Source organism: Chamaea fasciata, unplaced genomic scaffold (assembly GCF_029207755.1).
Source record: "Chamaea fasciata isolate MVZ Bird 193981 ecotype frontalis unplaced genomic scaffold, bChaFas1.0.hap1 SCAF_3, whole genome shotgun sequence".
Lineage (NCBI taxonomy): Eukaryota > Metazoa > Chordata > Aves > Passeriformes > Sylviidae > Chamaea > Chamaea fasciata.
In genome coordinates, this window is record NW_027094088.1 from 99,654,640 (window position 1) to 99,798,818 (window position 144,179).

At 40.5% G+C, this 144,179-nt stretch overlaps 3 protein-coding genes across 5 annotated transcripts; 1 reads left to right on the plus strand and 2 right to left on the minus strand.

Annotated features, from left to right (window-relative positions):
* Positions 1-24,401: 24,401 nt before the first annotated feature.
* Positions 24,402-74,746, minus strand: NOL10 (nucleolar protein 10). Of its 2 annotated transcripts, XM_066179925.1 has the most exons (22): positions 74,653-74,736; positions 74,153-74,198; positions 73,302-73,400; positions 72,447-72,524; positions 70,598-70,635; positions 67,641-67,777; positions 66,836-66,901; positions 65,094-65,154; positions 64,498-64,583; positions 64,068-64,146; positions 62,727-62,876; positions 60,254-60,320; positions 55,529-55,581; positions 51,080-51,151; positions 39,388-39,514; positions 38,351-38,430; positions 38,055-38,153; positions 37,364-37,453; positions 35,469-35,642; positions 34,833-35,080; positions 29,535-29,637; positions 24,402-25,956 (listed from the first exon to the last, which is right to left on the minus strand). In XM_066179925.1, the coding sequence occupies exons 1-22, from the start codon at positions 74,716-74,718 to the stop codon at positions 25,837-25,839; spliced, it is 2,139 nt and encodes a 712-aa protein (XP_066036022.1). In that variant the 5' UTR covers positions 74,719-74,736; the 3' UTR covers positions 24,402-25,836. The 2 variants fall into 2 exon arrangements, with proteins under 2 accessions (XP_066036022.1, XP_066036023.1); XM_066179926.1 differs by lacking the exon at positions 51,080-51,151 and having other exon boundaries at positions 24,403-25,956; positions 74,653-74,746.
* A 4,151-nt stretch (positions 74,747-78,897) lies between these two features.
* ATP6V1C2 (ATPase H+ transporting V1 subunit C2) lies at positions 78,898-98,131 on the plus strand. Of its 2 annotated transcripts, XM_066179928.1 has the most exons (13): positions 78,898-79,011; positions 79,799-80,016; positions 81,152-81,219; positions 86,523-86,608; positions 90,733-90,827; positions 91,529-91,620; positions 93,275-93,373; positions 94,441-94,509; positions 95,428-95,520; positions 95,932-96,025; positions 96,321-96,418; positions 96,827-96,956; positions 97,737-98,131. In XM_066179928.1, exons 2-13 carry the CDS (start codon positions 79,888-79,890, stop codon positions 97,830-97,832), a joined length of 1,149 nt encoding a protein of 382 aa, XP_066036025.1. In that variant the 5' UTR covers positions 78,898-79,011; positions 79,799-79,887; the 3' UTR covers positions 97,833-98,131. The 2 variants fall into 2 exon arrangements, with proteins under 2 accessions (XP_066036025.1, XP_066036026.1); XM_066179929.1 differs by lacking the exon at positions 78,898-79,011 and having other exon boundaries at positions 79,031-80,016.
* A 495-nt stretch (positions 98,132-98,626) lies between these two features.
* PDIA6 (protein disulfide isomerase family A member 6) lies at positions 98,627-113,483 on the minus strand. The gene is made up of 13 exons (XM_066179927.1): positions 113,418-113,483; positions 110,332-110,473; positions 109,444-109,501; positions 108,687-108,813; positions 108,085-108,191; positions 106,579-106,712; positions 106,055-106,169; positions 105,033-105,173; positions 103,764-103,848; positions 103,597-103,669; positions 102,423-102,581; positions 100,387-100,483; positions 98,627-99,636 (listed from the first exon to the last, which is right to left on the minus strand). Exons 1-13 carry the CDS (start codon positions 113,449-113,451, stop codon positions 99,568-99,570), a joined length of 1,341 nt encoding a protein of 446 aa, XP_066036024.1. The 5' UTR covers positions 113,452-113,483; the 3' UTR covers positions 98,627-99,567.
* Positions 113,484-144,179: the final 30,696 nt, after the last annotated feature.

Genomic DNA, 144,179 nt, shown 5'->3' on the forward strand with positions numbered 1-144,179 from the left:
CAGAAAGCCAGTCAAAAGAACTGCAAACCGTTCCATGCCCAGCTTCAAAAATCTGATGGAAATATATCAGCCAGGTACAGGTGACTTGGAGACCACCTACCTTGTCCATCACAGTGTGTCCTGAGCTTTCTGCATGCCAGTAACATTGCACCAGCCACAGACAGAATAGGAGGAAGAACAAAGCAGGGAGCTTCCTCAAGAAATGCAGGAATGCAGCATCCATCCTGCAATCATTTCAGCCCATCAATTCATTTATCTTCCGGTAATCGATGTTTAAGAAAGACTGTTCTTGTAAAACAGCTGTGGTCCAGAGCCCTCTAAGTATTCTCTGTCTCTGGGTTCAGGGTCATGAGACAGTGCCTCACATTACACCAGGCTCACTGCCAAGGCATCAACAGGGGATGAGTTCAGTGTAATTGCAAAGCACTGGCCCAGCTCTCTGTAGATTTCTATGGCTTATGCCAGGGCTTGGACAGCAAGAATCACCCCTCCATGTGCAACATAAAATAGTGTTTTATAGAAGTGTGAGAATGTATATTAGTGCAGCCCACAGCTCAAACACACAAAAAAATTACTGGCTCTCTTTGGACTCAAATCCCAACCCAATTGAAGCTTACTCCCTCAGTAGGTGCTAATGATACACTTGGCTTTCTGGCCATGTTCTGGAATAAAAAGGAGTGTTGTTAATTACCTACAATTAATGTATTCACTACATTATGTGGGACCTGAATGATTCTGTTGTTCATTTTCAATTAAATAAAAAATGTGTTTATTGCAGAATTTAGCAAGTTAAATGGGTTTGTTATGTACATTAAATGCTCTTCCAAGATTCCTCTGTTCTAGCAATGTCCATATGGACAGTAAATATGAGGAATTGCTTACACAAGGATGTAGGTGAAAGACAGATCTTGAGCGCTGTAGCTAACAGCCTAAAATAACGCATGATCCTCATTAGACTGGACAGATTTATAGAGGTGAAGATGCCAAAGTGGCTTGTGGAGTACCTTGCCAATACCAGGCATGACACTGGAGAAACGTCTCACGTGTTGCCTGTTCCAGCAAGCAGAAACAGCAACCTGTTTTCCAGGTTGAGGAATGATGGAGATTAGACGGTGACTTGAGTTGCCAGAGTAACAATCTCAAAGGGGACAAAGAAAATAAAGTTAAATAAAGGTGGTGAAATCAATTTTTCCTCTTGTTAACTATATTATTTTAACACAAAATTGCTGAGTATGATTGCTACTAGATAAGGAACAACAGTTCTTTAGTCTGTTGGTCCAAATTCACTTCCAACACAGGCAGATGCATTGAAAACAGCACAAGTGACAACTAAGAGAAAAAAAAAGAGCCAAAATAACTGCTGTATGTGTATAACTTACATAGTAAAGAAAGGTGTTGCAGGTTTGTTTGTTACTGACATTTTTGCAACAGAATGGAACATGACATATAAAGCAACAGCTGTACTGAATGCTGGACAGTTGTAGGGAGAAATTCATATTGCCTTGACTCCTGACTGCTTTAAACAGGCACACTGACTGGGAGATGGGGACTGGGGTCTCAGAACGTTTCCTAGAAAATTTTGGTTGCTCTACCCTGGATTTTTCACCCCATTCACCAGACAGCCCAGGCTCAAACACTGAGGAAAACCACTACTATCTTTTTAACCCAGAGTTTAGAATATTCCTGGTTCAAATCTGCTGTCTCAGCACAAGACTTTAAAGTTGAGGTCTGCCATCACAACCAAAGTACCCTGGTGTGAGTAACCCTCAGTCTTTCTTGTTTACAGAAACAGGAACCAGTGCTGAAATTACTTGTTCAGGACTAGAAGACTGGATTTTGTCCTGTGCATTAATCATGATTTTATATCAGCAAAAGATCCAACATGAGGAACAGAGTGCTTGCTTGCAACATCTTTCTCTAGCTCCTTCAAGGGTACTCTACCTCACTCCTGGTGGCTGGGCAATGTCCTTGGGAAGATGTGCAGTTTCAGATTCCCTCAGGCAGAGCAGTCAAGCCCCAGGACTCCCACATCCCAGCCCCAACCATCTACGTACTCATTTCAGCCAGCATGTGCTGGGCTGTAATACCTGAGCCTAATCTTGTAAAGAACCTTTAGCTCCTCAAACAAAGCAGCTCTTTGTGGATGTCAAAGCATCAGCTCTTCCCGAAAGGTTAAACAGGGCCTTGACTCCTTCAATTACTTGGCTTGGAGACAATAAGCTTTTGCAGGCTAAGCAAAGCTCTGCATGTGAGAACAGCTGAGCTGACATGTATTTAGTATGTTGCTGGCTTCTCCTCCCAGAGGCTTTGATCAATGTTCAGAGAGCAGGTAAAATGCGCAGTCCATGCCCAGATGCCAGTGGCAGTTCCAAGAAGACACCCTGGCAAGAAAACCTCCTGATGGGATAAAAATGGGAGGTCTGTGATGCAAATAAGGAATGCCACACAAATGCTCCCATCTGCTGATCTAATGAACTCTGCTGATGGATCCTCAATGAGTTTTCCTCTTTGGTTTTACACCACGGGAGTAACATGTTTTCTCCATTTTCAGTGCCAAGACACTAAAGCTTAGAGAAACTTGGTGAAATCCACAGAGCAAATCTGCCATGCCAGAATAAAACTTCAAACTTTCAGCTCCTAGTTGTTTCCCTGTGTTTTCCTCCCTTGGTCTTATTACTTCTTGGTGTACTGAGAGCAGGGACTCATGCGAAGCTACTAGGAAATATGACTGGAGACCACATTCCTCCAGTCCCACCTGTCTAATCAAGTCCATCTCCTGTGTCCCTTGAGAGCACTGGAATGCAGTGGGTGACCTTGGGGGTGCAGAAAACCCTAAGAGATGTTTCCCTGGGTATTGAATGGTCAGTCCTATTTCAGGTCATGCCTTTGTGTTACAATGCCATCTTTAGGATTTAGAAAAACTGGGTGCAGACACTGGACACAGAGAGAGGAACAGAGGGGACAGTAAAACTAGCAAATAAACTGGGCCCAGGCCCAATCTCTGATCCTGAGGACAATGACCTGCCAGAAGAGATCCGTCCAGTTTAGCTTTTTGCAGCAGGGCGGCAACAGCCAAACCACTTAGTGAGACTGAGTCCAAGCTGATTCCCAAGCTGTGAGATGAACATTGCCTGAAAGTCCAAGCTGACTTAGGTCCAAACCTATTCAGGTCCAAACCATGCTACGCACAGCAGCAGGTCTAGAAGGCTCCACAGACACCACACAAGCTGCAGCAGCAAATCTTCATCAGTGGAGAGGGTGTCTAGTCCACCTCTGAGTGCACACACAGGATGAGAACAGGGCTGTCTCTGCCAGAGAAAGGCATTTTCATTGCCAGGGTGTTTCAGAACAGCACCCTCTTACTCGCAGCAGCCACATCTATGATCCCCCAGCAGAAGGAACCCTCTACACCAGCACGCCCCAGCCTGCTATTCCCAAAGTCACATGAATTATAACATAGCAGTGCTGGCTCTTCAAATCCTTATGGCTGAAGATGATCAGAGGTTGTTTGTATGGTCTTGTCCAGCATCATAGCTCTGGAAATGGTCAGCTGCAGAAAACCTACATTCACCTGCACCCTGAAGAGTCAGTGGCATCTTCAAATGGCATAGCTGACAGCAAAGGGAGGGTTTGTTTGTGCCCTCACTGCTGGGGCACTGATTCGTCTTTTCTGGTTAATGAAAAGCACCGAGTCAATTTTTTCTGTTAAAAAGAACTGTTGCAGCAACAACACAGGAAACAACATTACAAGGAGAAAATCCAGGCAGGACAGATGTATGCAAAGGCTCAGAGCATCTTGGTAGAGATCAGGTTGAGAACAGGTTAAAGTTGTGGTGGCAAATGGGATTAGACTGATATTAATATAAATAAATTGTATCAATGCTACTAGAAAGCTACTGAAGAGCAGCCTATTTCTATTTCATGGGGGCCTGTGAATCCAATTCATAGCCAAATTAGCAACCCAGACAGTGAACTACCCATCTAGACCAGAAGCTATCTTTAAACACACCAGGAACTCTGTCTTGCCTTCCATCTCTTGCCAGAGACCATCCCAGACCTCTGGGGGTGAGCCTGAGGAGGCAAGAACAGGAAATAAGGAAATGTACCATGAAAAATATCAAGCAGTCTAGAAGGTTTGGTCTTGTGGACTGGCAGTGGAAAAGAGATCAAAAAAGAGCATAACCAAAGTGCACTGACAAAAAGGAAACAGTTGACCTTGAAAAGATAAAAAGATTTAATGATGCTGTGAAAGTATTTGTAATTTATAACACCATTCTGCTGCTTTATAGCATATGAACCAAGGTGAATAATTCTTTTTGACTTCTTGTCTTTCTTAAAACCAATTTCCCCCAATTTTATTTGGCACATTCTTAAATAGAAAGGATTAAATCTGAGATTGTACCAAATTCCCTTTCAACGTGTCAAATAAGTATTTTACCCTCTGATATGAACCACAAACTGCTGTACAAGTAAAAATTGGTTGCACACAGTGTAAAGAAAGGCAAAACCCCCTGTCTATTCTCAAATTTCTTCACCAATGTAGTAGCATGCTTTGAAGACTGGTTTAGAAAATTACTTAAGCAAAACCATGTTCAAATTGATTTCAACAACCCAATCAATTTGACAATATCAATAAGCTTTAAACTGTGGTAGTTAAATCAGCACAAAACTGCCTGTGGAAGATGCTTCAGAGCTCCTATTAAAAACGTGCCTGGTTTATCAGCAAATTTCTGACATGCATGTAGAAGAGCCCTTGAAAACATGGGTTTAAGCAAGCCAAAGCAGAACAGTTAACTGCTAAGATAGAGCCACTCCCTAACTACTAACTGCAAAACCAATTCCCTTCAGAAAGAGGAGGAGCATTTTCAGAAGAGACAGCCTCTCCCAGGTGGCCATCTCTCTCTGAGACTGTGTTGGTTGATTTGTTCTACTTGTGCCCCTCAAAGAGCAGCAGAGGCTGCTGCAGATGGGCTGGCTAGCTGGGACATCAAACTGTCTGCTGGAGCAGCTAAGGGGAGTAACCCATAATGCTGGATGGAGCTGGTGACTGGGCAGCTAAAGCACCTGAAAAGTCTCAGTCAAGATTCAGTGAACTACACCCACTACTTCATTCAAATGGGCAGGCCAAGTCCAAATCCTCAGTTAAAATGCTTGCATTTATGGAGCCCTCTTAGCTTATTTAATCAGTTCCTAGGAAGTTTCAGAAGAAACTCAAGTTTATAAGCTGATGTCTTAGACTCTGCAGAACAGCTGTCTTGAAAAGTGCACCAACCTCTTTGACTCACTGAGAATATGGCCTTGTAGATAGATGCTCAGTGCTGGTTCCAAGGATCCTGTGATCCCTCAGCCAAAGTTGCTTATCCACCTTCCATTCTGGCTCTTTGTTCTGAGATCCAGCCATGTCTCTGCAGCAAAGTCTTTCCCCATCCCAATTTGGTCAGCACTGTTTTACTGAATAGGACAGAGGTCCCTGCTTAAAAACACCTTTCACTGATTGAAAACATGGATGAGAAAATCCCAACCAAAACCACTAACTGTGAAATTCCAGTGTCATCTGAGGCTACCAGATAACTCTCTGAGGTGTCCTCACCTTCTCTCCACATCCTCAGTGGTGGAGCGAAGACAGTGGAGACAAACCAGCCAACTGGTCTCCAGGTTGATTGCTCGACACTTGTGGACGTCTGTTCCTGAGAGCAATCTGACCCTAAATAGGTGTTTTTAAACAGATTGCCAAGTGCTGTGCCTGTCTATCGGTGATGACCATGGTGCAGGACATGGTGCAGTACTGTCTGTCATGGCAGCCTTGTGCCCACCATGACAAAGGACTTCTCCTCATGGGCAAATTTACCTACACACAGATCACTGAAAGTTATACACAGCAGGGTAAAATCTCTCCTTGTTTTTAGGCTAGATGTTTCAAAAATCACTTTTAACTACAAAAAAGCTGAATTTTGAGTGTCTGTAAGAGACACCTCAAGAAAAATAAGAACCCACATCAAACTTGGAAGACTTCTGCCACTCTGACACCTTTACCACCATCAAACAGGACCCCAACTGCCACAGCCTGTCAGCTTCTCACATTTGTTACTTGTTAAATTCTCACAAACGTTTTCTTCACAATTAAGCCACAATACAAAACTTTTTCTCTTCTGAAACAGGAATTGCTCCTGTTCCTAAAATTGAACAAAATGAAGCAGATTTTAAGTGACTTTCAAAATCACACAGGAAAGTGAAGGCAAGAAGCAGTTCAGTTCTACTAGTCCAGTGGTTTAACTGTAAGACCATCCTTCCTTCCAGACACTCTGCTTTAATGGGAAGCTGAGATAATGAAGAGGTTTCCCACGCTGCTGTGTCCCACTGTTGTCTGCTCTGCAGGGCAGGAAGCACCACTGTTATTCTGCACTGGGCAGTGCCCATGCATCCATCCCTGCAGTGAAAACACTGCACCCAGAGCCAAGGACACTGCTGATGAGATGCCACGTTGAAATGGATGCCCAGGATTTGTGATCAGCAGGGTTGTAGATCTCTGCACCTGGAATCAGTCCAATGCAGAGTTTATAGTCTTCAGCTGCCCACATCGTGGCTTACTCCCATTCCTGAATCCCAGCTGCTCTGTAGTTATGTGTGGGGCAACCTTCTTTCTTGTGTGGGGTAAAACAGGGACACAGAGAAATGTCCTTTGCAACACATCACATGAATGGGCACTCTCTGCCTCCATTCCCACCTTCCTCAATTAACTTAAATGACATACATCCTACAGCAACTAAAAATACATGACGGCCCTGTCTGCTGCCACAGCCATAGGAGGAGGAATGCTCTGGAGACTCCAGGATGAGAAGCAAAACCAAAAAAATTCTGTGCCTGGGTGCACATTCAGAGCATCTCTTTGCAGACCTTCACTGGGGTGCCAGGATTGTCCCAGGTGGGCTTGTGACCCCTGGCACATCTAAGCTTGCACAGGTAAAATTTCTGCTGCCTTCCAGTGGTGTCTGCATTTTTACAGCGTGCAGAACAAACAGATCCCCACGGGAATGAAGAGCCTTTCTGCCAAGAGGCTCAATCATAGGAGCAGTCTCATGGGCCTTGCGGGGGCCGATGCGATGAGTAAGGACTAGTCCCATGAGTAAGACCCATGGGACTGGACGCAGCTTGTCATTCGGTTTTCAAGTGTGTGCAGGCCTGCTAAAGCTGACCTATAAATTGGGAAAGAACGCAAACATTAATGGGTACACTGTCCTCTCTTCTAAGGCAAATCCTGGGATGCCTGAGGCAGTCTTCTTTCCCGTCAAATTTCCCTGGTTTCTCCAGGAAGCCTCAAACTTGGGGTTTGTGGCCCTTGACTGAAATGAGAATATAATCTGACAATTTAGAAGAGCCCCACCAATTTCCCAAACACCGCCTGCATTCCTTGCTTCCCCTGGAGTCCCTCCAATGCAGTAGTCAGCATGCTAAAGCCCTAGCACATACTTAGAAACACTCTTCTTTAAAAAATGCATGCAAAAGTGTTTACACCAGCATGGTGAGAAGGGTCAGAGCAGGGGCTGCAGGCAGGCAACACCAACGTCTTTCCTCTGTTGAGATATTCCCCTCCATTTTTTTGGAGTGAGAGCTGACCTCTTGTCAGAGTTCTTTGTATGAATCACTTTTCCTTTATAAATGTTTTTATTGATTCTACACAACTGAATAAACTAAGAGAAGGAGAGTTTGCTGGAGGCAGGTATGTAATTCACCTTCCCTGCTCTTTCAATTCCTCATTCCCACGGGTACATTTACAGTAACATATGAGCACTGTGTGTGAGTAGAAACACAACTGTAACTTCTGCAGCATCAGCAGCACCAAATGTGAACAAAAAACAAACAAAAGCATGTTGTAAATGCTGGCTGAGCAGGGAATGCCCTAAGATTGGAGCCACTGGAATTTGCCATGTATTAAACCATGGTGAATATGTGTTTGCATTCTTCCTACGTATCTTTGATTGCTATTCTTAGATTTGTTATCATCAATCAGCATATGCATGCAATATTATCATCATATTACCAGCATATTATCAGCTCCTGCTTGTACATACAATCATTTAATTTCCTGATCTCTTTGAAACACCTTTTGCTACATGGCTGACACAGAACAAAACTGAAGAGGGAAAAGATCAATGAGGACACTGACCTAGTAAAAGGTTTGCTGAAGCCAGTCTGTTTACGAGGGATTACTACAATGTGCTGATTAAAGAGATTATGATTATCTCTTTCTAAGAGATTTATCTGCTGTGATTGTGTGTACATAAATGCTTCACTGCAAGCAGCTAGAGGAAAAGCTATAGTCAGATAGTACCAGATCCACAACCAAAGTATTTGGGATAAGTAATAGAAAATCTCTTAGGAAGCAAAGTATATCTAGCCAGATGCCACTGAATCTTGGCTGGGCAACATTTCATCTGACAAAGCCAGTGCCCAATCTCCATCTGGCAAAACCTGGCAAAACTCCAGCAACTGGCTAAAGAGCTGGCCTATATTCAGCAGAAATCCCATTTTTCCCTTCTGCTTCCAAAATACACCAGGCAGAAAGTCAAGAAACCTTGCAAAGAGTCAGAAGTGAGCTAATGGCTCATGTGGGTCAAGGTGGACTTCCATAAATCAGCTTTCAGATTAGGCTTTATAAACCCAGAGGGTTTCTCAATGATGCAAGATGCCACGCACACAACATGGCTGTGGTAGTCATAGCCAATCCATAATGCTGCAGATCTGAAAAAGGGGGGAAATCCAGACCCAAACCTTTTAACAGAATTATTAGTCCATGTACTATCTAACCTTAAAAAAAAAAAAAAGTTTGCAGATTAAAGGTTAAGGACAGGTGATGTCAAACTCACATCCAAGTAAAAATCTCAAGAGAACAATTTGCTCCATGGCCGACCCTGAAGGGGCAGAAGGGCCACCCCAAGTGATGTGGATGTAGGCAGCCAGGGCAGAGATTCTGACAGTGGCTGCCTTGTTCCATGCTGCCCTGACATAGCAGCTGCAGCTCCACAACATAAATTCCTCCAGCAAAGCCTTCCCTGTGAGCAGGACGCTTTCCCAGTTGATTGGTACTCTTGGAGTCACTGGGGGATAGAACTGCTTAAATTGGGGTGTTGCAAAAACTGGGACTTCAGAGCAGACCCGTGACAGCCAGTTGTTTGTGATCATCTTTTCTGGCATTGCTACATGGAAAAGGTCTCTTTTAACTCCAGGCTCTGGCAGAACAGCTCTAACAAATTTTGCCACAGTGGTTTAAGACATCCCCTTTATCTTGCCACACATCCAGGCAGATGGAGCTCACAAGAGCACCCCAGCTACCCAGCCCATGCACAGGGGATTGGCCTGTCACACACAGGCACTGAGACCAGTTAAAGGCACCCACACAACTCTACCACCAAGTCACCTCATCCATTGCCTGACAGTCAGGGGGGATGACAATGGGAGAATGGTGTTGCAAAATGATTCAGTGCCAAAAATCACCCTGACCAAGCCAAGAACTGCAGTGCACACTGCTTGCTGATGGAGGTATGGCAACATGGTGTTTGTAGTGTCCCCAGCTCCTGGAGGGTCACACCGGGGAGTGGTTACCCACAACAGAGGTCACTGACAGCCCAAGAAGCAGCTGCCACATTCATTATGAAAGAGGAGCAGCCAGACAGCCAGAGGAAATGTCAGTGATCATCTTCAGTGCAGCATTCCAGTTCATACCTCAGGGCAGATCAAAAGATAGATCTTAGGTCCTCACAGTTTCTAGATCTTGCTCCTATGCCTGTGTCTTTTATCTTTAACGCCTCTCTATCCTGGGTAGCCCTATCCAACTGCTCCAGAGACAATCTCCTCTTAGGCTGTGATTCTTGCCGGTAAGAATGGTGCTACTCCAGCCTTGATCTGAGCACTGGGACACAAGTCAGGCAAGGTGGTTTCAGACATAATCCTCTCATCACTGATTTTCCTGTCTGCTTGCGCTAACTGGTGGCAAGTCTCAGGCTCAGATGACCTGCACCACACAGGGAATCAGTGCTCACCTTGCCCTCTTCAGACCCTTTCTTTCTACAGACCCTGCTTTGGACTTCTGGGTTCCCACAGCAGAACATCACAGTAAATCCATCTTCCACCTCCTTCCATGCTTGCCCAAATCTGTTCTCCAGAAGACTGAACCGTGGCACTTTCTTTTCCTCCTGCTTGCACTGGTATAGAATAGATCAACATCTGCTAGCAAACTTTGTGATAAAAGGAGACCCTTCCAATAAGAGTTTCTATCACTGGATGCAGAATTTTATTAAAATGAGAAAACATAAATTATTGACACTCTTCTGCTTCTCTCCATGCTTCTGCCAGAGCCATACCCAAATTACTCCCATCTGGCATGCTGCTTCAAATTTAAAAGCAGCAATAATCCATACATCCTTGCAACTGTGATTAATTCTATCTGAGAAGGAAGAAAACCTCAGAATTCAATGAAGAAGTTACCACATACAAAAGAGATGTTGCCTAATAGTGGCCTGCTTTTATTTTATTAGAACTACAACACTGAAATTAGTTACTAATGTTTTGAGGTCTTCCTTTGATCTTAATAATATGTGTGGTGAGAATTGGACAAATTGGTAATTGTCTCCAGCTGGAGACAAAGCAGTTGGAGGAAAAGCCATTTCAGGATCCTCTGTAGTTGCTTAAGTAAATCCCAGGATTAAGAACATGCAAATTTTACTGGGGGAGGGAAGAGAGAAGGGACTTGCAGTGCTGAACAGAAAAATGAACAAAAATTATTGTAGGTGGGCTAGGAACTGAAAATGTTTGATTTTAATTGATTTCAAGAAAATGGAAAATTCAGTTTTTCCCTGTTCTGGTTGCAGTGAAGGCCAAAGGCTGGTTCACAGGTGCAGCTGACAAACCTATCCAAAACTTTTGTCATAGCTAGGACAAAGAGAAAGAAGAGACATGACAGAGAATTGGTTCTGGAGGTCTCCTCTGCTGTATGTACAGGTACAAATGAGTAATGCTTCACTATGGGACATCTGAACCATAGTTTGAAGCTTGTTTCCTTCTGCAATCCAAGCTGAAATTTTGTGTAAAGGACACCTGTGTCCTGCTTCCTGAGTGAGGCGAGCCCTATCCCCAAAATATCTTGTTGCTCAGGAATGAAGACATGAAGACTTCTCTGATCAGCGTGTACAAGAGACAACAGTCTTCTGGCCTGTTGTGAGTGGTGCCTGAATCCTTCAAGAATCCTACCTAAAAAATCTGGGGAATTCAGGTCAGAGTTTAAACAAGTCAAAACTACACTTTTAAACAGAAAAAAAATCAGAAGTACTTTCAGAGCAGCAGAGATTATGTCCTGTCAAGCTCTATTTTCCAGCAGGATGACAGAAATATTACATTCAAGACTACTAAGACTGGCATTCTTCCAACAAAATTTTATTCCACAAACACATCCCTTGTGGCCTAATTTTTTGGTCTGTGCCTGCATTTCATAAAATTGTAGAATAATTTGGGTTGGAAGGAACCTCTGAATCATCTAGTTCCAAGAGACGTTCCATCAGACGAGGTTGTTTAAAGCCCCATCCATTTAATGAATGAAAAATAACAAAAATAAACAAATGAAAGAAACATACTCTCTAATCATTTCAGATGTTATCACCAACAGTTTAAAACAAGCTGGAGATATTTTCATAAGTTGCTCTGGTTTCAAAAGCATTATGGAAAGACCTTGTATTGGAAAAGGAGAGGACTTGGAGAAGCAGAAGAGCAGAAGGCATTTGACTGCAGGGAGATGTTCTCAATTTTTATTTGTAGAACATACCTTAACAGAACTACACTGAAGTGGCTTTACTTAGGGTTCACAGACTGGGTGTTACTCGTGTAGTAGACACTATGAGGCTGACTTGGGCAGGAGCCATCAAACACTTCAGAGTGCTCAGCCTCATAACATGCATGATACGGCCATAGAAAACGTCTTCAGATTTCTTCACAATACCTAGTCAGAGCCTGGAAGCAGTTTTGTTTCTGAGGAGGGATTTCCAGGCTTGGATGTTTGTGGTTAGAAGCAGCTCCAGTCTTCCAGACTTAAGGCCAATGACCACTACTGACAGTTAGGGGTTCAGCAACTTTTCTGGCAATATTACTTCTCTGCTAACAACAGAAGACCTCAGAGTAAGACCCTGGGAGAAAAAAAAATCTTATAAATAAATCTTCAGGTATTTTTAAAGAGGACATAAGGGAATATGCACTAATACACTGTTTGCTTGTACCTTTCTTTGCATGATGTGATTTGTAACTGCTAGTTCTTGCTCTGCTCTTTGAATTCCTTGTGAGCTCAATTCATCTCTATAACTGCAAGTATATAATTCTTGATTTTCTTTGTGTTTTGTTCCCAGCTCTTCTAGTCCCTTGCTGTCCATTTTCAGTGGTATTATCTACAAGGATTGGTATTGTTGGGGCAGAGAGAGCAGGAAGGAGATTCAAGTCAGTGGTAACTTCCCCAATCCATTGTCCTTGAAGAACGTGTATTCTGAAATGCATGAGCATCAGCACCTGCACCCTGCATCTCGCTACAGAGCCCTGTGGGTTGGCTTACAGTCCAAAACCACAACCTTACCAAAAGAAGAAACAAAGAGCAGGGATGAGACTGGTCCTGTAAGTCCATTCATATTGAAAGCTCATGGGCCAGTGTTGTAAAACTGCTCCTTAGATGGTTCATTCGGATCGTCACCACCTCCGCTATGTTATAGTAACCGCTCATTCCTACAGGCTCAGAGGTTGCAATTTGTTTCTCCTGGAGCTTGGAAGAACCTCATTCTGTCCCTTGCACTCTGCCTTGGGCAGGCTGCCAGTAACACACCAGACTGACACAATGTTGGCTCCAGCAGCCACAGACCCTGCTTCTAGCTCAGCCTGGCCTTGGAGCCACATCCCAGCATGCCTGCACCAGTGCACTTCAAGGATGTGACTTACTCTCCACCTCCACTGTGATTCCACTGCACATCTGCTGCTGACTCTGTCCTGTTTCAGCCTTTATTGCCCTTTAACTCCCAGGACTCCTTTCTGCCATGTCCTGATGACAACCCAGAGGTGGGAAGTGGAGAGGTAGGCACTTTGTTTCCATAGAATTGCAGGAAATGGGACAAAGTGACTTTTGGAGGATCCTGAGTATAGCACCGCTTCTGGAGAAGGATAAACTCCACCTACCCTGCATCAGCCAGGTGTTTAGCTGATCTGCTCCTAAGCTCCTGTGATGGAAATCTCACAGCCTTCAGCCCCCTCACAGACAACGATAGGCAGAGCAAAGTTCCCTGTTCCATTGCAGATATGTAAGGAAAAGCATAAGGAACAGGTCAAGAACACAACAAGCTTCTAAACAAATGCTTCCAGCTTCAGGCAATCACTGAAGGTTTCTTGAGCTGGAGATGGCATCCAGGTTCTGAGGTACAGTAAAGCTCAGCAGATATCTCACCCCTTCTAGGAACAATACCTATGTTTAGCCTTCCTAATAGCCAAAGGTAACTGGTCTCAAAATGTACATGTTTATCATACACACAACTCTACATGTTTGTCTTAAACCTGCTCCCTGATAATTTTATTTGATAGTATGTGGATCTTACATCATGAAGAATACTTAGTAGTTTTGCAACCTTTCTTTATAGACCATTCCAACTATTTCATAAGCTTCTATGATATGACTGCTCAGTTGGCTCTATTTCCAAGCTGAAGTGTTCCCCACTATTTGGCCTTTATTTGTAAGGAAGCTCTTCATTTTCTTTAAAAAAATGCTGTTTCTCTTCAGTGCATAGTTGTACTACAACCTTTCTCATAGTGAGCTGACCAGAACTCAGCCTAACAGTATAGGAGCTCTTGAGGCTTATGTATAGTGCAGATACTAATTACTTCTTTTAATATTCCTCTCCTCTCCTTTCTGATAACTCTGGACTATTTAGCTGAATGCTGAATCAATGGTTGTGGACAACTTTGTCCAAGATCTTTTCTGAATACCAGTAAAGAGCTGACAGCTCACTGTTGTGACCCTGCAGCTGACTGGATTTCCTGCCTGTCCCTATTACTTTGCAGAGCTGATGTGCCACTGCCATGTCACATCATGTCATGCTGACAGCTGTCACTTTGTTTTCTATTCAAGTTCACTCAATTGTCCTACAGCTCTGTGCAGCCTTCTATATTTTTTTACTTTCCTGATGATTTATTGTGATTATTTATCTCTCCAAATCAGTTACAAATATATATGGACGTGCACAGTGTCCCTGAAAATACCCACACTCCCCTCTTCCTGTCAGAGAAACTGCCTATTGACTGCCACCCTTTCTTTCCTGTCTATAACAATTTACAAACCCACAGAAGGACATCTCCTCTTACCCTCTGAGAACTGACAGAAACCAAGCCTATTGTCCAAGAAAAAGGCAAGATATAATATTAAGAGCTTTTCAGAAAGCCAAACACTTTGAATTGTTGGCATATTTACGGATATCCCAAACATGGGACACTTTCTGTACAAGGAGTTACTGAACAGTTCAGCACTTAGTCTGGAAAAGAGACAACTGAAAAGGGTCATGAAAGAAGACTGCAAAATCAAAAGCATTGTCACAAAGAGGATGAGAAGCAAACAGCCGCCTCACTGTTTACTCAAAGCCAACAGTCGGACTGAAGCTCAGGTGAAGCCACGGAGCCAGGCACATTATCCACAGGAAGTGTCACACTTTGCAGTGGTAGTACATGTTGTGGAAGCAAAAATCTACAGGCTTCAAGGGGAAGCTGGAAGAGTGTACAGAAACCATTTCCAGCTAAGGCTGCTCTCAAGCTAAATGGTGCTGGTAGCTTGTTGAGTAAAAGGTAGAAGGTGCTGCTGTAGGAGCACGTCCCATGTCCAAGTCAACATGGGCTACACCAAAACTATGCATTGCTCAAAGAAAAGTCACATGAAAGAAAAAACAACTCATCTGAGGTTGCAAATGCTCACAGCATTTTTGCCTCTCCCTAGGTGCTCTGTCAGTTTGCAATCCCAATGCCCTCGTCTAATCCTACAACCATGGAAGAAACCTACACAGTCACCTTCAGATGCTAAAGCTGTTCTCTGGGGGAAATTATAAAGCCATCTACATATAAAGCCCAACTAAAAATGGCATTTAAGACCTAACTTGTTCCTGACTGTGGCTCCAGTCATCTTTGTGGAGAGGATCCACAGAGTTTCAAGGGCACAAACCACACAATAGTAGACTCTGCTGGTCTTCTTTAGCTCAGAAGTAAAAGAGAAGAAAAAAACCCCAGTGTATTGTTCTGATTCTTTATAAATACTTTTTAAAAATTCTCTTTTAGTCCACACTAATTGTATCTTCCAGAGAAAAGGATGTCTTTGGTTTAAATCATTAGCAACAGCAACTGTTTTGACAAATAGAGTCTCTAATTATATCACCAATTTCAGAGCAGGGAATTCACCTTTTTTCCTACCTTCTGTTTAAGGTAGAATTTATTTGCATTTAACCACCTTCCCCATGTATGGTGTGCCACACTGTCAGGAAATCAAAGATGTAAACAGTCCTGTCCATCAGAGCAGACCAAAATTTCAGCCCCTTCCACAGCAGTTAAGACAGTGCTCTGACAGAAACACTCTGTGGATTTGAAAACTTTCACTTTCTAGAATCATTGGATCATAGAATAGTTTGGGTTGAAAGGGTCCTTTAAAGGTAACCTAGTCCAACCTCCTGCCACAAGCCCGGGACATCTTCAACTACATCAGGTTATTCAGAACTCCATCCAATCTGACCTTGAATGATTCCAGAGATGGGGCATCCACCACCTCCCTGGGCAACCTGTGCCAGTGTTTTATCACACTCATTGTAAATAACTTCTTCCTTATATTTCATCTAAATCAGCCCTCTTTCTGTTTAAAACATTTATCCCTTGTCCTATTTCAACAGGCCCTGCTAAAATGTTTGCACCCATCTTTCTGCCTCTCTCCCACCTTGTTCTTCTCAGACACTGTGCTTATTCTCACCTCTTTTGATTTTGGGACCCACCACAGCACATACATTGGGAATGTGTGTGAAGCAATGGGACAGCAGAAGTCTTACACAGGTCTTTTCCTGCATATTCATTCCACTTCAGGAAATTATCTGGCAACCAGGAAGTGGGTTTGTGAAAAGCATACAGCAGATCTGATTTCCCAAGGGGAGCACCCTGCTGGACTTTGGCCCCTGAAACAGAGCAGAAACCCTGGTCTGCTCTGCCCAGCCACCATTAGGGGCCAGGGCAGCAGCTCTGAGAGCCAAGGAATCTAACACCTACACAGTCACTTCCCCTTACCCAAGCATGACAGACTCCTTCCCCTCTACAGCCCCCAGACTGACAGGCAACCAGTGAGCCAGGCAGTACCTTGTCATTGGCACAAATATACAGCCAACATCATCTCAACACAGGTAAAGCTCCTCCAATGCCAGCGAGAGTGTGTCTTGCACCAAAGCAGCTGGGCCAACCCCATTGTTTTGGAAGCTGTGTAGATGGAAAAGACAAGATCTGCAGGTGGAGAAAAAGCCCAAAAAAATGAATTGAAAAAATTATTCGGTAACAGTTCAAAGCCTGCATATGGGATGAAAGCTGGCTTATGCTTGATAATTCCAAAAAATGATTCGGTAATAGTTCATCCTGTACAATGGGTTCTCTGTAATGAATGCAAACAGCATCCATGAGAGCCAATAAAAATTACGTACCAGTCATTCAGATTATCTCTCTCTGCCTTTGGGTAGTTATGCACCCAAGTAAGAACTTTCAATTGAGAGAAAATGATCACATGCTAGTTTAATTCACCCGAGATACATGTCTGTTGTTGAGGGATTTGGAGCATGGCACCACAGCTTGCTCACATGTTATCACTGCTTCTCCAGTTAAAACACATGAGAACCCATTGATGCACCAGAATTTCCCTCCTTCAGTGCTTGAAATCCACATGCAAAACAGTGTTCAAAGAAAACTAAATAGCTTTCAAATTTCTTGCTTTTATCTGATTTAGAAACTGACTGAAGTACCCCAGAATAGTTACTGTCCCTAGTGAATTTATGTCCTTCTGCCTTAGGGCACAATATTCCTTTCTCTGAACCCAGTGGCCAACTTTACTTTTACAGACCCTTAGTATTTATGGAAGAAAGTTAAATCTCCCATGGAAAGTTTTGATCCTATCGCTTTTCAGCTTGGTGGTGAGGAACGCTGCCTAGGATCCACTGGGAGCCTGTGGTACCTTGATGAAATACTGAAGATATTTCTAAATAAACCAGCTTTAAAATGCACTGATATACAGAAGGCTTTCAAGAGAGAGCAGAAGATTGCTCAGAGAATGCACAGTAGAGGGAAAGCTGGAGGCATGGATGCTGCCAGAGTCTTAGGACGGCCTTGTCCTGGGGATTTCTGAGCTGTGTTCAGAGATTTGAGCACACCTGAACGCTAAGCAAGCCTGCAGGCCAGTCCCAATTCTTGTCTTAGCCAAGAAGCAGAAAATTTGACCTGTGGAAGTAACACAAGCTCATAAAGTAGTTAGTTGGCTGTCCAAGTACCTTACACAATAACAGCTCCTTAAGCCAATCTAGTTCTTCTGCCTGTTTTGTATCTTGAAATTAGTTGTATAGATGCCCTAAAATGCATTACTCAGTACTCAGCTAGATGAAGTGATACATGACTTCAGAAGCCAGAAGTAGAGGTGTCCCAAATTCAGAAGTTCCAAGGCTTCCCTTTGATTAATAAATCATTTCCACTTAGCTCCAATCTGTCAGTTGTCACCAAATTCCAGCTACACTAGGGAAAAACAGCATTGATAATAATTTTCATTCCTATTATTTCTGCTTAGTGCAGAAATTATTTTGATGTTAAAACTTGCCAGCTAAAGACAGACTGAAAAAATGAAGGGGTTGTCTATCAGTGGCAGGATGACCCTGGCTGGACACCATGTGCCCTAAAGCTCCTCTATCACTGTCGTCCTCAGCTGGACAGGGAGGAGAAAATACAACAAGAGGCGTCAAAAGCATGCATACATAGGAGGAAGGGAAGATAAAAAGGGTTCAGACAGCCCAGCATTTTAGCCCTTGTGACTAGACAGTGCCCAGATATCTAACCCTCAATAATTCCAGATGTTGCAGGGGAGGGGGGGGCAGCAGAATCAGAAAAAAATGTTTGAAAGAGTTTATATTACTATTTCTACCTGACCAGCTGTACCAGCCTTGCCATGCTGGCTGGAGGAATCCAGTTTTTAAAAGACCCTAAAGGGCAAGAAACCACACCAGGTCAGGACAGGACTGCACCTTCTAGAGGAAAATGGCAATAAAATTAAACACTGAAAGTTTTCACTGAAAACCCCAAATCAGAGCAGATTAGTTATTTGACATTTACATTGATAGGCTCTCTTTTTTTTTTTTTTTTTTTTTTTTTAATTGGAAAATTTTAAGAGAAACATTTGGCCAAATCTCAAATGATTTTCCACACCTCCTCTCTCCCTTTGTTTCCAGCTGCTTTACTGACTGCCTTACTAAACATTGACTTTTTCTAAGTTATTTCTTTCTGTGAGAAATTCCTTCAGTTTCATGGGAAGTGGACTCTTCAAAGGAAAGAGATCTGATATCCCAGATATTCAGAGGCAAGGGAAAATAGTATTTTATAACTGACACTAGCGGTCAATTACTTTTCTGTGATTAAGAGGAAGCATGTAAACACCACTAGAGGCCAAGGCAGACACCCACTTTTGAGCATTACTTTCTAGAAATCATTTCAGTAAACATCATGTACACATCATTTCAGAAGGCAAAGAGAGATCCTCAGTAGGGAAGGAGCCACCTGCCTTAACGGTTTGGCCATTTCATCCTGTAGCACCCTGAGGTGCAGTGTTCTCTCTACCTGGGAGTAAATCCTCCTTGCTTTGGTCACATTACATATCCAGCATATCCTGGCAGCCCTGCCCTCACATCCATCCCAAGTATCAACACCAAAGCAAGCTTTCATTCCCACCACTCCTGGGATGACAAGCATTTCTTGAATACCTGACACAGCCTTGTGCCTCACCTCTGCTTTGGAGAAACTTCCGTTTTCTTCCAGTTTTTAACTAGAAGCTTTCATGATTTGGGAGGCAGAGTACAGGAACAAAGGATCGTCACCTTCAAATTCTCCTGAAATAACTGCCTCTAAAGTTACCAATCATTCTAATGTCCTCCCTTACTGGCTAAGTTGCAGATGAGTGACACCCGTCCCCAACCACAGGCACATGTGAGATGTTACACAATACTCCTGGTTGTGTCTGTACTTGTAAACTGAATAGCGTCAGGCCCCGTCCTAAGAACTGGAGAATGATCATCTACACTCTTCTTCTAGTGATACTTAAATTGCAGCAATGCAGTTACCATGACATGGTGTAAAAATGATTTGTTGAAACCTGTCAAAATAATCTCCAATATCTCTGATACTTATTTGCCGTGGAGATCTGTTTGAAATATTGCCTCATTTTCAGTGCAACAGTGTCTAGTCCCATTGGGCAATCTACAATTTACATCTGGGAAAGGAGGAAAGCAAAGTACCTATGATGAAACTTCCCTTTTGATTCCATTTACAAGAATATTAGCAGAATCTTTACAGACAAGATAATTACTTTTCACAACACTGTCACTTGCATAAGATTATTAAATCCTCACAGGCAGGCCTGTGGTCTTTTATGACCCATGCTGTATGCACTACACTTGTGGCAATATTATAAATATTATAAAATATTATTTTTTTAATTAAAAACCAGAAGAAAACGCATCTAAGGAAGAAATGCTGGTAAGAGGACATAATATTCATGATTGAAATCAGAAAATATATCATTTGGATGATTTTGAATGCTAAATGTTTTGTGTAATTGTACATATGCATGCATATAACTGTATATTGCAATTATACTGATGCTGCAGGTGAAATTCCTTAAAAAATATGAAATATACCAATCCCAGTCAAAACACCCAGACCTTAGTGAAAGAGAGCTAGCAGAGCAGTACAGATACACACAGAGCAGAAGCGGATTTTGGGGGGTTTAAAGCAACCCTGCATTGCCTATTGCCAGTAACATGTACAGGAGTGTGCACCAGCTCTCTGAATCCCCACTAGTGCCACAGCTCTCTCTATCTCCAGGCTCACACAAATCCTTTCTGCTCAAGATGTGCCCACATACAGCCAGTCTACTATTACCATTTTAGTGCTCATTCTCAAATCTGTGTTGTATCTGTACAATTTTGTATCAGAGATCCTGATAGTAACAGAAAAATTGGAGTGCAGAGAAAGGCACTCCAGAAGAAAGAGCCAGATGTTCAAAAGAGATAATAAATAGGAGAGAGAGAGAGGGAGAGGGAGAGGGAGAGAGAGAGAGAGAGAGAGCGAGCGCAGCTTTGGCAGAAACTGCTGTAGGGAAAGGTGGTTCCAGGAATTGGGAGTATAAATTCTGATTAGGGCTGGGCTGGTATTTCCCACTTCAACTGTCTAGTTTTCTCTTTAATGAGGAAATGGAATTTTTACTTTTACCCCACTCAATGAAGAATTAAATGGGAAAAAGGAATTGCCTTCATAGGTAAGCAGACCCAAATCTCAGGATAACCCCACTGAATGAGAGCATTCCAACTTATACCTGATCTTACTGCAAAATTATTGTCCTTCAATTATATGTAGCTGCCAAAGGAAGTTCAGTACTCAATCAGCACTTTTCAAAGAGTATGATAAAAATTACTCCTTTCTGAACATGCTCAGGGTAGATCTTTTCTTCTTGGATATACTCCATAGTCTAAAACACTAAGCAAAGAACAGAAGATAGAGATCCTGAAAAACAGTCAGCAAAGGCAGACACATTTCTGAATTCACACTAACATGGATGGTTTGGTTGTTGTGATTTTCATTCACTTGTACAAAACCCCACTTATTTTAGTTGTGCTGATACATGAGTGCAAACCAGTCTGTACCAGGGGATACTCACAAGTACTTTGTATAGAAATGCCACTTACAGGACAAGCACAAAGTAATGTGTCAGTTTATCAATACAAATTTGCAACTAGGGCCCCTGTGGATTAAGGATCAGGGTCAAATTAAAAAACAAAGAGAGCCACTAATTTGATCACAGGGCTGGAACATGTCTTAGGAAGACAGGCTGAGAACTGAGGTTGTTCAGCTTGGAGAGAGAAGGGTTGGGGTGACTTTAGAGCACCTTCCAATAGAAGGGGACCTTTGAGAGAGCCACAGAGGGACTTTGCACATGGGCATGTAGTGAACACAGAGACAGGACGAGGGAGAATGGCCTTAGGTTAGAGTTTAGGAAGAAATTTACTGTGAGGGTGGTGAGGCACTGGCACAGGTCCCCCAGAGCATATGTAGACTCCCCATCCCTGGCAGTGTTCAGGGCTAGGTTGGGTGGGCCTCTGAGCAACCTGGTCTAGTGGAAGGTTCTCTGCCCATGGCAGGGGGCTTAGAACTAGATCATCTTTAAGGTCCCTTCCACCCCAAATGAATCTATGATTCTATGACCTAGAGATTCTTTAAAATACAGGAATTTCTTTTCTTCCAGTTGGAAATACTGTAAGTGGTGCTAAATAAGATTATTTTCTCCAGGTTGTACTATAAATTGTTCGTTTTGGTGACAGGACTATTTAATATTCTACACAAAGAGTCAGTTGTTGAGTAAAATGGGCTTTGAAATACATTTTACCTCTTGATCATTATCTCTGTATTAATAGATTTATGTGCTTTCATTCAGTTTAAAATCCCCATACTTTTCAAGATCAGACAAAATATATTAGCTATGGACACATGCCAAAAGAAGTACTTAATCTTTAAGAAAGATAAAAAGATAAAACTAGTGAATGATTCAGTGGAAGGATGAGACAAAGGGGGAAAATTACTCCAGTTAATTAATGATACACATTTCCTCCTTATGCCCTACAACATTCATAGAGTAATCAGGCTGGAGAGGTCCTCTAAAGTTCATTAAACCATTCCTCTTCCTCAGGGAAGGCTCCACTACACCTGAAGGTACACAGACATCTATACCTGCAGATGTTCAATCCAACATCACAAGACTTTTCATGGACACTGTACAATGTCCCCAGGCAAGGAGCTGCACTCCTTCACTGTACTCCTGCATCTGAAATATGGTCCTTTCTTCCTGGAATTAAATTATATTTCCCATTTTCAAACCTGGAAACATAAAGACTAGAAATATAAAAGGCTGCTGCAAAACAAGATGGAGTAATCTGAAAACTACTCCATCCTCTCTCACAACTCCTCCTGAAGCTTGACATCTCAAACTTGCTTTAAGCTCTATACATAAACCCCATGAGTATAAAAATGAGCATATACATTTTACACACACTTGCTATGTATGTAGGGTAATATTTTAAAATCACATTTCTTTTTTTCAGATATTAAAAACCAGCAGTGTGGGGTACATTAAATTTTCTCACTGTTTTATTGGTAGATGCTCTTAATTTCAGACAATTATACCAGTCACAGGAACACAGAATGATTCTTGGGTTGGTAATAGAATTGTGGAAAGAATATTAGATAATTAGTTTTGGTTCAATGTTTGTTGAATGACTAATAGCCTAACTGATATAAATCATATTACCTGTGGAGTAAAAAAGTACTGAAGTACAGATGACACATCAGACCTAGGTCATTCCTTTATCTCACCAGCATTTCACTCACATTTAGCCACTATCTGTATATTTATTTAGAGTGAGTTTTTAAAAATGATTCTCACCACTAAGTTCTCACAAGTGTGAAACAATCAGGGTTTCCATGAGGCTACAGAATCTGATCACACTTACCTTAAGAGTATGAACCTTAAATGTCACCAAGGATCCCAGCAGCTTCTATAAATTGCAATTCCGGATAAATACTGATTCCTGCAGTATGGAAAATGAAGTGATTGTTAACTGAAAAACATGAATGAAACCTAGGCTGACACTTAAAAAATGCCAGCTTTGGTTGCATGATGAAGTTAATTCATTTGCAATGATGATGCATTAATACACCAGCTTCTATTGAAACGTCCAATCTTCCCCAGACAGCTGTTCAAGAACAACTTTAACCTGCTGTTAATCTGCTTAAATCAATCTCAACAACCTGAACATGCTTCATGTCAGGTCCCTGTGTGGACAGTGATGTGGACTGAGAACGGGCTGAATGGCAGATCCCAGAGGGTCATAATCAGTGGCACAGGGTCAAGTTGGAGGCTGCCACTACTGGTGTCCCTCAAGGTTCAATATTTAACTTTTTCATCAGTAACTTAGATGAAGGGACAGAAGCCTCCTCAGCAAGTTCCCTGATGACACAAAGCTGTGAGGAGCAGCCAACACCCCAGATGGTTGTGCAGCCCTTCAGAAGGACCTCAATGGGCTGGAGAGAGAGGCAGAGAGGAACAGTTTCAAATCTAATATAGGCAAATGCAGGGTCTTGCACCTGGGGAGGAACAACCCCGGGCACCGGCACAGGCTGGGGCTGGCTTGCTGGGATGCAGCTCTGTGGAGAAGGACCTGGAGGTCCTGGTGGACAACAAGCTGTCCATGAGCTGGCAGTGCCCTTGTGGCCAAGAAAGCCAGTGGTGTCCTGGGGCACTTCAGGAAGAGCATTGCCAGCAGGTTGAAGGAGGTGTTTAAAGTGTACTCCGACTTTCTTTGAGGTGAAATAAACGGCACGCTAAGGGCAGCCTGCATGTGCCTTCTATCTAACAGTACAAAGCATATTCCTTAAATCATACAGGCTTTCACCTAAATACATCATCAATACTATCACAATACTTACACTTTGAACGTAAATGTATAAAACCAAAACACTGGCTTTAAACCAGTCAGTCAAAATAATCTCAAAACACAAGAAATATACTCATTTTAAGCTGAAAGTTAACCATTTCCAACTCAAAGCATTACCACCCTGCAGATCAACCACATTTAGTTTCTTACTGCTTTTGACAGCCCACAAAATCATTGCTGATTGATGCCTTCAACCATAAATGCAGCTCTAGATCCAATATAATGGGATTTAGGCCCACCATGAGAAGGAGCAAACTCTACCATATTCCTGCTCTTACAATGCCAGTTCTGTCCACTCAGTCCCCAACTATCCCTGTATCAACCATGCTGGAAGCCAGTTCCCACTGCTAACCATTCCACATTCCCATAGCCCCATGTATGATGTAAGCACACCGGAGTTGCACACTGATAGCTTCTAAGAGATAACATAATGCCTCAGGGGGAAGGTGTTGCACAAGTACAAATTTTGCCACTGCATTTGGATTTCAAAGTCTTGAATGTCAAAAGACAAGACTCCAAAAAGAGGAACATAGCCCGAAGCAACCACAACTGCTTTCACATTTTCTCAGTGCCTAAGGAAAAGAAATAATGGTACTTTAAAGCACAAGTGAGACTGACATTGGAATAATGAATAGTTCTGTGCTAACTAAAAAGCATGAAAAGCATATAGACAATGCAGAAATTTGACAACTAGAGGTAAAAAACTAGGTATTGAGAGACTCATCCTTTAGTTGAATGGGCAGAGATGATGACTAAAACTCAAGTTTTTAAAGATAAAAATATCACCTGAAAGGGCCTTTTTAAACTAAAAGCAGCAATACAACCAAAACCAGAAGGAATTAAAGCAGGTAAAATTAAGTCAGGGAGGAAAAAAAAAAAAATCACCCATGTGGCTAATTTTTCTGTCATCTAACAACAAAACCAAAAAATATCAGGCTATGAGAAAACAAGGCTTTTACTAAAGTAATTGTAAAGATTCTGTAAATACTGTCCAAGAGACCTGACCAGATTAATACCTCTCTGGTTTATAAAGCAAAACACTTAAGAACCTATGAGTCTCTTAAAAAGATTTACAGTGACAGGGAGATTCACTGATTCTTGTCGGATCCAAAGTTCAAGGCAATTTAAAAAGGCTTTAAAAAAGCAATAAAAAGGTTCCTTTAGGATCAAAGGTAAAAATTAATTCATTCGCTAAACAGTGACCTACTTAGGTTCAAGGATTTTTTAAAATTTATTTAACTAAACTCTTTTTTTTGAAGCATAGGAAACTACTGGCATGGCCTTAAAGTGCTTGTTATATGAACATACACCACTTGATCTATGTTGAACCACAGCTGGTTTTCCAAAACAGAAACATCAGGATCAGGTTTTGTATTTACAAGAGCTAAGTTAATAGGACGACTCTTCTGAACTTCTCCTTTATACACTGGTGTGGCAAGAGAGGTTTCCTTACAGAATGACTCAGAGGAACCCAAATCAGGCATTCTCAGCTGTCCTCCTGACAACCATTTGTACCATTTGCTACTGAAGGCAACCCAAGAATATAAAGCCAAAGTCAGTTTTTGAAAAATCCAATTGTGTGTCATCCTCCAACAACCAGAAAAAATTGTTGTGCCCTTGTAAAGATAGATAAGCTTTTAGGCAAAATAACTTACCCTTGATCTTTTATCTAAGCAGTCACAAAGATTTCAGAAACTGAAACACACAGCTCGTTAAATAAAAGACAGGCAGCCTCGTTGTATACATAAATTCTTATATAGAAAACATCCAGGGTTACATCATAACCAATTGCTGGTGATTTCTGAACAAATACAGTTCACAATGGACCATATTCATAGTGTGCTTTGGTCAGTACTTTAACTTTCATAAACTTTTCAGTAACCAACACAAGGTTTAGGAAGTCCTGGTTTTGTGTTCACCAATGAATCAAAATACAAATTCACTGGTACTGTGTCCCAATTTGAAAAATCCCCTTTTTCAAATAAGAAATGAGGTAAAAAGTTTCTTAAAAAACCCCCATAAATCAATGAAATAGTCGTCCTCTTCCACGTCTGCTCTTGAGATGACTGGCAGAGCGCCGAAGAGTTTTCCTCTCTTGACGATGTTGTTTCTCAGCTTCCTGCTGTTTCCTTTGCTGCTCTGACTGGAATATTAAAACAAAAATAGACTCAGATTCCTGTAAATTTAAACATCACCTTGTCCTTGTTGTCCCACTATCAATATATCAAGTCATAATTCCATTAAGCAAATCTGGAAATGTTACCATTAGTTGCCCCATGCTATTTTGTGTCAGACTGTAATTGTTAATTCTAGATATCCTTAGGCATTATCATTCCAAGTTTTTGCAGAGCAAATGTTTAACACAAACATGTTAAAAAACAGTGAATAATGTATGTCAGATAAAAAACAATCCTTAACAATACACTCCAGAATTTATATTTAAATACCCTTAAGAAAATCAATCCCAATTTGTGGTGACCTAGTATCTACTTTGGTTAACTAGTGTTTTCAAGTTTAGTCACAGAATAGAATAAACTGAGTTGGAAGGGATCCACTGGTTACCACTGAATCCAAGCCCTGGCCAAAATCACACTGTGTGCCCAAGAGTATTGTCCAAATGCTTCTTCAAATCTGTCAGGTTTAATATTGCACAATTTAGTTTTAAAAAGACAGAACAATTAGTTAAATTTGCTGAAGCATACATGTCCCCTAAAATGTATTCTTAGGAGTTCTTGAAAGTATTTATTATGCTGTATGCAATTCTAGAAGGACTTTCTACATGAAAATAATTCTAAATCTCTGCTCCTGTGGCACATTCTCTTTTAATGTTTCTTTTAATCAAAAACATGCTGGAAGATGTTTTGATGTACCATGTGGATGAAATGGCTCTTACAGCCACAAACTACTATTTTCTTTGGAAGACTAAAGCTCTTTAAACTAAGCATAAACTGTAACTAGCAGACTTGAACTAGCCAAGCTCAGGCAACTGTTCATGTAAAAATGTACTCCAGCAATTTGAGCAATTTCAAGCAGCCCAGGATAACTGCACCGACAGTGTGACAGGAATACCACTGTGGATGCAGCTGCATTCCCACTGCATCTCATTCTATAATCAACAGCATTCATGTCAGCTTGTCTCCCCCAGTCTCCCATTCACATATCATTTAAGCTGAGCTAGAAGGTTTGCTTGCATGGACAGCATTTTGGCTGAGGTGAGATACAAAACAATTTACCAAATATAGCAATCAGGCCATGCTGGTATCAAGGCAGAAAAAGCTACTGGTCTTAAAAGAGTTTGATGAAATTAATGAATTCCCATTTTCACTGTAAGCAGAGAAACAAGAAACCCACTATACAAAAACACAGGTTGTTTCTCTCTGTCTCCAGACTTATTCTGAAAGAGCCTTGATGAATCTTAAGTTCATGTTGACAGCTACTCATAGTGTACTGAAACTGAATTACCTTGCTCTGCATTAGAAATTTTAAGGTTTGGGGTTTTTAATGGTCTTCCATAGTATAGGGGTGTGTGTGTATATATATATGTAGATGTAGATGTATATATATGTGTGTATATATATATATGTAGATGTATATATATTCATTCATTCTAGTAGTATATATATTCTAGTAGTATAAGTACTTTGGTATTTCAGAAATCCTGCTATTTTGTTAGATCTATTTGCTATGATAAAGCATATTGAAATTGAATAATTAACTGCCACACTGTAGGAATCATATTCAAATTCCCTGAAAACTAAACTGTGAAATATCAATGACAAACAGATTCAGCACTGGATCTGTCAGTGGTAGCTGGGCATCAGGACGCTACCAACATACCACACCTGCAGGAGCCAAGTTCAGCCTGAGTTCTACTGACTTGGGAGTTGAAGTGACACCAACCCTATGGAAGGACAATTCTCTCCCCTACTAAATCTTTCCACCTACTCTTAAATACACCTGCCCTTTGAGGAAAGGGCATCACAAAGCAGAAGCTGACATTTCAAGTGACACTAAAATCCCCTTTTTGGCTTGTCAACTCCAACTCTTCATCGTCTGAAAAGGAGGATGCCAAGACTGCATAGCATGACTTCCTCCTAGCTCTCCCTGCTTCATTCCTTAGGACTTCAGAAGATACGCAGAGAGTTTGTTTATTTGAGAGAAGACTTGTCTTACTTTGTTATTCTCTTGATAGGAGAAAATATCTCCACTGCAGATGCATTATTTTTCTTTAAATTAGATTTTAAAAAATCGTTTTAATGTAGATGACTATAGCGTACATATTTCAATAACGCAGTATCAATAAATAGTGAGGAAAAGAAAATCTATAAATGTTAGAAGCACCATAATTAAAGAAAACCCTCAAAGCTGTATCTTATCTGATGGAATCAAGTAAAACTGGCATTCCGAACCACTGCTGTGCCAGTCTTCCTGGATGGTCTGTCTACCTTGCTCCCAAATCTTAGTCAGCAAAAGGTGGCAGATCAGTGTGCAACATCTACCGAAAGAAACCTTGTGGCTTCGCACTTCTTAAGTTAAACCTACCGTAAAAAAGATTGTGCTTTGAAGCCCTGCAAAGCCCATTTATTAAGCTACAAGACACCAATATCAGATGTAACATACCAACATTACAGAGTTGGTAAAATCACCAGAAAGGCTACCCTACATGGCACTGCAGAGGAATTTGCAACTTATTCCACAGTCACATTTTAAATTCCAGTAATATAGGAGTAACAAACAAACGAAAAAAGACATCTGCAAACAGATAATAATCCATAAAGTAAGTAAGATACAAACAGTCAATAAAACTGTGGGGTTTTGTTCCTTCAGGCATATCCAATGCAACAATTAAATACCTAATCAGCCATTTTTCTGACAGTGTATTACCAGTGAGAACAGTATTTCACCAGTAGTATGGAGAAATGTTTTATAGCAAAGATGTTTACCTGAGGAAAACCAATTTTAACCAAAGTAAAAGTTGTCAGGTTAAGTATCAATGCATATGGGTCTTCAGCTTTTAAACTGAATCCTCTCCTCTAAAGCAATTTTCTAGTAAAAAAATCCCTAAGTGTACTGCAGCAGTAGCAGAGGCACATAGGCATTTATTTAACTGTCCCCACACTATGAAGCAATCACCTACAAAATACAACCTACAAAACTCTTTAGAAATGAAATTCAAAACCCTTTGGAAAGGTAAATAGGCAGCAGTCAACTACACACACTTCACATGGAATTTGACAACCAGGATAGGATCAGAGCTCATTCCTGTGACCTGTGTTAGATAAGGTCAATAACAAAGGTTGTTTGGAGCTCTGCTTCTATCATGCTGAGACCTCTCAACACGCTAAATCAAGAGAAAGCCTAAATTGCAACACCCTGAATTGCATTTGGACCTGCAGACTGAGATCTGATCAGTGCTGGCACTTAAGTCACAGGCAAGGCCACAAGCTTCTGGTGGTACCTCTGCAAATAAACCATTAAAAGATGCAAGCCATTATTTTCCACCGGAACATAAGGTTTTATGAGTGTTGCCTGAGTTATTCGGGATAAACACAGAGTTCTACCTGAGGCTTTCATTCTCTTGGCAAGAACCTGAAGAGTTGGCAGCTTATAAAGAAATGAAGAGGGACATTTGCTTGACGGTTTTAAGTTCCTGTTCTTTCATGCAAAAACTAAAGTTACTTGTGCATTATCTTAAAAACTATATATATATATATAGCTCACCTTCTTTAATTTGAACGTTGCCTGTTTGCTGCCTACTGTGGTATCAGACACATTGAGTGTGCCAAGTTTTTCTTCAAGCTTTAAACGATCTTCAAGAGTTTTCCTGCAGAGAAAAACTAACATTAGGCCCTATTTTTGCCATCTTTTTACTATAATGAAAGTTGATAATGCAGTCAAAAAGTATTTCAATTTCTCTGAAATGCCATAGCTAAAAAAATAAACATTCAGGAAACAAAGACAAATTCAAGTCATTCCCTCCATATACTGCTTTCAGTAAAAACACTTTTAAAATTTATGTAAAGTTCATTGTTTTTGCTGCTAAAAAAGTAACATGACTCTAGTTGAGAAAGAAACCACACCCTTCTATTGCTATAGTTTTCTATGAAATGTCTGAAAAAGTCGGTGATATTAAACTGCACAAATGTAAGGTTAGATATATTCAGTTTCCTTGAAGTCTTATAATTTCTAAATTGTAAACACTTTTAAGGGAAGGAAGTAAGCTTGAATATACCCCAAAATGCATTAATCTCCAAACAAATCACTTCACTACTTAATTCAAGCACAAATGCTTGTTTGGACACTGTGCCTGCAACAGTCTAAGTAGTTTTCTGAATAAAAGAACAATATAAACAAGAGAATGTGATAAAGACAAAACCTGGGCCCAGACAGGATCTCCAAAGAAGCATATGCCTTCAAGCACACTGCCTATCACTGAGTTTCTGTAAGCAAACTGGTGTAGAGCCTCTCCCTCAGGCATCAAACTCCAGCATTTCTGTGGAGAACAGGGTAGGTGGTGTGGTCAAAATTAACAGTTTTCAGCTCTCCTCCACTGGAAGTTAATGTCCTGCAAAAGCAAGACACATGGATGTGCCCCACTTGCTCCAGGTTGTGAGCTGGTATTTAACATCATAGCTGCTGACTGCAGTTAAGCTGGGGTGTAAACTGGAACAGGTGAGGAGTGAAAAAACACCTTGTTCCCACACAGCCTCCAGCTCAGGGGGGAGGCAGGCAGGCAGGGAGAGCACTGGCTTCAGCCAGCCTCCCTAAAGGCACCTGTGAGTCCTAACATGGAGCATCCTTCTCCTATAAAGCAAGTCCTACGAGTTAAGTAGCACCCTCTGAGAATATGACATGGCTTGTGTGATCAAACTCACTCTTTGTGTACTTAGAAAACATTCTCCTAACTGTAAACAAAATTACTTTCTGCAATTTGAGATGCTATTAGAGCTTCATTAGCTCTCTCCAAAGCGGGCCAAGAGACATTTTCTGTACAATTTTTATAGTGGAAAATAAATAATCACAAAAATAGAGATGACATATATATAATAAAATAGCAGCAAGCAAAGTCAATGGCATTTACTGTGTATGAAGAACTCATGGCTGTGGCCTATGCATGAAGTCTCTGAAGTCCCCTGAATTTTGGTTAATGAGCCATTTCATGTAACAAAGACTTTTCAGATTAACAATGAAAAATTACTGTCAATAACTACTCTAATTCTCATGACTAGGTACTTTGTATTTTTTTCTTAGTATATTTTTCATTGAGTACATGTAAAAACTTGTTCCATCTGTGCGAATCGGAAAGACAAGCTAAGCCTTAGAGCTAACTGTGGCAGAAGATCAGTCACCAACATTGTGGTGGGATTTCTACATTCAAGTGAAGTCCCATTTTTCTCCCCTTTGAAAGTGAACTGGAGAAATATGGCTACTACCCAGCAATTATTTAGCATGACTGCCTAGACACTGCTTCAGTCAGGAGAAAAATTAAAATGAGTAGATACTAGCAACATGCTGTGCGGTTGTAATCTTACTGAAAAAACAAAGGTATGGCTCTATTTATCTGAAAATGTGCAGACCTCAAGTGATAGTGAATTGTACATACTGATACACAAACAACAGCTGGGTTTTTTGGTTTTGGTTGGATTTTTTTTTTCCTCTTCCTCAACAAATCAATTCAAAGGATACATTGTGAGAAGTGCATTCCACTGCCCAAATGTAAAAACCAAACAAAAATTTCCCCTGCAATTTTTTTTTCCTTATTGTAAGAAGACAGTTTTACAGGACTTCTGCTGTAAAACAGGAATACCTCTTTAGCAATATTAAGGAATATCAACTAAGCTTTTTTTGGCTTTCTTGGCCACCTCTGAAGACACATACATTAACTGTCATACTTTTAATAAAATATGACTACTATGATTTTTGACACGTTTTAACTTCAGTAACATACTCTTTAAAGGGACATCAAGTAAATCAAGAGAACTCTCAGCACACAGATAAAAATCCTTTCCTTTTATGGCTTCCTTTCAAGTTACTAGGTAGGAAACTTATGTTGCAGGGAAAGAAAGCAAGGATTTGCAGGTTTGTTGTGCAAGCGTAAGAGTACGAAAGGGGAAAATTAAACATAGATTGACTTGAGACAAGGTGTTTTACAGAACCATGAGTAAATTTTGCAGCTTTCCTGCACAGAGAAATGTGTAGACTGTTGGTCTAGGAAGAAATTTATAGTACACACCACTGCTTTAAAAGTTGGGCTTGGAGCTGTGCTGAGTCAGGAACATGTCAAAAGAAACACCCAGTTTTATATAAGTCATTAACTGTTTCCTCAGGTAGAACATTATATGATTAGAGAAAAAAAGAACATCTAGCCATTAAATGCATAGTGAAGGTATTAAGGTACTTAATTATATTGGTCACAGACCATCATTCCGTAATTTGGATATATCAAATCAAAGACAAACATGCCAGTCTCACCAGATTGTACATGCCACTACAGTCTTTCCAATTTTCAGTATGCTACTTGAATTAATTACTTTTGTGCTGACTACTTATCACTGAGTAAGGCCAGCACAAAACGTATTTACTTTCTTCACAGAATTCTAATATGTAAAAATGCTTACTAACTAAACAAGTTAGCTCACAACACAGGCTAAATCATTATGACTACAAAATCGTCAGATATGCATTATATGAGACATATATCAGCTGTTGATTTTTAAATTTCTTCTAAGAATTTGAGGAACACCAAGGTCCATACTGAGAACAATGGTTGGATGAACACAAACGGGATCAGTGAGTATAGAGCTAATTGCTTAGACAAAGATTAAAAAAAACCCCATGTAAGTAAATTCAACGACAGCAACTCAGAAAACAAAGGAAGTGATGTTACCACATTCATTTTTTTGGTCATCCTATTCAGTCCTCAAATTCCTCTCTTTTTTTTTTACATCTATGCATCTACCAGAGACGGTAACTATTAGCAGCAAATCTTAAGACAGATTCTCCTTTCTTTACAAGCAGCCTGTTAAAAGTCTTTTGATGGTTTATGTCATCACTGATATTCCTTCATCTACAGGACAGGTCTGTGGTTTTGGCTTTTCGTGGGGTGAAGTAATTCTTTTTCTCCCTTAAACCCATATGAAAGCATCTACTTTGCCCTGTGTCACACTGCATTTTTTTTTCCTAAATGTTTCTCTTCCTAACAACTGTCTTGGCTTATTTACTTGAATTTCCACACTGTTGTTCACAGTTAAGCCTTCCATGTTTTGAACAAAATGAAATCTTTATGTTTCAAATTGAGTGTCCTTGAGAATCTGCTTTAGAGCTTAGCAACTGAATTTGTGCAAAAGAACAGTATATGACTAGGCTGCAGTCATACAGCCTTTTAATGAAGTATTTAACTTGGACTGAAAATACAGTGTCATTTGACCAGTGTTTCAGGCTCCTTCCAAGTTACAGCTAATATGACTATAAACCTAATCACAATGTAAAAAAAATATATTTTTGACCTATAATACTTTGCTGGAGTATCCAGAGTAGATTTTCTCTTGACAAAGAAGAAAAACTGATAAAGTTAATCATGAAACAAAGAAAAAAGGAAAAATAATCAGAAGAAAATTAATGGAAATACCTAAGGAAATTAAAAGTTCAGAATAAATGGGTTTATTCAACAAAAAAAAAAACGAAGAAAAATCCCTGTTTGAAATCACTGGCTGACAAAAAACAGCTAAGGAAAACATGGCAATCAGTTCTGCTGAACTGCTATAAATCCCTATTAATAAAATACCACTATTTCTATTTAAAAGAGGTCTTACAGGTACAACATGGAAATCATAGACCATCTGACTACCATAGGAACACTGTCTTGCTAATAGTTAAAAATCTATTTTAATGATCATTTTAATGATCATTCTAGTTAAAAGACTGAATTTTTATCAAGTGCTTCTTTATGTGCCTCCTGAAAATTTTCATCATAAAACAACTAGATTGTAGAGTAGTCATTAGTGACATAAAGCAACAGCTCCATTATATTATTCACTTTCTTTTCTTTGGCTGTATAACTTCATTCTAAATAAAATCAAAATGTTTATTACGAGATCCATCTAGCCCAACAACCCATTTTCAATATTATTCAAAATTCTGCTCTGCACCAGCAGTGCTGCAAGAATATTGAAGCCACTGTCTTCAAAGGTTTAATGAGTGTCTGTGCTCCAAACAATAAAATGCTATTAAATCTCATCTTCTGAAGGGCTCAACTCACCTCTGAAGAAAACTAAATCAATGAGATTTGCAGTTGTTGAGCACCTCAAATGCATGTCCTTTAATTTAATGTGCTCTTCCTTCAGTTTGACATGCTTATCCATGTACTTATTGTTTCAGATGATTATCAATTTAAGGAAATGAAAAAACCAAACCAAACCAAAAAAGCTACACTTAACAAAAACTCTCCTAGCCTGGTATTTTGTATTGCAAAAAGAAAAACAGAAACAGTAAGTCCTGACATTATAAGAACAGTGTAGATTTTGAAAATTTCTTGATGCCATAAAAACATCCAAGACAAAACAATTTTTCTTTTACCACGCTGACCCATTTTGATCCTACTCCCAAAACAGTGACTACTCACAAAGTATTCTAAACCCTTTTAGACAGTCAGATGAAAAACATCATCTGTTAACAGTCTGTTAACCTCATACTGACACTGGTGGAGAAATATACCCAGTCTCACAAGAGATCACTTTTACCCGTGAGAATAGCACTTCACCAACACTGAATAGAGGATCCCCCAACTTGACACAGTAATATCTTACTCATTTCATTTGTGTTGTGTCTCTGTCCTACTTCAAATAGTGTTTTGTTTATCTACAAAACAAAGCTTTCAACGACTATGTCACTTTACCCTTGGATCGCCAAATGTAGCTTTACTACCAAGTGCTTCCAACCAAAACATTGCGGGCCTGCACTGTAGGGAAATATCTGAGAATCATCCACTCCCACCTATTAAAATAGGAACATTAGTCTTACTTCATTAATTTTTGTTTTTTGGCAGAGTCTTTGAAGCTTCTGAATTCTTCTCCTTCTTTAATCTCAAAAAACTGAGGTTTTAGTAATGTTTGCTGATCCTCCTTGAGCCTTTCCTGCCGCTTTAGTTTTTCCTCTTGGCGTAAAAGCTTGCGCTGTTTCCTGACCTCTTCAACCCAGCCTTTTTCATCATCTGAACTCTCAGAACTTTCTGCATCACTTGCTTTTCCTTCTGGTTCTTCCTCCTCTTCCTGCAGACAAAAATAGTATAAAATAAGAAATCATCAACTAATTTTCTTTCCAAATCATTCCTTCAATTAGAGTACGTGACAGCTTTTACATAGATACAGCTGAAGAGAACTACAATTTTTGAACAAAGGCAGTAACAGCAAATGAAGCCAAAAATATATTATAAAGTTGTTACTATCTACATATTTTATGTTTTTCAAACCTGTATTTGTGCAAAAACAATATTACATCCAAAAACTAGACTGAAATTATAAATTACACTTAATTATTGTATCTGATAAGACATTCTTGCATTGCCTCCATTTTTCTGGGGTGAAAAGACTGAAAGCGTGAAACAGAGGAGAAGAAAAGCCTATGGAGTTTTCTTAATGCAAATGGAAAATATTTTACCTGTCCTTGTGCTTCCAGTTCTTCTAAGATCTTTAGCTTCCTCTTTCTTTTCTCACTTATTTTGGAAACAAGTGGGTTAAGTAGCCTAAATTCTTCACTCTGCTCATCCACCTGGAAATCTGGATTCTCAAACATGACCTTAAAACGATCATCTTTGAGAAGGCTGGGCAGATTCTGGAACAGAAGCAAAGCATGAGCAAGTTAGACAATTCTGAAACAGACATTAACAAAATAAGTAACACTTTTTCTTAATTAAACAAAATTAATAACCAGCATCTGGAATGCCAGTTTCTTTATCCTGCCAGGTCACATAAAAATCAAGATTTATACTTATTGTACTTTTACAAAGACTGTTTTAAGCTACCTGTAAGCAAGAGTTGTTCTAATGCACAGTACAGACACTTTAAATACCCAATTACTAATATTTTCAAATACATGTTTCTCATACATTCAGCCAGCTAGTCTGGAGACATGTTGATATCTACTGACTAATCAGCAGCACCTCCAAGGCAAATATACTGCCTGATGGGGATGAGTCTACAACATGTAAAACAAATTATAAGGGGTAAATGTCTGTGTTGGCTTGCAATAGTACTATTATTTTACTGTAAATACTTAAGAGGAAATGTTGTTATACATAACACTTTTTCTTCACTACTTTCACATACAGAATGAAAAAAGCAGTTTACTTCATGTCAAAGTAAAATGAACTCAGGTTAATTATGCTACTGGTGAATTCAGAACAGGTCAAGCTACTAATTCATCTTATGAGAAGACCAGTTATTGTCATTTTAAAATCATTGCATACATAGCTTTTTATTAGAAAATGCTTATCTTTTAACATAGCTCAACTTATACCAGCATATTAATCCCACCACTGCATTAGGTTTTCATTGTTACTGAAGAAAAGGAAGGTGGAACTAAGGATACAGAAAACAAGAAGAGTAAATTTCAAGCACAAAAATGATGCAAATGTGTAAATGTCAACCACAGCAAAAATTAAACCCCAAAGCCTAAAATAAATTGCTCATTATAGGACTCTAATACTGTTTCAGAAAAATAGCCTGAATGTACATTTTTATATACGCTCTGTTTAGTCCACTTAATAACACAACCTCTATGTACTCCAAGACAAATCAGTCCCCATCTACTGAACTCTCATTTTCATTGTACCATTTGCTTAAGTTTGCATTTAAGTTACACCACCACCTTTTTGGTAGTTCATCCTTCCTACTAACACACATTAACACATGAGATTTCATTATTTATCACAGGCAGCTAGTGTCTGCCTTTCATGAATGCTATATTCCTGTGAGAATGAGCACCTATGAAGCACCTACCTATAAAAAGCCTCCGCTCCCATTAGATATTAAACATCTACCCATTTCTTCAATTAAGTCTCCTCTTAGCAGAGAAATGGATTACTTTTAACATCCAGACCAACTCCTGTTGCATAAAAGCAAACCATTTTGCCTGTTCTATAAAATATATTTAACTGTATACACAAAAAAAGGCAATTGTACCTTGAATTTTATAGATAACATCTATCCTGTCATGGGCACCACCAAAAAACCAAAACCAAATGCAAACAACAGGTCTTCTTTAAGCAGCTGTGGTATTGAGGCTGCATTACCCAGCTTTTGGAGTCCTATGAAATCCATATGACCTTTCCAGTGAGTATTTAATAATTTTTAGCTTCAGGTTACTATATGGTCTTTTTTGTGCTGCAGCTACAGTCAAATACGTCTTAAAGCCACCTACCAGAAGAAGTTATTTATAAGGAACAATGGTATTTTGAATCTGTTTGGCCAAACAGCAACAAAACCAAAAAAGAATCTTGTAAGCATTGCTAGTTCTGTGCTCCCAACTAGAGAATTCACCAAATAAGAGCTCACCTTTTGTTTCCTTTTTTTACTAAACCGTTGATCTTCTCCTTCTTCTTCAATTAGTTTAAGGGCAAGTTCTTTATTAACTTTTGGGAGTTTCTAAGAAGAGGAAAGCAATTAATCAATAAATTAACCTTTTACACATGCAACTGACATGCTTTACATTCTTACAACTATTGCAGAAAAGCTCCTTGACTGGTTTCATTTATCTCTAGGTACTAGTAAAGCAACTACACTTAAGAGAAGATTTAAGAACTTGTATGTTATTTTTAACTTCTAATGCATCAGCTTTAGAGCTTTAAAAGCAACTCCTTTCTCCTTTTATGTTTAACAGATCCAATCTAGAAAGTTACTAGTTATAAACACAATACAATTTTCATGCATCTCTTTCCAGACTACCATGTTTCAATGCCTTAAGTAATTTAATGACAGACGTAGAAAATGCAAAGTTTTACCAGGGGATTATCTGCTCAAGGGCTGAATGAGATGAGAGCTGCTCTTTTAGTTTGGTATCAGCCTTTCAAAATCACATATCTGGGAATTTTATGTTTCCATTCAAGAAGTTCTATAAATTACTTTGTGTGTCCAATGATAAACAGAATCAAATCCTATGTCACTACATCTCCAAGATATACTTAGGAATATATTACTCTTTACGAAGAGTTTTCCTTAAAGTAGACTACTTGTTTCTAGAATTTACCTTCAGCTGAACTCTCTGTGCACGCGTTTCTTCTATCTTCTGCCTTATTTTCTCTCTTCTATATTCTTCATAGGCAAAGGGGTTGGCCATCATTTTTGCCTTTGAACAAGCAGGAGGAAGTAAAAATACCATTAATACAGGACACAGTTAATCATCTGGATGGAAAAAAAAACCAGCCAAACCCCCTCCCCCCCCGAAACACAAACAAACAATCCCCCACAAAAAGACAAAGAAAACCCCCAGCACATATATTTTATTGTTAAGAATAAAAATTGACAAGATTTAGCATTATTTACCTTATGATAAAGTCTAATGTCCATGAAGAAGCCATGCATATATGCTCTGAGCAATGATGATCCAATGAGATGAGCGAGGCCTAGGAAAAAAGTCCCAGAGAATTTCAAGGAGCTTTCATATATAAAGAACTTTTCTTTCAAGCCAGCCAGTTCACTTCCTTAAGACAAACAAGTACTGCCAATGCAAAACATCAATCTAACAGTCACAATTGTGACATCAAAAACATGTAAAACTGGGAATAAAAATCACTTTGGCCAGCAAAAAATTTTAAGCTTCTTCAGAGCAACCAAATGCACTTTTCTTGTCATAATACACACTACTGAGCACTTTAAAAAAATGCCTACAAGCACTATGATCTACAGAAGTTTACAAAGATATCCAGAGGATTTTTTGAAAGTCCATAGGTGTTTGATACACCCTTTTTTAGTATGAGATATCTTTTTAATTAAAGAGGTCAAACACAACACAGTCAGAGGTAAATTAAGTAAACTGGTGCAAAACGTTGTCATCAAACCATGTAACAGGCAGAAAAAGGACTAACTGTCTCAGGAGAAGGTTGCTTACCTTCTCTGCTATGTAATTTTCAGTATTCCAATTCCTTGAAACTATTAGCCCTAGAATGATTTGTATTTTCTGAAAATTACAACATTCAAATAGGGTAGCCTTTGGCTGCGAGTTCCAAATTCTATTTGAGTACCTCAAAAATATTTTGAAAACTAAACCAACTTCTCTTCTTATGCCTTCCATGCAGCATATGAAAGTACACACAACAGATTCCCAGACATATCAGCAAATATCAATCACCTTCTTGGTATAAAAATCTGAGAAACACAAGTGTCTACTGTTGAACTGGCTGGGAATCAAAGAACTTAGAGCCATCACTCTGGAATATTAATAACCAAGAAAACAAGAGGAAACTACAGTCAGTGAGTTTCTAATATCCTCATACATCACACTGAAACTGTGAAAATCAGATGCGTAAATGTTCAAAAACTGAACAAGGAAGTCAGCCAAAGAGCATATACAACTGTTTTACCTAAATTTTCAAGGTCTTTTCTGGTAACAAATTTATAATCATCATAAACGGTGCTTTCTGGATTCTCTTCCAGTTCTTCAGTCAAGTTGTCCAAGAAGGAACACCATTTTGGGGCAGGTCCTAAAACCTGTGGATATTATGGAAAGTTATAACATTACATTTTCCTACAGAAAAAGCCTACAGTTAAACTCTTGACTACTGTGCTGTTTAATGGAACAACAAATTAAACCCACAGAACACAATTAAACCTACTGCTTGCATTACCAACCAGGAGTACTACAGATTATGTAAGTGTTGTTTTAATTTAGGTCATATGAGACCAGCCAGTCTGGAGGTTTCAAGTTGAACTGTTTCAAGTGGTCCCAATCTGATTAATTTATTAAAAGCTTAGAGCCAAACATTATAGAAGAAATTACAAACTAGTGGCACTAGATAGCAACTAATTTGTAAAGTGCTGTTGGATCTTGAACTCACTAAGCTCACTATGCAATCATGTTAAATCCTACTCTGCCCTATTTATCTTAATTATAACAGCACAGATATGTTTCACGTATTTTATTCAGGGATAAACCCAGACTGTATGAACAGATAATATGAAATATTAAAAATACTTGCATATTTCCATGATAAGGCAAAGGATTTGTTTGCAGTATTAGGTAGCATTATCAATGTATTTTTCCATATAAGCTTCGTCCAATTTCCCAAGTTAAAAATCAGCTCCCGTTACTTTTCCCCCCTGCTGTTCTGATTGAAATTCCTTTCCATCTTGACTCATGCAGCCACTTTCAGCTGTTACAGCAGTCTTATTTTAGTAGGTCAGTTTGCTGCATGGAAAAATCTAACACTGCATTTCTCTCTCTAGAGTAAATCAGCTGACATTTTAGAATGCTAAGTGACCAGTTAAATTGTATAGTGAGAGTTTTAACAAGGTTTCTGATTTGTTTAGTAAAAATTCATGTTAAAAACTCTGCAGTCAACCATAGGAATGCTTGTGATACAACAACATTTTAAGATCCTATTCAATCATGGAAACAACTGGAAGTGATTTTGTTTAACATATACATAGTTTGTTTTAATGTAATTGTGTGATAACCGTATGAGATAATGCTGTTCATTTAAAAAGTGTGCTTCTTTCAATTCAAAAGTCTTATTTTGAAGACAACTACACACAAAAAACCCTGTAAAATTGTGCTCTAGACCATAACATTCTATCTAATATTTTCTTGCATGTAATACTCCAGAGAATAATACTTTATTCTAGCCCACTGTTGTCTCTGTATTAAATATGATTTATTTTCCTAAGATTTCAGGCCTAGCTGAGAACCATTACATGCCAAATGAAAAAGTGCACTTTTTCTACCATGCTGCATATTTCATTCCGATTACCAAGAGCTTTCAAGGAAATACCGAAGATGTCACTAACAAGAAACATTTTACCTACTGAATTAACCAAAATCCCCATGTCTGCTCCAGGAATACATGGCACGTATAACATTCAGACTGACTTCTCGCCAACATTCCAGAAGCTTTTCTCTTCATCTTGTCTCCATCTAGATTTTAATTTTTTATTTCCCCCAAACCCACTTATTTAAATGCCAAGCTTTTATATTAAAAAGAAAGCAGTCTACTAAATGTCTTCATGCCACCTAAGAAATCAGTTCCCTGTGCCTCATTACCAGACCATCAAAGCATGACTGGTGTGGAAAAACCTTAAGTTTACTTATAATTTTGTTTTAGATGAAGCAGTTTGTCCTGCTCATTAAAAAAAACTCCCAAGCTGCTTGCTAACTAAACAACACTTCTCCTGTAATAGAATTTAAGGACAACATTCTCTCCTCTACTCAAAACCTGATACCGAGAGTAAAACCTTTCAGGGGGCGAAATCTGTGCCATGAAACACATACAGCAAAAAAAAAGCCTGATTATTCACAATAATCCGTGGAGTGAGATGGATGATTAGGTCACAGAAAACAAAGTGGGGGAAATGAGATAATTAATGGAAAAAACCAGTGGCAGAATACCAGGAAAAAATAGGAAGTCCAACCATTATTCAAATTTCACATGTTAATTGACAGAAAGGAAAACCCTACAGAGATGTCCGTGTATGTTTTACTACCTTATTTCCCCTTCTCCAACCCCACTGAAACCACTTGCCTACCTATTCTAGGAAACCTTAGGAGCTCTGCTTCGTGCATTAAAATGAAACATTTTTTAAAGCTTAGGAAAAAAATTCAAGAATAGAAAAGGCAAACAATATCAGCCACACAACATAAAAAAGGAATGTCCTTCTTTTGCAATGGTAACCCTTCACAGAATTTAACTGCTACTGCATTTTTAACTGCAGAATTTAATACTCTACTGTCAAGCAACAGCTATCCCAGGATGATGCCAAAAGCACGCCAGAATGCCAGGGGCCATTCCTGTGCCCAGGTACAAAAGCAACAATTGACAGGGTTGGTCTGCACTGGGCCTCCAGGGACAAGGCTGGGAGAAGTGAAAATGGCCTGTCTTCCCCAGTTCGTGACCTTCTATACAGCAGCCACACTGCAACACAAGTGGGACCCCTTGGACCTGCTGTCATCCAGCACTGGCAGCACCTCAGCCTGGCTTGCAGTCCCTGTTAAAGCCACCAGAACAAAACAAAGCTGGGGAGTTTGCATAGGTCAATTAATATTTGGTCAATTAATTGCCCATTTGGAGTGGAAACGTACAAATCTACCACACCTCACAGAGAAAAATGCACTGAAATTCACAGCACGCATAGGAAAATGTTACGAGGTATTTGCATGCATCTTACGTGACAGATATAATTTTTTCCAATATTCATGATATACCAAATAGGTTTCTCTGCAAGTTTTAGAAAAGTTGCACTCAGCCAATGGGAAAATCATTATTAAATGAGTGCACATCTATGCTTGGCTTTTATCCAAATTCTTTTTAGCACAGCAAAACCAGACACAAACACCAACAGTGATCAAATCAATATATTGGGCTGTTTTCAATATTATTCTCCTTTCTGTAGGATAAGCATTCTTGAGACAATTTCTGCCAATCTCTACTGAAAGTCAGTAAGATTGCTTTGAAAATGTTTTTGCCCACCAGCAGAGGAGCCTTACCCACTAATAGGGCCCCACTGGCAGCGAGTGAGGGGGTACTCTGTGCTCTCCTCCCCTCTCAGCACCTTCCTCCTTCACCAACTGGAAACAGCCCCCATGAGGTGACCAAAGCTCAGCTGTCCCTCAATGTCCCACCACCACACTGCAAGGCAGAGTGACAGATGGGTCTCACCAGTCCCCTCCTCCCCACAGCAAATCTCACCACTATCATGGTAATGCACATGCCTCACCACCACCTTTCATCTTATTCCAAGCCATAGGAAGTAAAAATGTGAACTTGATAATTTTAAGTACTGTGCTACCTAATATCAAATTTTTCTTATGCACATTAGAGTATTTCTTGACTTTACACATAGAAAACCCAAAATATGATGAGTGGTTTAGCATGCAATGGAGCAGAGACAACAAGGCCAAGACCAAACTGTCCACGAAATAGAAGAGAAAAATGCTCACAGAAAAATGTTTTTTAAATGTTGTAAAATAACTTCAAAAATCACAGTTCGTTGTATTCTATTCTACCAGATGTTTAACTTTGTAGTCTTGTGGCACCACAAGTCTTATCTGGTACAGCAATGTTTTTATGGCCATGCCCAATTCCTGAGCACTTCTGTAGAAAATATCATCCTGTCATTGGTCTGTAATTCTCCTAAAAATGTTCCTCATCTTCACCACACAGCACTTGCACACTTTTAAACTCAACAGTTTGACAGCCAGCTCTGCAGAGCCCTTACAGCCAAAAAAACCCTGCCCTAATCCTAACTAGTATTAAACAGGTTCAACAACTTAAAAAGAAGCCCAAGATATGTAGAAGCTTCCACAATCAGATGTCAAGAAATTTAAATTAAACTACTATGAATGCACATCCAGATAAGTATTGTTAAGTATCTGTTTGAAGGTTTTTGAGACCAATTCTACAGGAGTGACTGAACAGTTGCTCTTTTCTTCTCAGAGAGTAAAAACAGGTTCCAAAATCTGTTTTTCTGGATGTTAAACAGTAAGTTCCTGGAAGATTTCAAACAAGGCAGTGATAAACTTCAGCAATAAACAAGATGTCAAAATATAGTAAGACTCAACCCTCCCAGTCTCCACTGGTTTATTTCAGCAATCAAAAATATGCAAAATGTTCACAGACAGCATTAATTGGATTTGAAAATTATTCAGTAGAATTTGAAAAGATTGTCCAAATTCCCTCTGGAAGATTAACTTAACGCATGTGGACATCATTCAACCGCACAGTTCCAGAGGCTTTGGAAAGCAGAGGCATTATTTGTTGTGGCTGCATGAAAAAGCAGGAGGCAGATTGACAAAAATTTCAATTTCACAAAAATTAACTCTGTAAGGCCGCATCATGCCACACCATAGTGATATAGTTAATAACACAAAGGCATGAAAATACATCCTACCACCATTCGTTGGTATTTCAGAAGTAAAACTTTCTGTCAAAACTCTATGTGTTGAGGTACTTTCTACACATTTTGACTAAGATCATTACTAAGTAGCAAAAATGTATTGACTAAATAAAAAATCACTGCCATATTATTTGAATAATGGTGATTACAACAAAAATAGCATATATTGAAGGTCTTCAACAGATCTCTAGCTACGGTGTATTGTGTAAAATTAATAATGAGTTGGTGGAGACATTTTGTTTAACTCAAGCATATGTGAATGTGAGCTGTGGCAAGGACTGTGAAAGGCAGCAAGGAGGATTTCTGGAACAGTAATGCATGCACAAGAATAAATACATCACAGAGACACTGTAAACTAGAGCTGAGCTCAGCATCAGAGGAGTGTGACTCTTAACACCCTTTTAAGTGGAGCTAATGGAGAACAACTAATTTTCAGAAATCTGAAATATTCAAGGAAAACACTATACAATTTGAGTGCTTGTGATAAAATGGGACTTGATTCACAATCCAAGGTGGCTCCTTAATTCCTCCATTCCTATTAAAAAACAAAACCATAAAAAAAAGAACAAACCAGCCACCAAAAAAAACCCAAACACCAACAAAAAACCAACAAACTTCAAACACTTCAACAAAGAGAGATTATTTTCTAGACTATCATTTCTTGAAACTAAATATATTTTATAAATCTGAGTCAATGACTTCACATACATATTTACCTATAGGAAACAAAAATAATTCTTTGAAGACATATAATAATAATAAAAATTTTAATTTTGTTTGTTTTTATAATGAACCAGCACAATATAAAGCATTTAAAACCTTTAAATGGATATTGCTGGAGAAAGCAAATGCACATCTATGCATATATATTCTCAGTTTCAATCACACCATTTAACAGGAGAAAGAGATTACAGAAGATGTAATGAGGGAGGTAAAAAAAAAGAAAAAAGATGATCCCCAGGGTGTGGGCAGTGATTGAAACATGCAATTGCATTTTAAACATAATTAGCTCCCTAAATGTATAGCCAAGTTTAATTAATGCAATTACATGAAATATTAATTACTATTCATTTTAAGAGTATTGTTTTCAATGTTTTGTTCTCTAATTTTAAGAATTAGACAGATCTCAATATGTAATAACTTTGAAAAGTTTCCATCTAGATGCATTAAGAAGTGAAGAGAAGAAAGAACACCTCGGTGCACCTTGTTAACATTAGATCAATTGCAATTGGTAACTCTAAAAACCCAGACAGATTATTTCTAGCTTGTAGATGTGAAAAGCTGCAGCTCTCTGGTCTTGTTACTATGCTTTTGGCCCCCAATCATAGCCAGCCCAAGAAATCAGCTCGTGTTAGGAAGGAGCCTTGGGATCACATTATCTTGTTGTCTTTCTGTCTACTACGTTTCCATATACAGTGTTTCCCGTGGCAACCAATGAGCTCTAAACAATTTGTCAATTTGAATTCTGCTATTCTTTTGTAATCTTCATTCTTCCTATGAATGTTCTACAGTCAACTCCAATTATGCCCTGTTAATCTCATAATTCTATTTAATGGACTGAATAAAATTCTTTGACTCTCTAAATTAAATTGGTTTGGGGAATAAACTCCAAACAAATCTCCCATATATTCTTCATAATTTCATGTTTTTGTTCACCCTGCATCACATGGTATAGATTTGGTGCTTTTAAAGACATCTAGTAGCTTAGTGGAGTACAGACATGACCAACAGAGACGAAATAGCACATTCGCCCTTTTTGGCATACTACTGACAACAGCACTGCTGTTGGTTTTAAGCCCACACACTCATAAATTTCACTGAACTACACAATGAATTGCCTCTTTCTCTCATCCTAACTCCAGCACATCCAGACATTTTTGGCACATTCATTAATCAGAGAGGTTGAATAGTTGGTTTTCCTACCTTTCACTATACTATGGAAGCTGCCAAAACAACTGTTTGGAGGGTTTACTCCTTAGAGAGCACTCTTTTAATGTTAAAGGAAACATCACTTTTAAGATCTTCCCAGTGTTAAACAAAAAGTGCTGCGGGAACTTGCATGCATCTTCTAGGAATGAGATACTACATCTTTCCACCATGGTAGTTATCAGATAGTAAGTACTTCTTTTTGTAATTCTAAGCAGTTCGGGTTTACAGTGGTGGTTAGGGTTTTTATTTTTTAAAATCTCATATTCTCTGGTCTGACAAGTACTACAGTCAGTTAACCAGTCACAGGTCTGCTCTCACTGTGAGTGTTCTTGGTGAAGCCACCATCTTTTGAAGAAAACAATGGTCCAGTTGCTCATAATGTTGGGAAAAAACACCCTCAAGCAAATGAAGTTACTCCTTAAAATTGTAAATAAAATTACCAGAATAGCTCTTTTCCTTACAAGACAGAACTAAAAAGGGACACTTCTCTGTAACTTACCTGCCATGGCATTAAGAATAGTCTGATGCTTCCACCAATGTTTCTATCATGTTCTGACATACATAAAAAAACCACTTCATCAGTATTGCTGTGGATCTGTCATTTATCAGACAACCTACAGGTTTTAAATATTAAGACAATGTGAAGTCAGAAAGCTACATTGAAACGTGAAGTACAAAGACAGCCTACTTTCACACAAAGTCAACTAACCAAATGAAGCTCAAAAGGTAAGAGGAGAGTGGCTTCTCAAAGCATGTGTTACAACCATGACCTGCTTCAAGCACCTTCCCAAAAATATCAGCTGGAAATAATCCAAAAGTTACCAGAAGTCTGTCCTTATGCTAACACAACAGCTTCTATAGCATACCTGCTGTAAAAAGAGAGGCAACTAGGTAAGTTGTCTTAATACTGTGCAGCAAGATCAGCTGGGAGTAACTTCATAGGTTTGATTCACTTACGGAGATGTCTTTCTTTACCCAGGAAAGACAAAAAAAGGTGCAGATCAAGTATGATCAGCTAATCTAATTCCTTGCTGACAGTAAGTCAGGAACCACATTTTACTTTGGCTGTCCACACCTTCCATTCCCTATCACATTTGGCTAAGTGCTCTTACCAATTCCTTTGCATAGGTTCTGGTACTCATTAAAACCTTCATGAAGTCAATTTACTGTTCAGTGACTCCGTGTCTCTGAACCAGCACAATCTCCCTCACAAATGACACCACCTTCACAGCTGACACAGTCTAACAAAAGACTCCACCTCATCATGATAACACTAGAAAGAATAAATTCCTCATGAGGTTAATCCCTTGCATTTACAATTGTGACTGCAGGAGAGGTGGACAAGGCAATGGTAAGTGGGGAAATTGTAACTGTCTTGGCCTTCCTTTTAAACAAGGAAAGAACTTCTACCCAGCTTCTAACTGTTCCATCATTTCCAACTGCTCCAACTGTTCACAAGTTTTTTTCTCAAAACATAATGGCACTTCTTGCACTACTAAGGGCAAAACTTCCACTAGAATAGATGAGAGTAACACGTGCACTGATTTCAGCATGTATGCAATAGCCCCTGGTAGCAATCTAAATTAACAAGTAAGAACCACCAAAAGGAAGCTAGAAATGCCAAGTCCCAGCACGTCCCCTTCTCAATGTCTCTACATGGGATAGGAAAATTCCTCAACTGTCACACTGTGTAGGATCTTGCCTCTCGTGCTTTTAAGTGGCTGGTAACAACAGTTTTTACAGTACACACCAGATGCCAAGGAATTTTACAGCATAAATATCTTTACAGTCATTAAAACATACTGGAGGATGACCTGTATTTTAGGGAAATTTGAGGAATGCTACAGATGGAAAGGTAATGGCAAATCCAGCTCTTTCTCTACCTTACACGACTGACAAACTGCCGGAAATCTAGGAACGTGTGAGTTTCTAGTAACACACTACCACTGCAGCTTAGTTGCTTTTTGCAAAACTGGGAGGAAGACTTTGTGAGTTTATGCAAGTACTGCCAGACAGCACAAAGGGAAGGAAAAGCAACTACCTGTTGGGAATATGCAGCTCCTCCAGACAGATAATGAAGATAAGCTCAGCATAAACAAACTTTGTTGCAGAACATAATGCTGAAGAAATTTTTTATAACTGAGGAAATAATTTTAAGTAGAAAGCAGCTTTCAAATAAATATTCAAAAGCTTTCACATATGTGATAGTTTTATTTACTTCTAGGGTTTTCTGTGATAGAAATCTTAGATCTTCATAACTTACTATTTCTGCATAAAATAGTCATAACTCACAACATGTTTCAATTCTGAGTGCAACACAGAAGATGACAATACGGTTACCCTGTACTCTCAAATGTAGTGAAATAAAGACTTAGTTGAAATTATTACATGGAGAAAATTCTCTCATGCTTTGATTTTTCTGATCCAAAAGCTAAAACACTCTAGTTCTTATTACATGCTGATAGACATGTAGCACAGTACGAAACTTCCTTTTATCAATTACCCATTTTCATTATCTGTGACTGCCTCTCTCTTCACTGACTGAAGCTAAGCAACTGTATCTCTAGATTTTCAGAAATCAAGGACAGATGGCCCGAATGAAAGAACAAGAGCAAGTTAAGAAACAAAAAATTTCAGACACTCAGTGTTTAAAAAAAGGGGAGCACACTCCACCCTCAAAACATGTTTCTTAAAAGAACTCAAGAACAGGAGATCCATTACCATCAATTGCTTGAGAAACGGTCACAACGCTAAAAAGCATGTGATTCTTCTATCAATGGTCAGAGCAATCACCTGCTATAATTCCATACAACTTCTGCTGTTAACATTTTTCTCCTGTGCTCTATGAAGGGTTTGATGTAAACTACAGGTATGACTCTACAGTCAGCTTGCTGCTGCCTGTTCAAAAAATACTGAAGTGCTGCCTAGTACAGTAACAGCCACAACAGCACTAAGCAGGGTTCATACACCTCCATAATCCAGACATGATGTCGAACGAGTACATCATCAGCACCAGAAAATACCTAAAACAAGTCTTACAGGAAGATCAGAAATTGTTTCCTGATTATCACACATTGGTGTTTTCCTTCTATATATATGCGGTAAGTGGTACTGTGTCTCTCAGCCAGCACATGGGAAATGGAGGATATCCTTTGTTGGGAAAAAGCCCAGCGTGTTATTTTTCAGTTTGAAAGTGTTTAGGTTACAAGTAGGAAGCTCACATTTCTGCTTGTGAAGATAAACAACTTTTTTCCTATCCTTGTAAATACTGTGAGATAGGTAATGTATCATTCACCCGACAATTTTTTGTGTAGAGGATTAGACTGTATGGATGGAAAACACAATTTTGCAAGATTGATATATCAAAACTCAGAATTAAAGGCCAAAGATGCACTCAAGTATCTTTTTATTAATGGAAACTTTGTTCTTTTGACACTTCGCAGCCCCAAAGCTCAAACGTAATACATTACTTCATAACAACTCTTCTTTCCAGTCGTTTCACAGTTTTCAAAATGAACAAACTATGACCAAGACCAAAATTTTCCATTCTACGTCACAACTACCATTTTATTTTACAATATTTTTTCCCAGACTATGAAATGTTTTTCTACATTATCTATTGTTTCAGGATAGAAAAAATCTCTTAGCACAAGCCAGTTCCATGGCTGCTTTCCACTTTACCAAAAACTTGTAAGGGAAGGGCTGTATCGAACAAAATGAACAACTATCTTCCAAAAAACACAGCCTCATCATATGATCTTCAAGACAACATTTAAGGCAGCACCTATGCAGAATGACCTAAATACTGCCAATCAGAAGAGAAGAAAACATTCTAAAAGAAATCAAAATCTTGCACTCTACTGCTAATCTGTTCTATTAGTGTCAAAGTGCCAAACACAAATATAATAAGAATTGCATCATTTGATTCATAGTTTTTACCGCACAAGCCAAAAATCCGTACAGAAGGTCTCACTCTAACAGCACCCAAAAACTATTTGAATGACAGGTGACTATACAGAACTCTGGCCCTAGAGGCATGAAGTACAAGGTGTGGAGAGGTAGGTTTGCATTCCTATCATATAAAGACTCAAAAGAGGAAAAAAAGACAATCAGCAGATCCCAAATGGATAAGAATGTAAGTCTCAGGGTGATAAAGCCATTCCGAAAAGCTGTGATCATTGAGCTAAGTGTGGAGAGTATAACACAGGAGAAACCTCCCAAACCTTTTAAAGTGGAAAATGACAGACTGTAAAGACAGGTATCTGATAGTCATAACATCCTGTATAGAACTAGTGAGAGCACCCTGTCAGAGAAAATACCTACCTATTTCAGATAAATGCTTTTGGTGTCTGTGAGTGAAGTGAACACAACTTTGGTCAACTCAGCCATTTAAAAGCAGGTCATCTGGATACCTATGATCAAAGCATGTTCATCCCTAATTTACATTCTAGCATTATTCCAAACAAATACCCAGAAATAAATAACGGGGATGAACTAAGGTATTAAAAAACTGCTTTTGTTTGTTTTTCCTTCAGTACAAGTTCCCTCTACAGACTTGTTTCACCAAATACCCAGAGCATTAAATGAAAACGTGTAACTTAATAGGATTTGTTGCCTTAATCAGTGATTATGTTATTTCAGGGTTAACCACTAAGGAAAAACTAATTTTTCTCAGGTTTTCTAAAACTATTTTAAGAGGACAAAATTCATGCTATTTCTAGCAATAAGGACAGCCACATGTCCAAAGCAGGTATTGTATTAGAAACCAAACCCCTCATACACTCCTGGAGAAACTGCATCATTGAGCAGGCAAGAAATACTTGCTCTTGAAATATTTCCAGTTTATAACTCCAACGGCCCTGAACTAGGAGAGTGCTAGGATATCAAATTATTTTCCAAAACCACCTGAAAAGAAGCCAGAGATGCTCCGGGATTTATTTTTTCTTAAAGAGCTTAATATCTTCACTACACCAAGAGTACATTGCTTCTAGCCTCAACAGGGAGTGTTCTGCCAAGACTGCAGGAAAGTAAAAAAAAAATCCAGAACACAGAACATTACACTCAATTAATTACACGCTTAATTGCTCTCTTCTTTTAACAGCCTAATGAATACAGCAAGTTTCAGTTTCAGTATGTTCGTGTAGCCCAAAGTTTCAAGTCCAATAAATGAGACAGGACTGATTTGCAACATCTGTGCTAAGATCAGACATGTTTGTGTAACCAGAAGTAAACACTCACAGTAACACCATGCCCCTTGCTCTCCACCCAGAGCACCCAGGAGCTGACATGTAAGGGGATTTTCTGTACAACCTGCAAAGAGAATGTTGTATGTCACAGAACATGACAGCCTCAATTAAACTTAAAGAGAAACTGACTCATCTTAGATCCCAGGCCAATGGACCACCATGTGTCAGTGGAACTTCTGCCTCCCTTTGCTTCTTTGGCCAGGAGACCTGGTTGCACTATTGAATCAACTTATGTTTCTGAGTCAGTAGTCTAAAAACTATCCCAAGGCACACACAACTTTCATTTCAACCTTCCCAAGGCACACATCAAAGTGATGTACCAGGAAGCCAGCTGGCAAGAAGCAGGTTCCAAATGTTTGCATAAACTGCAAGTTAGCTATTAAATCGATGGCAAACGGCCCAATTCCAGTCAGAAATTCAGAGGCACTTGCCCTCATTAAAGCCCCACAAAATAAAACAAAAACAAAGTTTCTAAGCTAAGCCACTCAAGATGTTACCTATGCAACACAAACATTTCATTTCAACCATCAGATTCAATTTACTCTTTGCTCACTCTGCACTGTGTACCTGTATGAGGTATCTGGCCATTTAAAAACAAACCTGCCTATTCTTTCTAGAAAACCAAAAAAATCACCTTGTATTTCCTCTACTTACAGCTTTGCACACAAAAGAAAAAACTGAAGTGATTTTTTACTTTTTTATAAGAAATGCAGAGTGTTCTCAGACATTCCTAGTCTCAACTGTCATACCTATCCTGATGGAACTTCTGCAGGAAAAGCTGATGCGTGCCATTTCTTTTAAAGGCAATATTATGATACTCACTGTCAAATCTTTTATAATCCTGAAGTTCACGAGACATAATTTTTTAGGGTTTGAAATGGAAATTTAGCTTTGGCATTAACAATGGAGAGAACGGGCACACGTACACAGATAATTCAGTCAGACATGAGCTCAGTCAAAGCACATTCCAAGCTGGCCGGACATGAGCCAGCTCCAGTTCACCAGTCATGAGCTGTGTTAGCACAGCACTGTGCCCACACTAATAAAACCTGCTGAGAGGCTGGGTATGCTGAGCTGGGCACAGTCCTGCACTGTCTGGCCAACTCCGATCATGGACAGCGGATGCTGGGTCTGTCTGCATCCATCTATACACATACTGCTCTGCAAGACTCCCACTGCTGTAAATTTTTTTTCTCTTTACATAGAGCACAGCACCATACATTTGGGATTTTAAGTACTCTCCTTGATCATAGCCATGGCAATTCCTTACAGCTGTTCCAATAAGCATTTAAAACAAGAGAATAACTGTTAGCACTACTGGCCAATGACAGACATAGACAATTGAATGGATTTTGTTTACATAACTGTCCTTTACAGTCAGTAGCATTTCTCCCAGGCATTTATTCTGTTATGGAATTCAACAAGACTTATAACTCAGTTCCTGTCAACATCTCAAAGACAAAGGTCACATTTTTAGTAGTATTCAAGTCCACCTTAAAGTAAACAAATGAAGAGAAAATGAAGTTACTTATTATAAAAACTGTGAATCCTAGTTCTTAGAAAAAGATAGAAAATGACACCATGAAAAGCAATCAAGTAACAGTTCTTTGAAGTTTTGCTCCAAAGACCCATGTAACTCAACTTAACTTTGCCTGTGCAAGGAAATTAGTAAATCTTCCAAGCTTGGAAAAAAACCATGTACTAATCATCTACTGACAGAGAAACCAAAGGACAGGTGTGCAACTCTGAGCTCAAATAACTAGCCTGGAAGATCAAGGAATAAAACTGTAATATGAACGTGTTAATAGCATTAAGTTTTCCTTAATAAGAAATGCCCTGGAGCAGTTGAAGGCTGACAAGTCCTCCATTTTATATTTTCTTCATTTAAAAGATAGATTAAAAAAATAAACAAAACAGCCAACAAAAACAGATTTAGTGAGCTACATACATGATTTTTAGGAAATGCAGTAAAACACCCTTCAATTATACAAGGCTGGCTGTGCCAGCCCCTTCAGTCTTGCCTGTAAAAGGCACAGGTAAAAAAGTCAGACCAGAGTGTGAGATTTCTGTCGCTACTTTAAAGTAACTTCTTCTCACTGCTATTTAACTTTTCTATTGTCTAAAGTAAATATTACATGTTTTGAAATGAACTACAGATTGTCAACTAAAAAAAGTAACAACAGTATTTAAGGTATGTTCAACAGCCTTCAAACTCAAAGCCATTGATACAAACTGGAGAAGTTTAGCTTTTGTGAAAAGCAAATTTAATCTGGGCAGTAGCCTTTGAAATAAATTCTATTTTTTTCTGTATACAACAATATTTCAGAAATAGAACTCATATTTGGATTTATGCTTTAACATTCATCATTGGCATCCATTTGTATACTCGTGTCACTGTGAATGTAAAACCCATAAAAGGGTACCATCCAAACAAGTTTAGGCAGACACTGGTAACAAAAATCAGGGGATGATGACACAGGAAGTCGGTTTAGGGCAAGATCATGTTACGCTCCATTGGAATAGCCTGCATGCTGCAAAAATACTAGATAGTATTATTCAGTATTTAAGTTTGCAATATTGTCTCCAGGTATGATCTGAGATCTAATACAGAGCACTTAAATCTCTTAACTAAAAATTACTTGTCTGACTTCAAAAACACAAATTCAGTACTCACAGAGGATTCTATGAGAGTGAGATTTTTGAGAGCAAAAAGTAACCATTTTTCATTTTGATTTACAATATGTGCAAGAATACTCAAAGTAATGCTAACTTGAAGAAGTTCTAACTAACATTCATCATTGGTGACAATCAAGACAATGAAATAACTTTTCGGCTAAGCTGGATGTGAACCTCTGATGTACTAGAGCTGTCAAGTTCATGCATCACGCACACCTGCATAAAAATAATCTCAGTGCACAATTTTCAGAGAGAAGCTGAACCTTACCTTTAGTGACAGAAGGAATGCTTTTTCCATCTGGATTATTTAAATTAACTAACTAGTCCATTCCACTTTTAAAAACTCATCAGACTTTGAAAATATGTGAGTTTGTGTTCCCTAATCCATTAATTAAAGAATACAATAGAGAAAAAAAATGCGTGGAGAGCTACTTTCTCAATCTTCCAAAGGACAAGGTAAATGGAAAGTGTTCAGCTGCTAACTACAGCTAATACTCTATCATAAATACAAAAATATTTGTTGTCACTCTTTGTTCTCTAAAGCATGGAACAGCACAGTTAACAAAATGTGAGTTGGTTAGAGCTGAATTACAGAAACAGGCAATTCACATCCGAAGAACAACCTGACATAACTCATGTATAAAATGCCGCATCTCTTTAAATGCAAAAATCTAATAATGTAAGTAAATATATCAGACTGCAGAATTGTTTAGAGGGGTATAATATTGTGTTTAAACACACAAATGCAACATGCATATATATTCTATTCCACAAAGAGAAATGTAAACTCGTAAATCTCCATCCTGAACATAATCAAGATCATACACAGTGAATATGGCAGCAGAGGATAACCAGAAATGAACTGAAAAAAAAAATTAATTTAAAATCAATTAGCTAAATGAAGACCTTTTGGCTCATTTAAAAATAGTTAAATATGTATTTCAATATTAATAAATTTTATAGTTTGTTCAAAATATGAATAAAATTAATTAGGAAGCGTATGTATTTTTAGAGTCTGGTCAGCTATTCTGCATGTAACATTTACACAGGTATCCTACTAATTATCTTCTGTCAAGGCAAGAAAACCTCTAGAGAGCACACTGTAGAAACTAAATAGTAGTTTCTGATTAGTTTCAAAACAGTAACTAAACAATAGAGTGAAGTGCAGGTGTAATTTTCTGTACCATTCCCTGACACCAGAAGGCTTGCTTCTAAGTCTCCCTAAAACCAATCTGCAGAAATAAAACATATAGTTAAACCTACAGTTAAACCTTTCAAGTGGAAAGTTTATCCTCTGAAAAGCTGCATTTGAAGAAGGGGATTGAGCAGAAGTTACAGTCAAGAGCCACACCTGAAGTCACACAATATCATTTCTATGTCAGAACACAGAAGAATATTTAGTGCTATGACTATGCCACTGTACACCACATATTAAAGACACTAAGGGAGTATTTCATAACTAAGCAAAGTTATTATCTTGAAAAACATAGTCCCTATTTAGGAATTGTTTTTCATCAGCTATCAAAAAGCGCTCCACCTGAATTTTCTGCGGCCACTAACCAGTTTTGAAACTAGCAGCAAAAGGTAAATTACAGGTTGTTTTTTAAATAATTCAATGTGTTACATTAATAAATTATGGTTAACCTAAATTTACTTTATTGTGACAACTCAGACAATGTAGATATGAATTTCAACTGAAATACCTGAATGGCACCAAACAATTGTGTCTTTAGGAGGAATATCAGCAACAACTTGTATTACTTACTGGTATATAATAGATATTCATTTTAGGGGCTTCATTGGCAGTCATTAGCATTCCTAAAAAGAGATTTCCACATTTAAAAATATTGATCAGAAGAGGATACTACTACTTTTTAAAAAAGCTCATTAAGTACATATTCTTGGCTTGCAAAGGACATTAATCAAGACGTGCAAAAAATGTTCCATCAAATATCATAGAAATAAAGGTGTGATATCAGCATAATTAACAAAGCATAGTTTTCTATGCATTCATTCCCTTTTGTCTTCTATCTAAATTGTTCAGCACCACTTTAAGCAACATTAAGCTCTGTCAAGTGCAGGCTGTCAACTTTCACAACAAATGTAAACAGTTCATCCTTTTAATACTGTTTAGAAAAAGTCCAGTTAGTATTGCAGTTAAAAACTACATGGGACATAAAAGTACATTATTAATACATTGGTATTAGTACATGTGGTTATGTTTTAAACACAGAGCTAAACAGAGCCATAAATCATAACATGGTTTACACCTTCATTCATATTTCATCTTGGGAAATAAACACCACAGCAGCTTCTCGACCCAAAATGAGATATAGGATACCATGGCTTCAAAAGGAATAATACTAGTGCTATAATCAAGCAGGGCAAATGTAGAATTTGAAGTGTCTATGAATATACCCAAGAAACACCATGAATAAGGGGTTTACATACTCTGAATATTAAAAAAATACTGTAAGAGTACTAAAATCTGTGGAAAGTCTCCTACAGCCACAAGACTTTATGTAAGTTCAAAATAAAGAATACTCTCAATTTCCTTCTACATAAAAGAGTAATAAGAACATGTAGCATATACTTTTATGTTTATCTCAATTTTGTCTTACCAATGTAGCTGATCAACAGGCAATACAAGAGATTGATTATGAAGAGCAAAATGCCATCAAATTAGATAACATTTTGATCTGAAAGAACTGCAACATATGCCACTGGGACTATGAATAATTGGGTCAATTACTACACACCCAGAGGGTAGAAATATAATTTACACCCAACTAGAGGAATGCAATTAACATGGGTGGAGTAATCCTTCCTACTTAATCCTTTTATTATAAATACACAATGCAGCTGGACTTAAAATGTCAGAAAAAAGGGAGCTTGCTTTCCCAGCAAAGCAAGATATTTGTGAAAGCTCAGCCAGCCAACAGGCTAAAAACTGTGCCTAGAAAGGCAATTTAAGGAAAAGGCAAGAATTTATAGTATATACTTGAATACACACACACAATACTCCAGTACAGTATAGAAGTTACATGCTCCCCTAACAGCACGCTCATTACTATTTCAGAAGACAAAGCATCTTTCCATTGACTGAACTGGAATCATTAGAAATAAAGACAGAAATTAATTCTGCAGGTGCTCCAAAGATGACAATAAAGTAAAATCTCCTCCTTGAGAGTCTTCCATCAATAATTAAAGGAGGACAAAAACAGACTTCAGAACAGTAGATGAGTGTATACTACAAGGGGTGAAAGAAAGTTAACAACTCTGAAAGGATAAGTCTATTCCATGCATTTTTATTGCTTCAGCTTGTCAGTTTTAATAAATTTTTATGGGAAGAGAGACCACACCCTAACAAACTACATAACAGTCTAGTTTGATTACCATAGAAGGGAAATAAAGCAGAGCCTTTTCTCAGAAGTTTTAATAAGACCCTCTTGAAAAACGGTCTGCAATACAGCATCATGAATGTAAAAGAATGAAAATGGGAGTATGAAGTGATAGTATGTGGAAGCAGCAGTTTTAGAAAACGCAGATTTTCACCTTTTAATTTTTCTTACAGTAATTGAAACAGATGAGACACAGATTTCTATACAGTGAAGATACTGTCAAGTTTCATTTATAACCTACAACTTAAATTGACTAAAGGGTATTTGGTAAGTGGTAAACCTTTCTTTCCCCTAGTCCCATTCTGCTCATATGTGATCAGAGGAAGATATTCAACCATTAAAAGATTCACTAATGTCTGTCATCATGTAGTTTGGTCAAAGATACAAAAGGGTTTGTTTCCCAAGAAAGGTACTGATACTGAAGGTACTATTACTGGTTGGTAAAATAGTTTAATTAAAAATGCCTAACCATGACAAAACTACCACCAAAAAAAATCCTGTTCACAGTATACTGATCTTGAGCTTACCATAACGGATAGAATTACAGAATCTTAGAACAGTTTGGTTTGGATGAGATTTCCATGGGATCAATTCTCAAGCTTGTCCAAGTGCTCCTGGATGGCATCACACCCTTCAGCTTGGTGTCATCTGCCAGTTTGCTGAGGGTACACTCAATCCCACTGTCTATGTCATTAATGAAGATATCAAATAAAGCTTGTCCCAATACAGAGCCCTAAAGGACACCCCTTGTCACTGATTTCCATTTGGACATTGAACCAAGTGTAATGACCATTACACCCTCTGCATGAGACTATCCAACCAGTTCCACATCCCCTGAATAGTCCATACATCAAATCCTTATCTCTCCAATAAGGCTGAAAATGGGGTTTTGCCTGTCTGAGCAGCAGTGACACAAGAAGTGTTAAAACACAAGCTAGGCAAAGATCTCCTAGGTTTCCTGGGCCAGGCATCTAGTGGGGCTTGGAGAAGGATGGGGCACCAGTAAGAGCACTGAGCCAAACCCATACTGATACTGAAATCATGCTATATTTCCAACTTTTCACAACTGCAAGCCCATCTTACTGGAAGTATTTCCTTTTTTTCAGATCTTCAGTCATGATTACTCCTTAAATTCTGAAGCATGAGGTGGTTCTAGGCATCTTAAATGCTGGTCCAACAGTACTTAGGATAAACACGTGATAACCACCTCTTGCCCTAGATCTTTCAATTTCCATTGCAACATGCTCTACTTTTTGCCCCACTGTCTCCATGTGATTATAAAATACAACCCAGTTTTCTTCCCACAACAGTTCTTACCAAAACCATCAACCTGTCCCCCTCCAGACAGTAAGAAAAAGCACTGATTTAAGCAGTGGAGATGTGGGACACAGAACCGGACTGCACAATCTAGACCACAGACACATGAAAAGCAATGTCCAATAGCAATATTAGGGAGATGTGTGCATTCAGTTCTTTGAACTACAAGATTCGTCCCGCAGTCTCATGAAAATCATTTTTGCAAAAGCACACAAAGCATGTCCACATACCACAAAGGCTATAGAGCCTCCACAGCTGAGTAATGCCCATCCTTGACATATTCAAACTTGACTTGACCTGAGCAACCTGATCAGACTTCAAAGCTGGATCTAACTGCAAGTTGGCCCTGTTATGAGTAGGAAATATACAACTCCCAGGAGTACCTTCCAACCTAAATTACACTATGATTCTACATTGACAAATAACTTTTTTCTGTTCCACTCCCCATGGTGAGCTCTTCATTGACGTTGTGTGGACATTAATTTGCTGCCGGGTTCTCTTTCAGATGAAACCAATAAGCTCACAGGTGAAACGTGGGTGAAATGCTAAAACATAATTCACTCCAACAATCTCTCTCTGTAGCCACCATGGATGAGGGTTTATCCATCTCCAGGGTGCACAGTCCACCCTGCCACCACGCAGTAATTCTCAAATACACCCACATGAACTCCTACATTCAATCAGGGCACATGGCATGCACTCTGCTCCTAAGGTCAAAAATGCCCACCATCTAATGAGGGAAGAGTATTTAACTGCTCATCTTCCAAAAAAAAAAAAAAAAAGAAAACAAAAGAAAAAAAAATCCAACACATTCTTAACTGAAGTTGGCAGAAAAGACAAAGATAAGTTTTAACTTGCTAGAAATCTCACTTATCTACAATCTTAAATTTGAGCTGCTAGTATGAATCAAAGTCCAAGTTGTTCTGTCTTTACTGCTACCTCTCTCTAAAGTTAGGATAATAGCAGTTTGCAACTCAGGCATTGTTCCAAGACTTTTTCTCTGTACCATCCTAGCAGCCCCAATTTATTTCACCTTTTTCAGTACTGCTTTCTATAAAGGAAGTAGGTGTCACACCATACTTCAGAACTAAAGCAACTCATATTAAGCAAGAAAATCAATCAAGTTCCAGTCTGAAGTAAAACCAAAGCACCTATGCACATACAACCACCATTTTGTAAAATATTTTTACTCATAAATTAAGTCCTGGAAACCTTGGTTAAAAGTGATCCTCAGTTTTGATCTCTAGACATAACATCATGAGATGCAACAAATCTGAAAACAATTACAAAAACTATGCAAATTTGTGCACTTAGGAATCTACACTTAAAGCCAAAGTATAAAACCTAAGGGATAGCACAATTTAGGTGCTGTATTTAAACCAAGGAACACTAGGAAAAAAAACCTGTAAATTTGCTGTAAAGAGATTTTTCCTACTTCTACAAAGCAAGCTCTAAGTCATCTGGGACTCAGACAAGACAATAGGCCAAAATTCCTATTCTTACGAAATGAGTCACTTCAGACATTTGAAGGAGTGAAAGAGGTCAATCACTCAATTTACAGCACAGCAGCTTCTGACTGCAAAGAGGCTCCAATGTAATACAGATGCAGAGGAACCAAGGACACTAACTGACAATATAAACTGACACTTTATTCCAAGCTCTGCCATAAGGAGCAAAGTAGACCTAAATTGTATCACCTAAACAAAGACCACACCTTGGATTAACAAGCTTTTCCTTTTGAATTTAGCAAGACATTAATATACTTCACATACCTGAATTTGGATAAAGGCAGACATCATTTATATCATGTTCTGGCTCCATTGAAGTAAATATCTTTCCCTGAAATTGTAGGAAGAAAATAAATCATAAAGAACTCCAAACAACTAAGAAACATGATGGAATAAAGATAGAACAAATTTTGCAGAACAATAAAATGGTATTAATATGTGAACGAAACAGGAAAACCCCAGTATTGTATTTTATCTCTGATTCAATCTCTTACAAGGAAGTGCAGCCTACTGGTAATTGAAGACACAGCAATGTACAGTGGCACCTCTAATTTCTCAGCTTACACTTCTGTGTTGAAAATATATGTCAGAATTACTTTATTTTACGCAAAAGTGGGGCTGAGGTCCATAAGTTCTGGCACACTGTCAGTGTAACCCTCACTTTATTCAACTCTGAACGTGGTAGTTTTAAGTAATGTTGCTTTGTTAAGTATAATTAGCTGAAAAAATGGATTAGGAGTGGAATTTGAATCTAGAGCTTGGTACTGCCACTGTACTACTGTCTACATGAAATGAAATATAGCTCAGCGCTTTATTTATGATTTATAAACTCAGTATTAAAGAGGTCTTGATATAAAATAAAAGCAGCAAGACCATGCAGTGGTATCTAGCTTAGATCAGAACTATAGTTATAAAGGTTACTTAAGAAAGAGGTAAAAGCAGGAAACAATGTTCTCTAAATAATAAGAATTGGAACATAGTCTGAAAAACCCAGACAAAATACAGGTGCTCTTATAAGCCAACACACAAAACAGCCAGTAAAGGAAGAGTATCTAACAACCGGACCACATAATCTGAAGCATGAGACTACATGCCTACACAGCTCTAAATGAGGGACAGGAACAAGGCAAATTTTGATCCTGTTCCTCTTTTTTTTTTTTTTTTTCTTTCCCTGCAGCAATCCCACCTACCTTTCTGGGCTCTTCCTTTCCCTCCCAGTTACATGCTGTTACCCCACCCACCTCTGGTCTCTCCCTGATGATTAAGAAGAGTCCTCCTCCACCCCGGCCTCAGCAGACAAAAGCCTGGTGCTCCCCACCCCAAGGCACGTCTCAGCATGGGGCTATTCTGGTATCAAAGCCATATGCTCTCCACCCGAAGTCTGCCTCTGCACTTGGTTCCTGGCCAGAGATAGTCAGGAACCAGCATCTGGGAGAAGTGGAGCCAGCTGGAACATACTCTAGGAAAGAGTCCAAAGCTATCTTTGCCTTCCAGCGGTGAGAAACCCTCCCTTTTCTCACCAGAGGCCACCTGACAAACCTCACAGTGTTTCATTCTCAAGGAGGGAAGTATACATACCTAGGAAAAATGGAGAGAGACCACTGCAGATGTTTTAAATAATAACCAATAATTTATTTGCTCTTTCAAACAATAAAAATTAACTGCAGAGGAGCTTACAAAAAACTACTTGCCATGACAGAAAAAATAAAAGAGGCTGTTGAAAGTTCATGAAGCAGCACAATAATACTGAAGTGACTGGCTGAAATAATTAGGAAAAAAGCCTCTACTACAACTCCCTTTATGTTTCACTATAAAGTTAGAAAAGCATAGATGGAGCATGTTTTTTTAGAAGGAACACAATGACTACAGACATCCCCTCAAACCAAAACAAGTTACAACAGTGTTACTATGAATCTGTAGGGTAACAAAATATGTTGCCCCACGGATTCATAGCAAGGTTCATTGACAGAAAGATAAGAAAGAGGACAGCATGATATAATGCAAAAAGTACTGTGAAAATCAGAGATTTAAATTTCACTTCGAGGTGCAAAGGGCGGGGACAAAGGCATTGCCCATTGCAACATAATCCCCCAATACACTGTAAGACACACTGCTATTTGGCTCCATGCATAGTATCTGCTTCAGTATCCAAACAGTCCTGAGAAAATAAGGAGCACCTGATTTTCAAAGGTACTTAACTAACTGATCTACCTTTGAAATTAACCCTACTTTGAGCAGGGAATTGGAATGAACATGTTTTCTCTGGTGAAAAAATCTAACTGGATGTATTCAAGAACACTGTGAGAAATATAAAAACCAAGGCAATGGCTAAGATACTACTTTTTATGTTTAAATCTTTCTCCTGAAAGAAGCCTCTTGGCCAGACATGTACAAACAGCTAAAAACCCCCTAAGACCATAGCATTATACCTGACAGGCTATTGAATAACTTCCCAGATGTTGATTTAGTCAGACAGGACAAAATGATATGTAAATTAAGAGACATTAAAATCTCAACTTCTTACACTGAACTTCAGCTTAATTAATCAAGCTGCACAAAAAAACACTCCAAAACAACAACAACCACCAAAAACAAACAAAAAACAAAAACCCCAAAAACAAACAAAAAAAATCCCCAAAAAACAAAACCCCCAAAACCCCACCAAAACCCGAAAAACTCTCAACCCAAATAAAGTAAAAATTTAAAAATCTGAATGCAGCAACATGAACCTACTTACTGTATCTTTGTTCCACATTTTTATGATTCGAGAATCCGCAGAAATAATTAAATCCAACTGATGCTGAAACTGAATTGATTTAATAGGCAGCCCATAGTGGTGATCTTTGACTATTAATGGATTACTAGACCGGAGATCATATAATAGGACCTTGAAGAATAAGAGACAAATTAAATGCATAACATTTTTAGATCACGAGGAAGTCATGCCCATCAGATCTTCACTAAACATTTAACTAAACTTGAGATTTTACTTAAATACATAGGCCGGATTTTCATAAAATAAATTATTTTAAATTCTGAAAACAACTTATTAAGTGAGCCCAGTTTATTTAAACCAGGTAATTTAACATTAGCATGTTTCTATCTAGACAAGTAACAAATTTAAGACCTAACCATCTTTCTAAAGATTTTTAAATTTCTTTTGAGAAAACGAACTTTTTTTTTGTTTCAATACTCTTAGAATTTCATAATTAGTAATATTTCATTTTCAGATTCTTGAGTTGTTGTTACATGATTTAAATTTTCAGACTACCTTCCAGATTCAGTGAAGATAACCTTCCCTCAGTGAAACATCACAGAATGTAATTTTTTATGTTACGGAAAGTAGACAATATAGGCTCTGTCTTCCAGAAACCTATACTTCATCTTCAAAATTTCCTATGGAACTTGAGAAAGTTAAATCTTTCATATGTAAAGTGTGGGAAAAATTTTTGGGAAAAATAGTATCAGCAGTTTATTTAATGAGAAACACAATCTACAATAAGATTTGTCTGACTTGTACATTAACATAGCAAATACAATTCTCACACACATATCTGTTCTTGAAGAAGCTACAGTTCTCTAAGCCCATGAAAATACTGATAAAGGCAGGAAACAACCTCCACACTTCCCTTTACAAATATGATGGTAACAATAAATGAATTGAAATTATTCTTCATTTCAAGACAAGACACTAAAAATAACAGTTGAAAGACAGTAACTTCTGGAGTTTTAGCAACCATCAAGACAAGGGAGAGCACATATCTTGCATTGAGATGGTACTCATAGTGTCAAAAAGCAGCAACTTCCCCACACACTTGACTCATGAAAACCACAAATTTGAAGTTATATGGTATGTAGGTTATGATGATTTAAAGTGGTACCTACAAAATTTTGAAGAGCACAAGCATTTGATAAAATTAAATTGCAGTTTGACTATCACTACTCAATACATGTAATTTATGGTCTAGTAAATACATGCAGTAATAGATATATACTGCACTCAATGTATGGTAGACTTGGATTGGTAATTGCAAGAGCAGGATCTCCTAAGAACTGTGGTAGATGAAGTCAAACCTACCTGTCCAGTAGATGTTCCAACAGCCATATTCAAAGCCCCATCAAATTTCAGTGCTGAAATGGATGGCAAACCTTCTATCCTGTAAAGCACAATGCTTATTGTTAGGCATTCCTTCAATAAAGCCTGCCAGTACTTTTTTTTTTAATGTTAAAAAATAGCTAATAGTAAAATAATTCACAGGCATAATTCAGAAATACTTCAAAAAGCTGCACTGTTTACATTCACAGCATGTATTTGTATACAAAAATAGCTACTACTACTTAGATCAGTGCCTAAGAGAACTCCTTCATGATTAACAAAATCCTTTATTCAGACTAGCAATGACAAGAGAACAGGCAAGTCACTTTAAAGCAAAGTGGGATTTACTTCTAAACCCAAAACTTCTGAAAAATCCAGAACAACACAATTTGAAAAGGTAGCCTTTACTCACTCTGTGTCTGCTGTCACACTGCTTAATGCACAGTCCAACAGCCCAACTCGATTTCTAGTTCTAGGATCCCAGCATTCCACTTTACCCTAAAGAGTTTAGAAAATATGGTTCAAGCTTATGCAGCTGCTGCCTGGTAGTCTGAAAACGTTTAAATAAAATGATGAATTATCTAATCTAATGAATAATTAACAAAATTTCCTAGGTTGACATGAGTTGTTCTAATAGTGACATACAGGCTGCACACATTTCATTTCTAGTTCTTTCAATGCAATCTAAATCAAAATCACTAACACTAATTTTTTAAAGATTAATAGTGTACACATGCCAGCTAATTTCTACAGATGGCTACGCTGCAAAATGAGAGAACATTATTTTCACTCCCATCTGCAAAACCTCAAGCACTCAGCAACCAAGCAACTCTGATATTTTATCTGCACTATGCTCTGAAAAGTCATCTTTAACATACTTAAATCTAATATAGCAAATTAGACCAATTTATTAATTAGGTTCATGATTTCTTCTTATCTTCCTGCAAATTAATATAAAAATGAAACAAGAACTACTGCCCTTTTCATAAAAAGAATGCAAATATTTACCTCAGCCGTCCCCATAGCAAACAAGAAGTGCACAGGATTTATGTCACAGACGTTACTTTCTCTACAACAGAAAAAACAGCAAGTTTAATGACCTCAGAACAATTTAACACATGAACAACTAATAAGATTTCTGTAATTGCGTACACTATTGCTCAGCCTGGAAAAGCAAAAGTTGGTGGAGGGACAGATGGCCACATAACAACAGTTTGCCATACTGATGGGGAGATAACTAACAATCTGGAGCCAGAGACAGTGCTGATTACTTCAAACAGATAAGGTCCCAACTGGATGTAAGGATAATATTTTAATGCTTATAAGGATAATAAAGCAATGAAATTTGGTAACCATAGAGGCTGGGAAATATCCATCTTTGGAGTTTTCAAGACCCCCCTGTGAAAATTCATCTGAACTCGTATGACTGTGCCCTGAGCAGGAGCCTGGGCTCTGAGGCTCTCTGCATTCCTCTGCCCATATCCACGACGTACCACCAAGCCCTGCCACATCACTCTGCTCCACTGAATTCTTAAACAACTCAATAGGACATGAAGAAATGACCCCAAGGCGTGCCAGGGGAGGTTCAGACTGGATACCAGGAAAAATTTCATCACTGAAGGGGTTGCCAAGCAAGGGAACAGGCTGCCAAGGGAAGTAGTTCAATCACTATCCCTGAAGATATTTAAAAGATGTGTGGATGAGGCATTTGGGGACATGGTTTAGTTGTGGACACGGTAGTGTTGGGTTAAGGGTTGGGCTTGATATCTTAGAGGTCTTTTCCAACCTAAATGAATCTCTGATTCTAATTATGTCAAAAGGTCTTTATGATTACTTATGTTCTAAAGCTTACATCTCCAACATGTTCTGACTGACCAACGGTCTCCTTTCTCTCACTGAAGTATCCTGTTTTCCAGCAGGGCACCCAAGAGCCCTGTATTTTGGCAACAATTCTTCCAAAGTACAAATACTTCTCTCTACACCACTTACCCAGCATTTTCCAGCTTCACCCAATCAAAGATCTTTACCTCTAATTCCATAACTCATCTAACTCCCTCACCTCAAAACCTTCTCACAACTTAAGTCTCATCTCTCTAATCCAGATTTTACTTTATACCCTTACCTCTCCCATTCCAGGATTCCCCTTTTTTTTTTTTTCTTGCTCAGTTTACTGTGCCTTCCCAAATACTTCTTCATCCATTAAGCTATTCTGCCCACTGAATACCAGCTGTTGCCCACCAACAAGCCACTCTATCTAGTGAAGTCTGTTCTTCTCATCTGCCTCTCCCCACATGAAAAAAGCTCAGTTCCTACTCCGGTAGGATTTTCAAAAGAATCAGACACATGCTGGAGATATAAAAATTCTCTCTGGGCTACTTCAAGAGCAGAAGGACAAAGACATGTCTGGGAAAGTACATACCCTGTGGGTAGATCTCTATATGATGGCTAAATTGAGTAATAATGGCAAAGTTTTAATGAAATGCTCTCAAGATCAAGTTATATAATACCTATTTAGTCCATATTAAGCAATTTTAAAACATCCACAAAAGAAAATTCAATTACACATAAAAACTAGAACAAAAAAATTACAGAACATAAAATGAAATGAGACTCAGACTCAGCATATGTTCATTTTCAACTCTGCAAAGCATTTGGGCAGTGTTCAGAGACAGTACTGGTGGTGAGCATGCTAGAAGTCTGCTTCCACCTGGTGGAAAGAAGACAGAGGTCATGCATTGCACAGGACTTACGAAGCTTCAGTTTGCAGGGAGTTCAGAAATCTTCCTTGTTCCAGATTCAGCCTGTACACTTCAGAACTACAAGAGAAAAACCCAAAATTACTCTTGTGTCTAAAAAATACTGAAAAACGCTGCTGTAAATTTGGAGGCATTTTAAAGATTCTTATTCACAGTCTAATTTTGACAAATATGCAATTTTCAGAATCCACAATTTACAACAAGATAAACATATACTTTGATGGTCAAAATACAGAGAAGAATGTGCAAGTTCACCATTTATTTATTATACTCAATATCCCACCAATTACTATTTTTCCAGGCAAAAGATACATTAGTTAATTTCTCAAGATCTTTTTATTTCCTGTGATTTAAGTTACATTTTGAATTTCTACTTACTTTGTTTGTAAACCCTAAGGATCTAAATTTATTTTTACTGTCTTTTCAGAAACCTGATTGTGAGATTTAACTCACACTTCACAGCAATAAAGCACCAATCAGGATAGGAAAATTCATTTCATTTTCCTTACTTATATGCTAAACACTTTTTAAAACAATACACTTACCTGCAGTTTTTAATGCAAATTTGCAAAGACATGATATACATGGTTTAAGAATCAAAGAAAAAAACAGCTTAAAATAGCATGGGAAACTGAATTAATTTTAATCTTTCCACATTTAACACTCTTCACTGCCTCCCTTATTAATTTGGAAGGAATTGCCACTTCTTCCACTTTTTAGCTTTTCTAATATTTTAATGTTCATTTTATTATTGGAAAACGCTGCTAACAAAACTGAAACAAAATATTCCACTTAATACCTTGCTCCTACAAAATACAGGTCACACGATGGGTAGTGGTAAGAGAAATCTCTACCAAATTTTGGTATTCTTGTCTTGTAGTAATGGCCATGTTGTGAATGAAACTCCACAAATCTGCCACACTGCAAGAAGACAATCTGAAAATAAAAAACAAAGCACTGAAACATACAGAAACAGAAAAGGATCTCCCCAACTTGTCTTACACCACAAACTTCAGTGATTTTATTTTTTTAAACTCATACAGGCCTATCACAACTTATTCAAACAATTTCTACTAAAATGACAGAATCAAGTAGTGCTTCATCATTCTCACTAGCCACAGCAAAGAGTTTTGTTAATATACATTACATGAATATTGACAAAAGTAAATGAGACACCCTGAAAGTTACTCTGAAGTCAGAAGCATCACAGTTACCTCATGTTCTGCTGCACCAAAATTAACATTTCTACTTTTTTCAAGACACTACAGTTGGTGATTTCTTCCAGGTATAAAGCTGTGCAGACACCAGTATGTCCACATGTACTAAGCACATGAGCTACACATCCCGATGCACAGCAGTGCTCCAATAAATGACACCAATGATCTTTCTGCATTTTTATTCTTTGCCAACTGAGTGAGAACATTGATTGTTTCTTTCTGAAACTCAGACGAACATCTCAGCCCTGGAAAAACCTACAGGGAGGCATTACTAGCTCAATCTACCTCAGTAAATATAATAGGCCAGGTCCTGCGGTTACACTCCTAATGGAAGGTTAACATGGCACATACCCACAGGAGTGATTCTTCCCACTCCACAGACAGGATCACCCACATCACCTGTTGCACTCATGCTGTGCCTCAAACCATGGACAGGCACTGTGCAATGGAGGAACAGCTGGCCTGGCCCAAACTCATGCCATGCATGACAATCACAGCCAACCTTTGCCTCTGAGTCTCATCTTTATTTAGCTTGGATCAGGAAAGTGATACTTTAGTTTAGCCTGTACATGCATCTTCTAAAAACAGCAGATAGTGAATATCTAAAATTTTCTACTGCTGATTTACACTGTAAGCAATGCAAATAAGGATGAGAAACTCAGGGAAGGTGAGGTACATAAGTTATTTTACATCTGCCATCTTTATTTATAAATCTGTATATTCTTCCCTTAAGAGATGTGGACAAAATACTGACCTGGGTTGGCACTATTTAATTTCTACAATATTGGACTTGAATATATTTGTGTTCTCATTCTTTAACAGTGGACACAGCTCACTTTAAATCATGTTAGTCTTTTCGTCATACTAAAATAATTTTGGTCACCACCAGAAAATTACAACCTGAGGGTAGGAAAAGCATTGGCACTTATGTGTGACAGAAATACTATGGACATTATACTACACTACAGGTCTCCTGGCAAAAGACTGTGGGGAAAAATGACACCACTCTCTCCCAACTCTAAGACTTTTAAGCCTAAAACTTAGAAAATCAGAGAAATGTAACTGGTCTTATGGGCACTAATGCGTATGAAAGAAAACAGGTGCTCTCACTGTGAAAATGAAAATAAGCCTCAAAGCAACCTTACAGGGATGGCAGGAACAGATCTGGAGAGACATTATTTTTCCTGGCTATGAAAGGATGCTGAGAGCACCAAGAGGGCTACCAAGACTGACAAGGGACAGAATATACACATTACAGAAAAAATCCCTCTCTGCAGTAGCAACAGTAGAAACTTAAGGTTTTCCTGGGCAGGTTTGACAGGAACGAAAAATTCTTTATGACAAAGTAGAGCAGAATTAGAACAATTTACTCAGTAAATCTGTAGAACCACCATGCCTGCAGATTTTGACAGAACAGTTCAAGCATTAAAATTGTATTTTAAGGTCCCATTCCAATAGCTACTCTATGATTCTAAACATTTCAAGTCTAATTTCTCAAATAGTGTTCCCTCCTTCTAACATGTCCACAACATTATGACAGCTACCTGAAGTTTATTTTTCTTTCTGATGATTTCTTAAGTTTTAGTAAAGTAAAATTGAAAACATAAAGATTGTATGAAGTTGAAAAAGTAGGGCTTCAGCCTGAAATACAGCACCTATTTCAGCTGAAAACACACACACACCTTTCTGTTCAGAAACATTTTGGGATCACAGCATGTTCCTCAGTCTCCCAAATGACTATTTGGTATGTACAGCCAGAAACACTTTCCACCAGACAGACAAGTGGGAAGCTACTATAAAGTATCAGCCATTACCTTCTGCTACTTGAATTCATGCACTTCCTTGGAAATCTCACAGGAAAAAAGCAAAAAAGCTACAAGGCTAGATGATCATGTCTCTGATCAAATAGCAGCATTTATTAAAACAAACCTATACCTGAAATGGTAAGGCCTTTTCACAGAAAAAAAAAAAAAAAGGCGTAAAATAAACACCTGAGTGATTTCTTCAGGTACAGCACTTCATTTAGAAATAAATAAAATTAAAAATAAGACTTTAAAAAAAAGACATTACTTCCCTCCACAATTTTTGCCTCATTCATATGCTCATAATCATCATGTCTATAACACTAACAAATCGGGTTGTTAACTTACCCATAGCTATCCCAACCCTTCAAAAACAGTTTATGTGTGCATCCCTTGTCACAAGGGATTATGACTAAATGCCAGCCCAGAAAGAATAGTTAATTCCCCTTTTCACATTATTTTGCTTGTAGGATAGATAACTATTTGAAGTTTTTCTTTCCAACAGATGAAAGACTTTAAAAGTGCTGAACCAAATTATAGTACAAAGACACAAAAAATGCCAAACAAAATTTTAAAGGTACAAAAAGTGTTTATCCTGTTTGCTGTTTGTAAAAAAAACAAAAAACACTGTTCCAAAAGCTGTGTTGATTGACTGCCTTTACTATATATGAAAATGCATTTTAATATACATACTAAACAATTTTTTTCATTTATACACTGAAAACAATTAAACATACCTTTGAGTAATCATCTGATAAAATCTCAAACGTAACCACTAGAGGAGAGAGCAAGAGAATTTTGAGTCAACTAAGCAAGCAAACTTATTCGCAAACATTGGCATAATCCTGAAAACATTTACACTCATGCTAATCTTTAGTCATGTAGGTATTCCCCACAGGTGTCAATGCATAATGCAGGCATTAATCTTTCGTAAGATCTCTAATTATGTAACTTACTTTGCAAAACTGTAAGTAGTCTTCTAAAACTTTAGAAACATATGAAGCATCCTGTAATCTTTTTATTGTTCTTGTATACTTGACATGTTCCTCAACACAACACTCAACCATGTATTTCATTGCTGTGGGAATGTCTAATCAAATGGTTTTCAGTGAGTGTGTGGTCCACCATGGAGCTTTGGTAATCCATCAAAGATTGTAAAAAATTACATGAGTTTGGACATATATGCATAATCTTGCATATGCAGTCCTTCCAAGGGGTCAGCACTTCCACAAAAGAAGTTCTAAGGCTCAAAAAAATCACAAATGTGAAAGCTACTATTCAAGCTGAACACAAACATATTGAACTTTGCCTAGTTTTAATTGAGCTGAGTTGAGAACGTTAGGGAGTAGCTGCTTCAGCTAAATTGGTTCTATTTAAATGAGACCACTCATTTAAAGTTACCTGAAGTGACTCTATGCTAGACTTCAAATGAACATACTTCTGCAGTCTCCTAAGATGCCAGTTCAAAAAATTTACTTTAAACTCTAATTAGTAGCAAGCATTTATGATTGCAATGATTTCTACTCTTTTGAAGAAGCTTTCACTCTTGCCGGATCTTCCTCTCCCCGGCCTCTCTGAAACCCTGCCTAACAGTGCTCCTTCACCCTATATGACTCCTTGCAGTCCTGAGGCAGAGAGTAGAGAAACACCCCCATGCTCTTATTACAATTTTTATTTTTCACATCAGTTTCACACACATCAAAGTTAGACCAGTTCAATTTTTCTGTAATGAATGTGCTCATCTTCTCATTGTTTTGGTCACCACTATATCCCAGCTTTCAGCCATCAGTCTTCTAATATCCCAGTCTTCAAACAAAAAACCTGAAATAACAACCTTCCCACACCATTCCCCCCCGCCCCCCCCCAAAAAAAAACAACCAAAACAAACAAATCCCCATAACTCCTCAAATTAGAGTATCCTAAAAGTTCAGAGCTGTGGCCGCTCCCGGCCTGCTCTAACTACCAGCTGATTCTCCCTTTCCCATTGTCTAGATGGCTCCGTACTTTCCTTACCACAGCTGTTCCCCCACCAAATTAGTAGCCAACAAGGTGTAATTAGGGCCTTGGCTATGCTACCATCTACCTCAAAGTACCTTGTTTCAATAAAACAAACAGAAAACCAAACCATCAAACAAGCAAGCCAACACCCCCCAGGAAATTCTCTTTACCCTGTAACTCACCTACTGAGCTTGGGCTCCAGAGAGAAAACAGAGCAACCCACAGTGCATTCTCCTACCTTACTGCTTTACAGAACAGGTAAGAAGGGAGATCTTGCCACCACCCAGACATAGTACCTTTGTCACGTTCACCAAACAGAGCACAAATTTCAGCCATATTCCCCCTCTGAGCCCCACACTTTCTGGCTCAAGGTAAATCTTACACCCTTTTCCAAGCAAGGACAGAACTTTGAAATCAGAATAAAAGGGGAAAATTCAGAGATGAAGACTAGATGATTTTACTCTAGATTCTTGTACTCCCCTGAAATACATTCTGTCCCCTCAGGACAAGGAGCAGAATTTCTGCCTGAATCCAACCTGGATTATGTAGGACAGACAACTTGTACTAACAGCCATGGCTTATACTAACCTTCGGAATCTAAGCATCTTTCAAATTTCTGGGATAACTGATAGGTATCAAAACAGCGGACCCTGGGCTTGTAAGTTCCTGAAAGAATAAATGGATGTTTAATTAAATAAAGAAGCTTAACAAAAAGATAACACAAAAGCATATATTTTTAAAAGTATAATGTCTTACATATACAGGCTTTACTGTGTTTCTACCAGAAGTCTTCTTACCTTCCCAAAGCCTCTGTGACTAGAAAACCATGCGTCTTAGTAACACAACTTCACAGCCCCATTTCTGTAAGCACCCTACTTGTATGCAGGTTCTCCTAACTACCAGATACATCATACAGAATCTAGTAACACCTTCCAGTATATCTCCAAGACCAAGGCTCATCATGTTATTAACATCTACTAAAGTATTCATGTTTGGATCCCATTTTGACAGTTACAAAATGCAGCATTATCCTCCTCCTATAAAACAATACTCAAACAATGATGTTTCAAAGTTATTTAACATACATGCAATGAAAGTAATTCAGAACTTAGTATTTAACTGCACTATAAACAGATTTGTTTTATTAGTTTTTTATTTGTATTATAAACTCTGGCAGCAGAGGGGTTGGATTAGATGATCTCCAAAAGTGCCTTCCAACCCAAACCATTCTATGATCCTAAGAATGTATTCTAAACAGAAGTGTTCCACAGCACCACTCCCAAGACAGCCTTTCTATCACACATTAAGAGTAAGTTTCCACAATGTTTAGCTCCACACTTTAAAACTAACTCTTACCAATTCTACCTGAAACACTAAGTCATTCTGTACCCAAGATTACCTAGGACTTTTGGCCTCTGTTAGAGAGACAGTTTGTTAACTCACCAACTGCCATAATATACTGTCCATCTCTTGATACCTTAATCTTTGTGCTAACCGTGGGCATTTCAAAGTCTTGAATAAGTTCAATTCTTCTACGGATATCTGTAAAGAAAAAAAAAATAGAATTAGCACAGTTCTATCAGTCCAAAAAACTGTAACAGTTTCCTAAGGAAGCATGTTGAGTTAATTGAGTTAATTGCTAAGTATAAGGCATATCCTTTAGAGATATTGTAACTAACACATTATAAGCAGATGAACAAAGTCTGCTAACCCCAAGAAGCAGACTGCCTCTGTGCAAAATAAATTAGCACTCCAAGGTAACTGTGTAACAAAGTATTACATAATGTAGTAGCAAATACCCATTGCCCATTCAGAAAAAAATTAAGACCTTGTATAAGGTATTCCACCCCCCCCCCATTACCTCCATGCATGTTTTTCTTGGTAAGTTTCTTGTGTAACACTTCCTATGATTCCAAATAGCCTTTTTTAATTCGTGTAACAAGCTTAGGTTAAAGTGATGTGGTCCTGCTCTCTCAGGTTAGCACAGGATCACAGAGAAGTTTATGGTCTGATTTTAACATAAGGGACAACAGGGAATTCATTCATCATGTTTCTGTTACAATCCACAACCGAAATATTTAACGTCTAAAACTTTAAACACCACTGGTTATACAGCGTTCATGTGAAGCAATACAAGAATTTGAAAAAACTATCTGTAGTTTAATTCCGTAGCTCTTATATTATGACGTAACGATAACTTCTGTGTATCGGTCAGTGAGGAGTCCCCTCTGGACCTGCATGTGATGTGTGGAGTCGCAGAGTACTGCTGAGCACCCAGCGAGGGGAAAACTCACCCACATCTTTCTTCTGTAAAGCTCTTTTCTTCCTGTCAGAGAGCCACTGCAAGCAAAGGTATAAATCAGTCTTGAGCTCATTATTCATACAGGAACCCATGAATCACTTAGAAGTTTATTCAACCATTTGAAATATAAGACATTTAGACCGCTAATTCTTTTTTTTTTTCTTGATTATCTTCCCATTTCCATTCCACTTAAGTTCAACCATTCCACACCAAGAAAACTTATAAAGCTGCGTTGCTTCCAGGCCCGTGGACCGACACCGCTACACTCAGAGGTTCACGCATTCAAACTACATTTCTAGTTTACGAAACACTCAGAGCTGTTTCTCGGTAAGGATCCCAACACAAGCGCACATGGACCGGGGCAGCCCAGCCAGGCCGGGCCGGGCCGGGCCGGGCCGGGGCTCGGCCCCCACGCCGGCACAGCGCGGGTCCAGCGCCCGCCGCGGGACCCGGGCCGGGCCGGGCGCGTCTCCCCGCCCCCGTCGCCCTCACCTCTGGGAGGCTCCTGCCGGCGCTCAGGCTGTAGATCTTCACCTCGTTGAGGCTGGAGACCTGCATGGCCGCAGCTGCGCCCGCCTCTTCCCGGGCAGACGGGAAGCGGATGGCGAGGCGCTTCCGCGAGTTCCGCCTCCCCCGGCGACGTGCGGGGAGGGCGGCCCGCCGCCGGGGTCTGCCCGTGCCCGTGCCCGTGCCCCTGCCCCTGCCTCACGCCGGGGAGAGCGTAGGAAGCACAGCAAAGCCGCGGGACAGCAAGGCTCGCTGGCTCCGCAGCTCACAGCAAAGCAGCTCCGCTGCTGCGCCTCCCTGGGCGCTGGTCCCCGCGGCCCGGAGCGCGGCGCTGCCGGGAGCCGGGATGTGGGGAGAGGACAGGAGCCGGGACGTGGGGAGGGAGCAGGAGCCGGGACGTGGGGAGGGGACAGGAGCTGGGACGTGGGGAGGGGGCAGGAGCCGGGACGTGGGGAGAGGGCAGGAGCCGGGCTGTGGGGAGAGGGCAGAAGCCGGGCTGTGGGGAGGGGGCAGGAGCCGGGGCGGCCGTGTGCCCTCTCCGCAGGGCCCGGCCTGTGCCCGGACACAAGGAGCCCTGTCTGCCCGTCGGGAGTGCCCGTCAGGCAGGCCGTGGTGTCATTCTCGATGGTCTTCATGTGAACTCAGAAAGGCAGGAGTTGTTCTGACAGCCTTGGTGGAGGAGGTTAATTTTCTCACCCTGTGGCAAGCCGTGTCCATTAGCCATGGAAAACAGTGAGTTCAGGATTTGCTGATCAGAACCTTGCCAGCAACTATAGAAAGACACATTCTTACTGCTTTGTAGCATTGCTGTTGAAAAAAAGAGAAAACCAACATCCAGAGTTCCAACCATTCTCGTTCCAATTTACAGGACCAAAACCAAGGAGTGAAATAATGTATATCCAGTCCATACACATGTTGAAGAAAGTGAAAATCGCAACTAAATTTTTAACAATGCATAACTCTGGCACAAGGTGCAAACTGAAGCAGTTTCAAATAAGTCTTACGTGTGGTGTTCCCTGAATGATGTATCACAATGATGATACCAATATCACAACTAAAAAGAGCCCTGTTCTAGATTGTATTAGAGGGTTTTAGAGCTGAGATTCCTGGGAGATGAGCACACCTAAATATAGGTACCTGTAGGTTTAAGCTAGGTGTTTAAGCTCCCATTTCAGAGAGCTAAGGCTCTACTTGCTTATATGTAGGTTGTCTAGTGACATTTGAGATGCCATATGGTATCCAGGGCACCCGGATGAGGCTGACACAAGACCTATAGAAAATCCAAACTCTTCTGCAGTGTAATCTGGAGGCAGGGAGGATGTGCAGGGACATCTGTGGTGGCACTAGAAGCTCAGGAAGCTGAATCTCATCCCTGGTAAATGCAGTTAATGAAGCATAAGGAGTGTGGTGCAGCAGCCACTGGGTGTCTTCTGTGGGGTGAGTTTGATCAGGTTCTACAGTCTAATTAGAGGACCATGGGCTGTTAATAGACACTTAAAGCTGAATTGCTAAATTCACTTATCCACAATTCTGGATATTGTAAGGAATCACAGACATTCATGGGGGTTGGTTGATGTGACTTGAGATGTGCAGACGACCTGTGTTATCCTAGAACAGCAGCTGGAAAACCCAACACGATATTCCAGGGCACCTCAAAAGGCATTCAGCATCATCAGATGTCTGAACCTACAAAGAATCTCTAGACATGTAGAACACTGGAGATAGCAGCTTTCCTTCTAGTGTCAATGTTATAATTGTTTGGGTAATTAATTTGGGTTATCTGTTTGGGAAAGTTGTCTTGGGAGATACTTCAAGTAGGGCATTTCAGTACTCCTAATGATTGTTCAGAGGCAGAGTTTTGCTCCCTCAGTGTGGCACCTGAAGAAATACTCACAAATACTGTCAGAGGCAAAGTCACAGAAAAGTTCATTGCTTTGGTGGATCAAAGGGAACAGAAACATCATCATGTGATGATCATGAGGGAATTGGACAGCTCTGAGATCACATGGCACCACGTGTGGCACCAGCCAAGGAAATGAGCTGGCAGAGCTGTGTTACCGCCAGACTGCAGCACAATTATTATCCCACAGCATGTGCTCCCTGCTCCTTCCCCTCCACCTTCAGTGCTGCCTCATCCTAAAAATATGTTATGGGGTAAAAAGAAAAAAGTTTGAATAGTCGCAGTAAACTGAGAAAATATAATGGAAAACATTCAACAGGACATTGCTTAGACACTAACATGTTTTCTTGATAATTTTCTTTCAAAACAATAAGTAGCATAAAGTATTTCACTTTAATAATAGTAAAAAAAGTCATATGAAGAAGAAGGAAAAAGAAAAATGGCATTCCTGCTATAAAAATGTTCAGGAATTAAGTAGTGTATATTGTAGAATCCAGAAATCCAACAACCCTACAGCTTGGATTTTACCTTATTTGTTATAACATCCGTATCTACAGAAAAACATTCCTAAGATCTAGCACCACTGCAGCAAGAAACTTTTCTCATCTGTTAGCATTAGTTTCAACTTACATGATTCTAAATTTAAGGAGATTATGAGAATGTAATATTTCTAAAATTAATCATGCAAAGCATTTCCACATCTTGAGACTGCAGCAAGGATCTGAACAGAAAACTGTTCTAGGTTTGAGATGGGAAAGACCTGCCTTATCTAGGTGATCAGGGCTACTGTACCTTTCAGAGCTGTAGATACTTAAACATCAGCTAAGTATGCTTTCATTTTTAAAATATATAGTCTAAAGAAACTAACAAAAAAGAAGGATTAGACAGTAATCACTTTTTCTGTGAATGCCGTCTCACAGATCAATATGTTCATTTTTTCCCATAGCTTCTGGAATACCCTTTGTCATGCCCTAGGGGACACTATGATTGAAAAGAGTTGGAATCATAGCAGTTATGAGGAGTGAATGTTTAATTAGCCCAGAAAGGAAAAAGAAAACACCCAAAAAAAAAAACCCAACCCAAAAAACCAAAAAACCAAACAAAAAACCCAAACAAAAACCCCAAAACAAACAAACAAAAAAGCCCCAAACACCCCCCCCCAAATGGTTATTGCAGCTACAAATCTTCTCAGTGTCTTTTTCTAGAGTGCTTTCAGTAGAGACTCTACTCCTCCACACATGTACTGCTTTTTTATATATCAATAAAAATGCTAAAAAGAAGCAAAGGAAGATGAATCCTCTGCTAACCTAAAGAACCTATACGTTTAGGGCCTAAGACCTTGACCTACACATTAGCTACCTAAAGCATGATTTACATGTCATCATTCAGGGTGCATTGCATCAGCTGCTTCTTCCTAGTGCTGAAGACACTTAAATCTTTTTTAGGGGGTCTTCATTTAAAGTTCTTGCAAGTGTCAAGAGCTCTGTTTCTATGCATGACCAGACCTGCCTGGCCCCAGCATCTCAAACCCTCTCAGTTTACGGCAGGTGATGTGAAAGCCAAGAGCATCCTTCTGTTTCATTTCTTGTGAGGGCTTCATTTAACTTTGTTACAGAGAAACATGAGTTAAAAATACACCATATTTTAAAAGAAAATAACCCCCCAGGAATAGCAGAGATTGCCTAAGTGCTGTATGACAGCACAGGAATTAGACCACTTGACTGGAAGATGATAACTGGATATAACTCTCATCGAAGGGGCTTGACTCCCTCTTGCAGAGATGCCTCTCAGAGGCCGGTACTGACTGTTTAGATACTTGTTACCTTCAGAGCAGGCCTGGATTAGAAATGCCTGGAGAACATCATTCCACACAACCTGTGAAATACTTCCAATGTCTTAACCAAGTTTAAGGCAATGTAGGACAGGCTTAAGATTTGGTAAAGAACAAAAGCCTCAGTACGGATGAAGGAAGAAGCGTTACCAGGAACATGAGCATCACTATTTTGCAGACTCCTGCACAGCGTATTTGTTAAAGAAGTGCTTAAGGAAGTCCCGGAAACAAGAGTTTCCTAGAAGTTCCTTTAATTATTCCAAAATCTTCAGGCTTGCTAAAGGTAGTCAGTGTTGAATAAAAACAAATGGCGTCTGCATTGTTTGCACCAGTTTAAAAGACAGCAAGAAGATGCATAGCTGCCCTAGTCAGAGCTATGACAGAGCTTTTAGGTCACCAGGCTCAGCAGCCCTCTGTGCTCCGGGAGGTGCCCTGGTCCCCTTACATACAGCCGTGGATGCGGCGGCCGCCCCGCGCCTCGCTCCGCTCCGCCCCGACCCTGCCCGTCCGCCGCTCCGGGCATGTCCGCGCCGGGAGCGGCGGGGCACGGGGAGTGGCGCCCGCAGGCACGGCAGGGGCAGGAGAGGCAGCGGGCAGGACAGGCAGCGGGCAGGTAAAGCAGCGGGCAGCAGAGGCAGCGGGCAGTGCCCCGCGGGGCCCCGGCAGCCCCCCACAGCCGTGCTGCAGCGCTCGGGCACGGCGCGGGTGCCGAGGGGGGGCGAGTGCCGCGCCTGCCCTGTCCCGCGCACCTGAGAGCGAGGGCGTGTGGCGGGGATGCTCCGCGGGAGCTCTCGGGAAGGAGCGAAGAAGGGTTGCGATCTGGTGCCAGCTGGTCGCTCTTCTGCCCTCTTCTCTTTGCTTCGCACCACAGTAGTTGTCCTTCTATTCTTGCCACTGTTGCATCTGTGTGGCTCTGCCAATACCGTCCCTCTACAGCGGCACTTGCCTTGCTCCAGATCCTTCCTATCGAGCCGGGGAAGAAAAAACAGAGGAGAGCAATATTTCGTCTTACCAATGGCATATTTTACAACCTCTGTGTTCAGCAGTCTTGCTTTCATTTTTCCTTCCAAATGTCCAGCAATTTGAGAGAGAATTATCTATCAAGCAGATATTTTTTATTACATTTAGGTGGTTTGGTGAAACCCCCAAGCTCCCCAATAGCACTGAACTTAAAGCACAAGGCAAATGGAACAGGCTGGGAGGGAAAAGGGGAGGAGGAAGCTTCATTTCTTCATGCAGAAACTGGATAGAACAATCCTGAGAAGGAAGGAACAGCCACACTCTTTCCGTGACATTCTGGAGAAGGTCATGTTCCATTTCAGCCTGAGACACAGAACTGACTCACTGTCCTGGTGTTTCTGAAGAAATCAGTGATCTGTTCTAACTCTTTCTATTCTTAGGGAAGAACACATTTTGTGTGGTGCCCTTTTAGCCACTTACCTGCTTTGAGTTTCTACAGTGATCAGCAGTGAAGGGAAAATATTAGATCATGTCGGAGTTCTGGCTAATTTCTGCCCCAGGAGACAAAACCAATCTGCAGGCGTGGGAGAGAATGAACACTGTGACATCTAAATCCAACCTGTCCAGCAACAGTAAATTCCATATTCCAGACTTAAAGGTAAGTGAGAAAGGGGTTTGTGTATGGGCAATACAGCAGCATTAGCCAGGGCTAAAGACTTTTGGGATTTATCATTTGGGAGAATATGCAGACAGTAGAAGGAGACTGTGGCTGGGAGATGAGTTGTGTTCAGTCAATTGAAAACTGATCAGAGAGAAATAAGTCATTATGCTTTAAGCTGAGCTTCACGTTGGAGAGGTACATGTGTAAGGGGTGAACATGAGTGAGATGTTAAATAACTAATCTATTGCATTCCATGTATAATTCCTAGTCATCAGTCATACAGCATGGTACATCATGGATTGCTAATGCAAAGGGAGTAGCTGACCATCCACAGCCATGGCAGCAAGACTACTGACAGAGAAAAGAGTGTTGGTTTTTTGTATGCACACCTGAGATTGATATGATTTTTATCATCCATGGACCTTATTTTTACCATCTGTGGACCTTACCCCACTGATGGGTGGTGAGAGTCTGCTTATCTTGAAGTAAAGCATTTGGAGTATTTGAAGATGCTCATTCGCATTCTATTTGTTCTACATAAAATTTGTCTCTTCTCCCTTAGATTGACCCTATGTAATGTTGAGCTGGCAACATTACCAGAAAAGGTTTGGCAATATGCTGCAATACCATGAATGCGGGGTTATGACTGACAGTGATTCAAAAAGCAGATGTTGGTCAGAAATGGCTTTGTGAGAGACTTGCTTTGGTAATAACAGAGAACACAGTCAGACACCCCCTTTTGAATAAGTGCCGCTTCCCTTTGTTCTCTCAGTACATCTGACTTACTTGTATGTGTGCATTGTTTGTTTGCATGTGTGCATTCCAGTCACAGTTTTGTCTGGTTAAAGACTGTTCTATGCAGCTTAGTGATAGAGGACCAAGTGAAAACAGGAAGAAAGACACTGATGTGTAATCTTGAGACTACACATACTTTTTTCCTTTATTGGAAAAGGCTTTTAATGCCCTAGTTCTTGGGTAAAGGAATTGCTACTATTTTCCACCAAGTAAATAAAGTTTTGTCAAACTGTTAAATTCACATGTACTAAGAACAAGTCAGTCTCCTTAAGGCTCTGCCAACAGCAGCCTTAGACAGAGTTGTGCATCATTCACTTAATTCTCATCTTTTGCACAGGTTGGGACACTGGATGCTCTTGTTGGTCTGTCAGATGAGTTGGGAAAACTTGATAGCGTTGCTGAAAGGTAAAATAGATCTTATTTACCACCTACAAATGAGAAACAGGCATTGTTTTTATGGGATGGTATGTCCTTGTGTTCACCTCGATCTGACTCAGTTCAACCTGGACTACAACTGGAATAAAGTGGATAGGCTTTGTTAACTCTTGTGTTGATTCTCATGGAGTTATCACAAAGAAAGGATCATTCTTTAAAATTTAGCTGAATTATATCCATGGTAGCTTTGTCAGCACAGCAATCCATTCGAGTGGCAGTGCTAAGGAAGCTGTTTTTCATAAGGAAACTGCTTTAAATGGTGGGTTGTGGGGTTATTTTGTTTTGTTTTGTGCTTTTGTTTTTGTTTTAAAGAACATCCTCCCACCTTTTTTTTATCCAGAAACTTGATGAAACAACATTTAGAGAATGTGAAGCCCTCCCTGATCTTGTTTTGACAGAATATTTCTATTGAACCTTCTATCCCTTTTCAATCAGATAGAGGACTTCTAAGGATTATATTCTTTTGAATGAAGTCCAGACCTCTCCCTCTCAGGCTTTTAAACTCCTTAAAAAACAGAATATTGACTCATACTGCATCAAACCTACTTAAGCAAAGACTTACATGATCATCTTGCTGACAATTGCCAAGCTTGCCTTTTCAGACAAACTGACTCGGGTTTACAAAAGAGTAATGTAGTACAGCAAGCCGAGAAAATGCCAGGTTTTAAGATACTTCATGGCACAAGGTAGACTTTGATGCAGTGAAGGTATAAGCTGCTGGGTTTTTCTGCTTTGTTCTATTTTTCGCTTTGGCAGCTGACCTCACATGTAGTTTTGGTCACAGAGACGTGTTAGCTCTGGGTCTTTTTGCCTTTTTTCTCCCAGTCCAGACTGATAAGCATTTTCTTGTCTAAATATGCTCAATCCTTTCATAGATCTTTATGTGGCAGTTGCAAAGATATACAGAAGCTCTGATATAAACTGCATATATGCTAGGCAGTTTAGGTAAAAGTTGGTCTGCTAGAATACATTCCTCTGTAGCATTTTTTTTCCCTGATTTTACTGGTACTACATAAGGGTCATATTAGAATGATTGCATCTGATAATTCTGGGTTGCACACAAGACTGATCTTTTAGAATCATAGAATATGATTCATATCTTGAGTTGAAATGAGCCCATCACTATCATTGAGTCCAACACCCTGCTCTTCACAGGACTACTTAAAACTAAACCATACTGCTTTTTCAGGACTTTAAGCAAGACAGAGCAACTTAATTTATCAACAAAACCATCTCTATCATGACCCTGTCAAAAATACTGCCTCATATTCTTTGTAACACATTCCAGTTTCTTCTTCAATTTCAGAGATACTTGAGGAAGTGGAAATGGGGGCAAATCTGGGGAGAGACAGTGCCAATGTCTGCTATCTGTTCTAATGGAAAGTGTTCAATGATCCTTGTGGATCTCTTGGAACTCAGCATATTTTGTGATTCGGTGTCTCTAGTCAGGGTAGCAGATAGGAAGCAACTGTGTAATCTGGGTTTGAGGGCTGCCAGAAATCATCAAAACTGATTTTTCAGAAAGGCACAACTAATTCCCAGCTTTGTGAAGAATTAGGACTTCTGAAAAGCTGACTGCAGGATCCACGTAAGATCATGGAAGGCAGTTAGAAGTGAAATGTCAGTAGGAGCTCCTTCGGCTCACTGACTCTGTCTGTTATCTTTGTCTTTACTTGCCAGCACCATACAGCTGCTTGTTCAAGCTGAACACCACTTTACTCCAGTAATTGTCTCTTTAATGCCAGTAATGACTCTTACCCTCTGATGGGCTCTAGGCACAGAGCAAAGGGGTCAGTGAGGGCCTTCCACTGTAATCTGCTGAGGCAAGGACTCTTCCTGTTTGTCTCACTTGCCTGTCAAGATAGGTAACCAGGAAGGATCAACAAGATTTAAAAATAAGAAAGATGTTTTGAAAAATAAGAAAAGTGTTTTAGAGTAGTAGCATTAGAGTAGTAACAGAGAATAACTGAATAATCAAAGGTATTAGCAGATTGAGTCCCACAAGGACACACAAAAACATTTTGCATTAAATAAATACCTCAGGTTTTATGTCTAAATTGTGATTCAGGGGTTAAAATGCCAAGCACTTGCACTTGGTTGAAGTAAATGGCATCCAGAGGGTTACAAGCCTGTTCAGATGACCTGAGCATTTATGTTCCTGGTCCTGTGAGAGAGCTGCCTGCTGAACTGTTACTAGATAAACACAGCTGCCAGTAAAGCCAGGCAGCGCAAACCTGTCAGCACTGCCTCCTGCCAGGACAGCAGAGAAGGGGCAAGAGTTTGCAGGAGCTATTGTTTCCACATACTTTTATTATTTATTTACACAGGGACAAGGAGTGTTTTTCCATGTCATCCTGTGGTAGCATGGAGCTCTCTCAAAAGCTGACAGTCTCCTGGGTCACTCTTACCCGGAGGTTCTCTCTGCTCCTTGGTCAGGGGCATGTTTGGGAGTGGCCTCGGATTGCAGGGCTTCTGCTCCCTGCAGTGTTTCAGAGGCCTGACAGGTAGCACCTTTTCTTTCGCAGTATCACTTAAAGAGTGTTAGACTTTTTTTTTTTTTTTTTTTTTGGTAAGCTAATGACATTGCAGTAGTTGCAGAACCAAAACATCAGTCTCAAAATATAATAGGAGGTTAAATGGAGTTATTCCCTTTACAGATTTTTATTACTACTTCTTGAAGCAGTTTTGCTAAAAGTCTCTCTTTTCATAATGCATCATTTGAACATGATATTTGCTCAAGATGGGATTCACCTCATCTAAAGGCAGAGATCTGATGGTTGGCTGTGAAAACTGTCCATTGTTGGATGTTAGTGTAGTCAGTGGGGCTCCTCCAGGGCTCTGATTCCTGTCATTTGCCCCAGACATCAGTGGTGTGGAGAGGATGGGTTCTGTCTTTACATGGGAAATGTATTGGGTGAGTGAATCCCACTTGCATTTCACAGGATGCAGTGCAAGGCACACAGCCTAAGGCAGGACTGGAGAACATTGCTCTGGCAGAGTGTATTACACACAATGTGGCTGTATCCTCCTGCAGGGACCACGGGATGTGTGGGTGGGAAGGGAGCCAAGCCTTGCCTGGGCAGGTAGGACTGTTAGGGTACATGAGAGCACACACCTGTGCCACCCTTTGTATCCATGGAGAGAGGCCAGAGCTGTCTCCCCCCTGGCAGGTCAGCCACCAGATGCACTCGAGTAATGAAAGCAGCTCAGGCCATTTTGGAGAAGCTCCTGGTTTATACAAGTTCCTGTGAACTGCTTTCTCTATAATGTCTTTAGCCTCCTTCTGTGCTGATTTTACCAACTGCTGTCTTGTTACAAGTTCCTTTGGACTCTCTGAGCATCATGAAGGAGACAAAAACCAGCTCTATCTACAAGCTGAAATTTGCAGAAGTGCTTGGCAAGGTGGCAGTTGTCAGGGAACCTCAACCCTCCCCCACAGCCTGAGTGTGGGCAACACGTGCAGTACTCCAGCAACTCTCAGCTGCTGCCAAGGTCCCTACAGGGCTGCAGCCAGGTATTGAAAAACGGCAGCAGCTCTGAGAAAGGGATGTGAACTGGAGCACAGTGGTACAGATTCCTCCTACAGGCACTCTGAACTGCACCTGTCCAGGATCATGAATGATTTGGGTTGGAAGGGTACTTTAAAGATCCTTTAGTTACAGTCCCCTGCCATAGGCAGGAAAGCCTTTCATTAGACGAGGTTGCTCAAAGCCCTATCCAACCTGGCCTTGAATGTGTCCAGGGGCTGGGCATCCACAACTTCCCTGGGCAACCTGTGCTAGTGTCTCATCACTCTCACAGTAAAGAATTTCTTTCTTTATGTCCTGTCTAAATCTACTCAATTTAAAACTGTTGTCTCTTGTCCTGTCACTATAGGCACTGGTAAAAAGCCTCTGTCCAACTTTCTTATAAGAGCCCTTTATATACTGAAAGGTCACAAGATGTCTTCTTTAGACTGAATTGACTCCAAACAGTACAAATTTTAAGTACTGCATTTTTGGCAGCATCAGAAATCTCAGATTCTTCCTACCTGTCATAGGACTGGAAAACTTTGTCCAAGACTCTAAGTTTCTTTGCAGTGACAGAGATAGATGCAACTGCTTTGCAGCTCATGAAGGAATAATCCTCTTCTCTGATGCTTTCCTGGTATCTATACCTGGTCCAAAGCCCCTTCCTGCTCTTGAAAACCATTGGGCTGGTCACAAGAAGACATTGCCCAATCGCAGAACACACTATCCAAACACTGTAGATGTCCTTTCTGTCTCCAGGCCATCTGCAGCTGTAGTAGTCTCCCCTCCGTAAGGAAAGAAAGAGAAATAAAGCAGAAATTAAGCCTGCTGTTACACTCCCTGTCACAATGCCAAGGATTGTGTCCACTTTGTCTCTGCCAATTTAGTGGTCAGGCAGTAACCTTCTAGCTGCTCGGTTTTTTACAAGGTGTGGTCAACCTAGGACAGTTAGGGAACTTTAGACCAAATTCTGTGAATATTGTTGAGTGCAGAGGGATACTTAAACAACCAGAAAGTCTCTCAGCCTGTATGAGACAGGTACCTTGACTACACGCAGGGGGAACTAGTGCTAGAGGGACTTGATTAATCCATTTCTTAAAATAAGCAATGAGTAAGTGGCACAGTGGAGACAATGTTCTCTGGAGGGTCTCTGTACAAATCTCTACTCTGAATTGGACAGAAGGATTTGAATCTGGTTCTCCTACACCTTAAAAGGAGTGTCCTGTCCATCATGCTAAAAGAGAAGAAAGAGTCCTGTAAAGAAAAGGAATAAGAAAGAAATTCCCCATCAAGCACAATAACAATGCTATTTTCCCCTGAGTACTTTCTGAGAACCTTTTCTCAGCGACCCCTAAGGATTTCATCAGCATCCTATGGAACAGATATTCAGTCAATGTGTGTATGTAGCCTCCTTTGCCTTCATCACCTTGAGAGTTTTAAATATGAGTTTCTTGCCTTTCTTACCTTCTCGTTTCTGCTATGTGTAAAATGAGTGTACAGAAGACTGAATCTTGATCTTCTGTAAGTCCAGAGCACAGACAAAATGACATAACCTATGTTTTTGCAGAGATCAGTGTATTTAGAGGTAAGACATTTAGTTCTGCATTGTGTCCTAGATCTTTTATTATCATTTGAATTGCAAATTAACCTGCCTTGTTTCAGAAGTGTTTTGTTTGAGCATTTCTGTGTTTATCAGATCATTGTGAAACTGTTCTGTAAAAATTTTGTTTCTTCACTAACAAAGTTTCTCTTGTTACACTTAAGCGTAATAAAGAAAATAGCCCAGTACATAGGAGAAGTTATGGAGGACTCAAAAGACAAAGTCCAGGAAAATCTTCTGGCCAATGGAGGTAGGTGCTGTGAATGTGGGGGTTTAAATCCATTGATACTGCTTTTGCTTGCTTCAGAATATGAATTTGTGGAATTGAAACTGACACACTTTAGAAAGGACAACCATCAGCAACATTTTATGAGAACGTGTCTAGCCTGCTCCCATTTTTCTCAGCAGAAGCTAACTTTGGAGTGAAGATGAAAGTAAGAGACATCCTTCATCACTCCTAGTATGACCTAGCACATTTCTGTGCTCTGCCTGGGCTTGATTTCTTAAGGGCACCTAAATCTCATTCTGTATGGCTGTGTGACAACTCCCAGTGATCTGCCAGTAATTTGCATTCCCCAGCTATTCTGGAAAAATACAACAAAATTTGATGTGGTATGCATGCTGATTACAGACTTGCAGCATGATGCTTTGGGATAAACTGAGAGTGCAGACTCCATCTCCCTTTGCCTGCAATGTTGTACTTCAGACCTGTATTAGTAAAAGATGGGGAGGAAGTTCTTTTAGAAATGTCCTTGAATGATATAAAACTGATGTTTGATGGGTGCAACTGTTCGAGAAAAATACAATAATCCCACTTACTGTGTTTCAGGGCTAAAGGATAAAATGAAATGTCTCCAAAGTATGTTGAGGACTGATGGTTGTGGTGTTGTTACATGCATGCATTTGTGTATATTAGTGCTAGACACAAGTCTTGGTCTGGTTGTAGAGATACAGTGATCAGGTTACGATGGATTTCTCAAGTAACAACCTCGTAGCTTGATCACGATATCCCTATGACTTGAGAAACAACAGGGTTTGATCATTTCCTTTGTTTCCCCTTTTTACACCATTTTTTCCCTATTGGCTCTGCATGTGTTGTATTAGAAGGATATGGAAATTACTTGCGTGTGTTACTAATTTCCTCTGTCTGGGTTTGGTCATCCAAACAAATAATATTGAATTAGGACATTAACTTTTTCAAGATTATTGACTGCATCTTAAAAAATAAGGTCAGCTTTAGTATATAAGGATTCCCCTAAAATATTCCAATGTCAGCCTTCATAAGTATCAGCAACTTTACTGTACCAATTCTTCCTCCTTCCTTTTCTGATTAGCAAAAAACTGTGAAGTTGAAGACTTCCTCGAGGTTGTGAAATCAGAAACAAAATTATAAGACACAATTTCTTGCTGCGTGGTCCTGTTTCATGCTATTTGACCATCCCAAGGTAGTTTTAAGTAACACTGACTTTAGCTCACTTGTATATAACCCCAAGAGCAGTTTAGTGGTGGCCGTGTGTCCAGAAAGATTCTTGATAGATTTGTAGGGAAAAAAAAGCAAAGTAGTAAAAAATACAGCACGTTTAGTTGCATGAACTTACACACATACGCAGACACTCAACTTTCCAGTGGGCAATGATTGAAAGCAGCCACATGCAAATTTCTCTCATATAGAGGGAAATGTGTGCTTGTGTAATATAGACTATGATCATGATATATCAATGTCATGATATATTAAACTTTTAATATAAATGACAGCATAAATAACCTCTCTTGAAATGTATGTAAAGCTTTTCTTCATAGATTCCTACCAAATTCTCGTTCATTTATAGAAATGTTAAACCTAAATGAATTTAAAATTTTGGTAAGTGGTGGAATAACTCCATTCTTTACAGTGAGCCCAAAACAAAGCAAAATGGGAAGCATAACAATTTTGAAGAATTAAGTGTTTTGGAGAGGAAGTATTTAACATTGCATTTTAGAGATGTTGTGTAAGTTTGATTATGAGACATTCAGGCTGTGGGTCCCCTGGGCAGCTGAGAGCTGGTAGGAATCATCTCTCCTGGGTGGGCAGCTGTGTGATGCCTTTTTGAAGTGATTCGACAGTTTCCATAAATGACGGACACCATCCCAGGAGCATCAGGGTGCTGGGGCTGCTTGGCATTTTCAACACAGCTCTTCTAGTGTGTTCACAGTAGTTTGTGCCATCCCCAAGATCAGGCTGCTTAACGTTAGTTAACCTGCACCAGTGCCAGCCAGAACTGGCAAGCTCACTCAGGAGTGAGCTTGAAAAACTGGGCTGAGAACTCCTGCTGGGCTCAACTGCCCAACATTTGGATGCTGCTGAGATTCAAAGAATGTGAGGATAGAAAGGGCATGTGAAGTTCTTCACGGGACTTTTATATCTCATCAGCTATAAATAGGTCAGTGTCTGTCTTTCAAGAGCCTGTGTCTCCCGAGCCTAAGCACACGAGCTTAGAAGAGAGGCAGCAGTGTGAAATCCTTGTATTTGGTACCCCGTGCTGAAAATGCTGTGTGAACTTTGTTGCTGAAGTATTTTTGATCTCTCTGCCTTCCCCACAGAGATCATGAGAAAGCACCAATGGAGAGCTGTGCACGCAGCAGCTGTGTCATGGCTCTCCCAGTCTTCTGCAGTTTTGCCCCTTTTCTACACCCTCCTCGTGCAGGAGAATTTGCTCATTCCTGATCAGATATTAGCAGGAAGGGTTGGATCTTTGCGCTATGACTTGTGCATTGGATGTGGGGTACATTGACACAGCTGTGGTTTTGAAAGAGGGGGAGAACACTGCCATGGCAAGTGCTCTTTGCCTTCCAGGCAGTTTATCTCTTACTAAGAAGTCTATTTCTTCTAACATAAGACTTTCCATGCTCTGGAAATCTAATAGGGTAAACTGACTCTGTTGTGGGGTGAGAGAAGTCCATGGAAAGGAAAGTGCTCTCCTGCCAAGGGTATTCAGTATCACATGAGACTGTGGAGTACCCTCAGCCTTGGTAGGATGGCAATCACACAGTTTTTCACATTCCTTCTCATGCATCCTGGTTCATAAGGTTTTCCCCTAAACCACAAAGTCCAGCTAATAAGAAATTGTGCTCAAACCTTGCTGTGGGACTGAATTCACTCCCTGAACAAGGCAGCAAAGAACACTGAAGGGCCCCAGCTTGCATGTCCTTTTACTTGTCACCTTGAGCTTGTTTTGCTCCCTGTCACCTCAGAGCAACTCCCCAGACATTCTCCATATTTACCCTCCTGGTCTGGAAGGAAGTCCACCTTTAGGTGACAGTGCTTCTGGCCTCTTTGTCTAGACCTTGCGACCCTGCCTGCTGCCTTCCCCTTGTCTCCCTAACTTTCTGGGGGGCAGTCCCAGCCCTTCTCGTTGTGGCAGGATGCATGACTTCACCCCATCCTATAAAGATCTGCAAGAACATCATGTAGCAGTGTGTTCAGCATCCAAAGGCCCTCAGACTCAGAAAAGAGCTGTTTGATTTCATGAGCTGCTTGAGAAGAATTCCTTATTTGGTACCATAATGTACTAAGCCTTAATGTTTTCTAGCATCAAGAACCCTTAATCTTCAAACAGTGAAACAGGAAAACCTTGTTCTAAGAGCTAGGTGTTTTATGTGCTCATTTCCCCATCATTCTGGAAAGAAGCCGTGGGTCCCTGTGATCTGAGGGTGCCTTCTTTTGGGGGTTGCATGCACAGGTTCTTGCTGTTAATTTCTGTTCTTGGATGCTGTGTTTGGATTTATCTATTATATAAATAGTCTCTAGCTTTGTGTGAAATGGGAGCCTCTGTGTGCAAAGTCAATGAGGAATTCCTCATCACACCTGCATTTGTTTGATTTCTAGTGAACATTTGACTGAATCACAGAGGAGTGACATCTGCTATGCTCTTAATACCATTGATCAAGCTCTCAGCAACCCTGAATATTACTGCTGATCCTGGGCACAAAGTATTTTACTGATAGCTGTTGCTGGGATTAAATTCAGGCATATTGCAGAAATCAAGACTGAGATTACACAAAACTGCTTTTACTCTGAAGAAGAATAGTTGTACACAGCTGTGTCCCACTGATAGAGATAATTTTACACTTTTTCTGTACTGTTAGGTGTAATGCAGAAAAGATTTTTGGTTTAACTTTTAAGTTTGGGGATGATTAGGAAGTTGATTAGACTGGGCATAGGATCTGTGCATATTTGATCTAGATCAAAGCTCTGTGAGAATTGAGAGGTGGCTTCTGGTTAACGCTCTAAAGTTAATCAAAGCTATACCTAAGGTATAGCTGGGGACTACTGCCCAAACCTTGACCTGCCATCTGGTACACTATCTGCTTTCATGCATCTCTTTGCATTTTCAGTTGACCTAATTAGCTACTTGACACGGTTTGAGTGGGACATGGCCAAATACCCCATAAAGCAGCCGCTGAAGAATATATCAGAAGCATTAGCAAAGGTAAATTGTACTCCAGATTTTTTGATGTCAGCACGGGGAAGCATGTCTTTTGGCTGGTTGTGATTCCTCCTCTCATGGCAGTCAGTGGGAGCTTTGCTGTTGGTTTGGGCAGGAACAAGCTCAGAAACACACACTTTGTACTGAAGCAGTTGCTATTATTTTAATTTCTACTGCAATAATAATGATACATATATTAAAACCTATTCAATCTGTAAGTATATGGCACTTTATCAGAGTCATTAGAGTATATTGATATGTTTTCTGCACTTTTATCCCCTTCATTGTAATTTTTCTATTTTTTCATATACTGCCATATTATTCTCCTCTTCGGAGGCGTTTTTTGTGAAATTGTTGGTCTGATATTAAATCAAATGCCTTCAGGCTGAATGAATTATTTACACTGTCAGTTCATTCAGAAAGGTATGATGTGTTGTCGTTCAATGTAGTTAACAAATAAAACCATGAACTTGCCCCTTAGGTACATCTCTAGCACACCAAGAGCAACAGCTGACTGAACCCTACTTTCTGCAGAGGACCTTGGCCCAGGGGAGCTCTGACCCTGGCTCTCTCTTGGCCACAGGCCAGTGGTTTTAGGGGAGCTGGCAGCTGTGTCTCTGTGTTAAGGTGCAATAGTAGCGGGACAGAGGTAGAGAACAAGGCCTCAAGCACTGCAGTGACTCCCTTTTTACACTTTGTTTTAGCAAGTGACTCAAATAGAAGCAGACCTGAAGACCCGATCAGCTGCGTACAACAACATTAAAGGAAATTTGCAGAGCCTGGAGAAGAAAACGATGTAAGTATTTTGCACTGGGGATGTTGTTAGGTGGCTGAGATTCGGGCAGTGTGTGCTCACACCCATTGCTCTGTGATGGACCAACGTCGTGTGTTCTGGTGGGAACAACTTTTCCAGCTTTAGGGCATGCTGAGCATTTAGAGACCCAGTGAAAACAGGTGGTAGGGTAGCTGGTGTATCTCAAAATCAGCTCAGTGACACTGAAGTTCCTATTAGGATTTTATTGACAGTGTGAGAAGGCAGTCTTGGAAACAGTCAACTGTTTTGTCCTGATGGGACTTCAGGGAGTCAGAAGTTAAATGAGCTGTGTCAACTGGTGGATTCCTTTGCCACGTGGAGCTGTGTCGTATGTTCTGAACAGCATTTGCAAAGTTCCCATAGGAAACAGCTCTGCTTGCTTGATCCTGCACCTCACCAGCATCCCACTTAGATTTTTGTTTTCTTTCCTTCTATTGGTTCAGGTAATGCAGTGTTAAGGCTTCCCAAATGTTCTCTCTCCTGTCTTCATCTGCTTATGGTCTTTGCCTATGTCTGTGCTGATACCTGGGTTTTTTTCTAGGATATCACTGGGGAGAATGGTAAAATCCAGGAAGTAGTAAATTTAAAGGAACTTAGATGATACTGTGCAAGCCCTCACCTAACATGTGCTCATATGTGCCAGTGTTCCATTCAGGACTGGGCACAGGGCACAGGTGGCTGCCTGACACTGCAGCCAGCCAGGCTGGCAGCCTGCTGGCCAGGGCTCCAGCAATGTGAGGAGGGAGAAGAATGGAGATCTTGTGGGCAGGGACAATCTTCCTGTCACTGTTCATTCCACCTTTAAATGCTGACAACTCTGGTGTCCACTAGTGCCAGATAGCTTGGGTTGAACAAACATCTAATAAGTTACCAGCCAGTTAGTTAATATTTAGACTGGCCCAGTGAACCTCAAACCAAAAACTACTAGTTTAGGTCCTTCTTCACTCCTGTTCAGTAACAAGAAGAGCAACTCCTCCTCACACCTAGTCCTTTCCAGCCATATACAGCCAGCCCTGGCTATCTACATGTCCTAGGAATTAATGTGATCAGGCGGCCTTAGTCTGTGGAGACCTCCTGCAGGTCCCACCTGTGTCAGCAAGAGCAGCATGAGACTGCTGCTCTCGCTGCCATTCAGCAGGAGGTGTCTCAGTGTGCTTGCCCACAGCAGTCCAGGAGTGCCAGGTTGCTGGGATGGCTTAGGTCTGTACTTACATAGCTCATTCTGCCTGCAGCAGGGTCACACAAGCAGCTTAACTGGCTTCCTGAGAGAGCAGGTGCTTCCCCACAAGACATTGCAATAACTGAGAGCACATGTGTACTTCTCAAGTATTTACACCCTTACTGTAAAAACAATAGCAGCAGAATGGTGTAATTTTGCATAAAGGGCATAAACTGGCCTCCTGCTAGTCACCAATATTGTGTCCTTAGTATTAGTTACTTTTTGGTTCTTTTAGTTGCAGTAAAAATAACAAAACAGCCATTTCAGAAGTGTAGCTGTGTCCTTTAGCCACCTCCTTCGGGGCCTTCTTCTACTCCAGTATATACTATTAGCATCTCCACCCACAGCACAATGCCTCCAATGTTCTGCTGCTGAGTTCCTGCTACTGTTATTTTTAGTTTGTCTTCTTCACTGTAGGGGAAATCTGCTAACCCGGACCCTGGCAGACATAGTGCACAAAGAAGACTTTGTTCTGAATTCCGAGTACCTTATCACGCTGCTCGTCGTGGTGCCAAAGTAAGACAACAGTGTGTGCACACACCCTGTGTGGCGTTGAGTCCCAGGCCTAAGCACCAGAACCAGGGGATACCGGGTCAGGTTGGGGCAGCTCATGAGTGCCCTGACTGGGACACATGTGGAGCCCTTAGCAAAGAAGAAAGAACAATTTCTGCCAAGAGTGCTGCTAGCACTAAAGAGGGAGATAAAAACTGCACCATAGCTGGAGCAGTACAATTGGCATGTAGGTTTTTCATGGTTACGAGTGGGTTCTCAGTCTCCTGATAGGAACAGTATAAGCTAAAAGAAAACCAGATTCTTACAGCAGCACAGGAAGTTTCTAAAAGGAATTAGACTTGTTCAACTCACAGTTTCTCTCTGCTGGCTGTGTCCTTATAAGTGCCCATACACAGGATGACTACTACCAATGGGGAAGTTACACCATGTTCTCCTCAGAGCCCTACACAAAATTTTTCTTCTCCATATAGCCCTGTCCCAACACACACATACAGCACCATCACCTTTCATTTATGATTCTCTGAAAACCAGGTTGCAAAAAGCTATCTGAGGTAAGTTTGTTGAGATCATTATCTGAGTTTATTCATGCTAAAAAGAGACTTCTCTCTTTGCAAACTCTTACCATCCCCCTGTTCCCTTTCTCACAGTGCTGGCATTCACCATAAGTGCAATCTAGAATCGAATCAGCTCTGGGATTGCACATTGCAGATGTAGCACACCTACCCATGGACCAGGGCAGCTTGTGCAGGGGTCCTGGAGCATGGGACACTGTGTGGCAGCCTGGAAGTATATGCCATGTTCTTCCCACCATCGTCTTCCTGATGTTGACTCTTCCTCAAGCCAAGATCCAGAGTGAAGACTAAGGGTGTAGCATTGAGGGAAGCATCTCCTCAGCTGGTGACTAGGAGAGGAAAGGATAGGAGAGGTTTAATGTATCTTAATGACATAACCCAGCACAAAGAGCTCAACCCTTCTACCCCAAGTTATTAGCTTAATTAACTACATATATCAACATTTGCTTTCCATTATACAGTGTTTATTTAGTGTGCTTTGTTTTGTATTGCTCAAAGGTCAAGTTACCTACAGTGGCAGAAGACCTATGAATCCCTCTCAGATATGGTAGTACCTCGCTCCACCAAGTAAGTGAAATTCCAGGTAAAGCTCCATGTTTGTTTCAGAGATCCCTGTCATGTTTCAGCCCCTCAAAAGGGTGGATCCTGAAGGAAATCACTAGTCTAATGCATAGGCTCCACGTTAATGTATTGGCAATCCAAACAGAAATTAGTTTGTTGATGAAAAGTACAGATGAAAGAAAAAAAGTCAGTTTTTTTTACGATTAGCTTCTTCCCTTTTCCAGCAATCTATTTCTTTTTACTTTCAACCAGGTCGTTGTTTCTTTTTGTGTAAAACAGGCAATTTATTACATTAATTGAGGTTCAGACACATGCAATCACAAAGAGCTTTATGGAAAGTACTTCATAAAAAGATGAAACACGAAATCTGCGTTTTTAATTGCTTCTTGTTGAAGCATAGAATAATGCAGCATACTGTCATTTGCAGTAGCAAAAGCCATATTAACTCATCCTTTCACTTCAGGTAAAAACATCTTTCCTAGAACTTAAATATTCCATTGCTCAGCTCATGCAGACTATGAGATCCAGTCCAGGGCACAAGAGCTGACAATCGTATTACCTGTAATGGAGAAGGTAGAAGGCACAGAGAAAGAAACAAGCTGTCTTGTCTACTGCCTGTCTCCAAAACACAAGTGCCTGTAAAGGTGGGGGAACATTACCAGGAAACACAGAAAAATCAGGCAGGCAGAATGTGTGTGTATTAGTGGGCTCAGGAACTAAATCAATTGAGTTTTACATTGAGATAGAGTAGCCAGTGCAAGTAAAGTCACTGTTCGTTTCTCTTGGAGCAGTCTTCAAAACACAGGGTGTTGTTCAGTATCATAAATGAAAATAAAAAGAATTACAAACAGGGAAGATGAGGTTGTAAAAAAGGCATGAGGGATTTGCCACGTCAAATCACAGCAGTCGATTTTCCTCCCACAGAATGATTGCTGAGGATGCAGAGGGAGGACTCTTCACTGTGACCCTGTTCAGAAAAGTGATGGATGACTTTAAGGCTAAAGCCAGGGAGAACAGGTAAGAAACCCTGACTGCTGGCCAGAGTGGGCTAGCAAGAGATGAGGATCAGGTGAGGCTTGTTGTGTAGGCAGCATGCTGAATCCATCACTGGTTTTAGGACTTGACTGCTTGGGTTGCCGTTGGTCCTAAAGCCACTGAGAAGGAAGGGTGGGAAGGAGCTGTGGTAGCAGAATCAGTGATCCTGTTGTTTAAGCTTCAAATTACCGATCCTGGAATTGCCCTTTCTGCTCTCATCCTGCTGACAGCAGGAAGCTGGCTTTCTGGGGGTGATTTCAACTCCCACCCTCCACATACTTTAACTTGTTAAATGGCTAGCAGCTTCCCTTACCTGCTTCCCCCAGAGAAAAAGAAGTGAGTGTGCATATTGCCTGGACTAAAGCTTATGAGAGCAAATGTCATTCATTGTAGGTTCATGGTTCGAGAATTTTATTATGATGAGAAGGAACTGAAATGTGAAAAGGAAGAGCTGATGAAATTAGCTTCCGACAAGAAACAACAATATGTAAGTAGCACCTTGTGAATTGGTGGCCCACATAGTGGCAGCCTTTGCTACCAGCATGCCTAAGCACCTCTCTCAGAAATGGCTTTATGGTTCCAACAGTCTCTGGTGAGCTCCATTTAGCCCATAAAACTGAGTCATGGGAACAGTAACATTATTTGCTCAAAGTCATTTGAGTTTCTGATAGACTGGGAGCCACTATCAGGCTGCCTGGGAACTATCCCAGTCTCAGTGGCAGTGCTGGCTATGGTGCTGGATCACTCAGCGAGGGGATCACAGCACTGCTCTGTTCTCACAGGGCCCCTTGCTGCGCTGGCTGAAGGTGAACTTCAGTGAAGCATTTGTGGCTTGGATTCATGTGAAAGCCTTGAGAGTTTTCGTTGAATCTGTCCTGAGGTGAGCAAACAGAGTACGGGCAGATTCCTGGGGAGGTCAAAATGTACCGCTCTCTTCCTGGTGCAGTTCCTTTGTGGGAGGAACCCTTATCCACCTTATTTTGTCTTGCTCGAGGTGTGTGCCTTACACGCTTCACTCCAGGAGCTCACAGGAGACAATACAGATGTCCACAAAAAAGGTGACATATGAATCTGATGAAAAACGTTTCTTTGGGGGCACTGACAGGGAAGGGGAAAACAGAAAGACACTGTTGACTTTTGGCTTCAAAAAGAAAATGCTTTCCAATGGGAAGGCAGCATTGTTTCTGCAAGACACCACCAGTGGGCATGCCTGGAGGCTGAGGGAGAAGGGCAGGAGCAGACAGCTGTGCCCCTTCCCAGCAGATGAGCATGTGTGTTGTGTTCCGAGGTATGGCCTACCTGTGAATTTCCAAGCAATGCTCCTGCAGCCAAATAGGAAGTCTGTGAAGCGCCTGAGAGATGTCCTGAACGTGGTCTTCAAACACCTGGATGAAGTTGCAGCAGCAAGTATAATGGATGTATGTATTTGGACTACATGTGCATGTGTTGTAGCTTCTCTCAGCTTAGCCAAATGAACACTTCCACTGTCCTGGGGTTAGAGCAGCATCTCCTCCCATCTTGTGATGATAGGAGCCCTGGATGCAGCTCTAATCCCAACTGGTTACAGACTGGGCTAGGGTAGGCTCAAATTGCAGAGAGATGGCTTACATTTTCTGTTTACAGCTGCCAGAACAAAACAGGTTGCTCAATTATGGCTGTTCCTCTAGGTAAAACACTTAAAATCTACTATAAACATTCAGATCAACACAAGCAAGAAAATTTAATTTGGAATGAAATCCTAGGACTGTGACACCTCTGTCCCCTGTAAAAGGCTGTCATTCATAAATAAGCTAAGCCTTCAACAAGCAGCAGTACTTGCTTTCTCCTTCCCCATACTTTCAATTACAATTCAAAACAATTTAGGCTAAAGCAATAAATGAGCTAGCAGGCCTTCAAAACAGCCAAAAACCAGCAAGCACTGGTCCCACTGCATGAAAGGAGGACAGAGATGAGTTGCTGTAGAGCTGAAACACACAAAACCCCTACAAGTTCATAACAGCACAGGCATGAATTCTTAATGCTAATTAAGGTAGGCAACCTGAAACAAGGAGAGCAGGTTCTCAGTGGTGAATTTCCTGCCTTAAGCTTGGCACATACAAAGCTCCATTGCACCTGTGGGAAAGGAGCACAAAAGCAATCCCCTGGAGCTTGGAACTGCACAGGTTTACTGGTACTAAAGCTGTTACTTCCTTTTGCAGCCTGGCATGGACATCCCTGGGTTACAACTGAGTAATCAAGAATACTATCCTTATGTCTATTTCAAGATTGACCTCAGTCTTCTTGACTGCAGTTAAGGAAGAATTGCTCAAGCTTCATCTATTAATTTTCAAGACTCATGTTACTGTGAAACAATCTTTAGCTGCTGAAAATCAAATAAAAATGCAGATGCTGTAGCAGGATGATCTTCCTACCACTTCTAGTAATTTTTACAGTGACTACAATATAAATTATCTCTTACTCATAGTTTTACAAAAGCATATTTCAGAGGCAGAGGTACTGTGGTATTATTTATTTTTTTTTTTGGTAAATTACAAAGATGGAATATCTACTGGACTTGAAATAAAACAATTTAAAAAGTGTGGTGGCTAATGGATCTACTAGGTGTATACAGTCCTCTTTTTCTAACAAAGCAAACTTAAAAAAATCCAAACAGAAAAACTAGAAAACATCAGAGCAAAGCCAAAAGTTCCTTTAATTTAACAAAAAACCCAACTTAAGAGAAAAAATCCTCAAAAGTGCTGTGGAACTTCTCATAATATGGCCTCCAGTCCCAAGTACTCATGAGTTTAGGTTTTACAAAGATATTTCAGTTAGAACAGTTCCATTACAGCTCATCTGCTGGGATGATTTAAGAGTTGGAGCACATCTGCATGGAATCAGCAGTTACTGCTGGCTGCCCGTGGTTCTGACACTGCCTTTCATGGGGATCAGCTATGGGCAATCTCTCACAGACATCAGATGACAAATATCCACATTACCTTATTTCCTTGAAAGAAGGGGAATCTTTCAGCTCTTTCATTCCTTATTTATAAACAAACTGATCACATCAGGGTCACTTCACTAGACACCAATATACAAGACACGGAGAGCAATAAAATAATAGCATTTTTATTTAAAAAGCAGCAGTAAACATCCCTGTTTGCAGTCCTGATTCCCCTTCCAAAGGAAATAGCAATTTCAGATCAAAATGCCAGATGGGAAGTGAAGAAATATTACCCAATTTGCTGGAGACAGCACCAGGGTGGTTTTCTGTTAGCACCTGGAAATCCTTACGCCCTACAACACAGATTAGCTTCATCACTAATCCAGAGGAAAGACCAACAGCTCTCAGCATCTCTCATTGCAGCAGCAACCCCACTTCCATTGTATTAACTTATGAAGTCTGGCACAAAGAAAAGAGAAAGCCCCTGAGAAGAAATAGGAAAAGGAAGACTGAAGAGCATTTAAACTAAGATTGTCCATCTTATCAGGCTTTAGGCTAAACTGTCAAGATCTCACAGCAAGGAGGTGGTTTAGGACTCCCCTCTGCACATGCCTCTATTTCTGCAGTTCACTTTCAAGTATCATCCAAAATGGGACTGCTTGTACCATGTGCACCTTTCTTACTCTATACAAGACTAACACTGTGTGTCAAAAAATATTTTATTCTTTAATTGAAACAGAAGCTGAGCAGGTTCCACCTCCATGAAAAAAATTACAGTTAAAATTGGTTACACTAACAGCCTCCAGTAACACTCAAACAGCACATTATCAACAAAATAAAACCCAAGATGTTCCAAAGAAATATCCATGTTGTCCTCAAAATATTTGTTACACAGAATACAATCAAGTTTACTGGTTATGACAATTCATAGAATTTCTGCAATGTTTTCTTGAGATGCTTACAGTCCACTGCTGCAGTGCATCCAATAGCACAGTGTGTCATGTGCTACTTCTCCATAAAAAGGCCACTGAAATATCTGTCTGATTGTGATCCAGGCTGCAAACTGCTGCACAGGCTCTCCCAAGAAAAGAAGTTTCCTGAAGATCTCACAGCTCATCTTTACCCAAGTCATCCAGATCCACATCACTGAGATCAATGTCATCTTCAACTGGAAGCTGTTAAAAAGGGAAGGTTTTGAGTACACGTTTAGAAGTGCTTAATGCTCAGAGATCCCAGAGTTGGAAAGATTCTTACTTCATTCTGACATTCGTAAAGCTCTCTCCTGTCATCTCTTTCATTCAGAAAACTCCAAGTGCACTAAGCACAAGACATGTGATCAGAGTTTAGACTAGGAGGTTGTTTTTTACTAATCAAAATACTCCAGATGAAGGCTATACAAATAAACTATGTAACAAAACTACTACCATATTCCGTGGTTTTATCTGTCTGAAGTAGATCAAAGGACTGCAAGTAACTTTGGTTTCTACAGCAATGTTGAACCTTAAGAAGGTAGACTTGGTCACCATGTTATTTATTACACAGGCTTTACCTGACAAGCTTTCCGGCATTAAGACCTTGATGGCAAGGTCAGCATATTGCAGAACCCAAGTCTCCACAACACTGGGGTCTTGAATGCATGCACTAACACCTCCCTTAGTCAGCACTGGTAATACATTTCTGCCTCAAGGGACCCAGCTTTCAGATCACATCCTAACAGTTAGGCAGGAACATGTGGTCCACAATCTCAGATGATCAAAGTACCATAGAGTCTGTTGGCAGTATTAAGATAATGGGAAACCATCAACACAATTTGCCACAATCTTGTAAGAACAAGAACTTTGACACTGACAGGTGTTAGTTCCTCTCTCCTGTCACTTCTGAACACAGCGACGCCTCAGCACTTTCAGAAATGGAGCACCTCTTACCTCACCATCTTTGCCATCCCAGGGTTCAACTGAATGAATTTTGGGGAAAGCTCCACCACCCACTGGTGCTGTAGAACCACGACCAACGGAGAGTTCCCTGAGAAAAAACAAGTAAAAGTTAAATTTAAGAAATTCCTTCAACCTCCATCTACCTGGAACAGAGCCTGCTTCACATAAGAGGAATACAAGTTCAAGATTTCACCTATTTAAGTAGATCTAAACTGTAAGGATGCAAAAACTTCAAGAAGCAGAAAATGACAGAGCCCTTAAAACAGCATTGAAAATTTACAACTGGATTCAAAGACGTGTGAGATACACTCTTTCAGATTTCAGCAGTGTAAAAATCACAGATCAGTGCAGCCTCTTTAACAGTTTATCACTTAAGGCAACTCCAACAGGAGTCTGTAATTCTAGTTCTGGAATTCACCTGCAAGTGTTAGTTGAAATCACCAGTGATCTTTAGTGGAGACAGCCTCCATGGGTTCCAAAGGGTATGAGGTAACCAGCTTTGTTTGAGACATTCTATCCTGAACTTGCTAGTTCGGCATGCTCAAAAAGCCCAGCATTAAAATCCTGAGGAGCTAATCGTTTTGCATCTTTCAGAAGCAAGTAAGACTGAATTAGCATTCCTCCCCAAGTGGAGTTCACAATTTTTATGCTCTTCACAGCACCCATTTTCTTACTTGTTTGTAGTCAACACTGCTGAGACTGCCTATTAGATTGCAGAAGCTACCTACAGCAGCTGAGTGAATGGTCAGCCACACCAGCTGTGATTATGCTGCTTTCTCTAGGCAGCACAGATGAGTTGAAGTGTCAGAAAGAGATTATTCCAGCAAGCAGTGCCACACAATAAGACAATACAAACCAATTACCTAATGCAATATAAGCTGTTAAACTGGCTGTTGTGTCCTGGAAGCACCATCCAGTCTCACCCAGGAGAGGCTTCACTAAGATGGACTTTACAGACTAAGAAAATTTGCCATGTCTGACAAAGGCAGACACTTTCATGTGCATTAGTACAAACTGTCAGGTATTTCTCTGCTTGCATCTGTATCCTGAATTTAACTTGATGCCCTAAGATGTTCCTTTTTTTGGCATTAAGAAGAAAGTCTGATCACTTTTACAGGTAAGAATATAGCACTGATTCCATTAATTCAGTAGAAACTGCTTTCAATTAATACGTTTCTTATGGCAAGGTGGGGAGAGGCTGTTGCATTTGCTTTTGGAATTCTGGCTGTTCTCCAAGGACAGACATGGAAATAACACTTCTAATGTAAGGTCTCAAGGGCTCTTGCATAACTTATGGCAGCTGGTACTTTATGTGGAAGCAGAGTTCGCACTTCACTTTGACCACACTAAACTAAAAGCTTAAGTTTAGCTGCTCTGTTTCAGTGCTGCTGCCACCTTCTGTCATCCTCTCCATTTCCTCTCCCTATTCCACTCTTCTCAGCACTGGCTCTTGCCCAGCTACAAGAGGCAGCTTCATGGGACTTGTGCTGAGCAATGAGCTCAAACTGACTTTTTGGACGGATTGTTTCAACTCTCCCAATTTATCAAGGGCCAGGAGAATGGAAAGGTGGGAGAGGGAAGACAGGGGCAAACTGAATCAGAAAGATGAACAGCAACATATACAACCTCAAGAACTTAACAGCACTCATGATGATTCCCAAACCAGGGACTTTCCAATTACTAATGACTAGTCAGAATGCACCATTTGAATTAAATGGAATTCATTAGTAAGTTATTTCTTAAGTTACTAGAGAAACAGAACTTTCCAACATCAAAGTCCACTTCTGTTTTCAAATGTTGTACTAAAACTACCTAAGTCTAAATGGCCAACTTAATTCTGCACACTACAAAAAGGTAATGACTGCTTTACTGCAATTCCCATTGAAACCATTCCCTTACTCCACTGAATTCTCATCTTAATTCCCTTGACTGTGGCAAGTCTTGTCTGATGCAGCAGAATCTGCTTGTGACCTAAAGAGTCATAGCCCCAGATACAGAAAGATTTAAGTCACTTAAAGATTTCATACCTGAGAAACTCATTAATCCCTTGCTCACTGAATGATCCTTTCAGAAGGGCAAATTTCATCTTCCGAGCATTAACAGCTGCCATTGCTGGATACCCAAAGCCTCCAATCCCCAGAGAGCTCTCGAGATCTGACTGAGCACCTGCTTCTGTCCACAGCCACCTTGAGGAAAAGATGAAACAGAAAATTAATAATGAGGATAGGCACTACAATAATGTTCAAATCACATATCCTGCAATCCAGCAGAGTTCAAGCAGGGCTCTGTATTGCCCTTGACACTTTCAAAGTCAGCAGGGAAAAGGAGACTCCTGATCTTGAACCTTGCAACAGAATAAAGTCCCCTCCCAGCAGCACCTCTAGGCCAGTCCCACCCACAGAGCCACCAAAAGCTGGTAAGAACAGCCACTAAACACAGTGCAGTTATGTTAGCAACCTGAACACACTGCTACACTTTAGCCAGTATTAGGGGGAAGACTTAAAAGTACTCAAGTGACAGATGTGAAGATTATAAAGTCCTGCCTGTGATTATAAATATCACTGTGGAGGATTTCTAGCTAAGGACACTCAGTCTCAGTTCCTCTCATCTTAGCAAGTCCCCTGAGGAAGCTCTGGAATGAGCCAATCTCAGCATTTTCCCCCAGGCTTTCATGCCATTTTGCTCCTCTTCAGTGCAATCAGTGTGACAGAACAGCTCTCACTTTCCCTGGAGAAGTCCCAGAGATCCTAACCTGCACCTGACGGAAGGAGGAGTAAAGGCATAGCCTGCTGGCCTGTTTCTTTGGGAGCATGAAACATGTTAATAAACTGCAATTTACTTGGGTTTTTTTTGAGAATTCAACAGTCACACTGGCAGACTCACCAACCAGCAAAAGATGGTAAAAGAAACCTCCCTAAAATGCTTGAGTATTCAGGACAAAAGTAGAAGATGCCTAATCTCATTAATGCTTAGGTATCACTTGTAAATGCAGAATTTGAGAGGTGGATGAAAATTTAAAAAAAGGGCTGTTTTAAAGGAACAGAATTCCCATCTCCAGTAATTAGTGAAATACCAAGATACGCTACCCTGAACAAGGAAAAACTCTTTCTGTAGCTAAACAGGTATCATACAAATTTTATCCCATTACCCCAAGAAATTCTCACATCTTTTCCAAGACAACCAGTGGACAATAACACTTACCCCCACATTTTCTTTTTGTATTTTTCAGCCATTTTTAACATGACATCCAGGTAAGAATTTCTCCCTGAAGCTCCTGTTTGTTAAAAAGAATTGGACAAGTTAAAAATACACAACTACATGCTTTAAGTGACAAATCCATACAGAAGTCTGCTTGCTTGTTTGTGTACCTGTGTCAAGAATATGAGGCAGGACAGAAATGATGCAGAGCTGATGAGCATCACAGGTACTCTTCAGAACATCCTCGCTAATTATCTAAAAGAAAGCAGCAGAAAGTCAATGACAGTAATACCTGGTTCTTTAATTGTGACTCTACTTTCCTCCAAGAGCCTAATAACTCCATCCTGCAAGGTAGTAAGCACTGAAACAACTTGACACAAAAGCTTACATGTCTGTTCTACTTCACTGGTCCCCCAGTACAAGAGTGATTTTCAAAGAGTTCATGAAGTCTTCTGTTGAGACTTGCAGCAACAGGAAACTATGCAGTACCAAATAAGGCTTACAGAAGGCACAGTAAGATGTCACTCCTTGCTCAAAATCACTGTTCTTGCCCAAGGCTGGAAAGAGCTCATGCAAATGCCTGTGAGCATAAGGACAGCCAGCAGAGGCAGCCTTTGCTGTGGATGAGGATGTACAAGCAACAGTAACAGCAACACTAGTTTTGCGGGATCAGGCTCAAAAAGGAATTTATCCAGTGGTCTCTAACCTTTGATTGTGCATCCCACCAGTAAATAAATTTCTAAGCATGCAGCCTCTGATATATATAAATCAATTATATGCATATACACATAAATCAACATATATTGCTGTATTAATATTAGAAAGTACTCAAAATAAAAAAAAATCAGAAGGATAAGAAAGATTAAATAAGTACCATATAAAAATATCTTTATGTTTATTAATAATACAGGGGGTTTTTTGTCGTTTTTTCCTTCTTGCATCCCAACAGACTGTCTTGTGTGCACCTCACTTTGGAGACAAGTGATCACCATTTCAAACTTACTAACAGCAGGCTGAAAAAAGAAGTCGCCTGACAGAGGGTAGAGTTTTTTGGACAACAAGCAAAACCACTCACTATGCATCTCCTAATGGACAGCTTGCAAATGACAAGGCCATGCTCTCTTATTATAAGAAAAGAGACGGGGCACAGAACTCAACTTTTTCACTCATTCCTCCAGAGCAGATTCAGACACCCTGGCACCATCCTGTCAGTGCCTCCACTGTATCAATTCTGATCATATTCCAGACAACAAAAAATTGACGGCAGAAATGAACATTCAGCTCTTTGTTATTCAAAGCTTGTCATCCTTTACTTTCTGGGGCAAAATAGTGCAGCAGCACCACACTTAGGCAGTTTTATTAAGAGTTCATATAAACCTGTAAGAATTGCTGCCAAGAGTATGATGGAAAAGCAATCTGAGAAAATGATGTGTAGGTACCTCCAGGAGCTCAGGTGGTGGTGCATTATCAGAAAACAGATCCAGAGCACGAGCAATGATATCAGATCTAGTTCTCCCACCATCATAATCAACGGGGTCTTCTCCTTTCTGGAAGATTTTAATGGTGGGAAATCCACGAATCTGTAAAACAAGTTTAAACCATAAGCTCCAATAAACCTGTATATTTATGGTGGAAGTTATCTGATGTCCTCTAGACTAAGAGCAAGGGAGGAGATTCAACATCTTCATGTATCAAGTCTCACATGTTCTGACTCAACTTGAATTTTGTAGCTTCCTACCTTTGCAACAGTTCAGAACAATGTTAATGTACACTAAAATGCTTCTTTGGGGTTTGATGAACCAGCAGTGGTTTCATCTCAATTTAAATGTACCAAGGACTGCAGGTGTAAGCACCATGAGGACTATCTTTACCCTTGATATTTTATTAATTTCCTGATTTCTCTGGGAGTGGACAACACTGGGCACACATGGCAGCAAGTGGACCTTAAGTTCCTTCTGCTACACTTCCAGTAAATCTTGCTCAGTGCTCCCTCTACATTGTCAGCCATGTGCACTTGGAGGGAAACTATGCAGCACATTTTAAGCTCTGTGGACTGTACTAAAAATTCAAGAGTGTTCATTCTCCTTTGGTGAGCAACACACTTGATCAGGGCAGGTGATATTGTCAGAGTGATCCCTGATAACTGGCTCCAAGAGTTCCAGAGATGCCCAACCAGCCTACACTCTCAAGAAAGAGACCTCTCACTCCAGATGATAAAGGTATACAAGACGTTATGGAAATAAATAGCCTTTCTTCTCAGCAACATCCAGAACAATTCTTTTTCCTCTTTCTCCATTTATGTTGTTAGTGACATTCATTATTTGTGGGAAACAAATTGAATGTGTCACTTATTTTTAGCACAAAACATTTAAGTATTAAGGAACAGTTCAGTAAGGATTGAAGAGAAATCTGACTTGGTAGAGATGGAAAGGAAATTGTAACCACTGTAGAGCACACTCACCCCATATCGGCCTGCCAGCATCTGATTGACTGTTGCATCTACTGCAGCCAGCTTTACTTTTCCTTTTGTTTGTTCCTTCACCTCAGTGGCAGCAGCTGCCCATTCTGGCTCCAGGCTGAAAAACAGAGAGTACAAGTGCCTTAAGTTCTCTCAGAGCTAGCAAAAGTATACCACACTTCAACATTATGTAGCACGTTTCACTGAAGAAAAAGTCTCTTGCTGAGAATGACAGCTAAGAGCATTATCCAAACAAGACTGATGTCCTTCAGGAAGGAATGGAAATTTTATTCTAACTTCCAGATTTTACTTCTACTGATAACTGGGAATTTTACTGCTATGGAGGAGTGCAGCCAGAGCAGCACCAAGGGGTCCTGAGCAGAAGCCCACAAATTTTTATTAGATCACCTTACAAAAAAACTCATTTATGGTATACTAGAGATGCAAGGTCTCTTTTAGGGGATTAAGGGTATTACACAAAACAGGCACTAACAGGAACTGAATTGTTAAAGTAAAACCACATTTACTTTTTGCAGTGCCCACACCATGGGGCATAAAACTCCACCATCCACACATCGTCACTATTCATGACATTCTTATCAAAGCTGTCATCAGTTAGCTCAATCACATCCTTCTTATCTCCACCTCCGCTCTCCCGGCTCTGTAAGAAACAAACAGACCCTCACGTAAGAAGTAACCAAAACTGGTCTCCTACACAGGCCAACTTCTGTGTGTGTCACATTGAACCAAATGATCTTTATTTGAGCAAGATACAAAACAGGCAGTGTTAGGTCATACAACTTTCCCTATATAAAACTGACAGTACACGCAGCCTACTCCCCACAACATTTTCAAAACACGGCAAATGAATCTTCTCTCGACAAAAGAGAAATCAGGTCAAGCTGACTACCAAGAAGATGTGGAAACACTTTTTCAGCTCTTCATGCACTAATCTGTCCATGAACAAAGTGCTCTCCAACCTCCACCTCCATCTGGAACCAAGTCCTGGTTTCCAGGCAAAACAAACGTGTGGGAGTTTGATACACACTACAGGGTAGAGTCCACCCAGCTCTTCTATGTGGCCACCCTGAGGGTGTCAGAATGTACTTGCACCAAGACTCAGAAATAGTAGGAACAGCCGGAAGCTTTTCCATTTACCTTCAGCGAGAAATACAGCAAGCCAACTTCAGAAAAACACTACCAAGCTAAAAAACCTTAATCTGTCTAATTTAGATTAGGATTGGGCAAATGATACCTGAACCACCTGGAGAATGGGGCTAACAGGAACCCTGAAGTTCAAAGAGAGATGCACCTGGAGGGTAACAGCCCCATGCACCAGTACACACTGAGAACTGACTAGCTGGAAAGCAATTTTTCCAAGAGGAACATGACTGTCCTGGTGGACAAGCTGAACATAAGACAGCACTGCGATCTTGTGGCAAAGGTGGTCAACAGCCTCCCAAGCTGCACTAGGCAGAGAGTTGCCAGAAGGTTTGAGGAGGCAATCTTTTCTTCTGCTTAGCACAATGTGGAACACCTGAAGTGCTGGGTCTAGTTCTACACTCCCCCATAGAACATGCATGCACACACTGGACTAAGTCCAGCCAATGGTCAGAGCTGATTAAGGGCTTTGAGCATCTGACATGTGATAAGAGGGTGCAGGAGAGTAAAGAAAACAAAGGGAGGCTCTTCACTGCAACAAGAGACAAAAGGGACGAAGCTGAAACACAAGCAATACCATTCTGTGATTCTATAACCTAGAACATAACAGGAAAGATTTCTACTGTGAACACAGTCAAACACTGGAACAGGTTGTCTGAAGAATGCAGCCCATTCAGAGTCTCAGTTCTTGGAGATACAACTTTAGGGACACAGCCCTGAGCAACCTGCTCCAGCTGGCCCTGCACCGGGCAGGGACCTGGACTAGATAAAATTCCAGACACCCTTTTCAAATCTGTGACTGAGTTGGGAGCTTTGATCTCCGGTACAAGACAGTCTCCAGCTGAAAAACAAACACACATTCCCTCAAATACCTGTTTTCCAGAACTGTATCCTCCACTTCTGCCACTAAGACGTCCTTTCACCAGGGACCGAAGAGCACTGAGAGCAGCATCGACAATGGCGTCACTTGTCCTGCCACCTGCAGTGCAGCAAAATAAGTGATCAAACCATCAAAAGGCCAGTTTAAGGTATGCTCCTAACTTAATCACAAACTTAATCCTCCCCCACCCTCATCATCTTTCAGGAAAAGCAGGACTGGGCCGTGAGTGATACAGTACCAGTGGTGGGACATCTGACTTAAACACAAGCAGCAAGACTGACTTCACTACACCTTTTCATTACCTGGCTTTTCTGATGAGGACTGACTCCATGGCAAGCTCCAAATAAAAAGGAAGAAAGGAATATTCCTTGAAACTCCCTATCAAGCTCCAACAACTATGAACTGCAGGTGGGACTGTTAGACAATGCTAAGACATACACAATTTGGTCAAACCATTCCCACCCATCTGTCTCTCCATTACTACAAGCACTAGACAGGAAGGAAAAACCACCCAACACAGCATCAACAGCCACCATGATTACTGCATCCAGGGAAGTTTTTAGGTATGCAACATCTAAAAATTCAACGCATTACCCTGATAATCCTCTGCTTTGTTTTTGTTGGCTCCAAATATCTTGATAGTTGGAAACCCTCTGACTCCATACTGTCCACCCAAGGACTGATGTTTATCTGCATCTACTGCACCCACTTTGACTACACCCTGCAGAAACAAAACAAAAAATGACACCCAAGACTTTTACAGCAATTTAACACCTTTTATACTCTCTGGTGGGGCCAGAAGGGGAGGGGGAAAGAGAGAGGAGCAGTTACTAGGACTGCAACAGAACTGAGGTATTTTACCCCACAAGCATTAAACTATAGAACACTATAAATGTCCACTTCTTTCTTCAGCGGGACAAAATAGATTTTAAATTGTTTGGTTGTTTTGTTTGGTTTTCTAAGGAGGAGAATATATATATATATATATATATATATATTACATAGGCAAAAGTTCAGCTAATCACAACATGACTAATTTTTCTATAATTAAAAAATAGTCAATACAAATGGCTTAAAAAGCTGCTTTTACTCCTAGAAAATAGTAATGGGAATTCAAAGGGACAGAACTGACTTTCTTCCTCTACGAGTCAACGGCTTCTTTTAAAAGGATACAACAAACCAAACCAAAATCCCAAGTTTTCAAATGCCTGAATAACACTTTTCTGGCCAGATAAGTATTAAGTGAAAACGGTTGTAAAGACCAAACCCCTTCATGTTCCCAATCCAGGTATCAAACAGCCAAACTCTCTTCAATCCACTTCCACAAGCACATTTGAAAGGCTAAACTTACTTTTAAAGCTGTTGCTGCTTTCTTCCACTCAGGGGTTAGCCTTTGACAATGACCACACCTTTTAGAAAAAAACAAACAAAAAAATGGTAAACGTCATTCAGATCTGACAACTATTTCAGTCCCTTACAGCAAACTGTAGGAAACTGAGGATTTACTCATGAAGAGGAAAGAGCCTGTGCCACAAGATCACACCATCACTCAGGCTTCTGAAGAAAAACGTCCACATTACATAGACTGCAGCAACACTAAAAGAGGCACAGCAAGGCTCCCCCTAAACCTCTCAGTCCAAAAAGTGTCAAGCTGTTGCAACAAAAAGCCACTTTCTCCAGAATGTGGAGCTTTGGATGGCAATATCACAGAGGATTTGTACAAAGATGGAACATATATATATCACCAGAATTTAAATGGAATAGATTCCATACTCTGGACCTGAGCACAATAGGAAACAAAGAGAGATGCTAAATTAAGATGCACAAAGCCAGTATATTTAAATGGAAATTGGAAATTTTAAGTGTGAATTCAGATCTGTGCTATTACATCAGAATTATTCTCAGAAACACAGAAGTGAGGGACTTTCTCACTTACCTACTGCACTTTAATCAGTCATTTTTAATACTAATTTAACCAGAAAAAAAATCAAGTAGAAAAATGGCATAGGTTTTGCTACCAGACCCTATTTGCCAACTTGAAATGCCAATTCCTGCCTTTTTCCCTCATGAAAATACTTAAAGCAGGAATCCCAAGTACAGCTATTTTGCTAGTCATGAGGCCATCAGACTGAAAAACTGTGCTACCAACAACTGAAGGAAACCTTGAGCTGATCAGCAGCAGATTCCTGTACTGCTCCTCAGTCATAAGAGCAAGCAAGAACACAGCTGCAGTTCTTACCATGGGGCATAGAACTCCACAAGCCACAGGCTCTCGCTCTGAATGACCTCCTTGTTGAAGTTAGTTGGTGTGAGCTCTATCACATCATCACTGGCTGAATATAAACCGTTAACTGCCAGGAACAAAGTGCAGCTCACTGTGCCTACAACAAAAAGCAAAGACATCAGCAGTCCGGTTGGAACACTTACAGACTCTCCTGTTGCCATGGCTGAATCATCTCCCCACTCTTTACAAATCAGGAGTGGTGGGAAGGGATTCCAGTTAGACCAAATTAAAACGGAAGTTAAGGCAAGATATATGCTCTCCCTCCTCGCTTAAAACATGATTCCATAGGATCACGTAAAATAGGGTCTGTGCCTAAAGCTAGCTGGAATTGTGCCACTCCTGCTATGGCTCTCCAGAGACTTGTGTCAAAGCTCCTACCCTAACTCCTGCTGGTACCAGACCACCAGAACTTCTGCAGGGATCCCCACCATCAGCTGTGTTTTCTTTCAGTTCTTATAGAAACTCCTAAGCCAATTGTTCAAACCTCTTGCACAGCAGGCACTCAAACACGTCTTTTATAGGATCACATCACACAGGAGTGTCCCAACTAGGCTTGGCACAGTTACACTGATTTTAGGACCAGCACTTGATGCACTGGTAGTGCATCATTCTTGCTCCTGAGGATCTTAGTCTACCATTGATTTGTGTCTTTAGGAACAGACTGGAGAACAACAGCTAAATCTCTCTGGTTAACAACTCATGCACCCTGAGAAGGCTAAAAGAATAACATTAAATGTAGAAGGAAAGTGCTTTTTCTTATGTCTTTGTACTTCTAATAATTTCTGGAACTTATTTTTGCTCGAGACTTTGTATATAAAAGCTCATAAACCTTCCTTCTACATAGTCAACCAGGGAGGCTGAGAGATGACAAATATCTCTATTACAAAATCCAGCCAGCAAAAGACTTTTCTTAATCTACTTGAGACTGGAGGGAGTAAGAGCTCAGACATCCAAGTCAGAACCAGACATAAAAAAGCTTTGCTGCAAGTGGTTAACAACTTGAATGGGAAGCTGCACATTCTCTCTCAAGACTCAAAATGAGAGAAAAACAGGTCAATGATGCAGAAACTCTACAGCACATGCTATACAGACTGCACAGCATCACCTGCACTTTATCAGTCCCTTGCAATAAAAGCCAGTTTCATTACCCCTATTCTGCAGGAGAGTGAAGCTAACAGAAGCAACATCTTCCAGGTTACTCAAGCAGAGATCAGGATTGAACTGCCACACTATAAACCAGTGCCCTCTCCACTGCACCACTGCCCCATCCTATTGGTTTCTTCTATCATGAGGATGCAACCCTTTTCTTCTGGCGTGATCAAATTGGATTCCACCACCAGATGTACATGTTAGATTGGCTCTGTCTCTTCAGTACGCCCATACACAGGCAGCACTTTGTCAGCACTGATCAACTGACTTCCAAGGCGATCCATGGCTGTCACAGCATGTTACGGTGACCTACAGTAGCAGCTGCTGCTGGGGTAGAGTAAGAAAATAAGGATGGGAAAAGCTCCTTGAATGTTACACTCACTCTCAAGAGGAAAAACCTCCTCTAGACAGAGTGAGACCATTAAATTGAAATCAGCATATTCTTGCTTCACCTTTTAGGTGATCTCTGGCAGAATACATTCAGAAGACAGAATTCACTCAGGACTTCTGTCCCTTGAAAGAGAGAAGCTCTAGCTTATGTAAATACACCTGCTAAAGAGAACTCAGAAAAGAAAGCACGTGGTGAAATTCACCTGGTCCCCCATCACTGCATTTTTTTAAACTATGAGTCATGAACTGGTGGCATAACTTTCCTTTCTGTAGTGAAACATTCCAGGTTTAATTCAACTTTAGCGAAGAAGAAGATCATTTTCCTACAAGTATCAAGCCAGATAAATGCAAATCTGTCCTTCTTATTAAGAAAAAAAGAAACAGATAATCTGATTTCAAAAGCTGTTTTCTAATGTAAGCAAATCACACAGACAGAAGCATCAATAAACCAGCTAAGGCAGCTCCATGCTGGTATTACTAGTCCTAATTGTACAGTGAAGTCGCAAGTCGGGAGATCTATTATAAAAAAAGCTTTTGTCACGGGATGCTGATGATGATTATGTGAACTCCTTCTACCATTACCCCTCCTGCAGCAGAGCTCGGTGTGCCGAGGCCCACACATCCCTGCACACGTGCGCTCGGCGAGCCACAGCCTGGGGCAGAGCTCCCGGCACATTCGGCGTTTCCATCGAAGGGCCCGAGTGGGAATCGTTCACCGATTCCTCCGGCACACAAGAGGCGGCAGCAGGGGACTCGGACTCCTCCGCCTGACCTCGGTCACTGCTCTCGGGCTGCCCACAAAGCACCGCACCGCAAGGCAGGGCAGCCAGGCACGCACAACACCGCCGTTTACTCAGATTACCCAAATCAAAGGAGGTCTGTGATTAGGGTGTGAGATAACCATCGCTTTCTATTCTTTTGTTAGTTTATTTTTTCTGCTCGGATCTTTAGGATCTCTCTACGTGTTCTTCGCTTACCCACCGAGCAACCCCCGCGGCACAGACCGGCCACAGCCGCACCGCGACTGCGAGCGCTGCCCCCACAGAATCAATGGGGTTGGGAAAGCCCTCTGAGATCAAATCTAGCCCGTGACCGATCCACCCCTACGTCATACAGACCACGGCACTCATTGTCCCGTCCAGTCTTTCCTAAAAATCCTTCAGGGACGGCGACTCCACCACCGCCCCGGGCAGCCCGTTCTAATAGCTAATCACCCTGTGTGAGAGGAAATTGGTCCTAACGTCCAATCTAAACCACCCCTGGCACTCCATAAGACTATATCCTCTAGTCCTACTGCAAGCAGCCTGGGAGAAGGGGCCGATTCCACCCGGATACAACCTCCTTCCAGGAGGCTCTCCGCTCCGCCCGCAGAGCGGCCACATGGCCCCGGGCCCCGCTCCCTCCCACCGCCACGGGACCCGCAAAGCCAGGGAAAGGGAAGTCGCATCCCGACGTGTCCCGCTGCCCCCTCAGACCGCCCCCCGGACCCTCACGGCTCCTACCCCACCACAGCCGGCCCGCGCCGCGCACCCCCATGGCTGCCCCGCTCCCTCGGCCGCCGCCGCCGTCACCACGGCCTGCGCGCCCCGCCCCGCCCGCGCTACGCGCCCTGCCGTGGCCGCCGCGCATTGGCCGCGCCGGCGCCCGGGCAGCGCCGCAGCCAATGGGGAGCGGCCGCGCCAGCTGCTGCGGCGCGCGGTGAGGGGGGGAAGCGCTGAGGGGCGGAGGTGGGGGAGGAAGAGGGCGGCGGCGGCGGCGGCGGCTGGGCAGCTTTGGGGTTTTGGAGCTGCCGGGGGCGTGAGCGCGGTGCAGGTGGCCTTGGTGAGCTCTGGTGTACCGGGGAAAGCTCTCTCGGTCTGCGTCCAGCAGTTTCCCAGGATCTTGCCCTGTCCAGAGCACTCCCAGCCGCTCCCGCTTCAGCGCTTGCGCGTGCCCCGGCCTGGGCCAGAACCCGCGCAGGCCTTCAGGGAGAAGGAAGGCAGGCCGGGGATTTGTCCTGTTCGGTGGCCGAGCTGCTTTGCTACAGTCTCTGTGAAAACCAAGGCAGAGATGAGAGATGTAGATCCGAGAAATGTTTTCAAGTCGCAAGCTCGCCTTTAGGAATTAGCCCGGCTGAGTCTGCTGCAGTCTGGGGAAATACAAGCAGGGGGAGGGGACTAGTGCATGCTGATAAAAGTGCTGTTAAGCCCCGGGTAAACTGCCTGCATCCAACAGACGCTTGGAAAGTTTAGGTCGCAACACAGCATGTAGGTGGCTCTTCAGTACGAAAATTCAGCATCCCAGTTCAAAAACACTGGAAACAGCTGATGCGAAATGCTGGTATTCTGTCCTCTCTTCCCCCAAAGATTACACGTTGCAGGTGGGCGCTAAGGCTTGGGGCTATATATTGGGCACAGATCCAGACAAAGGCTTTTGCAGAGCTAGGATTACACGATTAAGTGAGCTGTGAATTTTGTAGTATAGCAATTGTAGCTGAATTTAACGTACCATTGAAATAGATTTTTTCAGCAATTGAACGTGAAGTTAGCTGAATTTTATCCCCATCCACACCCGCACTGCTTCATGCTCACAAATAACACATTTCAGTATGCTTCAGGCCTGTTTGTTGGGAGAATGAAATTGTTAGCGCGGTAAGAACAGACAACACTTTTCACCCTCAAGTTTTGTTGTTGTTGTTGTTGTTGTTTTCTTTCTTTTTTTTTTTTTTTTTTTCAGAAATGGGGACACAGAGATACATGGAATAAATGTGTTAATCAGAATGGCTACAAAATACTGGCATCTTGACATTTCCATCCCTAAAAGGGCAGGCTGCTGAGCAGGCAGCTTCAGGTTTGTGGCACTTAGTAGATCTTAAAACATGTCTATTCTACTGATTCCTAAAGCAAACGGAAGCTGCTTTGTAGACCATCAATGAGTATTTCTCGAAAGGGTCTTGTAGGTTCCACTATGTGGTGAAAAAACAAAACATGAGAGTCAGGAAACTGTTGAGCAGTTAGCAAGACGTTAGCTCCAGGTAAAATTCTCAAACCCAGAAATCATAAAAGAATCACTTCGTAGCGTGTAAATTAGCAGAGAAAATTGAGAATTGGGGGCAAGGGGAGAGAGTGGCTAATAGAAGCATCTGCATGAGGACAAGAGTGATTTCTTTTCTAGGATGTCTGCTACAGCAAGTTGAATGGTTGTATTTAACATTTCTGTAGCACCAAGAAACGTGTTAAAGGACTTCTTACCGAATAAGAACCTTTTAAGACAGATTTTTACTGCCTCGTGAAATTCCTAATGAGTTTCTGCAGGAGACAGTTCTACAGGAACAGTTCGATGTTCTTATGTGTGTTCTGGAAATACACATAGGATAGTGCCGACAAATATTAGTCGAGTGATAAATAACGATGAAAAGAGGGAAACGGTAGAGGCTATGTGATAAGTGAGTTTCCTTCAGAAAAAACTCATTAAAGGTGGTAATGAGCTCGTGTGGGGCTTCACTATCTCTGTCGAGATTCCATTCAAGCACTGTCTTCACTGAGATTTAGATGCTGTTTCTCCATTGCAGCACGAGCTTTGACATATTAGTGCCAAAAAATCTCATGTGGCTCATGGTACATACAAAAGGGAATCGAGGAAAGATACTTTGTTTGCAGAGGGTAATGAGCGATGTTAATGAGTGTACATTTAAAGATACATAGATAATTGCAGGGATAGAATTAGAAGGGACTTTGCAGGTTTCCGAGGTCAGCAGGCCGATGATGATGAGTTGTTCCATGTATGATCCTGTGACACCTCATGGGTGTGTGCAGGGGAGCCAGCTGACACCACACCTGAAATCAGTTACCAGACAAAGGAAGTGCTGTGTTTGAAGAACACTTGTACAGGACACCAAGATAATCAATATTATAAATGTAAGAAATAATCTTGTATTCCAGGGGTCTTGCCTGGCTTCTGCCTTGGTGGATGAGCATAAGGAGCGTAACACAGAGGCATTCTGACTTTACAAGTTCTGGTTGCTTTCTGACTTCCAGATTGAAATGGGGCTGAGTATTTCTGTAGTGCAGTTCACCATAAAACATGTTTTGCCTGAATGAACATTTTTCATTTGTGTAATTAACATGCATTTAATTTTAGTCACTTGGAGTTACCAAAAGGCTGGAATCAGCCATCTGTCCTCTTCTGTTGTTTAAACAGAGCATTCACCTGTTCAAATCCAGGTTTTTCTCTCCCAATTCTTTTCTATCATGTTCATTCAGGTTCCCAGGGCAACATGTCATTCCACTTCTTTGTATCATAATTTATTTGGGATTAGCCTCTTTCACAGGCCATTTTGTCAACATTTTTGGACTCTCAAAATGGCGTTGAAAACACAGTAGTTTTAGAGGCACCCAGTCTGACCTGATCATGCAGCCACAGCTCAGACTGCTGCAGTATGAGGTTTATTCTTTATGCATGACAACAGAAGGTATCACGTTTCCCAGATGCCTCCTCTCTTAGGTTATATCCTGATAGCAAGTGAGATAGGTAACAGTGACACACCCTGAAGCAGAAAGTCACCTGCCATTCATCTGGACCATGTGAGACAGCAAGATTGCAGGATGAATCAGAAGGATTTCTAGGGGCATTTTCTAGAGTACTGTTTGATGCAGGATGCCTGTCAGAGGTCCCTCCCTTGAACTGTGAAGCCTCTATTCTCCTGGGATCTGAGGATGCACCCACTTCTTCAAAATAGCAGCAAGTACTATTTTTTTAGTACTTCTAACATTAGTAGCTGCCAGACTGTTTGCCATGAAGAAGTTTGGGAGGAGTGGCCATTGCTGGTGGAGATGCTGCTGGCGTGACCTCATTTCATTCTGGTGCTGCTGGAAGCAGTGACAGCAGGAATGTGGGGACACCCAGCTGACAGCTCATGGCTTTGTATTCAGCAGTTAAATTTCATCTATCTAAATTCCCCAAATATCTGCCCAAGGGAAGGGGCAGGTTCAGAGGCAAGAGTCCGGCAGGATCGCGATAGTTCTGACTTCTAGTAGCTTAAATTAGCGTAGACTGAACATAGACTTAACCCTCAGATTTCAGTGGCAAAAGGAAAATAGTCAATAAGGATCTGGTTTATTGAGGATGCCTTTGTGCTGGGGATGCTGCTGAACTTGTGAGAAGCAAGGGAATGCGTGATGCAGGAGGAGGTGTCTCAGATACTGGTATATCATAGAGGGTGCAAGCATGAGCATCTGGTTTAGAAGCATGAAAACATTTCAAATTCAGTTAGGTGCATGAGAGAGGAGTTCCCAAAATTTGTCCCAGAGAGTACATAATGACAATTCTTCCTGTGCTTACATTTCCAAAGAGGCAATAGGAACAGAATGGAAAAATAAATCATAAATAAATAAATAAATACATAAATTTACTGTTTTTCTGAAAAAAAAAGAGGAGTTGCTTCTGGGTCCATTTCCCTGTTTTCTTCAACTCAATCAAGCAACTTGCAAATTGCAAGTACTGCAAGTCTCAAACCTTCTAGCTTGAAGTATATAACAAGTCTTGACTACAGAGAAACAGCATTTTCAGCAGCTAAATAAAATCCTTTGCCTCTTCTGGCAGATCTACCATAATATTCTGCATTAAAAGAAAAAATTACACAAAACCATTTCAAATAAACCAATAAGATTTTCAGGAAGTAACCTGATGCAGTGGACTGTATTGCAGTTCAGAGGATCCTTTAAGAGCATCTCCAGTCGAGCCTCACTTCTGTGCTAAACATAGAATTAGTCCCTTCATGATCCTCAGGGCAGACTAGGTCATGTGTAGTTATATGGCAGGTCACACTATCTGTCACTTTGGAAGTCCCCCTGGGATTGTCAAGAAAAGACAATTATAGTGGATAACCTAATGTTGCAGAAGTCCAGTAAGTGTCTTGACGTTTTTCAGCGTAATGACTGCCTTGTTTTATTTGACTGTTTGTGCCAAGGAGAAAAATCTGTTGTAATAAAGTGAGAATAGCTGTCTTTCATTAAGAAAAATAGGTTTGACTTGAATGTATGTCATATAGGCTGGCCTCTTTTATAGAAAAGCCTTGGAAGTCACTCTGAATGCCTATGAGCACAGGTTGTTCTCCATGGTGAGGAGAGCCTCCTCAGAGCCTCTTCAGCCTGAGTTCCCACTATGTCCTGAGAAAGGACCAGGGGAAATGTTTCAACCAAGGAAAATTCCAACAAAGGAAATTCTGCTTACCTGATGGAAAATATTTTTCACTTTGAAAGTGACTGAGCACTGGCACACAAAGATTTTGCAACCTCAGTCCCTAGAGGTATTAAAACTCTGAATATGACCCTGAGCACCCAGACTTACCTTTGGCTCTGAAGATCACCTCCAGTGGTCCTGACTCTGCGAAGGCCCATCTCTGCCACCTGCCTGTCCAGTGAACACAGCATTGCTAGCAGAGTTAATGCTTTCGTCTGCATGACAAACTACTTCTGTGCAAGGCTTTCTGGTGAGGTCAGCTTTTTTGCCACACAAGCTTAATAGCTCTGTGTAGTTCTTCACATCGAATCACTGAATGCTAGACAAGCACTGCATGTGTTTGCTGCATCTGTATTGCCACGTTACATCTCTGCTCAAGAAAGTCAAAGCATCAGCCCATTGAAAATTTAAGAGCCAGCACCACAGATGTAATATTCCTGTCAGATTGTGTTACTGTTAGAGGGACAGTAAATAAGTCTAAAACCAGTCAAATGTTTCCTAGTTGTTCCTGAAAGGCTGAAGTTGTATGATCTTGTTACAAATATGTGTTTTGGCAGAAATCAGGGTTTTCAGACATCTCATGTACAGCTTGCAAGTCCACCTCAGCTTCCCCTCTTGGTGTCTTGCTTTACTAAGTCATTGAGTATAGAAACCTTCCTCATTTAGCTTCTCTGGGCTGCACTGGTTCTCTTCTACCCCTGAACAGGACAGTTTGCCTTAAACTCTCACAAACACATTGTATAAGGCCAGCCTGGCTTTGCCTGTGCTTTAGTGAAGCTTTCAGAAATGTTGATTTTAAGGATATTTGAGAAGTGGTGGAACAAGACTAAGAGAGCAGATATTGAGGGAGTTGAAAAGTACAGCAATGTATGTGCACCCAGGGAAGATTTAAAAGGGAAAAATAACAAGAGTGGCAATGAAGGGGTATATTTATTAGGCATTATTGATGTAGATCTCTACTAGTTTGTTTGTTTGTTTGAGGTTGGTGGAAGCAAGGCTGGAAAAGGGAGCCTGCACATCCAGGCAGCTCTAGAGGTACCTGCATCCCTGGAGGTTCTGGCTGATGGGACAGGGTTCTGCAGCCTTGTCCTGCTCCTCTCCTTTCAACTCAGTCAGTCTGGGATGGCAGTGCAATGTACCAGAGCATTTGTACACAATGGCAGGCCGTATTTTTCTTCTAAGATATAGTCTGGTTGATTTTTTGGCCTGATTTCATATTGCTGTTTGTCAGGGTCCGCAAATATATGTGGGGAACCTGATGGTTCATTTTAAGGATCTCAGAGCGTGAAAGACACAGCAGGGGACAACTCAGTTTACTCAATCAAAAATGCACCTTTATTTAGTGCCAACAAATACAATAGTGGCGAGAGAAATAAAAAATAGTAAGAAAGAGAGAGAAAGAGGGGAAGGGGATTATAGCTACCAATGTGGAGGGATGAGTCCTCAAGGCCTAACGATGCCTATAGATGTGATCTTCTCCAGTGGGATGATCACAAAAGTGAGCGGGGCTCTCCAGAGTTTTTATAGGTTGTTCAAGGTGGGAACCAAAGCGAGGGGCACAGAGCCAAAGTGGGAACCACCTGTGTAGAGGTTGGGTGCTCAGGAACAAGCTGCAAACCGTACCTCTAGTACGGACAGACCAGTTTGGACAGGCAGCCTTGGCTCAGTCCACTGTGACCAGTTCCATTGTTCTTGCACTCCGTTCTCATGGAGGTGCATACCAGTCCTCCGAGACTTGGCAAGCGTTCTACCTCAGCCAGGCCAGGGGCTCCTTTCAGAGTCTAAGGTCTCAGTCCTCAATCATTGGAGACAGTTGTGAGGCATATCACATCCTTGGGCAGACTCTGACACTGTTTTATTTTTTCAAATGCTTATCTAGCTTTCATTAAGGAATTGAGTATTTTGGGGATGGGGTTGGAAAAAAGCTTGTGTGGTGCAGTTATCACCAGCCTTGTTTGCTTTTCTGGAATTTCTTAGCCTGAGTTGCTAATGGACAACATAAATTCTGTCTGTATCTGAACAATACATAAGCTTGCCTTTATTTGCGCCATGACAAAAAAAGTAGAACTGCTTTGCTAAAAAAAATCCCAACAATAAATTGAAATTATTTTAGAGAAGGACATCAAGGTAATAGAGGTTTTGAAAGAACTGGAGTGACCTGTTTCGTAGTAATCAGCAAACAATGAAAATAGATGACAAATATCTGTATAGTACAAATATCCATGTGATCAAGAAGTTTTTTTGTGGAATATGTGTAAGCAGATGAAGGAGAATTGGGAGGAAATTAAGGACGAGTTCATGACAGCTGTTTGCTGGAAGAGCTATTGAGAATGGCCAAAACTGGGGGTGGCCCCTCATTCCAGGGGGTTTCTCTGCAGGGGAGAGGGAAGCAGAAAGGCAGACCTCCAGTTTTTCCCTACCCTTTAACTTTTGTATTTTATAGTTTAGCTTTTATAGCCCTACAGATTTTATATTCCCCTTCTCAGCACTCGTGCAGGGCATGGCCCTAATGAATTAAGAATTGTTGTTGCTTGGTATCAGCTAAGGCAGTGATAACCACTAGATGCCACTGTGCCATTTCTCTGTGTAAGACTATGTGCCCTTTGCAGACCCTAGCACAGTGCGTTCCTTTCAGTGGCAGCTCTGATGCCTTTAGCTCATGGGGATCTCAGCAGAACACTTGGAGATGTGTGTGAGTGGCTTTGTGTGCATATAATCCAACAGAGACTTATGACAGCATTGACAGAGAAGACAGCAGGGATAGTTATCACTGAGGTTATTCTAGCGGGTCTAGTTCTTATACAACAGAAAGCAGCAGTGGCCATTACTCTGTAAGAAGTTTGCAATATTTTTCTATAAGCTCCTCTTGGTCAGTACTCAGCCTGAGTTGAGACTTGCCTGTGTCTGTGAGCTTGGGGACAGTCAGTAAAACCTGCATTCAGGGCTACTGAATGGGGACACAAACATACAAGAGCTTTGTAACTCACCTAAACATTATTGAAACAAAAACCCCTATAGATGACACCCTCTACTGTGTGGTAACAAATTGTCACCTAATCAGCATTGTCTCATGTTGCTTCCTTTGTGACATTATCTGCTAGTGATGTTACCAGTGCTGTTGTATGCAATTTTTTTAATCACTATTAAATCAAAAAGTATCAGTGAGGTTTAGAGAGTTCAGGTGAGAATAAACCACACTACCCCTAAGATAAGAGCTTCCTCTGGGCTGAATATTCCTTTGAGAAGATTTAGGGCATTAGCCCTTAGTTTGCTTTGGAATATACTTTCCTGGGTCCCTACAGCTATAGTTCTGTGCTGGGATTTTCTCTTAACCTGACCTTAAACCTAATCCTAGAGTATTCTTTGGACAGGGTTGCACAAACCTTCTCCCAGATACACCATATCCAAAGAAGATAAATTTTGCTGTCCTTTCTGTCATCTTCCAGCCCTGCTCCTAGTCTGTGGCTCTCAGATCTAGTCCTGTCCCAAGCAATAAGCTAAGCCGTAGGCCAGCGATCCTTCCCTATCAGAATTCTTTGGATACAAGCTCTGTTAATGCCACTGCTTTACTTCAGTATTGGGTTGAGGGAAAGCCCAGAGCTCCAGGAACAGGGCTGATGGCACTCTTCCAAAGTGGCTTCTGGCATCAGTCTTCAGCTAACTTGGAAGGACACTTTCCAGCCTTTTCACAGGTGTAGCTTTGAGTTTATCTTCTGTCTCTGTACTGAACTGTAATCCTTGGTTGGACCTTAGACAAAGTGCTCTAGGCTTTTCTCCAGCTACACAGTCCCCATGGGATAGATCTTTCTGCAGCTCCAAGCTTTCTCTGGCAGCCCCTTTCCAGCTCCACCTCAGCTGCATCTCTGGGATGCCTGTGTCTCAGCACCCAACACTAGGCTGAGCCACTAGCCAGAGATCACTTAGATACGGGGATGAACTCAGCATCTCTAATTCACTTTAGCTGGTGAATCTCTGACAAGAAGGATTTGTAATAGACTTGTGTCACTGTGCACATGTGTGTTGAGTTCCCGAGAATTTGCAAAACTTGGTGAACTTGCAAAATAAATAGAACAACCCCAGAAGCAAATAGTGTGGTTTTTCATTATCAAGCTAGTGAGTGTCAAGAAGTTGAGATTATGTACATGTTATACTTTGGAAAATAGGAAAAAATTGCTTTTCTCATGTAAAGAGTCTTGTGACTTTTCTCCTGTGCACATTCCATTATGCATTTAGCCTTATTTGCTACATGCTCATCTTTGTAAGCGTATGGATGGTGAGGGTTACACTACAGGCACGTGTCTATATGGCAGCCCTGTGCATGTGACAAAGATGTGAAAGATACAGAACCTATCAGGAAAGATGCTAAAATGTAACAACAGCCAGTTTCACTTCAGTCCTTCTAGTACAAAAACATTTAAATATAGTAAATTATTGTTAATAACAGTGTTAATAACGTTGCAAATTGCAGAATTCCCATGGAAAGAGAGGTTGCATGAGCAAGGTTACAAAGGAACACAGAACCACCACTGAAAGCCACAGTGACTCCTTTTTGTCTTGCCACTGGCCAGCCTGCCCAGGCAGGTTGTGTGATGAGCCAGAAGGTAGTCATCCGAGATGCATTTTTTTTGTTACTCTGTTTTTCTTAGTATTTCACAAGCTTGATTTGTACTATATGAGTAGAACCTGCAACCAATTCAGTGCTGATCCTCTGCCTACACTTACTGGTTTAACATGTGGAATACTGGCTTTCTCTGAAGGGATGCCCTTTATTTTTCAAATATTGGTTTAGTCATCTTGTGAGTTCTGCAGTTTTTCATTTGAGTGACAAATGAGTGACAAGCTAGAAGTCAAAACACCTTATCTCCAGACACCAGCTGCTACTCTGTCTGGACTCAACTGATGGCTTTTAGAAGTATGTGAAGTCTGTATTAAGCATCTGAAAAGGCATGTGTTTGCCTTGTGTTAGTATTTGGATCCTCCTGGATTTTAATTCTTGCTGTGCCACAAGTTTTCTGTGCCAGAATTTGCAAATCTGTGGACTAACTTATCTTCCTTTCCCCTCACTCAGTCTGCTATTGTCACTAATTAAAACATGTTATCCAACAGAAAGCTAATTCCCATTACTGTAGAAGAGCAGTCTGTGGAAAGGGTATTTCTAGGAGATTCAAAGCTGTGCCATGTGTTTATTCCTTGGAAGCTAGAGGTCTGGAGAACTATCTTGATTTTATTTTTTAAATATTTTTTCTTTTGTCAGGGAGAATGGCTTGGATCAAATCCTCCTCAGAGGAGGCTGTTTTCATAACTAACCTGCTTGTATACTATCAGAAAAAGCATTGTTTCCCAAAAGTTTCTTCAAAAAGAATATTTGGAAAGTCTCTGGCCAATTGTCCCTGTGCAGGGGGACATATTCATTCAGATACCCATCTGGAAAGGGGATGGAGAGCAAATGGAGGGAGTAAAAGAATAGGAATGGGTGGACTAGAGATAGGCCCTACACTGTATTTTAGGGATTCTCTTGGGGACAAATTAGAGGATCATCTGAGACAAGAGAATATTGGTTATATATGAATGCCTATGGTCAAGGTCTCTTTTGCCAGATATCCATCTTGGACCTTGGGAAATTTTTCCCCCAATTAAACTATCATATTACTTCGAATGCATTTTAATTGCACCAAATAAAAATGTTCAGAAAAAATACGTTGTAGTTTGGTGTATTTCAAAAAATCTTGATTAGTTTGAGTCATGAACTGACTCAATGGCACATAACAGATATCTTTACTCTAGAATTTTATATAGAACTGAGGAGTATGTGAGAAATATCATCTTTCCTTTTCTCACCCACTTCTACTGCAGGATTGTCCAAGTTCGGTGCAGGCCTGCTGCTCCTTGCAGTGCTCTCAAAGAGCTGGCAGATGGTGCTGCTTGCCTTTGACACGCAGCATATTTCATCATTGTACTGTTGGTTCTGTCAAAACAGTCTGTTCATAAAAGTGTTGTGTGCTGGAGATTGGAGATCAAGGGAGGAGAGGAGTAAAAAGAGTTGAACAGAAGCAAGTCTTACAGTCCTTAAGATTTTGATGGAAGCTAAATAAGTTTAGTTTGAGCTGCTGCATTAACATGTCAATTTGCACTGTTTGTTAGCATTAAAATGGAAAATCATATGTGCAAAATTAGACATAATGTGTTGTGTTTTTTAACTGAGTTAAATGTGAGTTAATGTGTTGAGTTTTTTAACTCATAAGTTAGTGTAGCTGTCAACTCTGAGGCAAGAAGGGTTCATTCTGATAGTCTGGCTGACCTGGGCTAAAACAAAGGTCGTTGGGCTTCCCCTATCTGAACTAGCCCATATCTTTTAGACAAGCAGGCATTTGCAGTTTAAAAAGGAACAGAGGTCAAGAGTTGAGTCACTATTAATATATCCCATCTGAGGAAATGTTACATTAAATTTTATGCACTGAATTTTACAGTGCTTCTGTGGAAGAAAAAGCTCACACTGCCAAATATTGCATCACATCATTGTAGGAAATAATGCCTCACCATTGTAAGAACAATATTATAAAGCTCAAGGGCAGATGTTATATGAGAGGAAAGGTTATCTCATTTTCTCCCATCCTCATACCTGGATGATCTCAAGCACTAAGACATGTGTCCAAGTCAGATGTCCACCATTCAGGCATTTGAGATGATCAAGTTGATCAGGTAGACAAGGTAGTCCGGTCCGTATGTATTGTGGAGGAAAAATGTACAAAGGACTCTGATTACTGAGCACTCATGAAATTTCCTGTGTTCTCCAAAGTTTGATGATTAGTTGATAGTTTTGGATAAGCATTTTTGCACCCAGAGAAACTGATGGTGACCTTGATCTTGTCTCACTATCCCATTGCATCTCATTCAGAGAATTTGCTCATGGTTATTTGTCTCCTTTAGAAGAGGTTTTAAGGATCCAGTCCTGATAGAATCACAGAATGGTGGTGGTTGGAAGGGACCTCTGAAGATTATCTAGTCCAATACACCTGCTCAAAGCAAGGTTAACTGAAGCTGTTTGCTTAGGACCATGCCAGGTGTGGTTTTGAATATTTCCAAGAGCAAAGACTCCAGAACTACCATTTTTGAACACCCCTTCAGGTAAATATTTTTTATGTTTAAATGAAATTTCCTGTTCCTCATTTTCTCACCATCATCTTGTAATGTCTTGAATCTTTGTTTTAGTCTTGATGTAGGATGTTCTTTATTTTAGACTCTCCTTTTTTAACCCAGCCTGGGTGTGAGACATGCAGAAACTGTTGGTAGATATTCTATGAACTTGATGATGAGCTAATCTAGGTGCCAACACATGCCATTCTTACACCCTACTTCTTCCATGCTTTATGGTGCATCCACATCCAGACATTTTTCTTCTTTCTCTACTGGGACTGATCCTAAAGTTTCTGTTCCAAATCTTAACATCATCAGTGTCATATAGGGACATTTGATTTAATGAGGCAAATGCTAATGCAGAATCACCAGGTGTAACAGAAATGGGTGTAGTGGAGTAAGACATTTTTCTTCTCATCCAACTTAGAGAAATAAACTTAATTGTGGGGAACAGGGCAATATTTCACATTAAACCCCATAAATTTTCCTGTCACCTCTGTCTATGACTTGGAAATAGGATTTTGAGTGTTAATTTAGGAGGCTGACAATATGGTAATGAAGGGAAATGCAAGAATGTGCCCTTGCTAGACTGCTAACGCTAAAACAAGTGGCTTCTTGAATGTTGAAGGACATTTGTTTAATGAGCAGGGTTCTGAATGCATGCTAAGAGGTTCAGAAGGAGGACTTGAGACTGAGTAGTTGAAAGTTCCTTTTACATGGAACAATCAAAATTGGTCAGTATTCTATTGTGAAATGGGAAGTTTTAGGACCACAGCATTCTTTGTTGCTTGCAAGAGTTACTTGGGAGAGATGTAAAGACTTTGCTGACTTTTTCTGATACTGATGGAAGCAGGATCTTGAAGGTAACTTACAGAACATTTCACTACTTGAGACCTGTGTGCCACAGTTGCTCAAAAAATGCTGATTTTGTGTTTATTGGCACATATTCACCTTTGGGCTTCATAAAACTTTGCAGTTACTATGTTGGGCTCTCAGGTGAGCAGCCACCAATACAGTGTCTTTCAGCAGGGTGCAGGAGAAAAGGCTGACTGATTTAAGGTGTCACAAAATCTACTGTGCTTGGATTGGGGTGACTCAGATGTCAAGGCTCCAGCACACTGAGCAAAAGCCTTTCTTTCACAGCTCTTGCATTGCTAAAGCTTCTGAAATCATGCTGAGAGGGCAGCAATACAGTAGACAGATTGGATGAATTTAAAGGCCTGTCTTATACCATCTACATTTCAAATTTATGTTCTTAGCCTCTGGAGGTGCCTCATGAGAAGTAAACAGTATGATCATACCAGCTGGCCACACGGCGGTGATTAGTGAAAGGTCAGTGTGCAAATACACATTATCAGGAGGCAGGATATAATTTCAGCAAGTATCACTATTGTTAGAACCTGTGATTGAACCTCTGAGCCTGTGCAGGTCTGGCATTACACCCCAACTCTTTGATAACACAGTAACCCACCCAGATTATTTCAGTTAAACCCCTCAAAAGCCCCAAGGACTTTTAGACTTTTAGCAACCTGGTCTAGCGAAATGTTCCCTGCCCATGGCAGGGACATTGAAGCTGGATGATCTTTAAGGTCCCTTCCAACCCAAATCATTCTATAATTTTGGTGGCTGTGAAATACACTTGTAGAAACATCTACCCCTACTTACTTCCTCAAGGGTGTTGCAGACATCACCAGAGCTTTGTGTGGCTGTCACTTTTCCCTTTGTTTTACATAAGCCATGCAAAGAGAGACCTCAAAGTTGCTTTAGTAATCAGTGATTCATATCCCCTAATTTGTGTCAGAAAATAATTTACTTTGGTTTGCTAATCTGCGTATCTCATTAATGCAGACTCTGAAGACAAGGAAATAAAGGGATGTCATTCAAAATCTCTTCTTCCTGTACATGCTATGAGGAACCAAGGAAGAGGGCTCTGCAGCTGGGCCAGCTGGGCAAAGGGAGCTGGGTGTGGGATTCTGCATGGCAGCTTGGCTGCAACACTCTCTCCATCCCCCTCCTCCTAAGACAGGTCAATGTAAGACTTGTAAGCTGCAATAGGCTGAGGCTGCACCTGAAATAAGCCACAAAGATGGGAAAATGAGTAATTTCTAGTGGGGCAGAGGCTAAATCCTGACTCGTAACTGCTAAATTCCCTGAGGCCAAGCAGGAGGGCAGCACAAGAGAACTTCTTGTGGATAGAGAGGTCTCAAAATAACAAAGGCTATGAACTTGATGCTCTGTTCTGTCAGAAAGACAATGATTCCCCAGTCTGAGCTTTTTCCAAAGGGGAAATATTTTCTAGAGTTTGTGCCAGGTAAACATATAGAGGTCAGATTCATGTGGATGATTTTTAAGATTATTTATATTTGAAGAAGTGGTATAAAAATGCATGAAGCTTGTGCTGCAGTTTATAAGAAATCCTTAAAGTTGAGACTAAAATCCAGGATAGAGAAATTTAAATTGTTCCCTAGCAATAGTTGGGGGAATATTTTGCTAAAAATATGATACAGATGATTTTACAGTCCCCTGAAGAGTTACTGCAGGGGTTATGGAGAGAAAACTTAATCATAAATTATGAACTAAAGGTGTTTTACCTCTGCATTAATTACAGATTTCAGTGAAACATCTGGTATGACATTGCTACCAGGTTGCATCAAGGTATTTGGTATGTTTGAATTGCCTTTCTTGAAAACATCAAATGGTACAAATTGAACAATCATTATAAAGACTATTTCAGGGATTCTGTAATCAGTGGCCCAAGATCACCTCCACCCTCAAAGCATAGCCAAGTAACTTGCTGGAAGGCAGAGAACCCACAGTTACAAATATATCATCAAGATTTAGGGTATCCCTGTCAGCCTTTTACACCACCATGAGGAAATGACACTTTCTGTATTGGGCAAATGACTGAGACTTTTGAGCATAAACCCAGCTTAATCTGTGTCTTGGGTATCAAAGACTTAAGTCTTCAAAACTCTTGTGGGGTTGTTGCCAGAGATGCTCGAGATTCACAAGCAGCTCAGTTTTCCAAAACAGCTCCAGCAAGAGCTGGGACTCCTTCTGTGCATGCCAGAATAGCCTTGTTTTCTACAGGGCTGTGCAGAGTTATTTATCTCATACCATATCCTGACAAGACCCAGTAATTCTGCAGATTTAATAGATGCCAAATAGAGCTGTGTCTAACCAAAGCAATAAAACAGAATATGGGAGTTTATTTATTCTGTTAGCTTCTTTGACTGAGCAGCTTCAGACCTATGCTGCATGTATGGAAACAGCATTGAGCTGGAACATCCATTATTCTGGATGAAAGAGAGAGAGAGTGGTGAACCCCTCCTATTGAAGCTGTTCCTCCTTGTACAAGGGGTTGGAAGGCTTGTCTGTAAGTGGGCAAGTTAAGCAGACAGCAGGTTAGTGTGGGCAGGGAAGCTATGCTTCCCATCCTGGAGAACAGGTTGTAGAACTGCTGTGGGTGGGGGATCAGTAAATTTTTTGGTCATGTATGGACACACCATCACAGAGTAATGCCTTTTGCCTCTGTGTGTGTGTCTTTGGGCACTTCATTCCCTCCAGGCTTAAGTAAACATTTAATAACAGATGAAGATATGTGCAGTCGAAGTTACTGGGTGATGGCATGTGATACTAAACTGTGATTTGTCTAACAGTAAAGCAGTCCAACAAAGCAATACAGTCCGTGAGAAGGTGTTGATCCTGAAAATTCCTGGGTGTCCTGAGAAAAGAAAGAAATAATACAGGTACCAAAAATTCCTGGTCCTAAATCTGGTTTAGCACCTAAAGCCAAGAGAGAAACTTGGTATCAGGACTCTATTAAAAGTAGTTATGACACTCTGGGAAATACATTAAATCAAGAGTGCCAAGCCATGGACCAAGGACTGGGAACTTGATTGTCCATGCTGTAAACTTGCTAGGAAAGTCTTTGACATAGTTTTGGTCTCATTCAACTAGCATACCCCAAAGAGCTCATGAGAAGAACTGAGGAGGGATCTCAGGCTAGGGCTTTTTCCCATGGGCAGGTCACACATCACCATCCTTGCTTGGAGGTGGAGAGAGCATTTTTCTGGCATGTTCCTGCCACCTGGCCCTGATACTGTTTACAACTTTACTATGGATGTTACTTCTGGGTGTTTGTACCTATATACATTTAAATCACTGTCACTCTCAGCTCTGTGGTGGGAGAGGCAGTTTTAAGATGTGATTCATGTCACCTTAATTCTGACATCTAAATGAATCCGATGAATCACAGCCTAAAACTTCTACATGCCATTGATGGTGGCAGCACAGTCGACTGATTCAGATGGAGGACCACCTGCATAGTCCAGACAAATTCCTCCCTGTATGTGCACATCCCCACTGGCCATAGTGTTCAACTGCAAGCAGGGCCTCTGAGGCCAAGGAGAGAGGCAGGACCATGGTGTGAGTGGAGCTGGAATCTTGTCCCTGTTTCAGAGAGGCACTGACATCCATGAAGGCATTCCTGCTCACTTCAAAAGGTAAACGTCCTATGATTTAATACCTAGATTTTCTTGTATAATCCTACTATTCCATTTTTTTATCATTGACGTCTTTTATTAATGTTTTTTCCAGACCTAATACATGAACACTGCTACTCACAGATGTGGTCAGACTGGAACTGAACAGTGTTATTCCAAAGTAGTTAAAGCTAAAAAACTGTGATCATCTTTTGTGAAAAACAAAATCAAATATCTCACTGTCTTGGACTTTGGAGACAGTAAGTTACTTTCCAAGGCATTGGGCAGCATGGTAAAGTCAATTGCAAACTAACATGATTGGTCTGTGATGAGAGCATCAGTGACAAAAGTGGTTACAGGTTAAACTATGCCAGATGAAGGCAGCAGGCAACAAGGGGCGAAGGCAGAGGGAGATGGGGAACAAAAGCTGCAGGTAAGATTCTGGTGGGCACTGGGTTGCACTGCTTTGCAGTGTGTTGCAGCAAAATATTAAAATATTGAAACAGACTGGGAGACTATGACAGCCTTTCTTGTTAGAGGAAAGGAGTAGAAATAGCTTAATTTGGGAATGCAGCATTCACAGCAAATCTTTATGTAATAGGTAATTGAAGACAAATTCTTTCGTTTTCAGTCCTTTAGCTGTCCTGACAAGATGAATGTTATGTTTTGGACAAACTTATACTAAATTGCTTATGTTGGTTAGATAGTCACAAAATCTAACAAATTAAGCTGTTGCAATAGTAAGAAATTTTGAAATTTTCTGATAATAAAGGAAGAGGGGTAAAACCAGGGAAAATGCTGACAGTTCACAGAAGTTTTTAAAATCTTCCTTGTAGCAAAGTCTATGAGGGTGATAGAAAGAACTAAAGAACCAGACCCTTGACCTATTTGCAAGATCAAGAAATAGGAAGGTTTGGTTCTGAAGGTCAAGGGCACGGACTTAAATGGCAGGTTAAGAGATGAAGAATTAGCAGAAAGAGCAATGCAGATTTTAGCAGACACAGGAAATCAGAAGGTTAATTAACAGTCTTTTTCAGAAAAGACCATCTTCAAGTGCTCTTTTAGCCATTTTGGATCTATCTTAAAATGAACTTCTGGAGCAAAGAAATATTATAACCCTTAGCTGTAGGGAGTGTTGAATTGCTGTGTGCTCAAAACTGCAAAACAAAGCAGTGCAGGATAGGGGCGTTTTAAAGTTACCTGTTAAACACCCCAAATATTGTGAAATCCATATTCAAATATCAGTGCATTTCAGGAGAGCTGAAAAGTGAAGGAGACTCAAGGGGCATTTGTTCCTGTCAGAGGGCAGAAATACTGGAGGCAGCCTGAAAAATAATCAAGGAGGCAGCCTAGAAAATAGTTGTGCAGGCTGGAAATCCAGAATTCTTACATATTGAAAACTGTATCAATATGTAATATTATCTTTATATCCTGAATGGTAGATGTAAGGTGGCACACAAGGTGACATACATCTCAACTATCTGTCTGTAAGGTGGCTACATTAAGGGCAATTACCAGAGACACTCTTGTAGTCCCTGGATAAAACCAGGCTTTTCCAGAAGGCAGTTTCTCTCAGGGCTGAGATGGGTCAAATGAATTGCTCTTTGCAGCTGCCTTTTGATTATGAAGTGACCGTGACTGAGCAGTTGACACATAGGCAACTAACTTTCCAGTATGTACAATTACATAATTTAAATCCTACTGCTTTTACTCTCACCTGGTTTGTCACAGCTGGAATCATCTGTAATTGATTTCCTAAATGGTAGGAGACAGGAACGGGTTTGAGAGGAAGGCAGTTGCCATTTATGTATTTTTAGAAGCAAGCTCAAATTTGAATATGCTTTCCTAGGAATCCTTTTGAGTTAGGCCAAGGCAACTGCAGAATCTCACATAGATCACAAAGTTTCTCTTTTCCCCAGTACCCACTTCAGATTTGCAAAGCTCGATAAAAAAAATGAGAAAGCCACAGAAAAGATCTTATCCATTTGATTCATGTTGATTCAAGCCTCACAGTAAAAAAAAGGGCCATTATAATCTGCATTTGCTTGGGAAGAGTGACGACCACAAACATTGCCTTCAGCTATTATCCTGAGTTCCACACAGGCAGCTTTTACCTCAACAATTTCATCATTCACAGTGAGAAACACTGGCCTCAACACAAGCGAGAATAGGTGATTTCTAAATGACTAACTTGCTACCAGGACAGAGCATTTGGATATTGATCTGCCTTTCAGAATTGATGAGTATGGCAGTTAAGAGTTGCATAGTTTTGCTTTGGAACCCAGCAAATAGAGCAGTAAATCATGTAATGTCTACACAAAGCAACTCCTTTGACCAGGAGAAGAGTCAAACCTGAGTCACACGGGGAGATTTTGTCCTGTAAAAGTAATTGTCCCTTATCAAATAAAGCAGTACAAAGATAGCAATTGAAGCTACATCCTGTGGCAGTGCTTGTTCAGGTGTGAAGGACACTTCTGTCCTTATTTGTGACTGTAAAGAATGTGATATGGAAACAATGCACACTATTTCCATGCAATGAGGCCCCAGTTAATTAACAGTAGCAAGGTAAAGCCGTCAGTTGATTTTTTTGAGGAAATGACCACATGCTTGTTCAATTGGATATCATTAGGTTTCAATTTGATTAGTAGATTATATTTTATCCTCTTTTGTTCATACTGTGTATTAGAATGATAGGCAAATGCTTAATGAGAGACTGTGGTTAATAATTAGCAGTAGCATCTCTGCTAAATTTAATGTTTCATTTCTACTTCCTACTGTTTAATGAATTAGGCAATGAGCAATTTTTAAAATTGGAACAAGCCTGACGTATATATGCAAGTTTCCTTTCTGCTGGTCCTTTGACAGTACTTGCTTTGATTAGCAAGGTAATGACAGACCCTGCTGTGTGCAGGGGATTGTAATTTGTTATGGGGTTCTTTTTCAAGAGACTGAGCAAGTGTGCCAAGACCTTGGGTTTGAATGTCTGCAGAAATTTGTGGGAAACCAGGAAGGTATGACTACAGCAAACACTAGAGACAGTTCCCAAATCAAGAAAAAAATGGATTTTGGAGCTGCAAAATTCCTGTGGCCTGCTGCCCACTGAGGAATATCAGCAGAGGATTTTGTGAGGACTGTGTTCCTTCTAGTAGATAAAACAACACTATGGCACAGATACAAGCACTGCAGCCCAGTCATCTGTTCAGTTAAATTGTTAACAAGTCTCCTGATCCAGTTTGACACTGGGGACATTGCAGTGCCATTCCAGTTGTTTCAGTTGCCAGGGATTGGTCTCCAGAATTATTTAATTTATTAATGCAGCCATAAAGTCCCTCATCCTCTGTTCAGGGTAGCAGAGGGCAGCTGTTCCTTACCAGCTCTTCATCACAGTGGACAGCAGGAGAAAGAACTTGTCCATATCTCTTAAAAGACTCATTCCCATTCTGGGCTTTTTGATTGTTCTGAAGAATTCTGTTTTAAAAAATCTCTTCTCAGCCATATCTCGGAAGTCTAGTCACTGTTGCATCCCTGCCTGCCTGTGCTCCAGCTGCATTTGCTGCCTGTGTTCACAGGCAGAGCTGTGGGTGTAGCTGCAGCCATTCTCACTGTTTGCACTGCTCCTCTTGCAGTGCTTGGTGTCCCTGGAGAAGGAGAAGCTGAACAGGATGCTTGTCCACCTCCAAAGGCCAGGAGTCACAGCCTGAAGTACCTGCTGTGTGCACTTCATGCTGTGCTGATACACAGGGTGATGCTCCATGCTGCTCTGCAGGAGGGGGAACACAAGTGCTACCCTGCTGCTCTGCTCTGTGGGCAGCAGCCCCTGGGAGCCATCCTGGCTGAATCTGTCTGCAAACAGGAGTCAGTCTCAAGCTTTGCTCAGGCCTTACTGCTGAGAGAGCTGTCAATGCTCTCACTGGGGCAAAACTCCTATGCGGTGGAAGAAAACCCAAAACATCCTTGGAAAATATCTCCTAGTGTCTTTTAGAGGGTAAGAGGCTGTTTTATCAGTAGTTAGAAAGTCTAGGGTCCGCCTAACACCGGTGGGCTTGGGTTATTTCTGCCTGATATTTGAAGTTATGTTAATGCTTCACCATCACTTTGAGTGTTTAGGCTGGAAGCTCATCACAGGAATGAGTTCTCACCTCTAGCAGCACTTTGAAAGGTGGCTCAGCTACAGTACTGGCACAATAATTTCTTTAAATTGAATGGCTGAAAAATCAATTCTGGACCAAAGTTTTCCGTAGCAAGGGGCAAGAGTTTAACAAGCATTTCAGTGCCTAACCAGGCAGATGGGTGCTGTGTAGGTTGTGTAGGAGGACTAAACTCCTGACAATTTTATATGCTTAGATGCTTTTGGAAGTCCCAATGAATGTCTAAACAAACACCTTCACATTTACACAATGCACACTCTTAAAAGTATTAAAACTAACTTTCATTCTGCAGGATAATTAAATCATGTCCTGGGGATACAGTCCATAGTCTAAGGTATAGCTGAAACCCATTTATTCAGAGACTGCAGTGATCCTCTCTTAGAGAAGCATGGAGGAGACATAGGTAATAAGGAATGGTTTATTGCTGTTGAGCTGATACAAGTTTTAGGTACAAATAAAAGGAGATATTGCTAAATATGACTTATCTGAATTTCTTTTAATATGTATTTCTATACAAGCATCTGGAATGACGACTGCCCAGTTACTTTTCAGTCATTAAGACTGTGGCTCTATTATTGTGTGCTTTGAATATCCTGTAAAATCTGGTCATTTAAAACATGGAAGTAGAGTGAAGTCACTCCAGAAAGTGCTTTGTGGAGAGGAGGATGTCCAGAGGAAGTCTGTATGTCTAATTAAATTAAAGGAAACAATTTCCTTAGATATCTGGTCTTTTTGTTAGTTCAGCAATTTACTTAGATCTAGTCAAATAAGATGTACATTAAAAGATCTAATGAAATTAGCAAAAATGTTCCAAAACTGAAGTTTTTTTGATTAAAAAGGCTGAAATGAGTAATAGCTAAAAAAAAGGGGAAAGTTAATGAAAACTAAAAATTTTCAATTTGTTTGCTGGAAAGAAGCCAAATTGAATTCTGAACAAAAGCAGCCATTTCGCATTTCTATATAAATATTTGTATAATGTTATCTGGAATTACAGTTATATAATTAATTATAATCAGATTAAAAATTTTACAATGCTCAAGTTCAGAAGAATCGAGTAGTATTGAGGAAAAGGAGAAAGATTTATATTATAGCACTTCACCTCTGACCAAAATGAAACCTGCTTCGTCATTGTCAACCTCAGAAAATAAAACACAAAGTAATACAATTCAGCTGAACACTTCTGCAAATGGAATTCTGTATATTAATCAAATTCTTGTTTTAATCTCTTTATATTTAACTGTGTGCTAAAAATTGCCTTCTAAAGCTGTAACATAGATCAATTAACAAACATCATTCTGTGATGTTATTAATATTCCTAATAGTTCTGCATACAAGATAGAGAAAAAATCACCTGTGATCATTGAGATACAAATGTCGTTAATTTTAAATTCCTGTAGGTCAAACTAGGTACATTTTTGTGTAAGAAAAACACATGAAAAGAGTAAAGTTTATTTACATGCCTGGGTATGAGCTGTGACCTCTTACCTATTAATTTCCTTGCCCAGAAGTGCCCAAGCACTGAACACTAATGGCAAGAAAGTCTATGGCCAGCACAAGTTGGAAAATTAAATGCTTTTCTTATGGGATGTGAAGGTGCACTCTTATGGGCTTGGTACAGCATGTGAGCATACATATTAAGGGTGCACATGCATACAGAGGGTTAAATATATTTTATTGAGTATGTTTTTTGTCCCAGTGCCTGTGAACTGTTAAATATCTGGTTGATTGATCTGTTTTCTTATTATTCCACAGAGGCTTTAATAATTCAATAGAACCTGACTTCCACATGTAGAGCCTCTACTTTCTAAAGCGATCTTAAAAATGTAGTGCTATTACAGCTACCGAGTTCCTGGGATTTATGGTTGTTCACAGAAACATTTTCTGTTATCCCTTTCTGCTTCTGTTATGCATAGCATTACATTTTTGGGTGTCCATTTTAAAAATAATTAACTAACACACAACCCAAGATTCATCTGGCTGTTTTTCTTCCTAGGGTGGCTCAAAAATGCAACCTCTTTTGTATTTATTTCACTTTGAAAGCAAACAGTTTTTCTCAGGTCCTAGGGCACCTGCAGTCTACCTTTGGCAGGATGCTTCTTCACAAGCCATTTTCAGGTTGCAGGTATGAAAGTCACAGCAACCACCAACAACTGTTTGTGGTATCAGCCAGAGCCTCTGTGGAGCTGGTGCCCTCGTCTGGGATATAGAAGTTTCCTTCCAAAGTCTCTAGCTTCTTGAGCAAATATGAACTTACTGAATGCTCTCTGTTTTGAGATTAATATAAAATTTAATCAGTACTTAAGTCCCTCTTAAGGTCACTGTTAAGAACCTGGGAAGTATTTGAGCACTGATCCTTTGCAGGGTTGGAAATTTCATCTCTGGTAAGATAAAGGGATTTGTAAATTGTACTACCAAGCAGACAGCTGAACAGCAGCTCCTTCAGAGATGAGATGCTGTAAAGCAGTGTGCTTTCATCCTACTGTTTTCTCCCATTTTCACCCTTTAGCAGACAAAGTTGGTTTCTTTTCAGTTTAAATTTTTGAATTTGTCTAGAGTTCATCTTGCAGTGAGAATTTCATTATACTGTCTGACCTGGTAAGAAAAGGACAGGTGAAATTCTATCAGTCACTCCAAGTAATGCACAAGACAGGGAATGGCCCTAGCTAAACACAAGCACATGACTTAGCTACCAGCCCTCAGAGAACAGCTGATATTCAAATTCAAAGGGAAAGGGAACATTAGGAATTACTAAGAAAAAAGCCCTGAGAACAAAATACTTAGTCATTTAGGTACTGTAAAAATCAGTCTCCACAACTTCAATACTAGCTGCATCCGGTGCTACCCTGTGGAGTCAAATATTTCCTTAACCTCAGAAGGTAAAGCAGAAGGAGAGAACAGAAAGCTGTGAGGGAAGGCAGGTGAGAGATATGCTACAAAAAATAGCGGTCACTCCTTTGACTGTCAGGTACATTGCACAGAGATGTCTTCCTAAAGCAGTCAGAGTTGTGGAACTCATTGCTGCGGGACATCATGGTCACAGCAGGTGAAAATGAGTTCAGAAAGGCATTATACCTATTAGCAGAGGTCAGGTATATCAGAAACTATTAAATGCAGTTGTCTGGATGTAGCCTCTGGCTCAGGAAGTCCATAAACACCTGCCTGACAGATTCTGTGAAAATAGCAAATGTATACACACCTAAATCCTGTCTACTCTCTCCTTTCTTGAGACATGTTCCTGGATGACAGAGACATCTGGCCCAGGAAATTCTCTAATTTTTGAGTATTTAAATGTGATTAGCTTTACTTCTTTCTAAATAGGCTTTAGGTTGAGGGAATTCCACTTAATTCCCTGGCTTTATATGGTTTGTGGGCACAGAGCAACGCTTTGCAAGCTTTGCACAAGCTCTCTGTATCTGGAGGCAAATGACTACTTGAATGGGTTTTTCTGTCACTGAGTCATGTCTTTTTCCAGACACACAATAAGAACATATATTTAAAAATCTGTGGGGCAGAAAACAGACTTCAGAAATAGAGCATTAAAATTCAGATGGTGACTGGATGCACTTTATATGATGAGTTTGTTTGGTGTTTTATATAGAAATTATTAGAAATACAAAACTTCAAAGGAATGCACAGGGGTTATTAAATAAAGCAAACTGTCCCACTTCCCAGTAGAGTGCCAAGGGGGAGACAATTAAATGTAAAAGGTTTATAGGAAAATAAATGCCTTTTCTTTCTGCAGTATTTTTAATGTTGCTGCAATAGAAAGAAACCTTTATTTATGGGGATGAGACATAAATCAAGACAAATGGAGAGAGATACAAGTGTTTTCTCTCAAGTTTCAGCTTCCTAATACAAAAAAAATAAATAATTTTTTTTAAGAAAACCACACAAAGCTGCATAAGTATATCTTACTTGCAAAGTTCTAGTTTCGAATTTTCCCACACAAGGTCACAAGGTTTCCCTGGGCAGACCCAGTGGATCTGCATCAGGGTTACTAAGGTGAGGGGAATGCAGAAAGTCCTTCTTTTCCCCAACTACTTTTAGAGACTGTTGGATGTATTGACAGCTGTCATCGCTTTTGGCAACCTTGGTTGCCATTGGTATTGGACCTACAGTAGCTCTGCAATGGTGAGGACTGGAAGGGACATGGGAGAAGTTAGGAAGAAAAATAGATATCATGTGAAGCAGAGAGTTTCACTGCATTGTCAGAAAAGGGTAAATACTGATTTGGGTGTTGGAAAGCAGTGTGTATTTAATGAAATAATGTTTTTGTCCTTGGAAAAATAAAGGGATTCTTGAAAATAATAAGAGGAGGCATTTATGCCCCTACTGGAGCTGCAATATATTGTATGTTCTTAGGAAAAAAAAATTGTAATTACATAGAAATGTCACAGTTCCATTTAATTCTCTGTACCTTTTGCAAACCTAGTCTCTAGGTAGGTAAGCCTCGCCACTCTGACCTTTGTCAAGCACAGCCTACACAACCCTAAAACAGGCTTCTAATCTTCCCTCAGCCCTCCATGCCATGCATGAGGGTTTTGAGCAGCATTTGGGGGTGATCCCAGAAGCCCCTCTTGACCAGAGCAGTGCTGAGTTGCATTTCAGTATATTATCTCATAGAAATGCTGCCTTTCTTGTGGGAGCACTCAAGCAAACATAACCCTGGCATTTCTCAAATATTAAATAAGGTAAGTTGTAATCTGGCACATAGTTACATGCATTAAATATTACTGGAAAAGAAAGATTTGTCGGGGCATAATCTTTGGCCCATCTTTTTTAAAGTTCTGCTCAAGGCAGCAGTACTATGTCACGTAACACATCTTGGTTTAGCTCACTGACTGTTAGACAAATGCTCTAGAAAATAATGCAATTAGAGACCTGCGCAATAAAATCAGAGTAAATAATGAAGGTAGGACTGGGGAGAGAGGGAAAAAAATAGCATCGTCACCAGACACCAGTGTCACTGGGTTTGTGCAGTGGTGTTTGTCTCTGTTTCTACCTTTCCTCTTCCTGCAACACTGTGGGGTATGGCCATTCTTTATGTTATAGCTTGTCCAGGGTTGTCCATGGGGTCCCAGTCCCTGGAGAGGGGAGGTGGCAGGGAGATGCAAAGTGGCTCCCCTGGGTGGCAGCAGTTGTTAGAGAGGTGAGCTAGTCCCACCAGGACAGGTGGTGTGGAGAGGCCTTCCCATGGATGGACCTCCACTCTTGCTCCTCCCTGACTGCAATCTCCTCTCTCTTTCCTCCCTGACCCCTCTGGCCACCCTGGGATCCTGCTTCTTGCCTGCAGTACTGGTTTGCTTCTCACTTTTGGGAAAATGCCCTCTGAGAGAGAGTGACTCCCAGCAGACCATGATAATTCCAAGTATTTTTACTCAAATAACTGCTACTTATTTGTCCAAAGATACAAAGCAGGAAAAGAGGTTAAATGCCTAAATGGCTGCTCATTTAAGTCTTCATTAAAATACGAAGTTTTTCTTATGAAATGTTGACGTATCTGACAGCCTCAGACCGACCCCACAATCTCAAGATCTCACAGGCTTGGCTGTGAGAGCAGCTCCTTGGCAACTTAATTAAAACCCAAAACCTTTTTCTGTGGAGGAAGCTTGTGATCTTCTTCTGCCTTAGGAAAATGAGCTGTTTAATTATAGCTGGCAGCTGAAAATAGTATCTTTCTAACCAATGGTTAGAATGGGTTGCTGTTCCCTGCCTCAGAAAGTCTTATGTAGAGATGTCTTATATCTGTCTTTTTTCTTCCACTTCTATTTCTGGGCAGGCCTTAGAGCCAGCTATGTGCCAGGATGACACATGAAGCAGGTAAACCATGCAGTTTATAGGTCTTCTCTGTTTTCACAGATACACAGAATCAGAGACCGGATTTTTTTCTTTGGATTTAAATAAATGGTTTCTGTTCAAGGCAAATGTGCGTGCAAGAAGTTTGCTCCAAGACATGAGGCCAGATGTACCAATCCCTGCACAGCTGTGCAAGTAGAGATATTACAGAGGTACTTCTCCCCCATCCTTGCATGAAAACTTGGTAGTGATGCCTTGAGAAGGCTGACTTTTAACAGAGACTAGAGAGAGCTAAGAGAATAAAGTAGGTACTTATTAAAATGCCTTAAAGGGTACACCTTGGGCAGTACAAGAGGCTGGCCAGGGCTACACCCAACATGGACCCAAAATGCTCACAAAATGGACAACCGGTCATAAGGTTTCACACTTTTGTAGGTTTTGGTCTATTTGCATATTGGGGTTAATTGTCCAATTACAGCTTCAGGTTATGAAGTTCCATCCTCCTTGTTGCTTTCTTCAGTTCTCTGTTTATATTTTTTGGGCCTGAAGCTTGTAACTGTTGTCCTTGGTTTCAAGCTTGAAAGGGATTGTTTTATCTGCCTACTCTGTGAAGAGAATTTACTAACACTTAATATGAAGCTTAATGCTACACACCTAGGCAGCACAGAATCTGAAAAATATAAAACTTAATGCATCATTTCCCCTGTTTGGAAGCTGCTCCCTCTGGCAGTACTTGTCGGCTGCCAGGCTTTTCCCTGGCCACCCCTTCAGTTACACCAAACTCCTTGTGGGAGCTGCTGTGGCTGTCGTGGGATTGATGACAAACACTCATTTGAGAGCTGATAGTGGTTTCTGTGAAGGGTTTTATAGCATATTAGAGAGTTTTATCAGATTTTCCCATGAATGGGATGTCTACAAAATGCATGTAAGAACAATAGCTGCACCCCAAGTGATCCAGGAACATATACACCTCATGCACCTTAAATGAAACATGTCTTTCCTAAGGAAGGTAGAAAAGGGGCTTTCCTATATTGTAAGACATTATGTTCTGGCTGTGGTGAGTCTCAGGGGTAGCTTCTGCTGCTTCAAAGAAAGTGGGAGAACGGATGAGCCATCCCAGCATTACTCTCCATACCTAATTCCCACTGTTCAGGGCTTTAGACAGCTGCCAGCACTTGGTGTGCCATTTCCAACAGCAATTTGCTGTACAGGTCATGCACACTGTGCAATCTGCCTGCGTATCAGCACAGCCAGTGCCATTTACTCTGAGCCTGCAAGTGTTTTGTCTTAGTACAGTCCTAGTCATACGTTTTAGCACTCTTGGTTAAGCTCATGTGCAATGACCTCTTATAGTGCCTCAGGAGCAATTTATTTTGGTAGTAACATCTTCTTGGACAGCCAAAGTGCCAACAGCAGTTTACAGAACTCGTTTAAAGTTGCTGTGCTTGAGCTGCTGAGATACCTGGGGTTTCAGGCGAGCACAAAGACATTAGAGCACATAGGCAATAAAATGGTTTGAATGTCTCAGATATCATTATTATTCAGCTCTCTTAGGGATTTGTGTAATTAAATCATAAAATGTTAAGGGGTTGGAATGGACCTTAAAGATTACCTAGTCCCAGCCTCCTCTGACATGGGCAGGGACAACTCCCTCTAGAACAGGTTGCTGAAGGCCTTGTCCAGCCTGGCTTTTAACACTTCCAGAGTTGGAATATTGCCAATCTACCCGGGCAACCTGCTCCAGTGTCTAACCATCCTCATAGTAAAGAATTTCTTCCAATATAGTTACTTAATTACTTTAAGAAACCCCATAAGTGCTCAAAGCTTTCAAAGGAAATTGATGTCAAATGTTTTAAAAGTTGGTGCACTCTGAATAAAATGCAGCACTAAACATTTATATGTGGTACGTTCTGTTCTGTATTATGTTTTGCTGTCTCCTTTCCTGCTTTACTATTCTTCAGAATATCTGCCAAAGAATTCACTGAGCACTTAACACCATATGCTTTCCCAGTTCTCTTGAGTTGTAAAGGTGAATGTCTGTATGTTATTTGTATTTAACTGCTCCATTTATTTCATTGATTAAACAGACTATTTTGATTTGGCACACAAATGCAAAGGGAAGATTTCATTCAAGAGACTGAGATCTTTGTCCCCAGTTTCAACAGCAAAGCAATGTCATTAGTACACTAAATTAAATACAGACTTTGAAATCTCAGCTTTGCTTATTACATTGCTTTCTGTAATGGCTCCATTGAAGATAGTAGAAAAATTCCTATTAAAGCAGAGAGACTTGGGTTAGGATGTGAGTTGTGGGCATCATCATAGAAGTCAAGAAGAACAATATTGTCCTTGCAGCTGAGAAAGCCAACTGTGTCCTGAGCTGCACTGAAAGCATTGTGGGCAGCAGGGCAAGGGAGAGGATTCTGTCTCTCTGCTCTGGTGAGACCCCACCTGGAGTGCTCCATCCAACTCTGGGGCCATCAGCATAAGGAGGACATGGACCTGTAGAAGTGGGTCCAAAGGGGGCCACAAAGATGATCAAAGGGCTAGAGCACCTCTCCTACAGAGATAGGCTGAGAGAGCTGAGGTTGTTCAGTCTAGAGAAGAATAGGTTTTGGGGACACTTTAGAGCATTTTCCAGTACCTGGAAGTCCTAAATAAAAGCTGGAGAGAGAATTTACAAGGGCTTGTAGTGATAGGATAAGGGAGTGTATCTTTAAACTGACGATTTAGATTTAATATTAAGATGACATTGTTTGCTGTGAGGGTGGTGAAGCACTGGAACAGGCTGCCCAGAGGAGGTGTGGATGTCCCATACCTGAAAGCGTTCAAGGCCAGGTTGGATGGAGCTCTAAGCAGGCTGGTCTAGTAGAAGGTGTCTCTGCCCATGGCAGGGGGCTTGGAAATAATGATCTTTAAGGTCCTGTTCAACCCAAGCTATTCTGTGGTTCTGTGATCACAGAAGTCATAGCATTTCATGATACAAAATATGGATAAGAGCAGAATCCAGTCCTTGCAGGGTAATTTAATAGAAGTAGCCTGGACGTTGTGGTAGGATTTTTTTCTCTATCCCTATACTCCTTTGCAAAATATTTTCCTTTTGTAACTGTATATGAAACTAGTCCTGGAAATCAGAGGGTTGAGAGAACATTTTGATTAAAGATTTCTGCAGACCTTGGCTCCCAGGCTGCCACTTACATTGCCACTTCCTGCCAACTAGCCTCTCATTCACACCCCAGGGAAATGTCTTTCGAATATTCAGACATTTTGCTCAGAAAAGTAAATGTAGCTTTCCTAAGGACAAATAGGCTCTGTAAATCAAGCCTGTCTGGATTTGAAACAATGATCATGTGGTAAATCTAAATGCTCCCAACAAAACTGCATTCATCATTTGCTGGAGCTAATGTAGAGGAGTTGAGTCAAGCCCCTTATAAACTCTTGTTAAAATCAGCTGGCTCTAATGCCAGCTGATTTTAACAAGAGTTTTTGCATGGACAAGATTTTTGCATGGACTAAACCTGAAGCCTCATTTAGTATCTGATCACATTAAGAATACTTATTTTGGGGAGATCCAGTGCAGCATAAAGTGAAGGAGAAGTGAGGTATACTCAAAATATCTCCACTGGTCTCTCTGGTAACAGTAATGGAAAAGATGACTTCTGAAGTAAGAGACAAGAGACTCGAATCACAAATGTGATTGCCCTTAATCCACAGACTGAGTAAGAGCCTTTTCCTGCTGTTTAGTCTACACTCACTTGTTAAATACAGATAATTACATGCGGCAGATTCTCCCCCACCCCCCTGACTGGTAGTCTACGCTCAATTCATCAGGAGTACAAAGATGAATGAGATGCATTCAAGTTGTTGCAGCTTAGAGAAATGTCTTCTATAGATAAAATGAGGATGTCTGCTTTTGGGGAGATTGTTCTGAGGTAGCACAAATGCAGTTGTGACACTGATAAGTATTTTGTTCATAGTTCACCCCTAACTATTTATTATACACAAATATTCTAAAAACTGGAGCTGTACTGGGAAGTATATTTGCCTTGAAGGTTTTTAACTATCACATGGGTTTATGGAAGGATGGATAATGTTATCCCTGTGGCAAGAATGTCATGGTTACAATACTTATGTTAGCAAAGATATCACAGTGGAACAACAGACCTTTCAATCTGCCACAGCCTCAAATTCATTTTCCTTATCTCAGCTTCTATGCCACAGATGTCACCACAGTGATTTAGTGCCTATGCAGAGAATACTATGCATTAACCAGTGACTACTAGAATTTCAACAAAAACCTAAACCAAGGGAAAAAATCGACAGTATGCCTTCCTTAAATTTTCTGTAGTTTAAAATTTCCTTGAGAATGCACAAAAATATTTAAAATCTCTTCTTCCTTTTCATTTTTCCCTACCCATGAGGAATGCTGCCATATGAGATTTTTGTTCCAAGAAGAATAAAAAAAAAACTCAATAGCTAATTT

Coding starts and splice junctions, on each gene's coding strand:
- NOL10 (XM_066179925.1), bottom strand. CDS start 74,718: ATGCAGGTCTCCAGCCTCAACGAGGTGAAGATCTACAGCCTGAGCGCC. Junction 72,525..73,301: donor ACAGTATATTATGGCAGTTG/GTGAGTTAACAA, acceptor TTATTCTTTCAG/GAACTTACAAGCCCAGGGTC. Junction 38,154..38,350: donor ACATTAGACTTTATCATAAG/GTAAATAATGCT, acceptor GCTTGTTCAAAG/GCAAAAATGATGGCCAACCC.
- ATP6V1C2 (XM_066179928.1), top strand. CDS start 79,888: ATGTCGGAGTTCTGGCTAATTTCTGCCCCAGGAGACAAAACCAATCTG. Junction 86,609..90,732: donor AAATCTTCTGGCCAATGGAG/GTAGGTGCTGTG, acceptor TTGCATTTTCAG/TTGACCTAATTAGCTACTTG. Junction 96,026..96,320: donor CCGACAAGAAACAACAATAT/GTAAGTAGCACC, acceptor CTGTTCTCACAG/GGCCCCTTGCTGCGCTGGCT.
- PDIA6 (XM_066179927.1), bottom strand. CDS start 113,451: ATGGGGGTGCGCGGCGCGGGCCGGCTGTGGTGGG. Junction 110,474..113,417: donor CGCGGGCCGGCTGTGGTGGG/GTAGGAGCCGTG, acceptor TTTTTGTTGTAG/GCACAGTGAGCTGCACTTTG. Junction 100,484..102,422: donor GGGATTAATGAGTTTCTCAG/GTATGAAATCTT, acceptor GTTTTTTCTCAG/GGAACTCTCCGTTGGTCGTG.